The following is a 144,179-nucleotide window of genomic DNA, read 5'->3' as shown; positions in this document are numbered from 1 at the left end:
CACAGCGGCCCCTCTGTCTAGGCTTCTACTCACCTCTTCATAAAAACAAATCAGGTTGGTTTGACAACTTCTGTCCTTAGTAAAACCGTGCTGGCTGTCACTTATAATAATATTTTTGTCACATAATCCTGTATATAGTCCCTCAATAGCCCCTCAAACATTTTGCCCACGATGGATGTTAAGCTTACAGGTCTATAATTACCCGGTGAAGACCTAGAGCCCTTTTTGAAAATAGGCACCACATTTGCCCTGCGCCAGTCCCTTGGCACTATACCAGTCACTAGAGAATCTCTGAATATTATGAAGAGGGGGACAGAAATAACTGTACTGGAGTCTTTTATTTAACTTAGCTTGGACCATATCTACATTCAGCCAATTCAGTATATTAATTGATGTATTAACAGCACTGGCTCTTTCTTCTGTTATATAAACACAGCTAAAGAACCCATTTAGTAGTTCTTCCTTGTCTTGATCCCCTGTGACCAACTCCCCATTATCACTATTTAGGGGTCCTACATGTTCAGACCTTGACTTTTTTGCATTTATATACTTGAAGAATTTTTGGGGATTTGTTTTGCTATCCTTGGCCACCTGTCTTTCATTTTGTATTTTTGGTGATTTTATTACTTTTTTACAGATTTTATTAAGCTCTTTATAATTTACACACGCTAGAGCTGTACCCTCAGATTTGTATTTTTCAAATGCCCTTTTTTTTGTAATATATTGGCCTTTTACCCATTGACAGCTCTATAACTGGTTAAGTGTATCTGTTCATGACACGACTGCCAGACAGAAACAGAGGCTTAGGCAGATGACGCCACACTTGGCGGATGATATCAGGCGTGGCAGATGACACCAGACGTGGTGTAAGACATGCCTTTAAAGCCCTGTAAGGCCAGGTGCGAGCCCGCGCGCGCACTCTATGGGACACAGCAGAGCGGAGAAAAAGTGAGTGCTGGCGTCTCCTAGGAAGGAGATACCGGCCAGCACTCACAAGTCCATGGCTGTGGCCATCGAGGCGTAAGTCGGAATGACGGTCCGCGGCCGTGGACGTTACAGTTTCCCCCCTTTTACGCCCCTTCTTCTTGGGAGCAGAGCGAGAAAGGAATTTCTTAATGAGGGTAGGGGCAATGAGGTTCTCTTCTGGCTCCCAGGACCTCTCCTCTGGACCAAACCCCTTCCAAGCCACCAAATAAAAAGTCCTTCCTCCTACTTTCTTGAAGTCCAGGATCTCCTTAACCTCGAACACATTGGAAGAACTGCTGGGAGCAACTGCAGGGCTAGGAGTTTTAGTGTAGCGGTTTAGGACCACAGGCTTCAGGAGGGACACATGAAAGTAGTTCGGGATCTTGAGGGTAGGAGGCAGCCAAAGCTTATACAGGGTTAATTTGTTGCAGGATCTCAAAATATCTGAGGAACCTGGGAGCAAATTTGTACGAAGGCACCTTCACACGCATATTCCTTGGGGACAGCCAGGCTTTGGTACCTGGAAGATACTGCGGCGGCTCTCTTCTCCTAGTATCCGCTTTTTCCTTCATGCGATAGACTGCCAGCAGAATAGAGGACCGGGTTTGCTGCCAGATGTGAAGAAAGTCCCCAAATGCAGAGTCAGCTGCAGGTACCTGGGATGTAGCCGAAACAGGAAGAGGGATTCAGGGATGTTGGCCATAGACCGTGAAGAACGGTGTGGAAGCCGTGGACTTACTTGTGTGGTTGTTGTATGAGAACTTGGCCCATGGAAGAAGCTGCACCCAGTTATCAGGCTGCATGGAGATGAAGTGGCGAAGATAATTCTCCATGATTTGGTTAATTCTCTCGACTTGGCCATTGGACTGGGGATGGTAGGCTAAGGAAAAGTCCAATTTCAGATCTAGGAGTTTACAGAGGGCTCTCCATAATTTTGAGGTGAACTGAACCCCCCGATCAGACATGATATGAACGGGCAAGCCATGCAAACAGAAGATGTGCTGGATGAAGAGATTAGCCAGTCGAGGAGCAGAAGGTGGGCCGGTCAGCAAAATAAAATGTGCCATCTTCGAGAACCAATCCACCACCATCCAGATCGTATTGCATCCTGCTGCCAGGGAGTGTTGGGCACAGGCAGAGGTTGGAGCAGACCGGCAGGCTTGGAGTGAGCAACTTTGTCTCTTCCGGCACTGTGTGTGCTTCCAACAAAGTCCACAATATGTTTGGGCAGTGTGGGCCACCATAAATTACGAGCAACCAGATCTCGAGTCTTACGAACACCCACGTGCCCAGCCAGTTTGGAGCTGTGTTCCCAGCAAAGGATTCTGTTTTTGTCTGCTAACCGCACAAAAGTCCTCCCCAGAGGGATGTCTCTAACTTGCAGGGGATTAGCAGAAATAATGCAGGACGGGTCTATGATATGGGACTCCACAGTGTCTTCTGTTTAAAACGACCTGGACAGGGCATCGGCCCTCACATTTTTGTCAGCGGGATGGTAGTGGAGCACAAATTGGAACCGGGTGAAGAACAGCGACCACCTTGCTTGACGGGGGTTCAGCCGCTGAGCCGACTGAAGATAGGTGAGGTTTTTGTGGTCAGTGTATATCAGGATGGGGTGCGTTGCACTCTTTAGTAGATGTCTTCACTCCTCCAGAGCCAATTTGATGGCCAGTAACTCCCGATCCCCAATAGAGTAATTGCGCTATGCGGGAGAAAAAAGTCTAGAGTAATAGCCACATACTACTGCCTTTCCTTTGAAACTTCTTTGGAACAGAAGTGCACCTGCACCAACAGAGGAAGTGTCCACCTCCAACAAGAACTGTCGAGACATGTCAGGATCAGGGAGGATTGAGGCTGAGTGAAGGCACTCTTGAGGCTATTAAACGCAGATTCTGCCTCCAGAGTCCACACCTTGGCATTCATACCTTTCTTGGTAAGGCTAGAGATGGGAGCCATCAGGGAATAGACTTTTGGGATAAACTGCCAGTAGAAGTTGGCGAATCCCGCTGTATGGACCGCAGACCCTGAGGACTTGGCCATTCCAGGACAGACTTTACTTTCTCAGGATACATCTTGAGGCCTTGATCTGAGATGATGTAGCCCAGGAAGGGCAGAGATTTTTTTTTTTAAATTCACTTCTACAGCTTGGCATACAGACGATTCTCCCTTAATCGCAGCAGAACTTGACGGACATGCCTGAGATGAGTCGTCAGATCTGGGAAGAAGATCAAAATATCATTGAGATACACCACAACACAGACATAGAGGAGATCTCTGAAGATATCATTGACGAATTCCTGGAAGACCGCGGGAGCGTTACAGAGACCGAAGGGCATCACCAGGTATTCGTAGTGCTCATCTCGAGTGTTGAATGGCGTCTTCCACTCGTCACCTTGACGGATTCGGATCAAATTGTAAGCCCCACACAAGTCTAGTTTAGAGAAATTCCTGGCTCCTTGTATACGATCAAATAGTTTGCAAATTAGTGGCAACGGGTATTTCTTCTTAACCGTGATCTGGTTGAGACCATGGTAGTCAAAGCAAAGTCGAAGAGATCTGTCTATTTTTTTTAACGAAGAAGAATCCGGCCTCGGCCAAGGAGGAGGATTTTCGTATGAAACCCTTCTCCAGACTCTTCTTGATATAGGCCGATATGGACTGAGTCTCTGGCAAGGAGAGAGGATATAACCGTCCCCGGGGAGGAGAAGCATTTAGAACCAGTTCAATCGGACAGTCGTAAGACTGGTGTGGGGGAAGCCTCCTTCTTGCTCAAGACGTCCGCAAACTGAGAAAAATGAGGAGGTAATTCTGCTAATGACTGAGACAGAGGAGGCGGGACAGGATGGATCTGTAACAGCGGTAGAGACATTTGGAGCCCCATTGGAGAGCTTCTCTGGAATTCCAGTCCAGGACTGGGGCATATAACTGGAGCCAAGGCAGACCCAGTAGAACAGGATTGACGTCTTTAGGCAAAACAAGAAATGTAATCAGTTCAGTATGATGGGGTTCCAACTTGGAGCTTCAGCGGCTTAGTCTCAGACACGATTGGATCGGGCAGAGGAAGTCCATTCACTGAGGCAACAGCCAAAGACGTCTCCAGAGGAACTGTGGGCAACTGGAGATGATTCACTAGGTCTTGTTGGATGAAGTTTGCCGCGGGCCCTGAGTCCACATAGGCAGAGACCCGGTGCGTCTTCTTGCCGGACACTATGTTCACGGGAATAGACAGTTTATAAGAGAATTTTTTATTTAGCGCCGTTCCGCCTAGGGTTGTCTCCAATCCTAAGCACTGGAGTTTTTTGGCTTCTGGGGAGACAAACGCACAACATGGCCTCCGGGGCCGCAATGCAGACAAAGTTCTGAAGCCCGTCTGCGTTGTCTCTGATGGGCCGACAATTTGAGCCAGTCCACCTGCATGGGCTCCTCTGCTGGAACAACTGGTGAGGGCAACAGGGATTGCTGGAAAGTAGGAGCCAGTCTAGGGAATCTTCTCTCCCGACGAACCTCTTGGGCTCGCTCCTGGATCCTCATGTCATGCCGGGTGGCTAGAAGAATAAGTCCATCCAGGGTAGGTGGCAGATTGCAAGCGGCAAGCTCGTCTTTAATTTCAGAAGACAGTTCCTGCCAGAAGGCAGTCGCTAAGGCCTCGTTGTTCCAGGTCAAATCTGCCACCAGGGTGCGGAACTGTCTCGAATGTCTGCCTGCATGACATGTGACGTCGTCATGGTCTTGGGTTGACCAGCGGGGTCCATGTCCTGAGCGTACTGTCGCGATCCGTGGGTATGTGGACCCACTAGGCCGCACCGCCGTAGCGGAGTAACAGCTGGCCAAACAACAGTCCTAGTACAAAAGTACCTTTGATAGTCCAGACAGTAGCAGAGGCTTAGGCACTTGAACTTGAAGGCAGATGACACCACACGTGGTGGATGATCTCAGGCGTGGCAGGTGTAACAGATGGCACAACACGACAACACTCTAAGGCAAGGAACAAATACAGCACGGGATACAGGTAACAGGGCACGGGAATAGGATAACACTAAGGGACCATTTGCTAAGACTAACATGGGTATAAACAACAATGCTCAGGCAAAGACTGAAAGGACAGAGCCCTTTTTATAGTCCAGGGTGATTATGGGCTAATTCTTAATGTTTTACATGCGCGTTAGCCCTTTAAGGCCAGGTGCGAGCGCACCCTACGGGACACAGCAGAGTGGAGCGGAAGTGAGTGCTGGCGTCTACTAGGAAGGAGATGCCAGCCAGCACTCACAAGTTCATGGCCACGGCCATCAAGGGGTAAGTCGGAACGACGGTCCGCGGCCGTGGATGTTACAATAACGAAATGATTAACATAAGCATATGTACAATGGTATACATAGGCGAGAGGGGCGCCCTCATTGTGTTAGTTCATGCTGCCAAGGGATGATCAACTGCAGCGGATATTTATCTGTCTGTCAGTCTGTCTATCTATCTATTCTGAACTGCACACAAGTATATATACCCAACATAGGTGCAGGGCCCGCAGCTCGGACTTGCATCTATAGGATATTTATGGCATATCCTTTGGTTCTTGGAACACTCCTCCATGCAGAGGGTTGTCACTTGTGGACTGAGCCTACAAGCCACTCCACAGGTTTTTAATTGGATTCATATCTGAAGACTCAGATGCCAAAACAAAACTTTGATTTTGTGTTCCTGCAACCATTTCTATGTGGATTTGATGTGTGTGTTGGGGTCATTTTGTTGCTAAAAGATCCACTCATGCCCAAGCTCCAGGCAGATTTTTGGCTAAAATTTCCTGGTATTTAATGGGCTTCTTTGTGCAATTTATATTTAAAAGGGCCACCACCGTATGTTACAATGGGTATCAGGTTATTTTCTTTGCCTGCAGTCCCTTTTTTTCAAAATGTGATGATCATGTGCAAGACCAAACAGTACGATTTTTATCTCATCTGATCACATCACACGATTCTGTAATGTATATTAGAAAGTTGCTTAATTTTTTAGAGGCAAGAGCAGTTACAAAGAGCGTCTCTGGAGGACTTGTTCTGCCCAGCATTACACAGACAGCTGATTGATTTGAATGGGCACTATGTGATACTTAATTTCACCAGTGGTGGCACTACAGGAAAATGAAACACTTACCACAGACTACAGCTGATCGCTGGGGAATCTCAGCAGGCGGGCACTGCGTGATTGTCTTATTGTCAGGGGACCCTGCTAAATAGTGCAACGTGTTATTAAAGGTAATGTATCATCAGAAAATTACCTATTGTTTAAATTAGGTTTTTATGTTACATATATATATTTTTCATTTTCCATGCCACTATATTAAAATCATTCCTGAAATATTGCAGTGTACCCACTTGCTACCGAGCTCCATAATACGCTGACACGTCTTCCTCTGTAGATATAATTTCTCAGCCGTGAATTACAATGAAAGGTAACACGTCTATTATACAGCTGGAGGCAGATAACACAGAATCCACCATTGATCATACGTGATGGACACAGCTCCCCTCCTCCCCCTCCCTGCACAAGGACATCTGCAAATTTTACAGAGCATGCCTAGAAAACTCTCCCATAGAAGTCAATAGATTGCTTTCTGACTGAGGTTTCTTATGTGCTGCTGTAAAAAAATAATTATAGGTGATTTCCTACAAGTTACTTTATTTCATTAGTAGAATAGGGTATGAAGAAAAATGGAGATAGGCGAACCAGCGCTACTGACATCAGAGAACGATCCAAGTGTGATTTTCAAAGAAGATTTATTAAGGCTACACGTCTCAATGCTTAGCCAGCATCTTCATCAGGCCTTGAGTTATACAAAGAACATTCACAACAATTATAGTGATAGCGAGACAATTACAAAAAGAACCGCCAAAAACTAATTAATGACATCATGTGTGGTCAGAGTTTAGGATTGACAGACACAAAAGGAGGCCAATCAGACAGTGCTGATCAACCTCAATTTCATTGATGCACAACCCCATCAGGTGTATACTGTAATACTTACGTAGTGGTGTACAGGCACAATAGAAAGTCTATGAGCCCGTACACCAATTGCTTGACTTTTCTAGAAACACGAACAGAAACGAAGCGGCTCAGTGCTCCCCCGATCGCTTCTGCCGCTTCGTTTTAACGATCGGTGGGGGGTCTTAGTGATCAGACCCCACCGATCTAAACTTCTAACATGTCACTATGATATTCGAGAAGTGTATTGAAAGTTTAGTTACCCTTTAACCCCTTCCCGCAATTTCACGTACAGTTACGTGGAATTGCGGGAAAACACCAGCTCCCATCACCAGCGACATCACCGCCGGGTGACAGCTGTATGTTACAGATGGCACCCTGAGGTATCGGGCAGGACCGGAGCTAGCCTCCGATCCGACCGATTAACCCCTCACATGCTGCGTTCAATAGAGATCGCAGCATGTGAGGAGTTTATAGCCACCGGCACCCCAGTAACGTGATCGCTGGGTTGCCGGTGGCTGCAAAGGCGATCGGAGGCCTAATACTTACCTCCCGGTCTGCCAGTAATGGAAGCCTCCTATGCCGCGTCGTTGGCAGGGCCCAGGAGGCTTCCGATATCATCGGCAAGATGGCGCCGGCTCAGCTTCCGGCTCAGAAGCTGAGCCGGCGTCATCAGCAGTGGGTGTCCGCTGTATGTTACAGCGGACATCCCACTGTAAAGGCAGGAACTGGAGCCAGCTCCGATTCCTGCCATTAACCCCTTCAGTGCAGCGATTCAATGCAATCGCTGCATCAAAGTGGTTTGTATGAAATCGGCAGCCTGCCATGCGATGGCAAGGCTGGCGACTGCTACCATGGCAACAGGAGGCCTAACAATGGCTTCATATCTGCCATTACGGAAGCCGATTAGGCCCCGTCCGGAGGCGGAGTCTGATCGGCTTGCTGTCAGTGAACAACTGACAGTTCTAATACATTGCACTACATAGGTAGTGCAATGTATTAGAACATCAAACAAACTGTTGGAGCTTCAAGTCCTCTAGTGGGACTAAAGAATAGTGTAAAAAAATAAAAGTTGCAAAAAATACAATAAAAGTTTCAAGTAATAAAATAAAACACAAAATCGCCCTTTTTCACTTATAAGTCATTTATTATTGAAAAAAAAATAATAAAGCCATACATATTTGGTATCGCTGCGACCGTAACGACCTGAACTATAAAAATATTATGTTATTTATTCCGCAGTGAACGCCGTAAAAAAAAACTAAAAAATACTGCCATAATTGCTATTTTTTAGTCACTTTGTCTTCCAAAAATTGAAATAAAAAGTGATCAAAAAGTCGCATGTACCCAAAAATTGAACCTATAAAAACTATAACTCGTCTCGCTAAAAACAAGCCCTCATACAGCTCCGTCGACGAAAAAATTAAAACCGTTATGGCGCTCACAACTTGGCGACAGAAAAAATCCATTCTCTTTACAAAAGTTGTTTTATTGTGCAAAAAGTTGTAAAACATAAGAAAGTCCTATAAATTAGGTATCACCGGAATCGTACTGTCCCGCAGAATAAAGGTAACATGTAATTTATAACGCGTCGTGAACGCTGTATAAAAATAACTAAAAACATATGCCAGAATTGCTGTTTTTTGGTCACCTTGCCTCCCAAAAAAAGGATAACAAGTGATCAAAAAGTCGTATGTACCCCAAAATGGTACCAATAAAAACTACAGCTCGTCCCGCAAAAAAAAAAATAGCCTTCATACCACTACGTCTATGAAAAAATAAAATTAGTTAAGGCTCCAATAAGTCAGGAAAGAAAAAATATGCAGTTGTGCCGACCCGAGGGGAACATTTCTTCTGGTTCAAGAGGCGATTTATCAAGACCCTAAAATTAGGGAACCAGGAAGGGGAGGGCCAAAACATATCTGCTGGAAGCGAGGGTGCCCGTATTATACCAGGACAACACTTCCCAGCAAAATTCCTCAAACTGCAAAGATGCAGAGTGTGGACCAAAAGGGGGATAAGTAAGGACCATTTATTAGTGAGACACCGGCCTGTGCAGAAAGGATTGTGTCACAGCGTAACAAATATCTATGGATTATTTTATTGGTTTTTTTACCCCATTATTATACCACATGACTATGCCCCTTATATACTCCGCCCGGCTTACATGTACCCCCACATTATAAAACGGAAACACCAGTAAGACTCCAAACAAAACTACTACCAAGCAAAATCCCCGCTCCAAAAGCCAAATGGCGCTACCTCCCTTCTGAACCCTACAGTGTGCCCAAACAGCAGTTTACTTCCACATAAATGGCATCGCCATACCCGGGAGAACCCTTTTAACAATTTTTGGGGTGTGTGTCTCGAGTGGCATAAGCTGGGCACTACATATTTCCCACTAAAATGGCATATCTAGATAAAAATTTTAATTTTTACTTTGCACCTTCCCCAGCTCAATCATTCATGGAAAAGACCTGTGGGGTGAAATATCTATGGAAAAAATCCCATTTTCACTTTGCAACATCAAGTGCACACCAATTTCTGCCAATCACATGTGGGGTTAATATGCTCACTACATCCCTATGTGAATACCTTGAGGGGTGTAGTTTCCAAAATGGGGTCAGTTCTGGGGGGGATCCACTGTTTTGGGCCCACAGGGACTTTGCAAATGCAACATAGCGCCCAGAAACCAATCCAGCAAAATCTGTACTCCAAAAGCCAAATGGCGCTCCTTCCCTTCTGAGCCCTACTCTGTGCCCAAACAGCAGTTTATGACCAGATATGTGGTATTGCCGTACACAGGAGAAGTTGCTTTACAAGTGTTGGGGTACTTTTTTTCATTTATTTGTTGAGAAAATGAAAAATGTTCAGCTAAAACTACGTCTTATTGAAGAAAAAGGATTTTTTTTATTTTCACTGCCCAATTCTAATAAAATCTATGAAACACCTGTGGGGTCAAAATGCTTACTACACCCCTAGATGAATTCCTCAAGGGGTGTAGTTTCGTGAATCGAGTCACTTTTGGGGAGTTTCCACTGTACTGGTACCTTAGGAGCTTTTCAAAAGTGACATGGTGTCAAGAAAAAATCTGTGCTCCAAAAGCCAAATGGCGCTCCTTCTCTTCTGACCCTTGCCGTGTGCCCAAACAGCAGTTTATGACCACAAATGGGGTATTGCCATACTCCAGAGAAGTTGCTTTACAAATGTTGGGGTTCTTTTATTCCTTTATTTGTTGAGAAAATGAAAAATTTTGAGCTAAAAAGCTACATCTTATTGGAAAAAAAGTTTTTTTTCTTATCTTCACTGCCCAATTCTAATAAAATCTATGAAACCCCTGTGTGGTTCAAAATGCTCACTACACCCCTAGATGGATTCTTCAAGGGGTGTCGTTTCCTAAATTGAGTCACTTTTTTGGTGTTTTCACTGTTTTGGTCCCTTAGGGGCTTTGCAAATGCGACATGGCCTCCGCAAACCATTCCTGCTAAATTTGAGCTCCAAAAGCCAAATGGCGCTCTTTCCCTTCTAAGCCCTGCCGTGTGTCCAAACAGCCGTTTATGACTACATGTGGGGTATTGTTTTACTCGGGAGAAATTGCTTTACAAATGTAGTGGTGCATTTTCTCCTTTTAGTCCATGTGAAAATTAGAAAAAATTAGCTAAACCTACATTTTCTTTGAAAGAATGTAGATTTTCATTTTAACGGCCTACTTCCAATAATTTCTGCAAAAAACCTGTGGTGTCAAAATGCTCACTATACCCCTAGATAATTTCCTCAAGGGGTATAGTTTCCAAAATGGGGTCACTTTTGGGGGATTTCCACTGTTTTGGCACCGCAAGTAGCTTTCAAACCTGACATGGTGCCTAAAATATTTTCTAATAAAAAGGAGGCCCCAAAATCCTCTAGGTGCTCCTTTGCTTCTGAGGCCGGTGCTCCAGTCCATTATCACACTAGGGCCACATGTGGGGTATTTCTAAAAACTGCAGAATCTGGGCAATAGATATTGAGTTGCGTTTCTCTGGTAAAACTTTCTGTGTTGCAAAAAAAAAATAGATGAAAAATGAATTTCTGCAAAAAAAAAAAGAAATTTGAAAATTTCACATCTACTTTGCCTTAATTCCTGTGAAACATCTAAAGGGTTAAGAAACTTTCTAAATGCTGTTTTGAATACTTTGAGGGGTAAAGTTTTTTAAATGACTTATCGAGGGTTTCTAATAGATAAGGCCCTAAAATCCGCTTCACAACTGAACTGGTCCCTGTAAAAATAGCCTTTTGAAATTTTCTTGAAAATGTGAGAAATTGCTGCTAAAGTTCTAAATAAAAGGATGTTCAAAAAACAATGCCAATCTAAAGTAGACATATGGGTTATGTTAATTAGTAACAATTTTGTGTGGTATTACTATCTGTCTTCCAAGCAGATACATATAAATTTAGAAAAATGCTAATTTTTGCAATTTTTTGATAAATTTTGGTGTTTTTCACAATTAAATACTGAATGTCTCGAGCAAATTTTGTAGGTACCATAAAGTCCAATGTGTCACGAGAAAACAATCTCAGAATCGCTTGGATAGGTAAAAGCATTCCGAAGTTATTACCACATAAATTGAAACATGTCAGATTTGAAAAAATTGGCTGCGTCCTGAAGGCCAAAACAGGCTGTGTCCTGAAGGGGTTAAAGAAAATACTAATTGTTAAAAAAAAAAAAAATGTTTTGTGTCACCGTATTCTGAGACCCACATCTATGTATTTGTCTGTCGATTGGACTGTGTGAGGATTTGTTTTTTGCAAGATGAGCTGCAGTTTTTATTGGTACCATTTTGGGGTAGATATGACTGTTTAAATAGTTTTTATTCCACTACTTGAGGGAGGCAAGGTGAGTAAAACGTAGCAATTCTGGCTGTTCCTGTTATGGCAATCACCGTGCGGGTTAAATAATGTAATATTGTAACGCCTCATGCACACGGCCGAGTGTGCCGTCCGAGTCCCGTCAGTGATCCGAGGAAAGATAGGGCATGTTCTATCTTTCCTCGGATCGGAGACTCGGACCATTTTTCACGGACCCGATTCACCCTCTAAAGTGAAGGGGTCCGTGAAGACTATCGGGTGCCGCTCGGATGCCGTCAAAAACGGCCCAAGTGGCAAAACGGTCACGTGCATGAGGCATTAGAGTTCCAAATTTTATAAAATGCAGAGATACCAATTATGGTTATTTATTTTATTTTTTTACATTACTTATGGGGAAAATGGAAAAATACCTTTTTTTTCAACTTTTTAAATTTTTTGTATGTAATAAAAATAAACCTTTAACAGATTTTTTTATTTTTTATTAATCCCTCTAGAGGACTTGATCAAATGATATATTGTGTTTTTTACCAACACCTATTAACGCTTGCTTTAGCAGGACTTTAATAGGAGCACATAGACGGCAGACCTGGGGGTCTTCAGACACCCAGACTGCCAAGACAACTATCGGCACTCCGTAATCGTGTAGCAGTGGGCTGAAATGGACTGTCAGAGGTAGCCACCCCCTATTTCTAATGGCTTAGATGCCCTGGTCCAGAGGCGTAGCTAGGTTCTCCTGTACCCAGGGCAAAGATTCAGATTGGCATCCCCCCCCCCCCAACTTCTTTCCCGACATCTCCTTCCCCCTCGACATTTTTGGTTTCTCTACCAATCAATGAGGTGTAATTTTTTTCACCATTTCTTTTATTTAACTCGAGCATAAAACCATATCCACATTTTACAAGCAATATAGTTCAATAAGGTAGTTTAACATAACAATAAATTAAAAGAAAATGAATTAAAGCGGTCACACACAGCCCCCTTGTACACCGTGTTCCAAATTATTATGCACATTGGATTTAAGTGCCATAAACATTTAATTATTAGTTTTTCAATTAAACTCATGGATGGTATTGTGTCTTAGGCTGGGTTCACACGACCTATTTTCAGACGTAAACGAGGCGTATTATGCCTCGTTTTAAGTCTGAAAATATGGCTACAATACGTTGGCAAACATCTGCCCATTCATCTGAATGGGTTTGCCGACGTACTGTGCCGACAACCTGTCATTTACGCGTTGTCGTTTGACAGCTGTCAAACGACGACGCGTAAAAATACAGCCTCGTCAAAAGAAGTGCAGGACGCTTCTTTCAGACGTAATTTGAGCGTACTTCATTGAACTCAATGAAGCACAGCTCAAAATTTACGGCTGTCAGAGAAGCCTCGCAAAATGCGAGGAGGAGGAATTACGGCTGAAACGAGGCAGCTGTTTTCTCCTGAAAACAGTCTGTCATTTCAGCCGTAAAAGCCTCTCATCGTGTGCACGTACCCTTAGGGCTCTTTGGATCATTGTAATCAATCTCAGACACCTGTGATAATTAGTTTGCCAGGTGTGCCCATTCAAAGGAAAACTACTTAAGAAGGACGTTCCACATTATTAAGCAGGCCACAGGTTTCAAGCAATATGGGAAAGAAAAAGGATCTCTCTGCTGCCGAAAAGCGTGAAATAGTGCAATACCTTGGACAAAGTATGAAAACATTGGATATTTCAAGAAAACTTAAGCGTGATCATCGTGCTGTGAAAAGATTTGTGGCTGATTCAGAGCACAGACGGGTTCGTTCAGATAAAGGCATAATGAGGAAGGTTTCTGCCAGACAAATTAATAGGATTAGGAGAGCAGCTGCTAAAATGCCATTGCAAAGCAGCAAACAGGTATTTGAAGCCGCTGGTGCCTCTGGAGTCCCGCGAACCTCAAGGTGTAGGATCCTCCAGAGGTTGGCAAGTGTGCATAAAGCTATTATTCGGCCACCCCTAAACAATGCTCACAAGCAGAAACATACACAAAAAAAAAAAAAAAAAAACCAGCTCAAATAGCATGTGTGGGGCTGGATGCTTAAGGTGTAGCATACTACCCTAATAAGAGAGAGGGCAACTCCCGTATATAATGATATACACTAGAGACAAAAAGGAGCATACTAGCCAGTATTAAAAGAAAATAGTTTTATTAAACATATAGAAACATGTATGAAAGATAAAAAGGTACAGAGCTGGACTTGAAGACTCTGAATAGTTACACTAAAACACAACTAGCAGGAATATCTCTATATAGCAGAATGAAGGGCAGTGTACAGTACATAGACTAAAGTGAGTGGACCAATATAATCATGACGCAAGTCATATACAACAACACTGTAAGACAATAGTGTCATGGGTAGATTTATACAAATACAGTACCATAAACAACAGGTGATGTATGACCTACAGTCATGCAAAGGTCTAGAAGGAGTTACAGACCATCAGTCATATAAGATGAAAGGAGATTCACAGACTGCAGCCTAAGTAAGCCGAACGTCCACCCACTGATATAACAACTTACCCATACTGAACGATAAATGCAGAGAGTCGAGCTAGTGTGAGTAGAAAAACCCCAACGCGCGTTTCGCGATGTGCTTCCTCAAGGGGTGTGAAGTGTCTAAAGAGATGAGGAGTATAAGTAGCGCAAGCCCCAGGTGAATCGAGTAAAACTCAGTCCAAGAAGATTCCGGCGCACGTCATCTGCCGAGACCGGAAGTGAGGCATGCCCCACTTCCAGCCCCCAGCGCTCGAGCGCACACCAGAGATCCCCGACGCGTACAGGGATCCCAGGCATGCGCAGTGCGCTGTGGGGGGCAAGGAAGAGGGCCGGCCACAAAACAGCGTCGCGCAGAGGACGCGCGCACCTGATTGGACGGTGAGCACGGGAGGAGAAGAAAGATATATATTAATGTCCTACTGCCTATAGTGAGCTATGTCAGAATCTCCTTAGTATAAACCGAAAATATAATAAGTTAAAGGAGAAAAGACAAATGTCCAATAAGCAGTATTACAAGTACAGTGTCAGAAACTCAATGAAAATAGACCGATATATTAGGAGAAAAAAGATATATATTAATGTCCTACTGCCTATAGTGGACTGTGTCAAAATCTCTTTAGTATAAACCGAAAATACAATAAGTTTAAAGGAGAAAAGACAAATATCTATTAAGCAGTATTACAAATACAGTGTCAAAAACTCAATGAAAAGAGACATATATATTAGCGTCAGACCCAAAAATAAAAGTAAAAATATAAAGGTGAAAGTGAGTTTATAAGACCCGCACATATGGAAAATATGAGGGGAAGTAATAATGTAGCCATAAACAGTGATTAAGATGAGAAAAATAATAAATAAAAAATAAAAAAAATAAAAAAAAATAAAAAAAAAATAAAAAAAAATAAAAATAAAAAAATAAAAAATAATAATAATAAAAAATAAAAAATAAATAATGAAAGTGAATTACATACACCATAAGGTGACATAACAGACACATAGAATCAATACTGGATAACATAAATTTACAAGTGTAGGATAAATAACAAAAAATCAGAAACAATATATATGTCAAATTGCAAATAACATGCACTGTATAAACAAAAGTGGTATTTAGATAGTAGACATATAGTTGAGGGAGATGTTATATCCTCCATAAAGGATAGGGCTACGAATAGCCATGGAATCTTCTCCCTCCGTTTTCCGAATGCATACAGATCGGGAAGGACGAGTTCTCATCACAGGGAGCTGTCAAAACTATGGGATAGCAAGTACCTATATGATTAAGAAAAAGCAGACACACACAATTAAAATCCTAATTAAAAACCAGTGGAAATACGGGATTCTAAAGAAAAGAGGTGAAATTGAGTTGTTCGTTAAGACCAACAGGAGTCATGGATCCCAATTTTACAATCCACATACACTCCTTTTGGGCTAGAACCTTCCTCAGATTGCCCCCTCTGATGCCACAATGTACATGTTCAATGCCACGAATCATCAAAGAGACAGGATTGCAATTGTGAAATTGTTTAAAGTGTCTAGGCAGCGTTTTCAGCTGTCCAAGATCACTTATTGTTTTCGCACCAGAGATGTCACGAACGTGTTCCCTTGTGCGAATCCTCAGCTGCCTAGAAGTCAGGCCAACGTAGATCTTGGGGCATGCACATAGTGCATAATACACTACATAAGTGGAGCTACAGGAGATGTATTCCCTGATTTTAAAAGTTCTTAATCCATCAGCTGTTGAAAAGTCTTTGGCTCTACTAATGTTAGGGCACGCCATGCATCCACCACATGGATAACATCCAATAGTGGGTTCCCGTGGGCCAAAGGGGTTGGTATGTTTAGGTATGTAATGACTCCTGGTAAGAAGATCCTTAAGGTTTTTGCTCCTTTTGGCCGTCATCGTGGGTTTTAGGGGAAGACATTTAGCGAGGCACGGTTCTGATCTCAAAATAGACCAGTGATGTTCAAGGATTGATCTTATTTTGTCCCATTGACTATTATAAGTAGTAATGAAACGTACACTATTGTCTACTGGTCGATATGTTTTAGTTCTTAAAAGGTCACATCGCGGTGTTCTCCTAGCCCTGCTGTACCCCGATTTAATGAGGCGTCTACTGTACCCTCTATCAGCGAATCTAGATTTTAATTCGTCAGATTGGCGCTCAAAGAGTCTATCTGTGGAGCAGATCCGCTTCATCCTGAGAAACTGCCCAACCGGGATGGCTTTAACTGTTGGACGAGTATGAAAAGATGATGCATGCAGGAGAGAGTTGACTGATGTGGATTTACGGTAAACATCCGTTTGGAGGAATCCATCACAGTCAGCAAAAATCTGAACATCCAAAAAGTCGATTTGTTGTTTATGAGCTTTATATGTCAATTTGATGTTATACGGGTTCAGATTAAGCTGCTGCATAAACCCAGTCAATTCACTCTCCGACCCTTGCCAGATGAACAATACATCATCAATGTATCGTAACCAACACTGCACATGTTCGGCGGCCTGGGCGCCACCCCCAAGAAAAACCTGCCTCTCCCAAAGACCGAGAAACAGGTTTGCATAGGATGGCGCGCAGGCCGCGCCCATGGCAGTGCCGGTAGTCTGCAGATAATAGTGATCCTTGAAAACAAAAAAATTATGGGTCAAAATGTATTGCAACAATTCTAAAATAAGATCACACATTTCTACATCCCGGTTGCTAGTCCCCAGGAAGAAGCGGACCGCCTCCATCCCATCACAGTGCCGTATACAGGTATAGAGGGACTCAACGTCTGCCGTGACTAAAAGCATATCCGGTTCAATTTGGATACCATCTAATCTCCCCAGGACTTCCGTCGTGTCTCTAACGTATGAGGGCAAGTCAATGACTAGTGGCTTAAGATAGAAGTCAATGAATTTGCAGATGGGGTCACAAAGGCCTCCCATACCCGACACGATCGGGCGTCCTGGGGGATCCACAAGATCCTTGTGTACTTTGGGTAACAAATAGAGCGTTGGTATCTTGGGATCATCTGTTAAGAGTCCCTCATAGATTTTTTTAGGAATAAGTCCCTTGTCCAACGCTCTATCAAGAATCTTGACCAAATCCGATGAAAAGGAGGATACGGGGCTATGTGTTAATTTAACATATGTGTTCCTATCACGCAATTGTTTAAAGGCCTCCCTTTCATATTTGGCCACTGGCCAGACCACGATGTTCCCCCCTTTGTCTGCTGGTTTAATGACAACATCGCTCAACAGTTGTAATTCACTCAATGCTTTCCTTTGGCGAGAGGTAAGGTTATCACCCTCCCTACGGGTAGATAGAAGTTTGAATTCATCCATCACCAATTTGGTGAAAATCTCAACTTGGGGACACAGAGACAAAGGGGGGAACCTCGCGGATCTAGGGATGATAGACGTGGGAAAAGGACCTGTTACCTCGGTAGTCTGTTCACGTAAGAGCTCCTCAAGAGCCTGTAGGGCCTCTCTCTCCATTTCGGAAGAAGCAACAAAATTGTCACCACTCCTACTGTGAAGTTTTTTCAAAATCAATTTACGGGAAAATAAGTGAAGATCCTTCAACGCTGTAAAAAAATTGAAATGATTAGTGGGTGAAAAAGTCAACCCTTTACTGAGGACTTCACATTGGGCATCAGAGAGGGCATGTGAGGATAGGTTTATTACCTCTAATTTGTTGGTTGGATTCCTGTCCTGTTGATAGTTGCGTGTGTTCTTATGCTTGGCATTTCTATCATACTGCCGCCTTAGACCAAAGGATCCCTGATTAGTCCCAGTGATGATATTGGTGTTAGGGTCCCTCGCTTTATTACACTCATCACCTGACATTCGGGATGAGACTGATGATGATCTTGAGTGGGAAAGTGATCTGGATCTGGATCGACCCTGTCTCATGCGCCACTTATATACTTTATTTGAAAGATAATCTTGGGAATCACGTTGGAATTTCCCAGATTTGATGGCACAAATATCCTTTTCCCACTTTAGATAGTCTTTGTCTAAATCATCTTGGATCTTAACAATAATCTCGCTAGGGAAATCCCTTTTAAGGGTACTCTGTAACTCCTCTATCTCCTTCTCTAGGTCGACTAATGTGTTAGAGTTCGACTGGACCAAAAGGTCCATAAAACCCATGGAGCAAGTATCAGCCAATTTTTCCCATTTTAGTTTAAATTCATCATTTTCTGTTTCAAATGAGGGAAACACTTGAACCCTTAGTCCCCTAGGTATCATACCACGGGAGATATACTTGGTAAGGAAGGCCTTATTCCACCAGATTTTAGTTCTTTTACTTAAAAGGAGCTTCAATTTGTTGCTGAGCTCTCTACTATCCCTATCACCACTGGTTGAAACTAAAACAGGGTCCTCATTGAATATCTTGTCCAGTTTTTTGTTATTTATCCTACACTTGTAAATTTATGTTATCCAGTATTGATTCTATGTGTCTGTTATGTCACCTTATGGTGTATGTAATTCACTTTCATTATTTATTTTTTATTTTTTATTATTATTATTTTTTATTTTTTTATTTTTATTTTTTTTATTTTTTTATTTTTTTTTTTTTTATTTATTATTTTTCTCATCTTAATCACTGTTTATGGCTACATTATTACTTCCCCTCATATTTTCCATATGTGCGGGTCTTATAAACTCACTTTCACCTTTATATTTTTACTTTTATTTTTGGGTCTGACGCTAATATATATGTCTCTTTTCATTGAGTTTTTGACACTGTATTTGTAATACTGCTTAATAGATATTTGTCTTTTCTCCTTTAAACTTATTGTATTTTCGGTTTATACTAAAGAGATTTTGACACAGTCCACTATAGGCAGTAGGACATTAATATATATCTTTTTTCTCCTAATATATCGGTCTATTTTCATTGAGTTTCTGACACTGTACTTGTAATACTGCTTATTGGACATTTGTCTTTTCTCCTTTAACTTATTATATTTTCGGTTTATACTAAGGAGATTCTGACATAGCTCACTATAGGCAGTAGGACATTAATATATATCTTTCTTCTCCTCCCGTGCTCACCGTCCAATCAGGTGCGCGCGTCCTCTGCGCGACGCTGTTTTGTGGCCGGCCCTCTTCCTTGCCCCCCACAGCGCACTGCGCATGCCTGGGATCCCTGTACGCGTCGGGGATCTCTGGTGTGCGCTCGAGCGCTGGGGGCTGGAAGTGGGGCATGCCTCACTTCCGGTCTCGGCAGATGACGTGCGCCGGAATCTTCTTGGACTGAGTTTTACTCGATTCACCTGGGGCTTGCGCTACTTATACTCCTCATCTCTTTAGACACTTCACACCCCTTGAGGAAGCACATCGCGAAACGCGCGTTGGGGTTTTTCTACTCACACTAGCTCGACTCTCTGCATTTATCGTTCAGTATGGGTAAGTTGTTATATCAGTGGGTGGACGTTCGGCTTACTTAGGCTGCAGTCTGTGAATCTCCTTTCATCTTATATGACTGATGGTCTGTAACTCCTTCTAGACCTTTGCATGACTGTAGGTCATACATCACCTGTTGTTTATGGTACTGTATTTGTATAAATCTACCCATGACACTATTGTCTTACAGTGTTGTTGTATATGACTTGCGTCATGATTATATTGGTCCACTCACTTTAGTCTATGTACTGTACACTGCCCTTCATTCTGCTATATAGAGATATTCCTGCTAGTTGTGTTTTAGTGTAACTATTCAGAGTCTTCAAGTCCAGCTCTGTACCTTTTTATCTTTCATACATGTTTCTATATGTTTAATAAAACTATTTTCTTTTAATACTGGCTAGTATGCTCCTTTTTGTCTCTAGTGTATATCAAGCAGAAACAGTTGCAGTGGGCTCAGAAATACATGAAGACTAATTTTCAAACCGTGTTGTTTACTGATGAGTGCCATACAACCCTGGATGATCCAGATGGATGGAGTAGTGGATGGTTGGTGAATGGCCACCATGTCCCAACAAGGCTGCGACGTCAGCAAGGAGGTGGCGGAGTCATGTTTTGGGCTGGAATCATGGGGAGAGAACTGGTAGGCCCCTTTAGGGTCCCTGACGGTGTGAAAATGACCTCTGCAAAGTACGTAGAGTTTATGACTGACCACTTTCTTCCGTGGTACAAAAAGAAGAACCGTGCCTTCCGTAGCAAAATTATCTTCATGCATGACAATGCAGCATCTCATGCTGCAAAGAATACCTCTGTGTCATTGGCTGCTATGGGCATAAAAGGAGAGAAACTCATGGTGTGGCCCACATGTTTCTCTGACCTCAACCCTATTGAGAACTTTTGGAGCATCCTCAAGCAAAATATCTATGATAGTGGAAGGCAGTTCACATCAAAACAGAAGCTCTGGGTGGCTATTCTGACATCCTGCAAAGATATTCAAGCAGAAACTGTCCAAATACTCACAAATTCAATGGATGCAAGAATTGTGAAGGTGATATCAAAGAAGGGGTCCTATGGTAACATGTAACTTGACCTGCTAAGTTTTTTTTTATTGAAAGAGCTTTTTATTTCTGTAAATATGACCTCCTGATGCTGCAAATTCAACAAATTACCATTTTAGTTCTCTTTACAACCTTTAAAATGTTTTGACCTCTGTTGTGCATAATAATTTGAAACAGTGCATTTTGAGTTTTTTACTTCTAAAAAAAAAACCTGTTATCATTAGGAGATTTGTTCAATAAAATTCGCATTATACTCCAACGGTTGATGGCTTGAAGATTATACTGACTGTCATTTGCATCGACTATTTAGGAAAATCAGCGAAAAATAACATTTGCATAATAATTTGGAACGCGGTGTAGATAGCGCCACACACAGCCCCCTTGTAGATAGTGCCACACCCCCTTGTAGATAGCGCCACACACAGCCCCCTTTTAGATAGCGCCACACACAGCCCCTGTAGATAGCGCCACACACAGCCCCCCCTTGTAGATAGTACCACACACAGCCCCTCTCTTGTAGTTAATGGCACACATCCCCCTGTTGTAGACAGCGCCACACAGCCCCCCTTGTAGATATTGCGCACAGCCCTCCCTTGTACTTAGTACCATGCCCCCTTTGTACTTAGTGCCACACCCTCATTGTACATAGTGCCACACTGCCCCCCTTGTACTTAGTGCCACACTGCCCCTTGTACCTAGTGCCACACTGCCCCCTCCCCCTTTTACCTAGTGCCACGCAACCCCCTCCCCCTTGTACTTAGTGCCACACTGGGGGTATGTGCCGGCCCGGGAGTGGACCTGTCCAGTCACCTGACCTGAGTCACCTGATCTCTACGAGGTCAGCTGACTGGACTGGTTGACTCCGGGCTGGCAATGACCCCAGTCAAAACGCTGCCGCATGATCTCCTGGCTCCCCCTAACACTGATCGCTGTGGCAGCCGTCCAGCACACAGGGCGCCTGTCAATAGCGATTAGCTGTTTTGATACGGCTGCTCTGTGGCACCCCTCCTTTCCCTACATCATAGTTGCGCCTGGAACACATGCCCCGCCTACCCCCCGAGCTATGCCCCTGCCCTGGTCAATAGCCAGCTGTTGAATAGCCGGTATAGGGGTTATGTCTGTTCCTGGCTGTTGCAGTGAGGTGTCGGCTGTAACATGCAGCCCGTGAGTCCGCTCCATATCTTCCATTCACGGCTAGGATGTAACTGTATGTAAAATGTCGGGAAAGGCATAATATTCAGTAAACATGTGAAGGCTGTTTTTAATATCTGACTTCTATGCTGGGCGTGTGGCTTATAAAAATTTATCTGTTTTGGGGGCGTTCATGGGTAGGGTGGGGGTGGGTCTTAATATGTCCCACAATTTGGGGTTCAAGTGTTTAGGGAGAAAGCAAAGTGTGTTTTATTCTACAACTCCAGCTTTTTTTCCGCAGCATGAAGGGATTGAATAACGACACAGCCGCGATCAGATCAGAATATCACGTAAAGCACAGTGCAATGACATGTATATATGCATTATTTAGTCACACTAAGTGCTCTCCTCAGGATGTTTATAGTCTTCACATTCCTTGTCTACTATTTTAAAAACTAGATCTAATGGCAAATTCCAAATACATACTGATCCAATATCAAAATACAGCTATAAATATTCACAAATCTGCATGAAAACCATTAGGCCGGGTTCACACTGAGTTTTTTGCAGGAGGAAAATCTGCCTCAAAATTCCGTTTGGAATTGAGCGCCGCGGGCATAAAACGCCGCTAAATACGCTTTCTCAGCCTCCCATTGATGTCAATGGGAGGTCGGAGGCGTAAACGCCCAAAGATAGGACATGTCCCTTCTTTTTCTCACGAGCCGGTTTTTCCGCTCGCAGGAGAAAAACTCCTCCGTCTCCCATTGAAATCAATGGGAGGCATTTTCGGCCGTTTTTTGGTGTGTTTTCCGACGCGGTCTCCGCGTCCAAAAACTCTGTGTGAATTTGCCCTTAAAAGCTCAGATTCAAGTTACTTCTAAATTGTATTTAATGCAACAGAATTGCTTAAATTTATGTTTTGAGCATGAGTTAAGAATCTATCCATCCATCCATCTATCTATCCATCCATCCATCCATTTTTCTCTCTCTCTCTCTCTCTCTCTCTCTCTCTCTCTATCTCTCTTAGGCAACACTCCGCAGAAAGGCTTGACAAAAGGCTTCAGTGGACTGAGCTGAAATGTTGCACTTATTTCTGCCGAGTGCTGCCTAATTTTTGCCTTATCTTTTCTTTACCCCCAGAGATTGGTGACATACACAGTGGTTTCTTTTGTTTCTGACTACAGTACACTCGTCATGATTGGCAGGCAGTAGCCGTATTGTGACAAGTATAGTCGTCATGCTGATCTTATAGGCATTTCTACTGTACCCGTGCTATCAGGAGTGGGGCAATAGCTGTAACATAGCCACAGCCCCGCTCTAACGGTTAAGAAACCGCTTAACCGTTTAACCCTTTATATGCCGCGATTAATGCTGATTGCGGCATATAAAAAGGGAGAGACTAAGGGGGACCCCTGTCATAGTCACAGAGAATTCCTGTGATTCGATCTAGTCCCGTACCTTGTACGGGCAGAAAGCCCAGGGTCCATTGAAGGACCCCAGGGCTGTCTGACCATATTCCCTGTTAGTAATTTATCGTTAAAAATATCTAAGTAAAAAATCCCCTTAAAGGCTATGTAAACCTTTGAGCATTTTTTTTTTATAAAACATATTAGAAGATTTAAAACAAGTTTTTAATTGTTTTTATAATATATATGTATTACTTTTTGAGATACAGCTTCTATGTATCCAGGATACATAGAAGCTGTATCTTGTGCTCAAATCTAAATCCGTCAAGTCAGCGGGACTGATGGCTTTAGTGACAGCAGTTCCAGCGTGTCTCTGATACGCAGGATCCACTTGTTATCGATCAGATCTAAGTCATGAGCTTAGTTATGATTGATAACAGCTGGATCCTGCATGTCTCATTGTCACCAAAGCCGTTAGTCTCACTGACCTGACGGATTTGAGCCAAAAAGATACAGCTTCTATGTATCCAGGATACATAGAAGCTGTATCTTAAAAAGTAAAAAAAAATAAAATAATAGAAACCAATCAAAATGTTGTTTTAAATCCTATAATATGTTGTTTTATTGAAAAAAATATATGCTCAAAGGTTTACATAGCCTTTAAGATAATAAAAAAATTGTATTAAAAAAAACTCACTAAAACAAAAAACTTTAATAAATATAAATCCCAAGGCATAAAATAATATAAACATATTTGGTATCTTCACAACCATAACAACATGTACAATAAATTTATAACATAATTTATAATCGGCGGTGTATGGTGTAAAAAACGAAAAAGGGGCAAAATAAAAAAATTGTTCTTGTCCTCAAAGACAAAATTGTCCGGGTCCTCAAGGGTTTAAAGCAACTGTCCATTCATGAGTTTAAAACTGATATGTAAGTCAGTACCTGTAGCTGCTCGTTACCTGCAATTTATTGTCCTCAGTGCTCACTGTTCTTTTTAGCTCATCTCCATTAAGACAGAGCTGTAACCTGTGACTACATCTCAGCTACAGTGCCTACAGGGAGTCTGAGGTAGTCTGAAATTCACATCCTGTCTCATCATTGGTTCAGGCTGCTGCTCTCTCCCTCCCCACTGATGCTCTACCTCTTCAGATTGGCTGCTGCATATAAACACAAGCCCATCACAAGCTCAGCAGGAAGTCAGTACAGCGGGAAGGGATTTATATTACAACAAGGACAGAATAATTATCAAGTACCGACTACCAAACCAGTAATGAGAAAAAGAAGAACATCAAGTAATTGCAACACAAGTAGTCAGGCATATGAGACTTAGTAAGGGGGGAGTCTGGCGTTTTTTGGTGTATGTAGAATTGATGTAACCAGTCAGCACAGTTATAATATTGGAATAGTCATACATTTCATTCTTCAGCATATAAAATAATAGTTTTAATGCACAATGCGCAAAATAATTTCCTGTTGATGAAAGATATAATAAATCCATGCGGTAATAGCCAAGTCAGAGGAAGTAAATAGGTAATAGACTCTATAATAAGGGAGCAGACCAGGCTGGCAAAACAAATTAGAAAAATTCATTAAGAGATGCAAATAATGGATCCGGCAGGATGAGACTCTGCAGTGCTTTTATTTGCCGATTAGCTTCATGATAGAGCAATGTTCACACCATCCTAAGGACTTGTGCTGTTCTCTGCATATATATACTACAACTTTATATAGGTTATTATAGATAATCATTCAAAGAGTTTTATTCTCTAAGTAATAAAAGTCATTCAATTAGAGATCTGCTTATGAGGGAGAAAACAAACCGGAGGCCGGGCTTAGCTTTGATATAAGCAATAAATGGACGATATACTACTCCAAGAGAAAATAATAGATGAATATGAATACGCCATAAAGCTCTTTATGTTCCTAGGATATGACCAGATTTAAAAAGGGTTGTCCGAGAGCATAGGAAAGTAAAGTAGCTACAGGAAATGTTATAAAATACCAAACCAAACTCATTACTCACCTGTTAAATCCCCCACAGCTCCAGCGCTTATTGCTCGGTGGTCCCCACCTGTCTTCGTTTACTTTTCATTCAGTGATGACATGCCGTACATTCATGTGATCGCTTCCGCCAATCACTGGCTTCATGTACGGCATGTGTCCGTTGAGGCCAGTAATTGGCTACGGCGGTCATGTGACCAGCACAACATTGAACAAAGAAAAGTAAAAAGTAAAAAGTGAAGGAAGCCATTGGCGCATCGGTGCTGGATGTAATGGGTGAGCAATGTTTGGTTTGTTATTTTATAAAATTTACTACTATTTGCTACCTTCTTTTCTTATATTCTTAGACATATTTGCCAGTAGATGTCTCAGTTTTCTTGGTTATTGTGATGGATTGGCTACTTACCCGGTCGCCAATGGCAATGCCTCTCTCTGTCCCCCAATGCTGTGATACTGGCCCTGCTGCTGTTCCTGGCTGCATCTCGGTCATTGCAGGGAAGCGCGTGCTCTGTGCCCACCCTCTTAAAGGGAAGGTGTCATGATTTTTTTTATTATTATTATATTGCTTTTAATATAATGTAAACAAAAATTTTATTCATTTGTGTTGTCACTTTCCACTTTTTAATGTATTCAAACTTTTACTTCTCTACGGGTGCTGCCATTTTTTTTTCATCTCTGTATGTGTCGATTAACGACACATACAGAGAGGGAATACGGCAGCTACAGGGCATAGGGCACAATGAACGGATTCCGTCCATTGCTTCTGCCATCTGGCTCTGTACTGGGCAGACGCAGGTCAGAGTCACACAGCAGAGAAGCCGGTTTGTAGGGAGATAGCAGGCGCCATTATGAAGACCAGCTGCCCTGCAGGTAAGGTGTGTGTCTCTGTCTGTCCCTCTCACAGATCCCCGCTCTCATGACCCCCGACAGGCCGCCCATGCATTGCATTGCAGACTACAAGCTGACATAAACGGCCCTTGTATTCTGCTGACGATACCTGCAGTGCAGCCGTGGAGTCTGTCATCCCTGCCGGTTTATTATCAGTGCAGCTCCTGCTGATAACATATCATGCTTGTTCTGATCTTCTAAGGGCCGTTTCTTCTTTGTGTTCCTTGTAAAATCCCTGCCAGTGTCTGTATGCAGCAGATGTAGTAAAGCTGAGTGTGTGTGTGTCTGTGTAGTAATGCTGAGAGTGTGTATGTAGGAGTGCTGACTATGTATGTTTCAGTGCTGACTGTGTGTCAGATGTAGTAGGGCCGAGTGTGTGTGTCTGTGTAGTAACACTGAGTGTGTGTATGTACAGTGCTGACTGTGTGTCAGATGTAGTAGAGCCGAGTGTGTGTGTGTGTGTGTGTGTGTGTGTGTGTGTGTGTGTGTGTGTGTGTGTGTGTGTGTGTGTGTGTGTGTGTGTGTGTGTCTGTGTAGTAGAGCTGAGTGTGTGTCTGTGTAGTTCACTTCACTTTCATCATTCTAAGGGTATGTTCACATGCAGTGTTTTTCAGCCGTTTTTCGGGCCGTAAATGTTCTGAAAAATTGGAAGCAGAACGCCTACAAACATCTGCCCATTGGTTTCAATGGGAAATACGGCGTTCTGTTCTGACGGGGCGTTTTTTACGCGGCTCCTTTCCAAAAACGGCACGTAAAAAGACGCTCGCCAAAAAGAAGTGCATATCACTTCTTGGGACGCTTTTGGAGCCGTTTTTCATTGACTCTATAGAAAAACAGCTACAAAGACGGCCGTAAAAAACGACACCAAAAATGCGAGTTTGATTAAAAAATTGCTGAAAATCAGGAGCTGTTTTCCCTTTGTTTAGTAAGCGTGTGAACAGAGCCATAGCCTTTTGGTGTGTCCTATAGCTTCTGCCAGCTGCAGAATCACACCCAAAATGGCAGCCGGACACTGCTTAGCAATTTGAAGACACCTTTTCCTGGCTCGTAGGAGGGCGGGTGAGATTCCCTCCCACATTTACGGCAGCTGTGAGTCAGGTTGCTTTGCCTTATTCACCTTGCTGTAATTCTGGGAAGTGCTCCCTCTGGTGGCCAACATAGGAAAACATGTCAAATTATTATTAAATTTTTAATACTTTCCACCATGTGGAAGAAAAAAAAAATACAGCAAAAAACGTAAAAATATAATAGAAATAAGTAACTTACTTAAAAAAAAAAAAAGGTTTAATTCGCGACACATTCACTTTCAAGAGGCTCTGTCACCAGATTTTCAAACCCCTATCTCGTATTGCAGCAGATCGGCGCTGCAATGTAGATTACAGTAACTTTTTTTTTTTTTTAAAAAACGAGCATTTTTGGTTAAGTTATGAGCATTTTTATATTTATGCAAATGAGCCTTTAAGTACAACTGGGCGTGTTTAAAGTTAAGTCCAAGTGGGCGTGTATTGTGTGTGTACATCTGGGCGTTTTTACTTGTTTTACTAGCTGGGCATTGTGAATAGAAGTGTATGATGCTGACGAATCAGCATCATCCACTTCTCTTCGTTAACACCCAGCTTCTGGCAGTGCACAGACACACAGCATGTTCTCGAGAGATCACGCTGTGACGTCACTTCCTGCACCAGGTCCTGCATCGTGTCGGATGAGCGAGGACACATCGGCATCAGGCGACAGTGGCTATATCGACTTACCTGCAAACGCCGATGCTGCTGCAGAATCAACTGTAGCCTCTGTCGCCTGGTGCCGATGTGTCCTCGCTCGTCCGACACGATGCAGGACCTGGGGCAGGAAGTGACATCACAGCGTGATCTCTCGAGAACACGCTGTGTGTCTGTGCACTGCCAGAAGCTGGGTGTTAACGAAGAGAAGTGGATGATGCTGATTCATCAGCATCATACACTTCTATTCACAACGCCCAGCTAGTAAAACAAGTAAAAACGCCCAGATGTTACACACACAATACACACCCACTTGGACATAACTTTAAACACGCCCAGTTGTACTTAAGAAAGGCTCATTTGCATAAATATTAAAATGCTCATAACTTGGCCAAAAATGCTTGTTTTTGAAAAAAAACAAAAACGTTACTGTAGTCTACATTGCAGCGCCGATCTGCTGCAATACGAGATAGGGGTTTGAATATCTGGTGACAGAGCCTCTTTAAGCCTCTGGTCTGGAGTTTGAATTAATTTAAGGGCCTGGTCTGGGGTCTGAAATAACAGAGAGGATAGGGGGTCTAAATTAATTTGGGGATTCGGTCCCTAAATTTATTTATGGGTTTGGTGCCTGGAATTATTTATTGGTCTGGTCTTGGTTTCTAATTTTCTATTGCTATAAAGGGTAGGGGGTAGGCTATATAAGCGAGGGGCCAAATATATTTGGACACAATACTCTTTAATTATCAGGAAAAGTCATCATAGTGGCCTTGGCCGGGGGAAGACACAAAGGAAACTTAACGACTCCAATCACCTGTGAGTCAATGTATTTAATTGTTGTTTTTCCTGCCCGTCTGATTAGTGCTGTGTTCACTTGTATAGTCTGCAATGAGATTATACTCTGCAGACCACCCATGTAGAACTGGTATTTGACTACTATTTGGTCACTGTATATCAGTCTTATTGCTTATATTGGTCTTTAGATAGTGGTGACATACACTAATCTAAGGCTAAAACAGCCCTAACTGTGTGATCATGTGTTTGTGTTCCATATTAATTTGGCTTACATATTTAATAGAGAAGTGATGAGTGTGACCGAATAAAGCAAAAAACAACATGCCACACTTTTTCCAGCCACTTCCTAGATTTCAATCCTGAATCTTCCTCAGATTGGGTTTTATGACTTTCAGCAACATTTCCCTATACCTATCTAATAATCAAGAATGTGTGATACACCAGAAAGTTTCTGGTTAAAGACCGTTTATTATGGTAATGTGTTACTTATATAATAACATGCTATGTTTAGTTTTTATTGAAATAGCATGACAACAACATTTTCCCCATAAAGTTGGCTTACATGTATGTATATTCTGAATCATGTAAGGTGTAACTAGGGGCAACATGGCACTGTATTTTAGCCAAGCCACAGGCAGCGACATCTGTCATTCTTTTTGAGCTTATTTTACCAAGACTCGAGGTCTGGGTTGGCACTGTAAATCAGACAAACCACAAGCTGCAACATTTGTCATTCTTTGTGAGGTTATTTCACAAAAAATCCAGGTCTGGGTTGGCATTTTGACTCAGCCGAGCCACAAGCAGCGACATTTCTAATTTTTTGTATGCTTATTTCATTAAGACTCCAGGTCTGGGTTGGTACTGTGATTCACCCGAGCCACAGGCTGCAACATTTGTCATTCTTTGTGCGGTTATTTCACCAAGACTCCAGGTCTGTGTTGGTACTGCTACTCAGCCAAGCCACAGGCAGCAACATTTCTCATTCTTCATTAAGACTCAAGGACTGGGTTGTCAGTGTGAGTCTGACGAGCACACAGACAATGATATTTGTCATTCTTTGTAAGGTTATTTAACAAAGACACAGGTTTAAACATTTGTCCTTTTTGTGAGGTGATTTCGGAAAGACTCCATGTCTGGATTGGCACTGTGACTCAGCCGAGCCATCGGCAGCGTAATTTTTCTTTCTTTGTGAGGTTATTTGACAAAAGCACTAGGGATTTGGATTTATAGTCCAAAGATTAGTCCAGGTTGGCACTGTGACTCAGCCAAACCACTGGTACAGAATTTTATTTTATGTAGACCTAGGTTTACTGGTATTTTTTTCTCATAAAAAGACTTATACAATTTCCTTGGTATGCTTTTATGAGGTCATGACAACTTTGTAATTATGACTAACAATACCAACTATTGGTGCTGTCATATGTATACATGTGGACTTCATGCTGTGTGGTGCGCTTGATTCTGCATGTAGAAAATCCATTTTGTGGTTGTTTGGAAACATTATAGTTATGTCTTGAGCAAAGCAGAGCCCTGCTGCTCATTATGGTAAAAGTCTGAAGAGCTTCAAAATATTGATGCTTTTTTTCAGCACATATCTGTCAATGTGGAGATTAAGGCCAGGGTCTTTTGATTTCTAGAACCAGTGCAGTCATGAACAATCCAAGATGACATCTTCTGATCTTGAGGAATGGTAAAATATAACAAAATGTCCAAGGCTTCATCCTGTTGTTGAGATAAACAAAATGATAAGCTTGATGAGGTAGGAATGCATTATTAAATTGTTCAAATTTTATACTGTTCTCCTATACAGTACCCACCAAAAGTTCCGGACACCTTTATAACTTTTGAACGGCTCGAGGTAGATGGTTGAAATTTGGTGAGATTTAAAGGGGTCATAAAATCTACCAATTAACGCCAAAAAAAACACCCCCTTGGGGGGGCGGTGGGGTTGGCGGGGGGCAGCAAAATTTTAAATGGCACGGGGGGGGGGTCGACTGGGGGCTCATTTGAAAGCTCTTTTCAATACAAAAACAATGCCACAATCAATTTTTTTCGGAGATATTTAACGTTAAAGTTATCATCTTCATTAGCATTACCCAAAATGTACCACGCGGAGGTCACACGGTCGGATTTACATCTCATCGGGTGCTAGATTAATGTGAGTCCCCTTGCCTCATGTGTGTGTGTGTGTGTGTGTGTGTGTGTGTGTGTGTGTGCGCGTGCGTGGGCGCGTGCATGTGTGTACACAGCCCGAGATAAGGACCCCGGGGTTCGTCATTCCCCCAGTATTTAACGACTCCACACCCTCTCTGCGCTGTGTGTGTGTGTGTGTGTGTGTGTGTGTGTGTGTGTGTGTGTGTGTATTAAATCAAATGTTCAAACTGATGTCCTTCAACAACTTGACAGTGTCCTAAGCGAACGTAAAATGTGTCGATAACGTTATTTATAACATCCGGTGTGATTGAATTCGAAATGTTCACTATTCTTTCCCGCAGCTCGTCTACGTTTGCGATCCTAGTCTCATAGATTTTACTTTTTAAAAACCCCCAGTAAAAAAAGTCTAATGGGGTCAGATCTGGTGATCTCAGTGGCCATTCTATCGGGCCAATCCATTGATCAGGAAAATTATCGTTCAGAAGATTTCGAGCTCGCAGAGAAAAATGAGCCGGAGCTCCATCCTGCTGATACCAAACATTGCGAAAAAAGCTTCTCCAGCAATAATTTTAACAGCCATTATCACTTGGTTTCTTAGCAAATTGCAGTAATTTTCTGCATTTATGTTTCCTTCAATGAAAAACGGTCCTACAATATGATTGAGCAATATTCCGGCCCAAACATTAACCTTCTGAGGATACTGGGTATGACTGTCTCTCATCCAATGTGGATTTTCGTCTGCCCAATACCTCATGTTCTGTCGATTTACAGAACCGTTTAGTTCAGACGTAGCTTCATCCGAAAAACAGGCCAATTGAAAATCTGATGATTATCATCAAATCGTGTCATCATTGTATCGCAAAATTCCACTCTTCTGTCATAATCATCTTCGGATAGCTCCTGAACTAGACGTATTTTATAAGGATGATAATAATGCCTCTTCAAAATTCGATTGATGTGGCGCTGATATCATTTTGTTGTGCTCCACTCGAGACAGATGTATGAGAATTATCATGTACTTTGAGCAGAACATCTAAAGCTTTTTCATCATTACTAGTATGTTTGGGTCTTCCGAATCTTGTGTGTCTTTAATTGAACCGGTTATTTCGAAACGTTGAACAGTTCTTCTAACAGTTGACATTGAAATTGGATCACGGATAGGATAAGTGGCATTAAATAAAGCCGCTACTTCTCGATAGGTTCTTATTTTTTCTTCGCCATACCCTCTCATCATCAATAAAGTGATCCTTTCCGTCTCAGTCAAATGCATTTTGTGATATGACAATAGAAATGTACAAAAATGAAAATTACTCTCAGAATTAGCACTCTCTGAAATTCACGAGCGACTACCGAAATGTGTACACATGAAATCATGTTATAATCAAAGACAAGTTCCGTTTTGTATCGCCGAGGACGATTGTAATAATACGTAATTTGCAATCAACCTTGATGTCACATTCCCAAGCTCACACACACCCGCACAAATGCGCCCACACACATTTAGGATTTTACTTGCGCAGTACATTTTGGGTAATGCTAACACCGGCGGTAGCCGATAATGAAGATGATAACTTTAAAGTTAAATATCTCAGCGAAAAAAATTGATTGCGCCATTGTTTTTGTAATAAAAAGAGCTTTCAAATGAGCCCCCAGTCGACCCCCCGTGCCATTTAAGATTTTTTTGGTCCTAAATATTTTCAATTAAAACTAATTGGAAATATGTTTTATTTAGTAAAATACATACATTGCAATAATAAAAAGGCCTGTAGCTACATCGACTTACCTGCAAACGCTGATGCTGCTGCAGAATCAAATGTAGCCTCTGGTGCCGATGTGTCCTCGCTGGTCCGACACGATGCAGGACCTGGGTGGGGCAGGAAGTGAGTGACGTCACAGCGTGATCTCTCGAGAACACGCTGTGTGTCTGCACTGCCAGAAGCTGGGCGTTGTGTAGAGAAGTGGATGATACTTCTATACACAACGCCCAGCTAGTAAAAGAAGTAAAAACGCCCCGATGTAACGAACACAATACACGCCCATTTGTACTTTTACTTTAAACACGCCCAGTTGTACTTTAGAAAGCCTAATTTACATAAATATAAAAATGGTCATAACTTGGCCAAAAATGCTCGTTTTAAAAAAACAAACGTTACTCTTATCTCCATTGCAGCGCCGATCTGCTGCAATAGGAGATAGGGGTTGCAAAATCTGGTGACAGAGCCTCTTTAAAGCACGTTGACTTGGGAGCTGCACATATTTTCAGCTCTAACTTCAGCCCATGTGGATGAGGAGAGGGGGGACGGAGGGGGATGTAATGCAGTGTGCAGGGAGAGCTAGCAGGTAGCCCCCATCTCCTTCCATGTATGTCTGTAGATTGTACATGTTATCACTCCATTATCAATAACAAAGCATACTTGCTCTCTGATTGTCACATATGGGAGGGTCTCTCTTTCCAGAAAAGGGGTGAAAAGCCCTATTCTGGAAGCTGGCAGCATGGGCAAAAACATGGTAGATGAATTCCGGTGTGGCTAACTGTGAAGTAATTCACCTAGTTTGCAGTAATAGCTTTAAAATATATATATTAACTGGAGTAAAACTGGGGATGACCGAACAAGTGAAGGATCTGGTTATTGTGGTTACAAGTAAGCTAAGCAGCAGTACTTAATGTCAAGCAGCAGCTGCAAAAGGAAATACTATTTTAGGATTTTTAAAAAGAGAGATAAAAACATGTGATTCAAATGTAATATTACCTCTCTATAAATCCCTTGTAAGGCCACATCTTAATTATGGGATTCAGTTTTGGGCTCCACATTGTAAAAAATATATAAGATAGATGAAGAGGGTTCAAAAGCGGGCAACTAGATTATTAAATACAATGGAAGGTCTCTCTTACAATGACAGTCTAGAAAAATTGTGCTTGTTGAGCTTGGAAAAAAGACGCCTTTGAGGTGATCTTATTTACATGTATAAGTATATGTGTGGTCAATACAAAGAACTGGCACATGATTTATTCTTTCCGAAGACTTTACAAAGGACCAGGAGACATTTATTGTGTGTGAAAGAAAAGAGTTTCAGACTTAAATACAGGAAAGTGACCTACCCCAAGAGCAGATATAATGTCTACATTTAAAAAAAGAGCTAGATACTTAATTAATGACAAATGGCATTAAGTGTTATTAGTAATCTAGAAAAGAATGTCGTGTAATTTATCGAGAAAGGTTGAACTTGATGGACATGTCTCTATTTTCAACCTATCTAACTACGTAAGATGTAGCTCATCTAATCACTCCTCTGTGCCCAATTAGGCCATTTATTGACTCCATGAAGTGGACGTTTAACAGTGTCTGGATCTGAGCGTCAGAAAAGTCGCACTAAGCACTCACACCACACGCACACTTAAACATAAATTTTAAACAATTTTGAAAACTCAAACATTAAAGTCTAAACAATTCACACTGTTCCTATCCTGTCAGTACCCAATCTTTAGCGTATAATTGACTGACCACTTCTCTAGCAATACCCGTTACACACTATAGTCATAGCGATAACAATTTCTGTCAGTCAAAAAAAAACATTTTCACCCACTGAAGGTTGCCATAAAGGATCATTTTCAACTAGCTCTACTAAATAGCCAGTATCAACACAACAGATTAGGTTTAGGGATTTGCGATTATTGATTAAAGTTAGGCTGTGTTCACACTTTGCGATTAATTTGTGGTTTTATGCTGAAATTATTGCAGAATCATGGCACAATGATATTTTTAAATCTGCAAAAAACACACTTTGACCTACACAGTCGTATCACGTTATTATGACCACCTACTACTTTCGACGTCGGCAGCGTGTAGCCCAAGAAGGAAGTGATGTGTCATGGGCTGGCTTGGTGGGTATATAAGGTGTGTGATAGGCTGTCTGAACACATATAACTCGTTGTTGCCATGGGTAAAAGGGGCGAATTATCAGAGTTGCAAAAAGGGATGATTATTGGCTTTCGGGCCAAGGGTGGCAAAATTTCTCAAACAGCGCAGTTTATGAACTGTTCACGTGCTGCTGTGGTGAAAGTGTATCGTGAGTGGACAAATGGCACTATTGGGAATAACCGATGTGGAAACTGAGGACCAGCACGTGTCATTGATGTGAGAGGTGAACGTTGGCTACGAAGGTGTGCGGGCCGAACAACATGCTACATTGGAGCAGCTCACTGTGAAAATCAACCAGGTTGCTACTGGACGTGTGTCTAAAACAGTTCAGCGAACCGTATTGTGTATGCGGCTCCAAAGCAGAAGGATGGTCACTGATCCTATGCTAAAAAAGGTGCATCTAAAAAAAGGCTTCAATTTGCATGGCAGTATCGGACTTGGACCACTGATGATTGGCAAAGGGTTGCCTTACCCGATGAGTCACGTTTTTCTGCTTCATCGAACGGATGGACGTTGGTGTGTCAGGCGAGAAACATCAGAGAACAAACACCCTGCAATCATTGCTGGAAGAACACAAGCTGGTGGCGGCAGTGTTACAGTCTGGGGAATTTTTTCATGGCATTCTCTGGGCCCACTCATCCATTGTAGCGCCAGCGGGTCTCACTCACCCCAGTGTTCACCAGCCTTGCTGTCCTCTGCGCCAGCGCCTCTCTGCTCCGGGCAGGGCTGGCCTTAGGTTGGGTAGCGCCCTCTGCGGGACTCTCTATTGCCGCCCCCTACACAAACCAAAAATCAAACACATGTATAGACACGCACATACTGGAACATATATACTGTACATACATAAAGACAGATATTTAGACATACAGGCAAAAATACATACACACATTCTGGAATATATATATATATATATATATATATATATATATATATATATATATATATATATATATATACACACAGCTAAATATATAGACATACAAACACATATACACACACACACACACACACACACACATACGCAGATAAATACACAGACAGGAACTTATACAAATACATAAAAGGCACATATATACAAGCACCAAGACACATTCACAAACAGACCCATATATACCCAGTATAGATAATGTAGCCTACCTTGCTACTGTCCGAGCTGCCACAGGTACCCTATACGAACTATAGACTTTGACCAGCGGCGGTATAACCCAGTGGGTCCACGAACCCAACGTGACAATCACTGTGTCTACTAAATGACCCAAAGATACAGCACTAGCAGCCAGGGGCGTCACTAAGGTCTTAAAACGTCAGGGGCAATAGGTGCGTGTATGTACTACTCCTCAATGAATTAGAATATTATCAAAAAGTTCATTTATTTCAGTAATTCAATTCAAAATGTGAAACTCATATTACATAAATTCATTACACACAGAGTGATCTATATCTTGCATTTTTTTATTTTAATGTTGAATAGACATGTTTTTACTAGATATGGAGGTTTTATTGAATGCATCTGAGTCTGGAGTGGGGTCTATCACTTGGTCTGATCATGCTACTGTCCATCTGACCTTGTTGGATGGATATAGCTTGGCACCTAGGCCGCCGTGGAAATTGAATACACACCTTATGAAATCCCCTCATACGAGGTCTATTAGTTCGGCTCTTGAAGATTTTTTTAGTATAAATTCTCCCACGTCCTCATCTCCAGAGTTATTATTGTGTACTCAAAGTTTATTTGAGAGGACTATTTATTCAACTTGCAGCTAGAGCCAAAAGAGAAAGAAATAAAGAAATTTACTCTCTTCTTTCGGAGATCCTCTTAAATGAATCCCAGATGAAATTTACCCCAACAGATAGCCTTAGAGACAAGCACAAAACTTTAAGAGACTTAGATCTCTAAACCTTATAAATTATGAAAAGACTCTAAAACGTCCTAAATGGAACTTTTATGCTCAAAGAGGTAGACCCAGCAAAATACTAGCGAAAAAAGTTAAACAACAAATAGCCAAATCTAAGATCCCTTTTTTGAAATCCCCAGATGGTAGATCTATTTAAGACTTGCGGAAGATTGCTGATTTTTTTGCGGACTATTATAGTAAGCTTTATAATTTAAACACGGGCCATCTTTACCTTTTATTTCCAAAACAGCGGCTAATGAATTCTTATCCAGCCTCAATTTGCCAAAATTATCTGACACTCAACTTCTTACTCTCAATAAACCCTTCATAGACCTAGAAATTAAAAAAATTACTTCATAGTTTGAAGCAGCATAAATCTCCGGGACCTGATGGTCTATCTAATGAATATTATACGGTATTTGGAGAGGTTATTCTCTCATATATGATAACTACCTTTAACCCCTTCGGCAACAGTGTGCACCGGGAACCGGGAGGCCAGCTGTCCCTGACAGCTGACACTCCACTGTATGCCGATCAGCGGCTTATTTCCGCTGATTTCGGCAATTAACCCCTTAATTGCGGTGATCGATTGCAATCACCGCATTCAGGGGTTTCTAGCACATCGGCAGACCTCACAATGAAATCGTTAGGTTTATAGATGGCTAGCATAGCGATCGGAGGCCAAGTAAAGTGTCTGCCATGTACAGAAGCCTATCAAGACCAGCCTCCTGATAGACTTCTTGTCAGAGTGACAGGACGTCACTGCCATTCGCGATGCACACTGTCGATGACAGTGTCGGTGACAGTGTGCATCGGGAGCCGGGAGGTCAGCTGTCTCTGACACTCCACTGTTGCCGATCAGCGGCTCATTGCCGCTGATTTTGGCAATTAACCCGTTACATGCGGAGCTCGATTGCAATCTCCGCATGTAGGGAGTTTGTAGCACATCAGCAGCCCCCATGCAATTATGGGGGCTGCTGATGCTTGTGATGGCACCCGGGAGCCAGACAATGGCCTCCGCGTCTGCCATGTACGGAAGCCTATGAGGACCAGCCTCTGGTTGGTCCTCATAGACCAAGGTTGGGTTCACACGACCTATTTCCAGACGTAAACGAGGCGTATTATGCCTCGTTTTACGTCTGAAAATAAGGCTACAATACGTCGGCAAACATCTGCCCACGTACTGTGCCGACGACCTGTAATTTACGCGTCGTCGTTTGACAGCTGTCAAACGACGACGCGTAAAAATACAGCCTCGTCAAAAGAAGTGCAGGACACTTCTTTCAGACGTAGTTTGAGCCGTTCTTCATTGAACGCAATGAACCACAGCTCTAAATTTATGGCTGTCAGAGAAGCCTCGCAAAATGCGAGGAGGAGCATTTACGTCTGAAACGAGGCAGCTGTTTTCTCCTGAAAACGGTCTGTCTTTTCAGACGTAAAAGCCTGCTACCGTGTGCACATACCCTCACTGTCAGAGTGACTGTGACGTCACATTGACAGTTGGAATACGTTACACTACATAGGTAGTGTAATGTATTCTAGCAGCGATCAGAGCTGCAGGTAAAAAAAGAAAGTGTAAAAAGTAAAGAAAAATGTAAAAAAAAGTTAACAAAAATATTTTACAAAAGTGTAAAAATAAAATATTTTTTTTCCTATAATAAGTCTCTTATTATAGGGGAAAAAATTAAACCGTTAAAAAACAGTACACATATTTGGTATCAACGCGTTCGTAATGACCCAATCTATAAAACTATAATGTAATTTTTACCGCGCGGTGAACGACGCAAAAAAAACAAACTAAAAACCATGCTAGAATCACTATTTTTTGGTCACCACCCCTCCCAAAATATAGAATAAAAAGTGATCAAAAAGTCGCATGTACCTGAAAAATAGTACCCATAAAAACTACAACCCGTCCCGCAAAAAAACAAGCTCTTACACCGCTTTTTTGACTGAAAAATAAAAAAGTTACGGCTCTCAGAATATGGTGACACAGAAAATAAATTATTTTATAATGAAGGGATGTTATTGTGCAAACGCTGCAAAACATAAAAAAAACTATATACATATGGTATCGGCGTAATCGTACCGACCCGCAGAATAAAGTAAAATTGTCATTTATAGCGCATTATGAACGCCGTAAGAAATAAAGAATTTAAAACGCCCAAATCACTGTTTTTGGTCACCAAAGATCTAAATAAAATGTAATAAAAACTGATCAAAAAGTTGCATGTACTAAAAAATGGTACCAATAAAAACTACAGCTCGTCCTGCCAAAAACAAGCCCTCACACCGCTCAATTAATGGAAAAATAAAAAAAAGTTATGCCGTTTGGAAGGCGGGGAGTGAAAAACTAAAATGGAAAAGCAAAAAAGGATCAGTCCTGCAAAGGTTAATTAATTTCTAATAAATCTGCAAATTTAGGGCGACTTGTTCTCCTTTATCACTTGTGAAAATGAAAAAAATCAACATTTTAGTGGGCAAAAATGTTTATATTCATTTTCACGGCCTAATTGTACTAAATTTTGCAAAAAACCTGTGTGGTATAAATGCTTACTATACCCCTAGAAAAATTCCTTGAGGGGTGTAGTTTCCCAAATGGGGTCACTTTTGGGGTGTTTCCACTGTTTTGTTCCCTCCAGGGCGTTGCAATCGCGACATGTCACTAAAAACCAATCCAGCAACATCTGCGCTCCAAAATCCAAATGGCGCTCCCTCCCTTCTGAGCGCTGCCGTGGGTCCAAACAGCAGTTTATTACCACACATGGGGTATTTCCGTATTCGGGAGAAGAAGCTTTACAAATGTTGGGGTGCATTTTCTTCTTTATTCCTTGTAAATATTACAAATTTCAGTTTTTTCAGAAAAAAAGTAGATGTTCATTTTCACAGACTAACTCCAATAAATATAGCAAAATACCTGTGGGGTCAAAGTGCTAACTATAGCCCTAGATAAATTCCTTGAGTGGTCTAGTTTCCAAAATGGGGTCACTTTTGGGGAGTTTCCACTGTTTTGGCACCACAAGACCTCTTCAAACCTGACATGATGCCTAAAATATAATCTAAAAATAAGCAGGCCCCAAAATCCACTAGGTGCTCCTTTGCTTCTGAGGCCGGTGTTTCGGTCCATTAGGGCACTAGGACCACATGTGGGATATTCCTAAAAACTGCAGAATCTGGGCAATAAATATTGAGTTGTATTTCTCTGCTAAATCCTTCTGTGTTACACAATTTTTTCTATTACAAATGAATTTCGCCAAAAAAAGAGAAATTTGTAAATTTCCCCTCTACTTTGCTTTATTTCCTGTGAAACGCTTAAAGGGTTAAGAAACTTTCTGAATGCAGTTTTGAATACTTTGAGGGGTGCAGTTTTTAAAATGGGGTGATATATTGGGGGATTCTAATATATAAGGCCCTCAAAACCACTTCAGAACTAAACTGGTCCCTGTAAAAATAGCCCTTCAAATTTTTCTTGAAAATGTGAGAAATTGCTGCTAAAGTTCTAAGCCTTGTAACGTCCTAGAAAAATAAAAGGATGTTCAAAAAATGATGCAAATATAAAGTAGACATATGGAAAATGGTAACTAGTGACTATTTTGTATGGTATTACTATCTGTTCTACAAGCAGATACATTTAAATTTAGAAAAATGCACATTTTTGCACATTTTCTCTACATTTTGGTGTTTTTCACGAATAAATATTGAATTTATCGACCAAATTTTTCCACTATCATAAAGTACAATATGTCACGAGAAAACAATCTCAGAATCGCTTAGATAGGTAAAAGCATTCCAGACTTATTACCACATAAAGTGACACGTCAGATTTGAAAAAATCGGCTGTGCCACAAGGCCAAAACAGGCTGCGTCCTAAAGGGGTTAATGCAATAGTTTCTAAGGCAACACCTCCTGCTGAAATGCTTAAAGCGGTTATTGTTACTCTTCCCAAACCGGGTAAATCGCCTGATTCTCCTGAAAATTTCCGCCCAATTTCTCTGCTGAACAGCGATATTAAGATATTCTCTAAATTATTAGCTAACAGGATAAATGATTGCTTGCCATCTTTGATTTCTTTAGATTGGGTTGGTTTTGTAAAGGGACACAGGCTAGAGATGGGAGTAGACGAATGTTAGACTTGATACAAGTGGTGTATGACTCCATGGAACCCACGGTGGTGCTTTCTTTAGATGCTGAAAAAGCATTTGAAACTTGAATTTTTTAGACGCGGTTCTTGACAAATTTGGGTTTCATTCTTTCATAAAACAAGCAATTCTTTCCCTTTATTCTAGTCCCTCAGTGATAGTGTTAGCTTCGGGCTTTCTTTCCAAATCGTTTTCAATTAGCAATGGCACTCGGCTGGGTGTCCACTTTCGCCTTTAATTTTTGATCTATGTATGGAACCTTTAGCGGATTTGATCCGCGCTTCCCAAAATATTTCAGGGATTATTATAAGTGATAAAGAACATAAAATAGGATTGTATGCGGATGATTTGGTTCTCATCTGCACTTCTCCCTTTTCCTCTTTAACAGAGATTGCCAAAGTCATTGCGGAATATTCTAAAGTATCCTATTATAAATTAAATATCGCTAAGTCTCTACTAATGCCTAGTCATGTCCTGTTTATTCTAAAATCACTTCTTTCTAGTTTTAATTTTACTTGGGCAGATAAAGGTCTTCCATATCTGGGTATTACATTGACAACTCATCCATCTCAAACACCACCTTACATTATTCAGATCTTCCGGTGTCACTGAAACAAGAATGTGGTCGACTAGAATCCTTTCAATTGTCCTGGATAGCCAGAATAAATTTGGTTAAGATGTTACTTTTATCAAAGTTTCTCTACCTATGTAGGACTATTCCGTACCTTATTCCATCTTCTTTATTGTCACAAATCCAATCTCTATTTCTTAGATTTATATGGAACAAGAGAGCGAGAGTATCTAAACACCTTTTATTTCGTAGACTTAAAAAGGGAGGCCTGGGGGTCCCGAATTTAGCAGCTTACAATATAGCGGCGATCATGGATCAAATGCATTCGAGTTGGTCCTCTACGGGATCGACTTTATGGGCACAAATAGAGGATGATATAGTTCCTGGATTTCTGTTGAGACATTTTCTTGCAGCGGAGTATCTTGGTGCGAAACTACCAGTTATGCCTCTGCGGTCGATGTCTGATTCCATGAAGGTTTGGAAATTATATGTTTAAAGTATAATTGGATCCACATTTCTCGGAATCTTATTCCGATACAAGTCATAGGAATTCTTATTCCCCATATTTCAATAATACCTTTGCTTGACGCAGGTATTAAAATTATTTCTGATTTTTATGTAAACTACACATTTCAGTCCTTTGCAAATCTCACACATTTATTTGGTATTTCGAACAAGCTATTCTTACAATTTCTTCAGGTGAGGCATCTACTGCAGAAGATACATTTTCCAGCAGCTCCAGGTTTACCACTTTTCATAAATTTATGTGTAATTGGCAGGGTCATAGAAAAGGCCTAGCCTGTAGTTATGATTTGGTACTTGATGTAGATATGAGAGGAAGAGCAAAATATATGGAAAGGTGGGAGGGAGAGATGGGAGTATCCTATTCAGAGGAGCAGTGGCTACTGGCCTTCGAAATACTCTAAGGTCTCATGCACACGAACGTATTTTTTTCCTTCCGTAAATACTGGCGTAAATACGGGTCCTTGGTCACATGTATTCGACCCGTATTCCACCCGTATTTACGGGCACGTTTTTGCTGCAAAATTGCACTGCACTAATCGGCAGCCCCTTCTCTTGATCAGTGCAGGATAAAGAGAAGGGGCAGCCCTTTCCGCAGTAAAAGAAATTCATACTTACCCGGCCGTTGTCTTGGTGACGCGTCCCTCTTTCGACATCCAGCCCGATCTCCCTGGATGACGCGGAAGTTCATGTGGCCGCTGCAGCCTGTGATTGGCTGCAGTGGTCACATGGGCTGAAACGTAATCCCAGGAGGCCAGACTGGAGGAAGAAGCAGGAAGTTCTGGGCAAGTATGAACGTCTTTTTTTTTTTTTTTACACGTTGATCTATATTGTGATCGGTAGCACTGTCCAGGGTGCTGAAAGAGTTACTGCCGATCGTTTAACTCTTTCAGCACCCTGGACACTGACTATCCCCTGACGTCGCCTAGCAAAGCTCCTGTAATCACACACGTAGTCACCCGTAATTACGGGAGCCCCGTAGACTTCTATGGGCCTGCCCGTGCCGTAATTACAGCCTAAAATAGGACATGTTCTATATTTTTTAACGGCCCGGGCACCTTCCCGTAAGCATACGGGGAGGTACCCGTGGCCAATAGAAGTCTATGGGCCCGTAATGACAGGCTGTAATTAATAATTTAAAATAATTTTATTGTGCAAAAAGTTGTAAAAACCTAAAAATTATAACGCATAAGGAACGCTGTATAACAAAAAAATTAAAAACGATGCCAGAATTGCAGTTTTTTGGTCACCTGGCCTCCCAAAAAAATAGGATAAAAAGTGATCAAAAAGTCGCATGTACCCCAGAATTATACCAATAAAAACTACAGCCCTCATACCACTACGGCTATGAAAAAATAAAATAAGTTAAGGCTCCAAAATGTCAGGAAATAAAAAATACGCAGTTGTTCAGGCCCGAGGGGAATATTTCTTGTGTTTCAAGAGGCGATTTATCAAGGCCCTAAAATTAGGGAACCAGGAAGGGGAGGGCCTAAACATATCTGCTAGTAGCGAGGGTGACAACACTTTCCCAGCAAAATTCGCCAAACAGCAAAGTGTGGACCAAAAGGGAGATAAGTGGCCTGTGCAGAAAGGATTGCTTCACAGTGTAAGGCCAGATTCACACGAGCGTGTGCGTTTTGCGTACGCAAAAGGCACTTAACAGCTCCGTGTGTCAGCCCCGTATGATGCGCGGCCTGCGTGATTTTCGCGCAGCCGCCATCATTATGACACTCCATTTGGATGTTTGTAAACAGAAAAGCACATGGTGCTTTTCTGTTTACATTCATAGTTTTACTGCTGTTGCAAGAATCACGCGGGTCCCACTGAAGTGCTTCCGTGTGGTGCGCGTGATTTTCACGAACCCATTGACTTCAATGGGTGTGTGATGCGAGAAATACGCACAAAGAACGGACATGTCGTGAGTTTTACGCAGCGGACTCACGCTGCACAAAAATCACTGAGTCTGCACTGCCCCATAGACTAATATAGGTCTGCGCGAGGCGCGTGAAAATCATGTGCGTTGCACGGACGTATATCACGTTCGTCTGAATAAGCCCTAACACACATCTATGGATTATGTTATTGCTTTTTTACCCCATTATTATACCACCTGACTATGCCCCTGATATACTCTGCCCAGCTTACATATGCCCCCACATTATAAACTGAAACACCAGCAATACTCAAACAAAACTACTACCAAGCAAAATCCGCGCTCCAAAAGCCAATCCCTCCCCTTTGAACCCTACAGCGTGCCCAAACAGCAGTTTACTTCCACATATATGGCATCGCCATACCTGGAAGAACCCTTTTAGCAATTTTTGGGATGTGTGTCTCCAGTGGCACAAGCTGGGCACAACATATTTGCCACTGAATTGGCATATCTAGGTAAAAATTTACATATTTGCTTTGAACCATCCGCAGCGCATTCATTTATGGAAAAGACCTGTGGGTGAAAATGCTCACTACACCCCTTAATAAATGCCTTGAGGGGTGAAGTTTCCAAAATGGGGCCACTTCTTAGGGCCACATGTAGGGTGTTTCTAAAACCAGGAAAAACAGCATAATAATTAGAGAGTTGTCTTGTTATGGTGGAACAAGTTGGGCACCACATATTGGCATATCTATGGAAAAAATCCCATTTCAGTCTGCAACATCGAGTGCACACTAATTTCTGCAAAACACCTGTGGGGTTAACATGCTCACTACACCTCACTATACCATGAGGGGTGTAGTTTCCAAAATGTGGTCACTTCTAGGGGGTTTCCACGGTTTTGGTCCCACAGGCGCCCAGAAACCAATCCAGAAAAATCCACACTACAAAATCCAAATGCCGTTCCTTCCCTTCTGAGCCCTACTGTGTGCCCAAACTGCAGTTTATGACCACAAATGGGGTATTGCCATACTCTGGAGAAATTGCTTTACAAATGTTGTAGTTCTTTTTTTTCTTTATTTGTTGAGAAAATGAAAAATTTTGAACTTAAGCTACGTCTTAGGGTATGTTCACACGCAGAGTCAAAAACGTCTCAAAATACGGAGCTGTTTTCAAGGGAAAACAGCCCCTGATTTTCAGACATTTTTTGAGCAACTCGCTTTTTTACAGCCGTTTTTGGAGCTGTTTTCAATAGAGTCTATGAGAAAACGGCTCCAAAAACGTCCCAAGAAGAGTCCTGCACTTCTTTTGACGAGCCGTCATTTTACGCGCCGTATTTTGACAGCGACGCGTAAAATGACAGCTCGCCTGCACAGATCGTAAGACCCATTGCAAGCAATGGGCAGAAGTTTGCCGATGTATTGGAGCAGTCTTTTCAGGCGTAATTCGAGGCGTAAAACACCTCCATTACGACTGAAAAGAGGTTGTGTGCACATACCCTAATTGAAGAAAAGGGATTGTTTTTATTTTCACTGCCCAATTCAAATAAATTCTATGAAACACATGTGGGGTCAAAATGCTCACTACACCACTAGATGAATTCCTCAAGGGGCGTAGTTTCCTAAATGAAGTCACTTTTTGGGCGTTTTCATTGTTTTGGTCCCTCAGGGGCTTTGCAAATGCGACATGGCTTCTGCAAACCATTCCTGCTACATTTGAGCACCAAAAGCCAAATAGCGCTCTTTCCCTTTTAAGTCCTGCTGTGTGTCCAAACATCCGTGTATGACCACATATGGGATACTGTTTTACTCGGGAGAAATTGCTTTACAAATGTTGCGGTGCTTTTTCCCCTTTAGTCCTTGTGGAAATGAAAAAAAAAAAATAGCTAAACCTACATTTTCTCTGAAAAAAATTTCGATTTTAATTTTCATGGCTTAATTCCAATCATTTCTGCAATAAACCTGTGGGCGTCAAAATGCTCATTATACCCCTAGATAATTTCCTTGAGTTGTGTAGTTTCCCAAAAGGGGTCACTTTTGGGGGATTTCCACTGTTTTGGCACCTCAAGAGCCCTTCAAACCTGACATGGTGCCTAAAATATATTCTAATATGCCAAAATTTTCTAATATGCCAAAATCCTCTAGGTGCTCCATTTCTTCTGAGGCCGGTGCTTCAGTCCATAAGCACACTAGGGCCACATGTGGGATATTTCCTAAAACAGCAGAACCTGGGCAATAAATATTGAGTTGCATTTCTCTGGTAAAACTTTGTGTGTTACTGTCTCCAGATATTGTCTCATATCTCACTAATTTATTTAACAAGATTTATCTTGACGGTCTCACGCTTGACACATTTACGGATGCCAGAACTATATTACTCCCTAAGCAAAATAAGGACCCAACTTTGCCTCAATCATATAGACCAGGGGTCTCAAGCACGCGGCCCGCGGGCCGCATGCGGCCCCTGGGGCTGTCATCTGCGGCCGAGACTCTGGAATTCCCTGACATCGCTGTCCACATATGAACAGCGATGTCTGGGGCTTCCCCAGAGCCGGAGTCCCGAGCAGAGCGCTGGTGTCAGCTCTGCTCCGGGACTCTGTGGAATTCCCTGACATCGCTGTCCACATATGAACAGCGATGTCTGGGGCTTTCCCAGAGCCGGCGTCCCGGGCAGAGCGCTACTACAGGCTCTGCTCCGGGACTCTGTGGAATTCCCTGACATCGCTGTCCACATATGAACAGCGATGTCTGGGGCTTTCCCAGAGCCGGAGTCCCGGGCAGAGCGCTAGTACAGGCTCTGCTCCGGGACTCTGTGGAATTCCCTGACATCGCTGCCCATATATGGACAGTGTGTCAGGGTCTTGCCCAGAGCGGAGCAGAGCGCTGGTGTCGGCTCTGCTTCTGGACTCTGTGGAATTCCCTGACATCGCTGTCCACATATGAACAGCGATGTCTGGGGCTTCCCCAGAGCCGGAGTCCCGAGCAGGGCGCTGGTATCGGCTCTGCTCCGGGACTCTGTGGAATTCCCTGACATCGCTGCCCATATATGGACAGTGTGTCAGGGTCTTGCCCAAAGTGGAGCAGAGCGCTGATGTCGGCTCTGCTCCTGGACTCTGGAATTCCCTGACATCGCTGTCCATATATGGACAGTGTGTCAAGGTCTTGCCCAGAGCGGAGCAGAGCGCTGGTGTCGGCTCTGATCCTGGACTCTGTGGAATTCCCTGACATCGCTGTCCACATATGAACAGCGATGTCTGGGGCTTCCCCGGAGTCCCGAGCAGAGCGCTGGTGTCGGCTCTGCTCCGGGACTCTGTGGAATTCCCTGACATCGCTGCCCATACATCGACAATGATGTCAGGGGCTTCCCCAGAGCAGGAGTCCCAGTGATGTCAGGAGCACAGCTGGAGTCCCAGGAAGAGCCTACTAGCGCTCTGCCTGGGACTCCAGCTCTGGGCAAGCCCCTGACATCACTGGGGCAGCCTCTACAAAGGGCACTGGGGCAGCCTCTACAGAGGGCACTGGGGCAGCCTCTACAGAGGCCACTTTGGCAGCCTCTACAGAGGGCACTGGGGCAGCCTCTACAGAGGGCACTGGGGCAGCCTCTACAGAGGGCACTGGGGCAGCCTCTACAGAGGGCACTGGGGCAGCCTCTACAGAGGGCACTGGGGCAGCCTCTACAGAGGGCACTGGGGCAGCCTCTACAGAGGGCACTTTGGCAGCCTCTACAGAGGGCACTTTGGCAGCCTCTACAGAGGGCACTTTGGCAGCCTCTACAGAGGGCACTGTGGCAGCCTCTACAGAGGGCACTGGGGCAGCCTCTACAGAGGGCACTGGGGCAGCCTCTACAGAGGGCACTGGGGCAGCCTCTACAGAGGGCACTGGGGCAGCCTCTACAGAGGGCACTTTGGCAGCCTCTACAGAGGGCACTTTGGCAGCCTCTACAGAGGGCACTTTGGCAGCCTCTACAGAGGGCACTGTGGCAGCCTCTACAGAGGGCACTGTGGCAGCCTCTACAGAGGGCACTGTGGCAGCCTCTACAGAGGGCACTGTGGCAGCCTCTACAGAGGGCACTCTGGCGTTATCTACAAGTGGGTGTGACAGTATCTGAAGAGGACACTGGCATTATCTAGGGGTGTGTTGCATTATCTACAGAGGGCACTGTGGCCTTATCTACAGAGGGCACTGTGGCCTTATCTACAGAGGGCACTGTGGCCTTATCTACAGAGGGCACTGTGGCCTTATCTAGGCGTGTGTTGCATTATCCACAGAGGGCACTGCGGCAGCATCCACAGAGGGCACTGCGGCACTATCTAAAAAGGGGCTGCCCAATCTTGACATGTGTGCTAACTGAGCCGCCGGACTGCATTTAGCGACACTTAAACTGGAAAGCTGGATAGTTGAAATAAGCACGTGGAGAAATATCTCAAATTTTAAACCTAGCGCTATTATTATAGTAATGTAGTATTATAGTAATATAGTGTTATAGTAGTTCAAATAACTAATTGATTAACAATAATTTTGTATTGTATCAAATTTGAAAGTAATGCGGCCCGTCAACTGCCCATTTTTTCTATATGCGGCCCACTTACCCGGCCGAGTTTGACCCATATCACTGCTTAACAAGGACTACAAGTTATTGCCCAAAATATTGGCGACTAGAATACAGACTTTCCTCCCTATTGTGGCACACCCTCTACAGATGGGCTTTGTTATGGGCAGATACACATCCAGAAGTATTCGGGCTGTGATTGCAGCAACGGTGGTTGCAAAGGAGGATGGCCATCCCCCAACTATGCTGCTGAGTTTGGACACGGAAAAAGCGTTCGATAAAGTCTCCTGGTCTTTTTTGGAGGAAACGCTAAATAGACGGAATTTTGGCAGCGCGTTTTTGGGGTATCTGCACTCGCTGCAATCGCAGGCCGGTACACAGATATTTATTAATGGTCATCTTTCTCACACGCTGGATATATTTAGAGGTACGAAGCAGGGTTGCCCTCTTTCGCCCATTTTATTTAACTTGTCATTAGATCCCTTGCCTTATCACATATCGTCTTCATCCTTATTTAGAGGTATACCGATCGGGAACAGTGAGCTAAGGGTATGTGCACACGATAACTGCATTTACGTCTGAAATTACGGAGCTGTTTTCATGAGAAACCAGCTCCGTAATTTTAGACGTAATTGCATGTACTGGCGTTTTGCGAGGCGTCTTTTACGGACGTAATTTGGAGCTGTTCTTCATTGGATTCAATGAAAAACGGCTCCAATTACGTCCCAAGAAGCGTCCTGCACTTCTTTGACGAGGCTGTAATTTTACGCGCCGTCTTTTGACAGCGAAGTGTAAAATTACAGGTCGTCGGCACAGTACATTGGCAAACCCATTGAAATCAATGGGCAGATGTTTGCCGACGTATTGGAGCCGTGTTTTCAGGCGTAATTCGAGGCGTAAAACACCTCGTGTACGCCTGAAAATAGGTCGTGTGTACCCAGCCTAAATGTTGCAGCATATGCTGATGATCTCCTACTGGTGATTGAGAATCCTAAAACCAGATTGTCTCAGATACTGGCGGAACTTCAGACAATTGGTAAACTCTCGGGCTATACTCTAAATGTGGATAAGAGTGAGGCTTTAATATTGAAAGGTCCAGCTATACCCTTATGGACATCAGGGTTCCCCCTGAAATGGTGTGTAACAGTGGTTAAATACTTGGGAGTGCAGATTACGAGGCAACCAGAAAACGTATATAAACACAATGTTAGATTCCAACTGAATCAGTGTAGGTAGTGTACGTTTAAATTGTTAAATATGAAGTCCTGCCTAAATAAACGTTTAAAAATATTTTATTGGTATAATACTAAAAGATAGGGCACTGATGCCAAAAAATCTGAGTATAGACGTTGGCAAAACAGATCAAACATTATCCCTGATAAAGTGTCTAAGATTAAAAAAGTAACGTTTGGTAGACCTTTACATCAATACAATACTAGACAGGTGTAGTGATTCACACTACTAGTCCATTTGCCATAGCGATACATAATCACCAAGCCTCATTGAGATGTCCTATATGCACTGATCACAAACGTGCACCACTTTAGACATTCACAGAGGACCCTAGCAATTATAAAAATGGTCTGTAAACCACAAATAAGCAAACGTCCCAACGCGTTTCTGCACCCCTGTAAATACAGGGGAGCGTCCACAGGGGTTTTAAATTGCTTGCGTTATTTAACAACTGCCGATCGGCACATATTATGCTGTTTATTTTGTATTCTCCGGCGTGCACTCAGACACTGATAACTGGTCTGATAACACAATGTCACAGCGTATATTTCTAAATTAGAACAAACCGTAAAACTTTGGAAACATTTTTCTCTTTCTTTCATGGGGCGGGCTAATATCCTGAAAATGGCAGAATTTCCAAAACTCTTATATACTTTCCAGTCATTATCTTTGTACCTCAGACCGAAAGATGAAAAATATATTAACCCCTTAACGACCGCCCACCGTCTTTTGACGTTAGGCGGTGCAGGTACTCAGTCTACAGCGACGCCTTTTGGCGTCGCTGTAGTAGAGGGGGTTTAACGGCACCCTGGTGAAATCTGCACTAAAAACCGGATGTAAGTAACAGGTCCGGTTCTTAGTGCAGCCATCAGGACCTGCCGATTTCGTCGTAACAGCATGTGACCGCTGTGACAGCCAATCACAGCGGTCACATGCTGTTACTGCGTACAGAGCCGCTGGGAGTGTCTAAATGACAGCTCCTGCTCTAAGAACGAGCTGTTGCTAGCAGCTCTGTTCTTAGAGCAGTGATCAGGAGCCAATAGTATTGGTTCCTGATCTTTTGTGATCACTATGAGATCCAATCATAGTGATCACTACTGTAAAATAAAAGTAAAAACATGTATCTGTTTCTCCTCACTGTTCTAGCTGTGGAGAGAAACAGATACAAGTGTGTCAGTGTCCCCACACAAAATCACTTGTTCCTCACACACAGTTTATAAAAAAACAACACATTTTTTTCAGTATTTTATAGTATATAGTATATACATATATATATAAATAGAAATATAAATATATTTACTGTATATACTAAGAATCGTACTATAAATTACTTTCTTTTTAGGGTACGCTTTTAGACGGCGTGTACGCTGTTAGGCCTCATGCAGGCCGCCCGCAAATCGCGGGACATGCACATGGCCGCCACCATTGTTTTCAATGAGCCCGGACCGCAGAACAGGGCCGTAATAAGACATGCCCGTTCTTTCTGCGGTCCGAGCTCCCGGGCCGTGCAAGGACCGCAAAAACTACGGTCGTGTGCATGGCCCCATAGAAAAGAATGGGGCCGCAATTCTCCCGTGGATTTTCGGGGGAATTGCGGCCGCAAAAACACGTTCGTGTGCATGGGGCCTTAGACGGCGTAGAGTGATGTTCTGGGCTTGGGTTTACGGTTTGTGTTAGGCGTAGGGTTTAGGTTTGAAAAAAAAAAAAAACTTAAAAAAAAAAAATACAAAAAAATAAAATAAAAAAAAGTTTCATTCTTTTAGTGTTCTTAGTTGATAAAAAAAAAATTGAAACCGCTAGTTACATTTATTATTTGCGGTTTAGACTGTATTATCATTATGGCTGCCAGAAGATACAGCGTTGAGGAAGCCTATCAGATGCTATGCTCAGATACGGATTCTGCATCTGAAGTTGAGCTTTTAGGGTATGTGCACACGTAGTGACCAAAAACGTCTGAAAATACGGAGCTGTTTTCAAGGGAAAACAGACCCTGATTTTCTGACGTTTTTTGAGCAACTCACGGTTTTCGCTGCGTTTTTTACGTCCGTTTTTGGAGCTGTTTTCATTGGAGTCTATGAGAAAACGGCTCCAAAAACGTCCAAAGAAGTGTCCTGCACTTCTTCTGACGAGGCTGTATTTTTACACGTCGTCGTTTGACAGCTGTCAAACGACGACGCGTAAATGACAGGTTGTCTGCACAGTACGTCGGCAAACCCATTCAAATGAATGGGCAGATGTTTGCCGACGTATTGTAGCCCTATTTTCAGACGTAAAACGAGGCATAATACGCCTCGTTTACGTCTGAAAATAGGTCGTGTGAACCTAGCATTACTTGAAAGCGATAGCGAAAGTGTCGCTTCAAGGGATTCTATAAATATGAGACCCAGCACCAGTGATATGGGAGACGGTGCAGTTGCCACAACGTCCGTTCAAAGTGCAGCCCCTGAAATTGCACAACCCCACCAAACCGATTTAGTGTGGGAACCCACTAGTTTATTTTCTCCCACCATAAAATGACTTTATTGCTACTCCTGGCATAAGTCTCAATGTCAGTAATTTTTCACCACTAAATTATTTTAATATTTTTATTACGGACCAAGTTTTGGAACATTTTGTGCAGGAAACAAATTTGTATGCCAGGCAGTACATTGCCAATAAGCCTTCGTCACCTAATGCCAGGTTGTGGAATCCCACAGATTTCAAAGGGCGTCTCTCATTCCGTCAATTCATACCCTCAAAAAGTGCAAAATACGGGGTAAAGATCTACAAGTTATGTGAAAGCACTACTGGCTACACATGTGCATTTAAGATCTACGAGGGTAAAGACAGTGAATTTAATCCACCAGGGTGCCCTCCAAATATTGGTACCACTGGTAAGATTGTGTGGGATTTAATTGTACCTTTCCTACACAAGGGGTATCATGTATACACGGACAGTTTTTATACCAGTGTGCCATTGTTTAGCGCCCTTCATTGTGCTAACACCGGAGCCTGTGGCACAATACGCAGGAATCGCAAAGGTTTCCCACGTCAACTTGTGGATAAAAAACTACGAAAGGGGGAGTCATGCACTTTTCAAATTGAGAAGATGCTGGCTTTAAAATTTCGTGACCGCAAGGACGTCTATATGATCAGCACTGTCCATTCAAGTGCAACAGCAACTATTAGAGAACGTGGGGCCTCTGCAGATAGACAAAAGCCTGTGTGTGTCATTGGCTATAACAAATTCAGGTTGCGATGCAGAACGCATTTGTCCTGTACAAAAAATCAGCGGGCAGGGCGACATTCTTTGAATTTCAGGAGAAAGTGATTGAAGATCTCCTATTTCAATCTGCAGACCAGAGAGTAGTCCATGAGTCAGAGGATGTACACCGACTTGTTGAAAAACATTTTTTACACCCCATCCCTTCAACATCTAACCAAAAATACCCCAAAAAGCGGTGTCGGGTCTGCAGCAAACGAGGACAGCGAAGTGAGTCACGATATTATTGTTCCGCTTGTCCTTCCAACCCTGGTCTATGCATAAGTCCCTGTTTTGTCCTTATCAATACACTATGGGCTTTATTACAGTTTTGTTCGGGTTTTTGGTGGACCTCTTACACCCGACAATACTTCTAGAAATAGCGACATTAATTTGGGGAGTAGTGGTCCTTTACTGTATCTATACATACGGTGTGGGACACTGCCCCTTTATATATTCTACAGGTGATTGGTTGTTTTGTGCACATGGCGGTTCCTACCTTGCCGGGCAGGGGCTTGTTATGGTGTACCGCGTCACTTGGCACATTCGTCCCTTATATAGGGATTGATGGAGCTAAAGAGACGTTGTATGACCAGTCACTTTGAATAATAAAGTCATTACAGCCCTACAAATTTTCTTTCATCCTGTGAACATGCTCTAGTTTTCCACATAGCTGGATACATTCTTCCTCCTTTTTTTTGGATATATTGCCTTTTTCCGCCAACAGTTTAATACATTTTCCCACTCTAACTTACTATATATCAGAGGGGGTTGATATACATAATGTCTATGGGCTGACATGATTTCAGGACAGCTGGTTTCTTAGCACGACATAGTCATAGGGTGTAGAAACTGTTAGGGACATCTATTTCTCAATCTAGAAAAGTAGAATCCTCCCATTTTCAAAGCAAAATATGTGTCCTGAAAGCCTCCGGGTGCTCCCTTCCTTTTGGGTCCTGCCGTGTGTCCAGGAAACACATTAGGGCCACAATGGGGATATTTTTGAACACAGGAGAAACAGGGTGATACATTTTCTGGTGCATTTCCTTATTCTCATGTCCTCTGTACAAGAAATCTGACCTTAAAGGAACAGTGTCACGACCAACTTTTTTTTTAATATGTTATGTGTTTTAGTGTGATAGATCAATAAATTTTATTAATGTATGTTGCTGTGTTGTACTTTTTACGTTTTTAATTGATTTACTTCTCTATGGGGGCTGCCATTTTTGTTTCCATTACTGTGTGTGTCGATTAACGACACACACAGACATGGAATACGGCAGCCACAGTCCCATAGGGACTGCGAACGGCTCCCGTCCCATTGACTGCCGTGTACGGCGTCTGTGTGGGAACTGCGCATGCGCCGCTCCCACACAGTCCTATTCGAAATTGGCGCCGTCCGGCGCCATTTTCCTGTGGACCGGAAGTCGCGGCCGGACAGTAATATTACTACTTCCGGTCGCGGCTTCCGGACTTGTGCACATGGAACAGCGGCAGCAAAGGGAGCGGACGGGCCGGAGGGAGCCGCGGCGGCAGGAGCAGGTAAGAGATTTCAATGTATGTTAGTGTTTGTGTGTGTTTACTACTGTATGTAAACCTACTACACTGTGGGTTACCTCAAAAAATGGCGACACACAGTGTAGGAGGTTAAACCTTTCAAACCCCTCGTTTATCCCGGCACTAGCCAGGATAAAGGAGGGGGGGATGCTGAGAGCTCACTAGAGCGAGAGCTTTTAACCCAATGTTGCAATGCTGCAATTTTGGGAACTAGCTCCATCTAGTGACCAAAAATGGGTAGTATTATAAATTAGAAAAAATTAGAAAAAATTTATAATATTTCCTGACTCGCGAAAAAAATAAAAAAAATTTGAACAATGTTTAATCACCCACACACTAAATGTTTAAATGTAAAAAAAAAAACATGTTTTTCGGGCAACAACATGCCTTTAAAATGACACATTTGTGAAAAAAAGTGAAATAAAATTTTCTTTCCACCTGCTTTGCATTAATTCCTGCGAAAACTGTGGGGTCAAAATACTTAGTAAAAATACTTAGTACACACCTAGATGAATACCTTTAAGCGGTCTAGTTTTCAAAATGGGGTCATTTATGGGGAGATTCTATCTTTTTGGCAGCTCAGTGCCTCTATAAATGTGTAATGGGACCTGAAACATTTTCAAGCAAAATGTGTGTCCTGAAAGTCTTCGGGTGCTACCTCCCTTTCGGGCCCTGCCGTATGTCCAGGCAACACATTAGGGTCACAATGGGGGCATTTTTGAAAACAGGAGAAACAGGGTGATAGATTTTGGGGGGTGTTTCTTCATTCTCATGGTCGCTTTACAAAGAAATCGGTCTTCAAATTGATACTTTTATATAAAAAGTGTTTTGGTTTTTTTATTTCACCTGCTATGCATTAAATTTAGCAAAAAACTGTGGGGTCAAAATACTCACTACACCCCTAGATAAATACCTTAAGGTGTCTAGTTTTCTAAATGGGGTCGTTTATGGGGAGTTTCTATCGTTCTGGCAGTTCAAAACCTCTCCAAATGTACAGTGGGGCCTAAAACATTTTCAAGCAAAAATGAGACCTGAATGCCTCCGGTTGCGCCCTTCCTTTCGGGCCCTGCCGTGTGTCCAGGCAACGCATTAGGGTCACAATGTGGGCATTTTTGAAAACAGGAGAAACAGGGTGATAGATTTTGGGGTGCATTTCTTCATTCTCATGGTCGCTTTACAAAGAAATCGGTCTTCAAAGTGATACTTTTATGAAAAAAGTGAAATTATATTTGGTTTTACGCCTGCATTGCATGAATTCTTACAAAAAAACTGTGGGGTCAAAATACTTACAACACCCCTTAATAAATACCTTAAGGGGTGTAGTTTTCAAAATGGTGTCACTTGTGGGGGTTTCCACCATTCTGACACCTATGAGCCTCTGAAAACCTGGCTTGGTGCAGGAAAACAAAATGTACTTCAAAATTTATAAAATCATTACTAAACTTGTAAGTCTTCTAAATTGCTCAAAAAAAATTTTTATTTTTCAAAAGTGCTGCCAAAATAGAGTAAAGCGATGGAAATATATATTTAATAAAAAAAATTGTACAGTATGTATGTACATATGTGACATATTGCAGTTAAAAATAGGGAAAAATGATAATTTTTACAAAATTTCTTCAATTTTTCTATTTTTTCATTCATTTCCACGAATCGTATCAGTCTACTTTTACCACTAAAATAAAGTACAACATGTGACGAAAAAACAATGTCAGAATTACTTGGATATTCAAAACTTTCGCAGAGTTATTCTCTGATAAAGTCAGACATACCAGATTTAACAAATCTGGCTTGGTCATTAAGGTCTTTTCAGGCCCGGTCATTAAGGGGTTAATCAATTATATCGGGGTTTCATTTGGGCGGGAGGGAGACAGAGAATTCAGTTTCATGTCCTAAAACAACAGAAGTTTAATGGGAGTATAAATTTTCCTAATGTTCGGGCATATAATTTGGTTTCACTTGCCAGGGTGTTATCTGAATGGGCACGAAAGGCAACATATTACACCACACCACATCTGGACCAAGCGTTCATCCCGCACATTTCACTTATGAACTTCTTGCATCTGCCTTATGAGCAAATACCCCAGGGGGCCAAAACTAACCCAATTTTAATTGCTATATGGAAAACTTGGCATAAAGTGCGTATGATATTACACCTTTACCCACAGTTCTCGCCGTCCCTTACTCTGGTGAAAAACCCGAAATTCTAGGGGGTCAACTCCCACCACACATTTGTCACTTGGCAGAGGGGGGGGATAACCGCAATATCTGACTTGTTGCATCCCACACAACATACATTGCTGTCACTCTCTGAGCTACAAAGCAGATTCTCAAATGTGTCCCTTCCTTTTTTTAACTACTTGCAGGCACAGAGTTATGCAAACTTGGTAGTGGGTAGACCATACTCTTTTCAAAGAATAATACTTAATCCTGTGTCTAGGTCTGCTATCCAACTCATATAGACTGCTTCACACACCCATAGATTATCCTACAACACAGCTGGGGCTGGCAAAATGGATGGTGGATGACTCTTCCTTAACGCCCTCGGTACTTCTGCGAGCTACTATCGATGCTTATAAATTTCTACCTTCAGCAAGATATATGGCGATGTGTCTGAAAGTCATCCATAGAGCGTATTTGACACCACAGAGGGGACACAGAATGGGGGTATACACATCCTCTGAATGTTTTAAATGTGGTCAACCGGAGGCTAATCTATATCACTGCATGTGGATGTGTCCACTGATTCAGAGATTTTGGGATTGAGTAAAAAAATTTGCATCGGATCACACACTACCGTTCAAAAGTTTGCGGTCACCCAGACAATTTTGTGTTTTCCATGAAAACTCACACTTATATTTATCAAATGAGTTGCAAAATGACTAGAAAATATAGTCAAGACATTGACAAGGTTAGAAATAATGATTTTTATTTGAAATAATAATTTTCTCCTTCAAACTTTTCTTTCGTCAAAGAATGCTCCATTTGCAGCAATTACAGCATTGCAGACCTTTGGCATTCTAGTTGTTAATTTGCTGAGGTAATCGGGAGAAATTTCACCCCATGCTTCCAGAAGGCCCTCCGACAAGTTGGATTGGCTTGATGGGCACTTCATGCGTACCATACGGTCAAGATGCTCCCACAACAGCTCTATGGGGTTGAGATCTGGTGACTGTGCTGGCCACTCCATTACAGATAGAATACCAGCTGCCTGCTTCTTCCCTCAATAGTTCTTGCATAATTTGGAGGTGTGCTTTGGGTCATTGTCCTGTTGTAGGATGAAATTGGCTCCAATCAAGCGCCGTCCACAGGGTATGGCATGGCGTTGCAAAATGGAGTGATAGCCTTCCTTATTCAAAATCCCTTTTACCTTGTACAAATCTCCCACTTTACCAGCACCAAAGCAACCCCAGACCATCACATTACCTCCACCATGCTTGTCAGATGGCGTCAGGCACTCTTCCAGCATCTTTTCAGTTGTTCCGCATCTCACAAATGTCCTTCTGTGTGATACAAACACCTTAAACTTCGATTCGTCTGTCCATAACACATTTTTCCAATCTTCCTCTGTCCAATGTCTGTGTGCTTTTGCCCATATTAATCTTTTCCTTTTATTAGCCAGTCTCAGATATGGCGTTTTTTTTTCCACTCTGCCCTGAAGGCCAGCATCCAGGAGTCGCCTCTTCACTGTAGACGTTGACACTCGCGTTTTGCGGGTACTATTTAATGAAGCTGCCAGTTGAGGACCTGTGAGGCGTCTATTTCTCAAACTAGAGATTCTAATGTACTTGTCTTGTTGCTCAGTTGTGCAGCGGGGCCTCCCACTTCTTTCTACTCTGGTTAGAGCCTGTGTGTGCTGTCCTCTGAAGGGAGTAGTACACACCGTTGTAGGAAATCTTCAGTTTCTTGGCAATTTCTCGCATGGAATAGCCTTCATTTCTAAGAACAGGAATAGACTGTCGAGTTTCACATGAAAGCTCTCTTTTTCTAACCATTTTGAGAGTTTAATCGAACCCACAAATGTAATGCTCCAGATTCTCAACTAGCTCAAAGGAAGGTCAGTTTTATAGCTCCTCTAAACAGCAAAACTGTTTACAGCGGTGCTAACATAATTGCACAAGGGTTTTCAAGTGTTTTCTAATCATCCATTAGCCTTCTAACACAGTTAGCAAACACAATGTACCATTAGAACACTGGAGTGATAGTTGCTGGAAATGGGCCTCTATACACCTATGTAGATATTGCATTAAAAAACAGACGTTTGCAGCTAGAATAGTCATTTAGCACATTAACAATGTATAGAGTGTATTTCTGATAAATGTAATGTTATCTTCATTGAAAAAAAACTGTGCTTTTCTTGCAAAAATAAGGAAATTTCTAAGTGACCCTAAACTTTTGAACAGTAGTGTATGTCGGGACCTTTCCTTTGCACCGCCGCATGGGCACTCTTGGGATATACTGAGCTGGATCCACAAGAACACACTAGACAGGAGATTTGAATATTAGGGTATGTGCACACGGTAGCAGGCTTTTACGGCTGAAATGACAGACTGTTTTCAGGAGAAAACAGCTGCCTCGTTTCAGCCGTAAAAGCTCCTCCTCGTATTATGCGAGACGTCTGTGACGCTCGTAAATCTTGAGCTGCTCTTCATTGAGTTCAATGAAGAACGGCTCAAATTACGTTGCAAAGAAGTGCCCTGCACTTCTTTGCCGAGGCAGTCAATTTACGCGTCGACGTTTGACAGCTGTCAAACGACGACACGTAAATGACATGTTAGTCTGCACAGTACGTCGGCAAACCCATTCAAATGAATGGGCAGATGTTTGCCGACGTATTGTAGCCCTATTTTCAGAGGTAAAGCGAGGCATAATACGCCTCGTTTACGTCTGAAAATAGGTTGTGTGAACCCAGCCTTACACATGATAGCTGCAGTGAATAGGAAGGCAATACTGCAGGTGTGGAATCATTCACAGGCACCGACTTTGCGCATCTTTTTGGATAAGTTGTCATTTGTGATGAAAATGGACTGGGTAGAAGCATCACATCACAAAGAAAAAAAAGGTACAACATTTTTTTCAGATATGGGGGGATACATCACGCTATTACCGCAGCATATTAAAGATAAGATACGCACATTTCACTCAACAACATGGTACCAGAAAGAAAATACTGATAGGGGAAGCTCCATTGTGATGCCCTGAGCGGGACACCGGAGGTCTGGGGGTCTAACATGGAACAGACTGAGAGGAATTGTGGGGCAGGGGGAAGAGATATAATTTTTGGAGGAAGAGACAGCGGGTCTATATGTGTTGAATATGTTAACAGCTTGCCACTTCAGCGTATTTCCCGTGCTCTGAGATCTGATGTAACTTGCTGTGGTTGAATTGCGGGGATATGACAGGGGGGGGGGTGGGGGGGTGTTGGGTGTGAGTGGCAGCCATGCGGGGAGATCGTTGTGATGGGATCCACAAATTTGAGCTGATGACCTATAATCAGTGAATACATGGACTACAGAGAGTTGAGTTTGACAGGTCTGAAGCCCAGATAACTATTTGGTAGTAAGAGCCTCGGAGTCGGGGACAAAATGTAGGGACGCATGGCTGGCACTCCACTAGACTGTACTATGACATGTATATTATTGAAAACTGGAGTGGATGCTGTATTGTTATTGAAAAAAAAAACTGTGTGTTACAAAAATTTTTTTATTAAATGCTTTAATTCCTGTGAAACGTCTAAAGGTTTAAGAAACTTTCTAATGCTGTTTTGAATACTTTGAGGGGTGAAGTTTTTAAAATGGGGTGACTTATTGGGGGTTTCTGATATATAAGGCCCTTAAAGCCACTTCACAACTGAACTGGCCCCCGTAAAAATAGTCTTGAAATTTTCTTGAAAATGTGAGAAATTGCTGCTAAAGTTGTAAGCCTTGTAACATCCGCGAAAAATAAAAGGATGTTCAAAAAACGATGCCAATCTAAAGTAGACATATGAGGGATGTTAATTAGCAACAATATTGTGTGGTATAACTGCCTGTTTTACATGCAGATACATTAAAATTTATAAAAATGCTAATTTTTTCAATTTTTCCCTAGATTTGTGTTTTTCACAATTAAATACTGAATGTAGAGCAAATTTTGGCAGTAACATAAAGTCCAATGTGTCACGAGAAAACAATCTCAGAATCGCTTCGATAGGTAAAAGCATTCTGAAGTTATTACAACAAAGTGAAACATGTCAGATTTGAAAAATGAGACTGTCAGGGAGGTTAAAAGTGGCCAAAGAGGGAAGGGGTTAAACTGTCACCATGTTAAGTGACACGGTGACAGCGTCCTGATTGCAACTGTCAGAGACAGCTGCCGAGCACGAATAATGGCACAGGATCAATCAGAATGGTCCCGTGACGGCAAGCTCTGTGATTGGCCGGCCAGTCAGTACTGACTGGCTAATCACAGGGCAGGAGGCTTGTTTTGCCGGTATCTTAGACTCTGACAAGGTCATTTCTATCAGAGAGCTTGTCAGAGACGGTTGCCTGTGTGAAGAAAGTGAAGAGTCATTAAAAAAAAACAGCGATCTGACCCTTTTCTGCCCACTTGCCCACTGGTCATCAAATATATAAGTTCAGTCACCCAGAGTGCCCTTCTGCCATGCTGTGATCTGTGCCCAGTGATCATCTGTCGCAGTACCTAGTCGCCATCACCCCGCTGTGCCCCTGGATTGCCCACTGCCCTAGTTCCCTGTTAGGTAGCAATGCCATGTCTCATTTCATTTTTTCCCTCGTAGGTAGGGTACCCTTACTCATCCAATACAGCAGGGTCGCTGGTCGCCGGTCTGTTGTCGTTGGTCTGTTGTCGTTGCTCAGTTGGGAGTAGTGGTGTTTATTTTTTGTTTAAAAAAAAGTTTTAAAAAAAAGTAAACATTTTTTACATTATTTTAAAAAAAACCTATACGTTTTTAGTTAGTAGTTGCAATTTGGGTGCAGCATTTAGTATAGTATTCTAAAATCCCCCAATATGGCCAAAAGAGTCTTCACAGCGAGGAAGCATATCAAATTATGTGCTCCGATACGGACAGAGTGAGTGAAGGTGAAGCACAGTTTATGCTGTCATCTTCGTCCGCATCAATTGACTCAGAGTCTGCAGGAACTGAAGGTCATGCTCTGCCTGAGCTGACATGGGTAGCTGCAGACAATTATACCCCCCCAGGTGCCTGAATTTACAGCCCCCTCAGGCATTCAAGTTGATACTACAGGGTTCAGCCCCATAGATTATTTTAAACTCTTCTTTTCTGACACCCTTTTAAATTTAATGTTCCAGCAGACCAACATGTATGCAGGTCAGTTCATATCCCAGAACGCCGACTCATTTTATGTGAGAGGCCAAATTTGGACCCCCACAAACGCAGTGGAATTAGGGAAGTTTTGGGGCCTATTTTTACGTTTTGGTCTCATCAAAAAGCCAAGTAATAGAGACTATTGGTCCCCTGATATTTTATATAATACCCCTCTGTACTACACAATTACGAGCAGGACACAATTGTAAGCTATCCTGAAGTTTCTGCACTACAATGACAACAGTCAAATTTTGATGGGCTCTATAAAATTAGACAATTAATTGGCCACTACTCCCAAAGTTTTTCCCAAGTTTATACCCCCCAGCAAAACATTGAATTAGATGAATCATTAGTAATCTTCAAGGGTAGACTGCATTTCAGGCAGTATCTACCCAATAAAAAAGCCTGGTACGGCATTAAAATGTACAAATTATGTTAAAGTGCCACCGGTTACACCTACTCTTTTAGAGTTTATGAGGGGAAAGACTCCCATATAGATCCCCAGAATGCCCCCCTTCCTAAGGATTAGTGGAAATATTGTATGGGATCTCGTTCATTCTTTGCTTGGCAAAGATATCATCTATATCTGGACAACTTTACAATGGTGTCCCATTGCTAAAAGTTCTCTCGTCCAGATCCACCTTGATGTGTGGAACATTCCACAAAAATCAGAAGGGCCTCCCCAAAACTTTGCTGGGTCAGACACCAAAATTAGGAGAGAGCAGAGTCTGCAGCGACGATCTGCTGCACCTGAAATATAAGGATAAAAGAGGCATCCTTATACTGACCAGCATTCATGACAGCAGCTGCAGCCTTTGTCCTGTACACGGATCCACCACCCAAGACCCCAAACCATTCTGCGTACAGGAGTACAACAATTATATGGTTGGTGTTGACCTGTTTATCCAGGTTATAAAACCATACAGCGCCATGCGCAAGACAAAGGTGTGGTATAAAATGCTGTCAATCTTACACAGAATGCTTTATACAACGCCTTTGTTCTCTGCAGATATGCAGGCAGTGGAGATACTTTCCTTCAATTTCAGGAAAAGTAATCAAGGCCCTGATATTTGCTGACCAGGAAGGGGAGGGCAGTTCATCTTGTCCTTCCGTCAGAAGGATAATTCCCGGCCAGCATTTTCTGACAGAAATCCCCCCTACTCCTAGCGTCGTACATAACTATGATACTAGGAGCCCGGCTCCCTGCACTGTATTCGGTCCAGGAAATACTGCCGACTTACGGTCCGTATATCACGGACCGAATGTGTGGTATAACTATCTGTCTTAGGGTATGTTCACACGACAGCGTCCGTAATGGCTGAAATTACGGGGGTGTTTCCGCCTGAAAACATCCCCGTAATTTCAGGCGTAACGGCATGTGCAGGCGCTTGAACGCCGCGTCCATTACGGACGTAATTGGCGCTGCTATTCATTGGAGTCAATGAATAACGGCTCCAATTACGGCCAAAGAAGTGACAGGTCACTTCTTTGACACGGGCGTCTATTTACGCGCCGTCATTTGACAGCGGCGCGTAAATACACGCCTCGTGTGAACAGACAAACGTCTGCCCATTGCTTTCAATGGGCAGATGTTTGTCAACGCTATTGAGGCGCTATTTTCGGACGTAATTCGGGGCAAAAACGCCCGAATTACGTCCGTAATTAGTGTGTGTGCACATACCCTTACAAACAGATACATTTTGCAAACTTTCTCAACATTTTGGTGTTTTCCAGAAATAAATATTGAATTTATCGACCAAATTTTTTTCACTAACATAAAGTACAATATGTCACGACAAAACAATCTCAGAATCGCTTGTATAGGTAAAAGCATTCCAAAGTTATTACCAGATAAAGTGACGCATGTCAGATTTGTAACAAATGACAGAGCCTCATTTTTAAAAAGTGACTGTGGCGGGAAGGGGTTAAACTACAAATGTCAGACATTATATAATATTTATAGTATACTTATACAGAAAAGTGAAATTTATGCTGCAGATTTCACATTTTCAAATGAAATCAATCTAAGTAGCGGAGTCTACTGATCAATAATGGCACAATAACAACACTTTTAACCCCTTCCCGACATATATACGGTGGAGATCAGGTGGGGGAGTATGGAGCAGGCTCACACGGGCTGAGCCCACTCCATTGAGCGAGCATGTTATCTGTATGTAACAGCCGACACTTCAGTGTAATGAGTGGAATTCCATTTCAGCGGGATCGCTCATTTAATGAAAGCCTCGGTCAAAAGCGACAGCGGCATCTAAGTCTTTAGAAACAGGGGGGCAGCCCCCTGTGACGTTACATCGGCCCCCCACCACGCGATTGTGGGGTGCTGATGGCAGCCTGGGGGCCTCTGGCAGGGTTTCATAGGAGACTGTCAGTATAGCGATATACTGCAATACATTTGTATTGCAGTATATCACGCAAGCGATTCAACAATCAAGTCGCTTAGGGGGACTAATAAAAGAAGTGAACGTTTTTTTAATACGTAACAAGTAAACAAGTAAAAAAAAACCTTTTTCCATTTTCCCCCCAAGCACAATGTAAAATAAACATAACTGGTATCGCCGTGTCCGTAAAAGTTAAAACTATTACGATATATCATTATTTAACCCACACGGTGAACGCAATAATAATTAAAAAAAAAAGACGCCAGAATCACTGTTTTTTGGTCACTTTATCTCCCACAAAAAAAAAAAAAAAATATAATAAAAAGTGATCAAAAAGTCTCATGTACCCCAAATGGTACCAATAGATACTAGAGCTCATCCCACAAAAAAATAAGCCCTCATAACACTCAATGGACGGCAAAAAGAAGAAATGGTTTTCAGAATATGGTGACAAAGCAAATTAGATTTTTAACATTCACTTTTTTCCTTGTAATAGTAAAACATAAAAAAATATATATATATAAATTTGGTATCGCCATAATCGTATTGACCTGCAATGGAGAAAATGCTTTTTTTTTCCATTCCACCCCACAAATTATTTTTTTACAGCACATTATATATCACAATAAATGGTGCCGTAAAGATCTACAACTTGTCCCACAAAAAAACAAGCCCTCATACGGCTATGTCGACGACGGAAAAATAAAAAAAGTTATGGCTTTCGGAAGGGGAGGGAAGAACAAAAGTAAAGATCCGAAAAATGGCTGTGGTGGGAAGGGGTTAAACTACACAGACATTATACATATGTAATATTTATTATATAATTATACATGAAAAATTAAAATGACGCTGCAGATTTTACATTCTCTCCTAGGAGCCCATACATTCTAGTCGCTTCTGTCCTGAACCGGGCTACTGTAGGAACCCATACATTCAAGGCACAAACCTTATTACACACAAAAGAAAACAAAGCATGTCGGGATTTGTAGTTCCTTACTAACCAGTACGGGACATGAGCAAGAAATCCCTCTCCTCCTTTGCTGACGTTTTCCCGCGATATTTGGAGTTTGCCGGTATCTGCTAAAGAGTTATATTACAGATGAGCGCTCAGCTCTAGAGTACCAGCTGAATGGAATGAGCTAACCAATTATACGGGTGCTTGAAGGGGACGCGCGTTAATTGAAGTGAAGGTTCCATTGGTTGCCAAGGCAGCTCGTTCCGTTGAACAGGGCCGTTAAGCCAATAAGAAGTTAGCATTCCCACCAGTCCTGACCAATTAGAAGACGTGGAGCAATATTTAAAATTCCTTCAGCGCTGTGGGAAGCAGTAGCCGCAGTGTCTTGTGGAAGAGGAGAGCGGAAGCAGCTGCAGTTTTATTGATTTTATCTTTAGCGGTCCTGCATCGACATGGCGACCCGCCGCGCTGCTGTAAGTAATGCTTGTGGTCCAATGTCGGCATTTATCGCTCTATCACGGTCTTTTACCCCCCCCCTCACAAATGGTAACGCTATCCACGGTGGCTTGCGAGTTGTTGTGCGGTATTTTTACACTTCCTGCTGGCGTTGTGTAAGCCTGGGCCTTCGTACAGTGGTCGGTTAGGAAAGACCCTTTAGGAAGTGCCTGCATCCAATAATTCCCGGCCAGCCGTCCACATGGTGTCTGCAGTAATGGACTCCGTTGAATAGCCGTTTCCTCACTGCTCCTTCCTAGTCTGCAACCTTCATCTGAGGTGACCTCCCACTATCGTAAATATGGAGCCCCATAAACCGAATATTAGATTGGACAAGTGTAAGTTATTTGGGCAGAAAATGGCTTCTTTTCCCTCACTCCGAGCTGGGTGGGTTCCTGGAACCAAGGGGCAAGTGCCTAGAAGCTGCCTGCTGTGGTTTCTAACGTGTAAAGTTTGTCCATCCTTGATCTCCATATTATGTTTGATAAACTGTAATCTGACGGTATCTAGAATCTGGCATAATGTGTGGCGCTTATTCTGAATGATTGAGGCATGGTCCAGACCTGTTATCTCACAAGCTTCCCTGAGGGTGAATAAAAGCTGTGCGCCCCATGTGAATGGAGCAATAATGTGCATGCATGGCCACTGCTCCGTTGTCTAGAAGACTGACAGCTGGGTTATAAATGTTCATGGGAAAAGCCCCTGTTTTGTAGTTTATGGGAAATACTAATGTATTGCAGTATATCGTGATTCTGACAGGCACCTATTAAGCCCTGCCGGAGGCGAGGCTTTATAGGTGTACAAAGATGGCGGACCTGGGGGTGTTCATTAAGCCCCCAGGCAACCATCGCGCACCCCCCCCCCTTCTTCCTGACTATTTAAATGTTGCGGCCGGTATTGACCTCAGCATTCAACGAGTTCAACTAGCGGGATCGCGCTCAAGCTGTTACTCTGAAGTAGGGATGTCGCGATACCAGAATTTGGACTTTGATACCGATACTTCGCTTAGTATTGCGATTTCGATACTTTGCCAACAGTATTAAAAAAAAAAAAAATTCTTCCGTTTTCTGATGTGAGGCACGACATGTGATGAATTTTGAATGTGCCTCACATTAATAGTAATTAATCCAATGTTTCTCAGTCATAATGGGTTAATGTGCAATGTACATGATGGGGTTAATTACTATTAATGTGAGGAACATGGAGGTTAAATTCATCGCACCTCGTGCCTCACATTAATAAGTGAATGAAAGCAGTGTTTCATTTTTTATTTTTTTTACAGCGTACACATTGTAAATGATGCAAAAAAATTGTTGTGCGCGCCATTACTGAATGTGTGAATATTTTATGTATTGAGACTTATTTTAATGTTTGTTGTAAAAAAGGTGAATGTGTTTTTTTTTTTTTGTTTTTTTGTTTTAAATTTAACAATACTTTGTTTTTACTTAATTTTTAAACTTTAATGTACTGACATATATCAGATATGTGCCAGTACATTAGCCTGTGGACAGATAGCACACAGGCAGTTGTTAGGACCTATCTAAGTATGCCCTATCAACAAGAAATATGGTAAGACAGCCCTGGGTTCCGTCAATAGACCCTGGGCTGTCTGCCCATATATGGTATGGCCCTCGATCGCGTCACAGGAATTACCTGTGACACGATCCAGGGGCATCCCCCCCCCCCCCCCCCCCCTTCTCATTTTCTCCTGAATGCTGCAGTCAGCTGTGATCGCAGCATTCAGGGGAATAACGGCCGAGATGAGAGGTTTCTCTGATCTCCGCCGTTATAGAGCGGGGCTGCGGCTGTGTAATACAACCATTGCCCCGCTCCTGACAGGAAGTGCGTGCGCGGTCATCATGAGGAGGTGCGGCCGGCGCTGCACTAATGAGCGGCGGCTCAGGCACTGGAGACAGAACATGGGGGTGTTTTGTAGAGCGCCCGCCATGTTCTGTCTTCAGTGCCGCCGCTCATTAGTGCAGCGCCAGCCGCATCGCATCATCCTGACCCCGCGCACTTATCATGACTCGGGAGCAGGGCTGTGGCTGAATTACACAGCCGCAGCCGCGCTCCCATACATTCATGTATTGCTATACTGAGCTGTGCAGCTCAGTATCGATATACAGGAAATAGCGGTATCGAACCGTTTAGGGATGCACAGTATCGATGCACCGTGCATCCCTACTCTGAAGTGTCGGCTGTAACATACAGCCGGCATCGTATGGAGTGAGCTCACTGCGTGAGCCCGCTCCATACTTCCCCCTACCTGACTTTGGCGTATGGATACGTCAAATGTCGGGAAGGGGTTAAAGCCCATTCACGCTAATGTGAATCTCGTCCGTGTGCTGTGTGTGAATATCACGCACAGCACGCAGACCCATTGATTTCAATGGGGCTGTTCACATGTGTGGGAGTTTTCACGCAGCGAGAGTCCTATGTTGATGCGCTTTCATGTGCCCATTGAAGGCAATTGGTGTGTGAAACTGCACACAGATGCACATCCGTGTGCTGTGCGTGATTTGCGTATCAATTCCATTGTGGCCTCAAGCACACTTCCATCACTGTTCGGATCTGTGTCCGTTTTGGTTTCCGTGTACTCAGTGTCCGTTCCGTTTTAAACGGACGTTGTGCTTCTGTTTCGCTTCCGTTAAGAAAATGGAAGTTATTAAACTTTATTTCAACTTGGCACATGTGCCAATCTGAACTTTGGCACGCCCTGCCATTGCTAGGGCAACGGATCAGTCAAAGCTGGACAGCACATGGAAGCCACCTGGGTGCCTCTTATCTGTGTAGCTCACCACCCCATGGTTTTGATTGCGTATGGTTTTTAGGTGTTGATGGCCAAGTGACTTCTGTTTCTTAACCACTTCCTAAGTAGAGGCTTTAACCCCCCCCCCCCCCCCCCATCCTGAACAGGCACTTTATTTTTTTATTTATTCTTTTTTTAAACGTCCCAACTTGTAAGCTAATTCTATTACTTTTCCAACCGACATGTACTTAGTCATGGTTTTTTTTCAGTACACATTGGGCTTCCATATTGTGTAAAGAAGCAACACTACTCTTAAAATTGTATTTATTTTTTAAATAGAAATTAACTTTAGGTGAAGTCTTTGGACATCTGGTGCATGCCACAGGGTAAACATGCCAAAATACGCACTTGGCAACTTCTGCTGACTTCAACGATACCAAATATGAGCGCATTTCTTACACCCAGAGCCAAGAGGGAAAGTGTTGTGATCATTGTGACAGATGTGCTAATGATCACATGCCAAGGGACTATGCTGATTTGTATCTGGGTAGAGCTCTGATGTCAGCTGTCTAGAAACAGCTTTGTCACAGAGCTAAATGCCACTATGGAGCAGCAAACATTGTTTGGCTTCTTTCACGTCTGACGTTCCGTCGGAGCTTCCTGTCAGAACGGAACCCTGACTGAAAACCATACATTTCCATTTGCATCACAATTGATTTCAATGGTGACTAATCCGGTGCAAATGGTTTCCATTTGTCTCAGTTGTGCAAGGATTCAGTCAAAACGACGATGGTTCCGTTCTGACAGTCTTGTCGTCCACCCCTCCATTCTTGGCGCTCCCGCACTGCCTGTAAAGGTAGTTGATGACGCTCCGTGTCTTCAATCAGCCAGCACTTCCGGCTGAACAGAGGCGCGGCGAATCAACTAACTTTACAGGCAGTGCGGGACCTGCAGGAGTAGGGGTGGACCATGAGACAGGAGGGAGCGTGTACTATGATGACGTTCTGTCTTTGCTCAGCCTGCACTTCCGGCTGAGCAGAGGCACGGCGTGTCATCAACTGTTTACAGTGGTGGAACCAGAGGAGTTGGAGCTCTAAAGAGCTCATGAATCATCTGCCTGGCCCTCTGCATTTAAATGTAGTTGATGACGTGCCTTTCTTCAGCCGGAAATTCTGACTGAGCAGGCACTAACGTCACAGGAAGCACAATTTACCCTGGGTGCGGTCACGTGACCGCAAATCAGAACCAAGTAATGAAGTCTGAGGTAAATAGACATTATATTAGAAAGTTACTTATGTCCAATTAAGTTAAAATATAAGTACCATTTATTTTCTAAATGTCCAGGCGGTGCACAATTAGTCTATTTGTCATCTGCAAGTGAGGAATAAAATGTAATTATCTATCTTGTTTATCATATGTACATGGGCTGTTAGGTACTAAATCTATGCATTGGTATGTGCAGATGGTTAAGATGTGCTGTTACTATAAGAATACCTGTACCTAAGGCCCCATGCACACGAACGTAAAAACGCCCATAATTACGGCCCCATAGACTTCTATTGGTCACAGGTACCTCCCCGTATGCTTACGTGAAGGTGCCCGGGCCGTTGAAAAATATAGAACATGTCCTATTTTAGGCCCATAGAAGTCTATGGGGCTCCCGTAATTACGGGTGACTACGCGTGTGTGTGCACCTGTAATTACGGGAGCGTTGCTAGGCGACGTCAGTGGATAGTCACTGTCCAGGGTGCTGAAAGAGTTAAATGATCGGCAGTAACTCTTTCAGCACCCTGGACAGTAACTTCCGATCACAATATAAATCAACCTGTAAAAAAAGACGTTCATACTTACCCAGAACTCCCTGCTTCCTCCTGTCTGGCCTTCTGGGATGTTTCAGCCCATGTGACCGCTGCAGCCAATCACAGGCTGCAGCGGTTACATGGACTGCCGCATCATCCAGGGAGGTCGGACTGGATGTCAAGAGAGGGACGCGTCACCAAGACAACGGCCGGGTAAGTATGAATTTCTTACTCTTACTGCGGAAAGGGCTGTCCCTTCTCTCTCAGTGCAGGATAAAGAGAAGGGCTGCCGATAAGTGCAGTGCAATTTTGCAGCGTCAACGTGCCTGTAAATACAGGTGGAATACTCGTGACAGCGGACCCATATTTACGGGCACTGGTCTGTAAATACTGGTGCAATACGGGTCAAATACATCTGACCAAGGACCCATATTTACAGACAGTAAAAAATACGTTCGTGTGCATGAGGCCTTACTAGACCTAGAGTGGATGACATTTGAATAAATCTCCTCCACGCACTGCATAAAAAAATCCACTAAAGTACAGAAATGTCTGCTGTGGATCTTTAATCTGCATCATTTCAACTTTTCTTGTGAAAATGCTGTGGATTTTCTACACCGTTTCTGATTGGACAGTGTCACAGCCATAGTAACACACCCCCTTGCCATTACACGCCCCATTGACATTTCAGGGGGTTATTTAGAGATCGGGTGCCAAATATAACAGCACCGATATCTAAATAATGGAGGCTAGAATTTTTTTTTAAAGTGCCCCAGGGTTTGTGCATCCCTGCCCATTACATGCTGCACATGTATGGGGAGGTGAGGTTCTCTTTAATGTATACTTACGGGAAGGTGTCTGGGCTGTAGAAGGCATCTGTAAATATTCTTGGATTTTATGGGTTGTGCCCCATAATTTATAATTGGAACGTGGCCTGCAAATGACTGTCTGTGGCCAGCCGTGCCTGTAATCACCGACCATGATTATGGCTGTGTGCAGGGGGCCTAAGTATTCCATCTCACCCCAGTGCTAGTTCTGCTTCTACACTGCTCATTACTGCTGTGTAATCTCCATACTGTGCTACAAAGACCGCTTTCTCTGTATGGGAGACATCATAGCAGCTAGTCTCCTCCCCCTCGGTTCTCTAGTTGTCCCTGAGCTCTGCTTCAGAGGAAAAATGTCATCTAATGGCTAGAAGTTGTGTTCCTCAAACGCACTACAATTTATTCTGAAGTGACCTGAGATGGCATGTACGCTTTAATGATGTAGCATCGCAATAACCTCTTCATATGCCCTCTTGGATACGCATGCGTCTCACAGCAGTAATGCTTTAACTGTATACGTAACTGCACTATTTTTCCTTTTTTTAATGTATGCAGAATAATATTGCACTGAAATCTAGAATCTATACTACAATGCCTGTACTAATATTTTCAGATTCCCCATGAAGCTGACAATGCTCTCGCAGGAGTGATCAGAACTAAAGCTCAGATGAATGTTAGGAGAGCTGCTCTGGGAGAAATTGGAAATAAGGTGACAGTGCGTGGAAAGCAGCCTGCAGTAAAGGTATGTATTGTGCAGCTTTACTTGCAGTTATTCCCATCTTGGGCACTTATAAAATGTGACCTGAAAGGGTGGTGAGACTGGTCTGGTGAACCTCTTTCTGGAGGTAGGTGTTTCCCAGTGAAGGGACCCACATCTTGGACATTTTAGGGTAAGCTCACTTGTAGTGTAAATACTGCAGGTTTTCCACAACCTATCTAGTTGCAGAAAATCTGTGGCATAATACAGTAGCAGCGTGGATGAGATTTGAACAAATTGTGGCAGATAAAAAAAAACAACTTATACTTACCCTGTATTCTGTGCTTCTTTGTCTATGCTGACCTATTGGGATGACATTTCATCCTGTGTGACCACTGTATCACATCATGGGCTGCAGCAGTCACATGGGATGAAACAGCATCCCAGGAGGCTAAGACTGTAGGATGTCAAAGGGACGCATCACCATGTAAGTATGGACTTTATTTTTTGAAGTTTTCCACAGTGGAAATTCCATCCAAAACTTCACCAGGATTTCTTGCGGCTTTTCAGCCAGAATGCCCTGCAGTGTTCAGGGTGGATACACTGGACTCATACGCAGTGTCCGCCACCTTTAGACAGCTCATTCATTGCAGTTTAGATATTAAACCGTTTTCTTCAACATAAAATGGTAGATACGAAGTGGTTTCACCACTTTTTTTTTTTTTTATTTATTTTTTTCTCCCTCCCTTGGCAGCACTTGAATGCAGTAGTGAAGCCCAACAAAGTTGCAAATGTCAGCATGAAACCAAAGGCTGTGACAGTGATTGAAGCTCCAGCAAAAGTAAGTTTCCAATCATGGTAGGCAAAGTCCTTAACTCAATGTGGTTTTGCTTCTTTCCTTCTAGGCTAATTACAGCACAAAGCAGATCATAATGTGTAAAGCTATACGACATAATTCACACACAGCTTTCTTGTTGCTGTCCATCCTTGTGGTCTACTTACTCTGCTTTTGCAGTTTGTCAGGAGAATTTCCCATAGTCTGCTTCTGTATATGCATACAGTGGCATCTGTCGCCCATAGCTTCCCATTTTAAAAAAACAACAAAAAATGAAATATACCATGTAGTGTTTTTTTTGTAGGGACTGTATGAAATGGCACAGCACACTTCTATTCCATACAGTTGAGAAGGTGTTCCAGCCTGACACAGGCAAATTATGGCGTTTGGAACATAGTATACATCAAATGTATCCACAAGCAGTTTTCCTTTGAATATGCCAAGTGCACTGCAGAGTGTGAATCCAGCTTTAGCAGTAGAATACCACAGCGGGCAAATACTACATCATAGGTTGCCAATTTCACACATACTGTTAGTGATATGGCATTATGAGCTACTTGTGGAGGCCCAAACTTGGTCCTCAATGTTTACCAATAGCGCTTTTTTTTTTTTTTTTTTTTTTTTTTTTATACACTCCAATAGAGAATCACAGCATGTCTGTATGGTTGATTAGAGCTACTCTCCCACCAGGTTCCCATGCTACAGAATTCATGCGTGGAAAATCCACAGCATTTACAGTAGAACCAGCAACACCAGACTGGTGGGGTGGGTGCACGCCTCCGGGGTCACAGTTCCATGGCCATACAACATGCTTGAGGAAGGCTTGCACTGAGCTGAAATATTTCATGTGGAATAAAGCAGATTATTTTTTTTTCCACTGAATTGGGGGTCTACCTCACTTTCTACTTTCATCTACAGTAGCAGAAAAGTGGATGAGATTTAGAAAATCTCATGCCCACACTGCTTAAATGCAGTGTAAACGTTATATTGACATGCAGTATTTAATCCTACAGCATGTCCATTTATGCAGTTGTGGGTTTTCCCCATTGCATTCAATGGGATGCAAATCCTGCAACAGAAAGCAGTGTTGCAACGTATTTGCAGCTATTACGCTGCAAAGATCGCCACTATGGAAAACCAAACAAAAAATTATACTTGCCCAGAATGCCCTCCCTGCTGTCAAGCCTCCTCAGATGACTTTTCAGACATTGTGACTGCTGCAGCATCACATGGCCTGCAACATCATAGTAGCCCAGACTACGCACAGAAGAACGAGGGGGTAAGCATGAGCGGCTTTCTTCCACGGGATAATCTGTCTAAAAAAAACCAAAAAAACACCAATGTCGTGACTTTTTTCATATGGAATGTTCTGCGGGTTCCAGGTCTGACACCACTTTTATTTTTTTAACGCAGTGTATCTAACCCGTGGGAACCTGGTCTACAAGTTTGGTAGTTTCTAACGCTTTGATTTTATTTTTTTTCCCCCTTTAAGGACCCCTCTACAGTTCCTATGGATGTCTCAATGAAGGAGGAAGAGGAATTATGTCAAGCCTTCTCTGATGCTCTTAACAACGTAATAGATATTGATGCTGAAGATGGTGGAAACCCACAGCTGTGTAGCGAATATGTAACGGATATCTACAACTATCTGAAACAGCTGGAGGTATGTGTTAGCGGTCACTTGACCCCTTTAAGTTGTTTGTTGCTTAAGTTCTTATACAATTTTCCAGTATACTTTGTATTAACTTGTAATTACACAAAACATTTCTACATTTTCAAGATCTGTTCAGTAGGAACCTACATTGTCTACTTCCAGCAGAGAAATGGGTGCATGACTTGTTCGTGTCCCTCACAACCATGGACCATTTTATCCACGAAGTAAACCATGAATGTTCCTGAATAACAAGCAGAGACCCTGAACTGAGAAATTAATACAAAAAAATATAAAGTTGTAGAACTTTTAATTATACAAGTAACTTAATATTGTGAAACTGGACAATCTCCAAGTCACACGTTTGGCAAGCCTACACATCCATCAGGACCTTGTGCTATAGATGGAAACTAATTTTAGTAAAAAAATAAATCTTCCACATGGTGGTGGTAAGCCCCCTGAAAATTTGCACATACCTCCTAGGAACCCAATAGCCTCTTTTGGACTCCACATCTATCTAAAAAGGGACATCCTATCCCTGTTACCAACTAATTGGTTTTACACAATGTTCTGTCTTCCTGTATCTAGCTCCGGCAGCCAATAAGATCAAGATACTTGGAAGGAAAGGAGATAAATGAACGCATGAGGGCTATCTTGGTTGACTGGCTAGTACAGGTTCATTCCAGGTTCCAACTGCTTCAGGAAACTCTGTACATGGGCATTGCTGTCATGGATCGGTTTCTTCAGGTAATTTTTTTTTTTTTTTGTGTATGTGTGTATGTATGTGTGTAATGTATATATATGTATGTGTTTTTGTTTTTTTAATCCACTTTACTAATCGATCCCTATGCATAGGTTCATCCTATGTCTCGTGGAAAACTTCAGTTGGTTGGTGTAACCGCACTTCTTCTTGCTTCCAAATATGAAGAAATGTACACACCGGAGGTGTCAGACTTTGTTTACATCACAGACAATGCTTACACTGCATATCAGATTAGAGAAATGGAAGTCTTGATTCTGCGTCAGCTGAACTTTGAATTGGGACGACCACTACCCCTCCACTTTCTAAGACGTGCATCAAAGTCCTGCAGTGTAAGTTTTCAGGGCTCTAATTGTATGGAATGGTGGGTAACTTGGCATTAAAAAAATTTCAGGTGAAGTTCCCCTGTATTCCCTTTATTCAGAAGGGTTTTTATTTCTTGTAATGCTGTAATGAGTTATATCTGACAACTAATCTAAAACTATTTTATATTTTTTTTGACTCTTGGAAATGTGATAGGGGTTCTGTTGCCAAAAATCTCCTTTTCTAATGGTTTTTACAGGCTGATGCAGAACAGCACACACTTGCAAAGTATTTGATGGAACTTACCCTTATTGACTATGATATGGTCCACTTCAGACCTTCTGAAATAGCATCAGCTGCACTTTGTCTGGCACAGAAGGTTCTTGGTCAGGGAAGCTGGGTAAGTTACAGATAGATTTAAGCTGCTTATTGGGTACAGTGCAAACTTCTAATCTGCAGACTAAAGCCACTGCATAGTGAACAAGTCGCTGACATGTGGTTCTGTCAAACTTCTCCAGGGAGCTACACAGCATTACTACACTGGATACGCTGAGGAAGACTTGTCTTATATCATGAAGCACATGGCTAAAAACGTTACCAAAGTCCACAAGAACCTGACAAAGCATGTGGTAGGTTTATAGTGGTCTTGTAAGTTAGATATCTGCTGGATAAAATCAGTTCCTTTAAAGGAACAGTGTCACCACCCAAAAAATCATGTCAGTTTAATGTTTGTTTTATTAAAAGTTTTTATTTATTTGTGTTACTTTTTTCTATTTTTTTCACTTTCTTCCCTATGGGGGCTGCCATTTTTTTTTTCTATTTCTGTGTGTCGATTAACGACACATACAGACATGGAATACGGCAGCCACAGTCCCATAGGGACTGCGAACGGGGCCCGTCCCATCCACTTCTGTGTACGCTGTCTGTGTGGGAACTGCGCATGCGCTGCTCCCAAACAGTCCAATTTGAAATGCGCGCCGTCCGGCGCCATTTTCCTTTGGACCGGAAGTCGCGGCCGGACAGTAAGATTACTACTTCCGGTCACGGCTTCCGGACTTGTGCACTTGGACCAGCTGCAGCAGACGGAGCGGACGGGCCGGAGGGAGCCGCAGCGGCAGGAGCAGGTAAGAGATTTCTATGTATGTTTGTGTGTGTTTACTACTGTATGTAAACCTTCTACACTGTGTTAGCTCAAAAAATGGCGACACACAGTGTAGGAGGTTAGACCGTTCAATCCCCTCGTTTTATCCCAACACTAGCCAGGATAAAGGAGGGGGGGGGATTCTCAGAGCTCACTAAAGCGAGTGCTTTTTTTCCCAATTTTGCAGCAAAAAGCAATGTGGTGTCTTTACCACATGCAATGCTGCAATTTTGGGAATAGCTCCATCTAGTGACCAGCAATGGGAAATATTATAAATTAGAATCTAATTTTATAATATTTCCTGACTCGTGAAAAAAATGTGAACAATGTTCAATCACCTACACACTAAATGTTTAATTAAAAAAAAAAAAAAACATGTTTTGCTGGCAACACATTCCCTTTAAATGTGTATCTGTCTTCAGGCTGTGAGAAACAAGTATGCCAGCAGCAAGCTAATGAAGATCAGCACCATTCCTCAACTGATGTCTCCAGTTATTTTGGACCTGGCTGCAGGTCTTCCTAGTTAAACTGACCTGGACTACCACAGTTTTGCACTTTTAGAACACTGCCATTTCAGGCGTTAATGCTGCTGATTCTGTAAATATACTGTTTTATGACTTTTTATGTTCTGTGATCTTTAAGGAACTGCTGTGACATCTATATTAAATAAAACTCAGTTTTTTTTAAGAAATTTTATCTTGCCTTTTTATCTACAAGCATTTAGCACAGATCTATTCTAGTACTGTATATTTTTACATGTTAAAGAACCTGCGTTTTCAACTTTTAATGTACTCATCACACCTGAATATCTGCTATTAAAGCGGTTCAGTTAAACATATTTTTTTTTTATTTGTAGAGCATTAAATCTGTTTTCTAACTTGAATGTAACACACTATTCACATTTCTTAACGGTGCAGTAGCCCCCCCCCCCCCCCCCCGTCTCCACAGTAGTGGTGTAGCCCAGCCCACAGACTAGTCCTGTGTAATGCATCCACAGGCTGACCATGTGTCAGTCATGTGAACTCCTCTTCTCCCCCCCCCCCCCCATGTTTTTAAACTGGGTTAAATGGCATGTGGTAGGACAACATGACACATCCATGGGCTAAGTTTGGTATTGCAGTTCAGCCCCATTCAACCTGTGGAAAGAGGTTTAGTTATTCTGGAAAATCCCTTCAACCTTTTCATGCTCTTACAGGATATGGCTGGGATGCAAAGGGGTTGACTGTTAGAAGCTATAAGTGGTCTGCAATTCACTACTCATCTAGAACGTCTGTTGCTACACTGAGCCCACAGCAACTCTGTTGTAGACTACCATGGGCTCAAATTCTGATGAGGAATCCGTTTTTTAGACTAACATCAATCTACTCCCTGGAGTTAGCTTGAATCATACATTGAGTCATTAGGGGGCGATGTATTTTAAAACTGGTGCAAATTGAAAAGTGGAGTACTTACCCATAGCATCCTATCAGATTCCACATAAAGAGGCACTAGGAGAGAGGTTCTGCAAGGACAAGAAATCTGCAAGTGTAAGGGCTTGTCCACACTTAATGGGATTGCCGCAGGATTTATGCTGTGGAAACCTCTTTTTAATATATTCAAGGGACACAGAATGGCGTTTATTTTTGGGCATATTTATTATGGGACCGCAGTTTGGCAATACTTGTTCAGGGGCACATACAGGTCGATTGGTGCAGGATGTGTTTAACCCCTTAACGACATCTAACGTATGGGGCAGTCGTTAAGGACTTAACGCAACACAACGTATGGGTACAGTGTGGCTTGCGAGCCCGCACAAATGCCAGCCGGTGTATATTACAGCTGACACCCTGCTGCAGGACCAGAGCTAGTCACCTATCCGGCCGATTAACTCAGACGCAGTGCTCAAAAGCGAGCACTGCATCTAGGGTGTTTCCTAGCAGATCAGAAACCTGAAATGCAAATCGTGGGGTTCTGATGGCTGTTCTGGCAGACTGGAGGCCTAACATTGGCCTCCAAATACAGAAGCCTGCTTGTCCCACCCAGAGGCAGGGCCTAAAAGGCTTCCAGTTGCTAAATAAAGATGGCTCAGAAGCTGAGCCTGCAACATCAGCCGCCGCTGTCAGCTGTATGTTACAGCAGGGAACAGCGCTAGCTCTGATCCCTGACATAACACCTTAGATGTTGTGATCAGTCGATCGCAGCATCTTAGTAGTTTGTAGTGATGGGCATCGACAAGATGTTATCTGCACAATGCTGATCGTTGATATGGCAATTGGAGGCCTAATTGCTTCCTGGTCTGCCACGTATGATAACCTATTAGGACTCGCCCACATGGGACCGAATAGGCTTGCTGTCAGTGAATGACAGCTCTAATGTATTGCACTACATGGGTAGTGCAATGCATTAGAGTAAAGATCAGTGGTGCAGGACCTCGTACCCTAGGGGGATGAAGAAAAAAACAAAAGTTGCATAAGTGTAAAAATAAAAGTTTCAAGTTTAATAGCTGCCTTTTCCCTATAAGCCTTTTATTATAGGAAAAAAACACGTTCAAGGTACACATATTTGGTATTGCTGTGTCTAACGGCCAACTAGAAAACTAATGTTTTCCCCACACGGTGAACACTGCAAAAAAGAGGTAAAAAAGCATGCCAGAATTTTTTTTATTAACCACCCCTCCCCAAACCTGGTATAAAATGTGATCAAAAAGTCGCATGTACCAATAAACTACAACTAGTCCCGTAGAAAACAAGCCCTCCCACAGCTTTTTTGATTGAAAAATAAAGTTATGGCTCTAAGAATATGGCCACACAAATAAATAAAATGTGATTTTATTGCATAAACGATGCAAAAGGTAAAAAAACAAACCTATACGTTTGGTATCGCCGTAATCTCATCGACCCACAGAATAAAGAAATTGTCATTTGTAGCCCAGGGTGAACGCTGTTAAAAAAAAACAAAAAACAAATACAAAACACCAGAATTGCTGGTTTTTGGTCACCTTGCTTACCAAAAAATCGAATAAAACCTGATCAAACAATCAAATGTACCCCAAAATGGCAGCAATGAAAGCTACAAATTGTCCTGCAACAAATAAGCCCTCACACAGCTCCGGTGGGGAGAAAAATAAAGTTCTGGCTCTCAGAATATGGCGATGCAAAATGTGCAGTGTTCCAAAAGCGGATAAGATTGGGTGCCATTAATCAGTGTGACACCCGCCACACATCTGCAGATTGTTTACCGCATTATACCCTGATGTTCTCCGCACAGATTACGTATGCCCCCACATTACAAAATGAAATATCAGCAATACCCCAAACAGAGTAACTGCCAAACACTGCACACCAATCGCTAAATGGTGCTCCCTCTCATGAACCCTAGTGTGCCCAAACAGCAGTTTACATCCAAATATATAGCATCGCCATACCCAGGAGAACCCGCTTAAAATTTTGAGATTGTCTGCAGTGGCACAACATATTGTGCGCTAAAATGGCATATCAGAGGAAAATTGCAATTTTCACTTTGCACCATCCGCTGTGCATTAATTTTTCATGAAGAAAAACCTGTGGGGTCAAAATTCTCTATACCCCTTAAAATTTCTTAAGGGTTGTAGTTTCCAAAATAGGGGTCACTACTTGGGTTTGTTTTACTATTTGACCTCAGAGCCCTGCAATTGTGTGAAAATCACTGAAATAGACCTCAAATGTGCATGGTGCTCTTGATTTCTGAGCCCTGTCATATGTCCAGATAAATGCCTTGAGGGGTGTAGTTTCTAAAATGGGGTCACTTCTTGGGGGCTACCACTGGACTTTGGTGCCTTTTTTAGGGTTTTGCAAATGTAACATGGCGCCCAAAAAGCAAGCAAAATCCATGCCAAATAGCGCTCCTGCCTTTCTGACCTGTCGTTTGTCCAAACAGCCGTTTATGACCCCTTATGGGGTATTGCTGTAATCATGGGAGAAATTGCTTTTCAAATATTGGAGTGCTTTATCTCCTTTCTTGTAAAAATTGTAAATTTCCACGTTTTATCAGAAGAAAAGTAATTTAATTTCACAGCATAATTCCACTAAATTCAGCAAAAAAACTGTGGGGTCAAAATGCTCACTATACCCCTCGCTAAATTCCTTCAGGGGTGTAGTTTCCCAAATATGGTCACTTGAGTGGTTTCCACTGTTTTGTCCCATCAAGGCCTTTGTAAATGTGACATGGCACCTGACAACCATTCCAGCTAAATTTGAGCTCAAAGCCAAATGGTGCTCCTCTTCTGAGCGCCTACCGTGGGTCCAAACCGCAGTTTATTACCACATATGGGATATTTGTTTACTCAGGATAAACTGACCTACAACCGGTGTGGTGCTTTTTCTGCTTTAGTTCTCGAGGAAATTATTATTTTTTTTTAGCTAAACCTACCTTTTCGATTTTCACAGCCTAATTCTAATAACTTCTGCAAGAAACCTGTGGGGTCAAAATACTCACTATACCCCTAGATAATATCCTTGAGGGGTGTAGCTTCCTAAATGGGGTCACTTTTGGGGGTTTCTACTGTTTTGGCACCACAAGACCTCTTCAAACCTGCCATGGTGTCTAAAATATATTCTAATAAAAATGAGGCTCCTTTGCTTCGGAGGCATATGTTTGTCCATTACCACTCTATGGCCACATGTGAGATATTTCTAAACTGCAGAACCTGGGCAATAAATATTGAGTAACGGTTCTCTGGTAAAACCTTCTGTGTTACAGAAAATAATGGCTAAAAACTGATTCTCTGCAAAAAAAAATGAAATTTGTACATTTCACCTCCACTTTGCTGTAATTCCTGTGAAGCACCTAAAGGGTTAAACTTTCTAAAAGCTGTTTTTAATACTTTGAGGGGTTAGGTTTTTAAAATGGGGTGATTTATGAGGTTTCTAATAAGGCCCTCAAAGTCACTTTAGGACTGAACTTGTCCCTAAAAAAATAGCCTTTTGAAATTTTCTTGAAATTGTGAGGAATTGCTGCTAAAGTTCTAAGCCTTGTAACGTCCTTGAAAAAAAAGTGTTCAAAAAACGACGCCAACATAGGCATAAGGGGGATGTTAATTAGCAACAATGTGAGTGACGTCACCTCGGCACCCTGTACAGATTTGCTAAAGGGGAGTGATCTTTTACACAATACCTCATATTGAGTGGTGACTACAGCACATCATACCCAATACCGATCTGGAACCATCTGCACAGAAAAACTCAGTCTGGGTTACTGTCAAAATCTGGGTTACTCTCATATACATTTTTGTAGACCTCCCAGAACCTAGTTCAAAACAAAATGGTATCTGATCAAAACTGTACCTGATCAGTCTCATCACTACTCCCTCCTTTTTTGGACTCTTGAAATAATGTAGCAGGGTTCAAAATTACATATCAACATATTAAGGTTGGAAACTCTATCTGGGGGCACTAGTTTGACCCCCTGTAATACACAATAGCCTGGAACAAAAATGTCTTTCTCCTGACTAAACTACATATTTTTTAAATAACTTGCAACCATTTACTTTTAAAACATCATACATTTTCATTAATCGAGTAACTTACTTTAAAAAAAAAAAAAAAAAATGTTTAATTTGTGACACATTCCCTTTAGGGTATGTTCACACGGCCTATTTACGGACGTAATTTGGGCGTTTTTGCCCCGAATTACATCTGAAAATAGCGCCTCAATAGCGCTGACAAACATCTGCCCATTGAAAGCAATGGGCAGACGTTTGTCTGTTCACACGAGGCGTATATTTACGCACCGCTGTCAAATGACGGCGCGTAAATAGACGCCCGCGTCAAAGAAGTGACCTGTCACTTCTTTGGCCGTAATTGGAGCCGTTATTCCTCGAGGCTAATTACGGCCTGCACATGCCGGTACGGCTGAAATTACAGGGATGTTTTCAGGCTGAAACATCCCTGTAATTTCAGCCGTTACGGACGCCCTCGTGTGAACATACCCTTAAGTTTACCTCCCTCATATATTTCCCCCAAGGACTGTATTCCATGTTGTCCCCAGAGCTGGAAATGGAAATCCGATAGGACTTCCTTTAAATGGTTCATTTGAATAGCTTTCAATTCTATCTTAGGGCATACTTATTCCACATTTTAAAGCAATCTTAGTTGATTCTAAACCGGTCTCAATCTATTTCGTTTTATCCAACCAGTACTTTAATAGCATTTCTTTAAGTAAGATTTTTTTTTTTTTTTTTTTTTTTTAAGCTGCATCCATTCAATCTGAACCCACGGTTCATCAGTATATTCAAGCCAGTAATATTTTAGAGGCTCCAGTAATGCTGCTATTTGATAAGCCCCTATATATGGTACCCCCATACCTCCTCTATTCATATGACTAAACATAATGTGATTCAAAATTCTTGCCTGTTTATATCCCCAGATAAAGGACTTGCGAGTTTAATTCTGCAGTTAAAGATTTAGGAAAGAACAGCGGAATACATCTAAATGCATATAGTATTAGGGGTAATATATTAATCTTAATTATAATAATTCTTACTATTCATGAGACTATATTATATTTAATTCCTCTGAAATCTTATTTTTTAACTTGGTTATGTTATATATTATAGTAGCTTTGAATGAATATGAAATCGAAATTCCCAAGTAAATTAATCTCTTATCTGACCATGTATATTTATTTTTCAAAGAGATCGTAAGGTCACCTGGGCAATTTATTCCCAAAACTTGGCATTTGTTCTCATTTAATTTATAGTAGGAAACCTGGGAAGATGTCTATAGCTTCCTTTAGTGCTCTAAAAGAGCCTTCAATGTCTGAACAAGTTACAATAATGTCATCAGCATGGAGTCCTACTTTAAACTCTGACGTTCCACTGTTAATTCCATGGATCTCCACATTTTGTCTTATTATTTGAACAAGAGGCTCAAGTATGAGATTGAAAATCACGGGGGAAAGGGGGCATCCCTATCTGGTTCCGTTCGTAATCAAATTCTTTTGATGTAAATCCTGAATTAGATACTATTACATTGGGTTGAGTATAAAGAGACAATACTGCCCTTAGAAAAAAAGACACTAAAATCATATTTTCTCAGTGTTGCTTGAAGAAATCCTTGGTGCACTCTATCAAAAGCTTTTTCAGCATCTAAAGAGATGAGTGCACTGGGGGTTCACAAGCAGCTAGCAACCTCTATCAAATCATCCTCCTGGTTGCATCACGCGTTGGTCTATTCGGCATAAAGTCAACTTGATCGCTCGCTATTCGAGTATGTATTATTCACCGAAGTCTCTCAGCCATAATTGATGCAAATATCTTTATCTCCATTCAGAAGAGATATTGGTTTGTAGCTTCCTGGCAATATAAGATCTTTTAAAAAAAAAAATATTTATTTTATTTATTTTAATCGTTTAATTATTACAACTGACCGTAACAATTGAAATCAAACAAACCCACAAAAAAAATATATAAATAAAACAAAAAAGAAAATAATTTTAAAGGGAAAAAGAAAAATAAATAAAAACCAAAAACACCCCTTCTGATATTATTAGCCCTACCAGCTCTGTTAGGGGATTCTCAAGAGGCTACGATAATCGTCCAATTTCTGAAATTCTATCCAGGGATTCCATGTTCTGTGAAATCTGTCATATGCATCGTTCGAACAAGAGATTAAGTTCACCATTTGCATAATATCATTAACTTTGGAAACCCATAGGCAGAGCGAAGGAGCTTTTGTTTTATTCCACATTAATATATTCTCGCAGCCATAATTAAGAAACATAACAATGATCGCTTGAGAGAAATAAGGGGTCTCACCATGACAGAGGAGGAACAATGCGGGGTTCAAAGATAATGACCAAAAAATATGAAGGAGTGTACCAATTTCGCCTTTGCATCGCCAACATTTTGGGTCCGCAGATGGGGAAAACGTTTTTAAACGTGACGGGACTCTATACCATCTGGAGAGTAGTTTATAACTAGCTTCCTAGAAGTGAGAGCTAACAGAAGATTTTGACTTTGACACATAAAACCTCTGTCTCTGATCGGCAGTAAAAGAAAATTTTAAGGTCTATGTCCCATTGAAGCATGAAAGGTGGAGGTAGTAGTTGTTCTGGAGGAGGCCATAAGTCAGACAGTGAGTGCCTAATCAGACCCGATCCTAGACACAATGTCTCAAATGGAGTTTTGTTGTGTGTACGATTCTGGTGGAGGGAGAGATGTTAAAAAGTGTCTCAATTGTATAGATCTCCAGGGCCCCAGACGATTAGGACCCAGCAGGATCAGCAGAGCATGTGGAGTTAGCCAGTGATTATCTTTTTGTAAATCACTGACTAAATTTGCCAGAGGAGACCCAGTTACGAAAGATCAGGGCATCTATTCCCTGAGGGAAACGAGGGTTACTCAAAATAGGATATTGTGCAGAGTTACATGGTAAGAAAAAATTTGGTACTATTAAATTTTAACAACATTGCAGTGTCGAGCCTATAGTAGGATGGAGCCGTAGGTGAAGTAAATATGAAGGCTCCAGCCACAGACATGCTGCCAAAGAAATACAGGAAAATCATTGTTCAACATGGACCCAAGGTTTAAGGGATCCATGTAGGCACCAATCGATAACTAGTGTCAGATGTGTTGCCAGATAATAGGTTTTGATATCCGGCAAAGCAAGGCCCCCACACTTTTTAGGTCGACAGAGAAATGTCCGTTTAATTCTTACGGTCTTCCCATTCCATATAAATGTTATTTGGATGGAATCAGTTTCTTTAAAAAAAGAAGGGATTCTAATTTTCAATGCTTGAATAAGATATGAAATACGGGGTACTAAATTCATTTTGAATATAGTACAACGACCTAGCCAGCTGAAGTTCCCCTTGGTCCATTTCGTACAGTCTTCACGTATAGTGCGTAGAAGGGGGGGGGAGAGTTAGACTGATATAAATTGGATGGGTTAGGAGTAATATTAACTCCCAAGTATTTCAACGACATATCGCTCCAACGAAACTCAAAAAATTGTTTGAGAGATTGCATCAAGTCCGATGTTAAAGTAATATTCATCGCCACTGATTTAGCAAAGTTGATTTTAAAATTAGAAACCTCTGAATATAATTTAAATTAATTTGTTAAATTTGATGAAGAGGCAGCTGGTTTAGTAATAAAAAACAATAGATCATCTGCGTAAGCAGCTATTTTATATTCTAAGCCTTGAAGCAAGATACCAGAAATCAATGGATGGGCTCTCAATTTTCGAAGGAATGGTTCCTAAAGTAAGGATAAAAATAAGAGGAGATAATGGACATCCCTGTCGTGTACCGTTGAAGATTTTAAATTCTTTTGATAGTAAGCCGTTTACTTGAACCCTTGCCGAAGGGGCTGAATATAGAGCCATAATCCGAGCAATCATATTAGTCCCTAATTCGACTTTACGCAGTCTCCTCCATAAAGATCCAATTTACTTGGTCAAAAGTGTAGCGTCCATGGCCGCGGGCCGCCGAGTTCACTCACCTCCCGACGCCCGCTGCCATGGATCTGTGAGCGCTGGTCCCCATCTCCTCCCTAGGAGAAAACTGCGCTCACTTCCGGTCCGCTGTGTCTCCGTTTTACATTGTGTACAGTCAACATCCTAGAGTCCCTCTTCCTGTGTAGACTACATCTCAGGTACCGGCTGTGTACTCTGCATTTGGCGACTTTCTGCAAATCTGGCAGCAGACCCGGTCCTTTATTTTGCTGGCAGTCGATCGCATGAAGCGAAAAGCGGATACAAAGAGAAGAGAGCCGCCTCCGTATCTTCCGGGTATCAAAGTCTGGCTGTCCTCTCGGAACATTCGTTTGAAGGTGCCTTCATACAAGTTTGCTCCCAAGTTCCTTTGTCCTTTTGAAATTCTGCAACAGATAAACTCTGTCTCCTATAAGCTGCGGCTGCCTCCTACCCTCAGAATCCCAAACTCTTTTCATGTGTCCCTCCTGAAACCTGTGGTCCTGAACCACTACCGCAAGACTTCTAGTTCCACAGTTGCTCCCAGCGGTTCTTCTGATGTGTTCGAGGTGAGGGAGATTCTGGACTGCAAAAGGGTAGGAGGAAGGACTTTCTATTTGGTGGACTGGAGAGGGTTTGGTCCTGAAAAGAAGTCCCGGGAGCCGGAGGAGAACCTCAGTGCTCCTGCTCTCATTAAGAAATTCCTCTCTCGCTCTGGCCCCAAGAAGAGGGGGCGTAAGAGGGGGGATACTGTAGCGTCCATGGCCGTGGGCCGTCAGGTTCACTCACCTCCCGATGCCCGCAGCCATTGTTCTGTGAGCACTGTTCCCCATCTCCTTCCTAGGAGATGCCAGCGCTCACTTCCGGTCCGCTGTGTCCCGTAGTGTACTCTTAAAGGGCCAGGGTGCGCACATGAAAATCATCATTATCAACCCACATGATTTCCTGGTCTATAAGAAGTCCCCAGCCCTTCTGATCCTTGCCTGAGCGTTGTTAGTATATCCCAAGTTTGTCTTGCAAATGGTCCCTTAGTGTTTCCCGTTCCAGTTGTTACCCGTGCCCTGTTACCTGTTCCTGTATCCCGTGATGTGTCCTTGTTCCTGTGCCTACTAGTGTTGGAGTTGTGTCCTACTGCACCTGCTGTCGTTTGCCACGTCCAGTGTCTTCTGCCACGTCCAGTGTCTTCTGCCACGTCCAGTGTCTTCTGCCACGTCCAGTGTCTTCTGCCACGTCTTGTACTGCCCGCCACGTCTGGCGCAACCTGTTGCACCAACCTCCATTTGTGCTGAAGCCACAGCCACTGTCTGGACTAGTTCAGGTACCCGAGTGTTACGAACTGCTGTAGACTTTCGTATAGGCTGAGACCTGGTCAACTGCCTCTCCGCTATGGCGGAGCGGCCTAGTGGGTCTACATACCCTGTGACCATGACAAAAAGCCTTCTCTGTGTCCGTGGAAAGTAACATCATTGGTTTGTTCTCACATCTAGCCTTATATATAAGGTTTATAGTTTTTATAGTATTGTCTCTAGCTTCCCTCCCTGTCATAAAACCTGCCTGATCTGGGTGAATAATCGGGTCCATCAAAGGTAGTAATCTGGCTGCAAGAATTTTTGCAAAGATTTTAATATCCAGATTAAGCAACGAAATTGGTCTATAATTGGAGCATTTTAGAGGGTCTTTGCCGGGTTTTGGGATCACAACTATACTAGCCCTCAATGAGTCCCTTAATGAGGGATTAGAAGGAGAAAAGGCGTTGAGGACCCGTAGGAAGTATGGGTCAACAACATCCTGGAATGCCTTATAATATTCCAGGGAAAATCCATCTGGGCCTGAAGCTTTCCCAGATGGAGAGTTCTTAATAGCATCTTTCATTTCCTTTTCTGTAATTGGAGCTTCCAGGGACTCTAAGTCAGAGTCAGCTAAAGTTGGAAAGTCATAGCTTGCAATATATTCTTTGACACGGTCTCTAAAGTCTGGCTGGGATACGTGAAAATTATTATTATCTATCGAATATAGAGAAGCATAGTAATCTCGAAAGACAGCCACTATATCACTTGGGAGATGAACCTGAGAAGATGCGTTAAAGTTCACAGCAGGCACATAGGTAGAAACCTGTTTTAATCTTAGAGACCTGGCCAAAGCTTTACTGCATTTATTACCAAATTCATAGAAATTGCGCCTGCATCTAGTTAGGGTGGCTTTTGCTTTATCATTTAAGAGGGAGTGTAACTCTTCTCGTTTTTGCAGGAGATTAATTTGTATATCCTGATCAAGAGAAGATTTATGATGTTTTTCCAAGTCTTGAATTTGAGAAAGTAAAATAGTGATCGCTTCAGTGCGTTCACATTTGGTTCTAAAGCCTTGCTGGATTGGAACTCCATGGATGACACATTTTTGCACCTCCCATTGGGTACAGGGGTCAATATCGTCTGTGTTATGTGAGGAGAAGTACTCCACAACAGCTTTTTTAACTAACCTATAGATCCCTTGGTCCTTCAACAAGGAGGCATTCAATTTCCATTGCCACTGTGAAGAATAGGATGTATAAGGAAAAATTTCACCATAAGAGCATGATCCGAGAAAACAATTGACATTATTGATGAGGAGCGTAATGAGTGAAGCGAATGTTGTTTTATAAAGAAATAACCTAATCTAGAGTACATATCATGTACCGCAGAATAAAAAGAAGAAACTAGGAAAAAATGCTCCTTGTCACTGTTGTCTCAGTCCCAAGAGAGAGAGGTTTTGGATCGCCGATGACACAGCTCCATCGCTTGACGGCATGCTGAAGAAGTGAACCAATCACACCAGAGCGCCCGTTGCAAGAAGCATTTTTTCCTAGTTTCTTCATTCTATACGACCACGAGAAAGAAGCTCCAGCATTGGAGACATCAATCGTGGGTCTGCTCCAGAGGCTAGCACAGTGTGAACGAGGCCAAAGGTGAAATCACCTGACGAGCAGCAAAGTTAAGTTGTGCTGATCATCTTGCACAACTTGATCAGGTGAGTCCTTCCACATTCACATTTTGTATAATAATCCAACCTGCCCATACGATATCACCTTAGAGGAGCGTCGTCTCTCTCTTTTTGTTTTTTATCAAGCAGAATAAAAAGAGTAATCTCGTCCTGAAGGATATAAACAGCGCCAAGTATCTACCAGGCGGTGTTCACATAGAATAAGTTGCAGATACCGAAGCTTAGGGTGAGAAATATTGGAGGAGCCTGTTGTGTCTAGAAGTGGGTCCAAGGCAACATTAAAATCTCCTCCCAAAATCCAAGTCCCCTCGCCAAACACCTTCTAAATAGCTAGCTAAGGCAGAGCCTTGACCTGAGTTGGGTAAGTAAAGAGAGGCAAATATAAACACCTGAGACATTATGCGACCTTTGACCAAAAGCATTCTACCTGCATTGTCGGTGTGGGACTCCATAAATTCCCATGGAACAGAGCGAGAAAACAGTATGTATGCTCGTACCATTTGAGTGTGGGTCAGAAGTAAAACTGTGATATGCTGTAGGGAACCCTATATTAGGGAGCTTAAATGGTTTGTATGAGCAAAGGTGAGTCTCCTGTAAGAACGCGACATGCAGATAATGGCGCTTTAGGAGCCGCATCAGAATGGAGTGTTTTTCTGGACTATGAAGTCCCTTAATGTTTAGTGAGCCCACCACTAAGTCTGTTTCAGGGGGGGGGGGGAGACATGTTGGTGAGATAAAAGTAGAAGAAAAGAGACAGGAGAAAAGAGAGGAAAGAAGAAAAAAAAAAAGAAAAGAAAGAAAAAGGAAACGAAGAATCACAAAGGCGTAGATCTCGGGTAACTTTCTCAAGAATACCAACTCTAGAAAGAAAAAATAAAGAGAGTCGGGTAAAAATAGCACATCAAAAATAAAAAAGGGGTAAAAAGGGGCTCAATAAAAAGAGAGAAAGAGAAGCAAGAGCGGATACTAACGGCCTCCAGGCGTCCCAGGCTGATACAATGACAAATATATTTATTCATGAACTCACAGATATAACATGGGGATAGAAGAATGTCCTTTATTTTCCACTCTCAAAATAACAACCGTATAGTATAGAAAGCCAGCCCAGTCTATTCAATTTCTTTTGGTGAAGTAATTGCTGTGACCACAGTTGTAGGATCCCAAGATAGAATATCAGACACTGGGTGCCGTTTTCTCCTGCGTCGGCGTTGTGAAAAAAATGGTACACTCGTATTAGTCAGCCAATTCAGGACATATACTGGGGACACTGCTAAAAAGTCAAATAAATCCGCGAGATCCTCATACTGATAGAGGTAGAATGTTGAGTTGTTTTTTTTTAACAATTAGGTGAAAAGGGTGACCCCACCAGTATGTACCCCCTGAGTCACATATTTTGGCCAGTACAGGTTGAAGCATACGTCTCATTTGAAGAGTACGTGCTGAAATATCAGGAAAAATCTTTACCATAGAACCATCTAAATGTATTAGGCCATAATTCCAGGCCTTTCTGATGATCAATTCTTTATCCGTAAAATAGTGCAAATAGCAGATAATATCTCGGGGGGTATCTTGGTCCGAAGGAATAGCTCTAGATATACGATTAATTCTATCTATCATGAATGTAGTGTCAGGCGGTCTTTGAGCTATAATGTTGAAGATAGTAGTGACCCTCCGTAGGAGATCTTGTAAGCCCTTTCAGGCATATATTATACCTGCAGTCTCGATTCTCTTGGTTGTCCAGTTGGAGAGACAGGTTTTGGAATTGTTGGCGAGAGGTGGACACTTTATTTTCCAGAGCCATTACCCGTTTATCTAATGTAGAAAGATCACTTTCAACTTTAGTGGTTCTGTTGGCTATTTGGTCTACTTCCACCTTAATTCCAGATATTGCCTCCAGTTGAGATTGTTAGAGCTGTGTAACGGCCGAGACTAAATCACTTTTAGAAGGAAGAACCTGTAAGTGATTGCAACTCCATATGAATATTCAATTGAGCCGGTGTTGTTATTGGTTGATTAGTTGCAACTGCCTGAGGTCTCGTGGGCACTCATTATAGATAAGTCTCGTGATTCTCGTAGGTCTCGTGAATCTTGTGATATGAGAGGTATATTTTCTGGTGCAAGAGATAGAGCCTTGGGGGCTAGGACCGTAGATAATGCTTTTTCCATTCCAGAGAAAACAGTAGTAGCAGTGGCGTAGCTATAGGAGTCGCAGTTGCGCCCCTAAGCCTGGGGGGCCCCCGTTGCCAACTGGCGCTAACTGTAGAATAGATTTTTTAAACTTTTACTTGCGGTGACGCCGCCACTAGGCAGGGCCCTCACGTGATGTCGCGATCACATGTTACACTCCGTGTACTATGTGACATCACGTGAGGGGCGTTCCAGGCATTCAGGAAGAGAACGCTGCGTGGTGCGGACGGAGGAAGAGAGCCTGGATGCACTGGAAGTTGGAGCCGATCATCCGACTCCTCAGAAAACAACAAGACTTGGTGAAGGGGCCCGTAGTGTAATGTAATGTGATGTGTAGTGTAGTGTAATGTAATTTAATGTATTGTATCGTGCTGTCTGTTTGCGGTGGAGAGAGGACAGCACAATACAATATATTACAAACTGTGAGTCGCGACTCCCTGGGTATGGGAGGGGGGCTGTCTGTTATGGGGGAGCATTATACAGGGGGCTGTCTTCTATGGTGGTGCATTATACTGTGGGGGCAGCTATGGAGGTGCATTATACTGTGGGGGTGCATTATACAGGTGGGCTGTCTGCTATGGGGGAGCATTATACATGTGGGGCTGTCTGCTATGGGGGTGCATTATACTGTGGGAGGAGCTATGGAGGTGAATTATACTGTGGGGGGAGCAATATACAGGGGGGCTGTCTGCTATGGGAGTGCATTATACTGTGGGGGCAGCTATGGGGGAGCATTATACTGTGTGGGGGCAGCTATGGCTGGCATTATACTGTGCAGAGGCAGCTATTTTTCATGCTTAAAGGTCTGCCACAGTGTGTCCTCCCAGTACCCGGGCCTCTACATTTTTATCTTCAGATTTTTTTATTTTTCAATAAAAAAATATATTATTTACTACTATAATAATAATAATCTTTATTTATATAGCGCCAACATATTACGCAGCACTTTACAATTTAGAGGAAACATGAAACAAACAATATCAGACATTACATAGTGACAAAGTTCATTTACAATTCAAACCTGAGGAGTGAGGACCCTGCTCGCAAGAGCTTACAATCTATGAGAAAAATAAGGGAGACACAAAGTGTAACAGTGTTCGTTCTGTACAATGGTCCAGCCATCTTTTATACACATGGGGTGGTACACATAAAGCGGCATGAGCCGGTCACCAGCCAGTATCCGTGTATGACGGACATGAAGAAAAGGAGTGTGAGGGAATCTTATTCTGATGACTAATCTAAAAGGAGGGCCATGGAAAGGAGTCAGATTAGGGAATGTTATAGGCCTGTTTAAATAGATGTGTTTTCAGGGCACGTTTAAAACTGTGGATATTGGGAATTAATCTGATTGTCTGGGGTAGCGCATTCCAGAGGACGGGTGCAGCACGAGAAATATCTTGGAGACGGGAGTGGGAGGTTTGGATTATGGAGGATTTTAATCTAAGGTTGTTAGCAGAACGTAGAGCCCGAGTAGGGTGGAAGACAGAGATGAGGGAGGAGATGTAAGGAGGTGCAGCACTGTGGAGAGATTTGCGGGTGAGAGTAATAAGTTTGAATTTTATTCGGAAGGGGATGGGCAACCAGTGCAGTGACTGGCACAGATTAGAGGCGTTGGTGTAGCGGTTGGTCATAAATATGAGCCTAGCTGCTGCATTGAGGATAGATTGGAGAGGGGAGAGTTTTGTGAGGGGGAAGACCGACTAGTAATAAGTTACAGTAGTCAAGACGAGAGTGAATCAGAGCAACAATGAGAGTTTTGGCTGTATCCTCAGTAAGAAAAGGGCGGATTCTGGAGATGTTTTTGAGGTGAAAATGACAGGAGCGTGAAAGTGATTGAATGTGAGGAGTAAGGGTATGTTCACACGTAGTCAACAAAAACGTCTGAAAATCCAGAGCTGTTTTCAAGGGAAAACAGACCCTGCTTTTCAGACGTTTTTTTACCAACTCGCATTTTTCGCGGCGTTTTTCACGCCGTTTTCGCGGCGTTTTTTACGTCCGTTTTTGGAGCTGTTTTCATTGGAGTCTATGAGAAAACAGCTCCAAAAACGTCCAAAGAAGTGTCCTGCACTTCTTTTGACGAGGCTGTATTTTTACGCGTCGTCGTTTGACAGCTGTCAAACGACGACGCGTAAATAACAGGTTGTCTGCACAGTACGTCGGCAAACCCATTCAAATGAATGGGCAGATGTTTGCCGACGTATTGGAGCCGTATTTTCAGACGTAAAACAAGGCATAATACGCCTCGTATACGTCTGAAATTTGGCCGTGTGAACATACCCTAAAGGAAAGATCTGAGTCAAAAATAACCCCGAGACAGCGGGCATGCTGCATAGGAGTTATGATAGTGCCACACACAGAGAAGGAGACATCAGGTTTACGGAGGTTAGTAGATGGTGGGAACACAAGGAGCTCAGTTTTAGAAAGATTCAATTTCAGATAGAGAGAGGACATGATGTTAGAGACAGCGGACAGACAATCACTGGTGTTCTGTATTAGAGTGGGGGTGATGTCACGGGACGGGGCATATAATTGGGTGTCATCAGCGTAGAGATATGCAAAAAAATGGGAAGTGCCCAGGTGTGTTTAAATAATGATAGCCACTCCCACTAACCTTGAGGGGAGTGGTGTGTTGGGCATGGAAGTAAATGTGTAGTAATAATAAATAATAAAGTACTGTGTATAGTGCACATGTGAGGTATAGGGGACATGACTAAGTGTAGTGTGTAGAGATCAGGGCTGTGAGTGAAACAAAAACGTGAGTGTAGTGTGTAAACATGGAGGCATAGTGTTTGGATAGTGAGGCACAGCATATATCGCCGAATAGCAGCCTATTTATAACGCCCATATTGTAAGAGAGCGGGCTGCCCTGCATGCAGTGCCAAACATCCGCACACCAGGCTATCCCAGCATCATAAGACCTGGGCGCGTCCTGAAAAAAAGTATATACAATGTAAGTAACCATGAGAAAACATGGGGTATTAGTTGTTGTTTTGGCCAAAAAAACGCAAGCTCGCAATCCACGTCACGGATCCCCACACTTGCGAGTCCCTACCTGGAACTTTTCGTTCCAAAATCTAAGATATGCAAAAAAATGGGACATAGAATATAATTAAAACCACAGAAAAAGGCCATACTCACAGATTAGGTGGTGGGTAAAATACCCGTTCCAAACAGGACGCAACCAGGTCAGAGAATGCTGTTGATGGGAAGTGCCCAGGTGTGTTTAAATAATGATAGCCACTCCCACTAACCTTGAGGGGAGTGGTGTGTTGGGCATGGAAGTAAATGTGTAGTAATAATAAATAATAAAGTACTGTGTATAGTGCACATGTGAGGTATAGGGGACATGACTAAGTGTAGTGTGTAGAGATCAGGGCTGTGAGTGAAACAAAAACGTGAGTGTAGTGTGTAAACATGGAGGCATAGTGTTTGGATAGTGAGGCACAGCATATATCGCCGAATAGCAGCCTATTTATAACGCCCATATTGTAAGAGAGCGGGCTGCCCTGCATGCAGTGCCAAACATCCGCACACCAGGCTATCCCAGCATCATAAGACCTGGGCGCGTCCTGAAAAAAAGTATATACAATGTAAGTAACCATGAGAAAACATGGGGTATTAGTTGTTGTTTTGGCCAAAAAAACGCAAGCTCGCAATCCACGTCACGGATCCCCACACTTGCGAGTCCCTACCTGGAACTTTTCGTTCCAAAATCTAAGATATGCAAAAAAATGGGACATAGAATATAATTAAAACCACAGAAAAAGGCCATACTCACAGATTAGGTGGTGGGTAAAATACCCGTTCCAAACAGGACGCAACCAGGTCAGAGAATGCTGTTGATGGGAAGTGCCCAGGTGTGTTTAAATAATGATAGCCACTCCCACTAACCTTGAGGGGAGTGGTGTGTTGGGCATGGAAGTAAATGTGTAGTAATAATAAATAATAAAGTACTGTGTATAGTGCACATGTGAGGTATAGGGGACATGACTAAGTGTAGTGTGTAGAGATCAGGGCTGTGAGTGAAACAAAAACGTGAGTGTAGTGTGTAAACATGGAGGCATAGTGTTTGGATAGTGAGGCACAGCATATATCGCCGAATAGCAGCCTATTTATAACGCCCATATTGTAAGAGAGCGGGCTGCCCTGCATGCAGTGCCAAACATCCGCACACCAGGCTATCCCAGCATCATAAGACCTGGGCGCGTCCTGAAAAAAAGTATATACAATGTAAGTAACCATGAGAAAACATGGGGTATTAGTTGTTGTTTTGGCCAAAAAAACGCAAGCTCGTTTTGGAACGGGTATTTTACCCACCACCTAATCTGTGAGTATGGCCTTTTTCTGTGGTTTTAATTATATTCTATGTCCCATTTTTTTGCATATCTTAGATTTTGGAACGAAAAGTTCCAGGTAGGGACTCGCAAGTGTGGGGATCCGTGACGTGGATTGCGAGCTTGCGTTTTTTGGCCAAAACAACAACTAATACCCCATGTTTTCTCATGGTTACTTACATTGTATATACTTTTTTTCAGGACGCGCCCAGGTCTTATGATGCTGGGATAGCCTGGTGTGCGGATGTTTGGCACTGCATGCAGGGCAGCCCGCTCTCTTACAATATGGGCGTTATAAATAGGCTGCTATTCGGCGATATATGCTGTGCCTCACTATCCAAACACTATGCCTCCATGTTTACACACTACACTCACGTTTTTGTTTCACTCACAGCCCTGATCTCTACACACTACACTTAGTCATGTCCCCTATACCTCACATGTGCACTATACACAGTACTTTATTATTTATTATTACTACACATTTACTTCCATGCCCAACACACCACTCCCCTCAAGGTTAGTGGGAGTGGCTATCATTATTTAAACACACCTGGGCACTTCCCATCAACAGCATTCTCTGACCTGGTTGCGTCCTGTTTGGAACGGGTATTTTACCCACCACCTAATCTGTGAGTATGGCCTTTTTCTATCAGCGTAGAGATGGTACTGGAAGCCAAATCTGCCGATGGTTTGTCCAATAGGGGCTGTGTAGAGAGAAAAGAGGAGCGGACCTAGGACTGATCCCTGAGGAACCCCGATAGCAAGGGGAAGAGGAGAAGAAGTGGAACCGGCAAATGACACACTGAATGAGTGGTCCGAGAAATAGGAGGAAAACCAAGAGGGAGCCTCGTCCTTGATGCCAATAGAGTGGAGCATGTTAAGTAGGAGTTTGTGGTCTACAGTGTCAAAGGCTGCAGAGAGATCCAGAAGAATCAGGAGAGAGGATTTACCCTCCTATTTAGCCGCCAAGAGATCATTTGAGACTTTAGTAATGGCAGTTTCTGTGAAGTGTAGAGTGCGGAAACCAGATTGTAAGGGGTCAAGAATGGAGTTGGCAGAGAGATAGCGGATAAGGCGAGAGTAGACCAAGCGTTCCAGGAGTTTGGAGATGAAGGGCAGATTAGAGACTGGTCGGTAGTTAGCAGCGCTGGATGGGTCAAGAGTTGGTTTTTTCAGTAATGGGTTTATAATGGTATGTTTAAAAGAGGAGGGAAAGATACCAGAGGAAAGAGAGAGGTTAAATATTTTAGTCAGGTGACTAGTGACAGCTGGGGAGAGGGACTGGAGGAGGTGTGAGGGCATAGGGTCACTAGGGCAGGTAGTAGGACGAGAAGAAGAGAGGAGCCTAGTTCCCCTACCTTTTCCTTATACTAACTTTAATCCACTTGCTTTGCTGCTACGTAAGCGTATAAGACCGTTCAATAAATACAATTGTATAGTAAATAAAGGGTCATATTTATGACTAACAATAATCACACTTACATATCAAATACACCAAACACAGAACACAGTAACCGTCTACCGTATAGTATCAGTATACCCCAATACATATAATAAGTTAATATATACTGAGTATACTCCCACTATACGTAGTACAGTATAAACACGGTAACACAGTCCTACGTTATACCACCACCCACTTACCTAAACATAGATATGAATACGGTTACAATGCAATACAATACACATTCACATTCTCACTATTTCTGTCCATCTCCCACCTAGCAATAACTATCCCTGTAAACTAAGGGTTAATCAGGTAGCAAGGACAGCATGGGTTAACTTAGGAACTCAGGAGGAAAAAGGGTTAACAAGGGGAATGGGTTGCTGTATACCAGGGGATATGCAAGTAACTCAGGGACAGCAAGTTACTGAAGGTGTTACTCAGGGCTGCAAGGGTTACTTAGGGATTACTCAGGGCTGCAAGGGTTACTTAGGGGTTACTCAGGGATGCAAGGGTTACTTAGGGAACTCAGGGCTGCAAGGGTTACTTAGGGAACTCAGGGTTACAAGGGTTAACAGGGTATGGGAATGTGCAGCTGAGGAGCAGGGGAGAAAGGGTTACTCAGGGAACTGTAGGTACTAGCTCGTTGTATAGGGGGGGAAGATACTTAGCGCTCATTGTCCAGGGGCGTTGGTGGGGAGGAGGACGTCGGTGAAGCGGTGAGCCAGAGAAGAGGAGACCACGAGGGGAGAGGAGATCAGGAGGGGAGATGTCCGTTGGTGGAGCCAGGGAGCAGAAGAAAGAGGCTGTGTGTGGGACCGTTGACCCTCTTATACCTTGTCCGTTCACATCTGTGTGACATCATAAGGTCATGCACGTGCAAGTGTGGGGGAGGCCATGTGCTCATTACTTGGCAAAGGGTGGGGGAGGGCAGGCAGTATGACCTTCCTGCTTCCTGGATTTGTTCACTGCTTATGGCTTCCACCCTCCCAGGATGTCTCATTTCCTGGTGAGGGGGAAAAGGGCAGCTTGTGTGAATGCATTGGATGTGTCTAATGTCTCCTCCCCCATCCCCCAGAGGGCAGAGATACACACCTAACTAATATCGGACATAGAAAACACTTCCCTTTACAGGGGGCAACATTGGACCCCATGGCCGTTCCTTGTCTCTGTAAATAGAATGTATCTTGGAAAATATTTTTTTTTCTTTTAGGACCAACTTGAGTAAATCCATATAGAAATTGATCAGTATCTCTTGGTAACCTGAGTTAATTAACAAAGTGTGAACTGCATTAAGGCCTTTCTGATGTTCGATCGACGTGTATAAGCTATTAACGTCCCACGTAACTAACAGTGAGGTAGGATTAGTTTGTTTGAGATCATGGATTAATGTCAAAAATTCATTTTCAGTACTTTTTCCAACAGGATGGAAAGAGGAGATAATAGAGATTCTGTAGATGCCACAATGGGTCTACCCAGGGGTTTGTGAAGACACTTATGGATTTTGGGCAACGTATAAAAAATTAGAGTTATGGGTTTAGATTTTGTAAGAAAATCAACTGTTTTTTGGTCGATCACCTGTAACTGTAAATAATGCATTTATTATTGTTTGTATTTTAGATGTTACTATCTTAGAGGGATCGCAATGTAATTTCTCGTAGATTGTGTTATTTTTTTAATTGTGAATTGATTTCAAGCACATAGATACTCTTTTCTAGCCATGATTACCACTGCACCCCCCTTATCAGCGGGTTTGATGATTAGGTCCCTATCCTGTATGAGTGATGACAAAACCTTCTGGTCAATATTTGAAAAATTGCTAACTGATCGTAAGTAACCCCTATCCACATCCTTTCTCAATCTATCCACATCCTGTTGTACTAGAGCAATAAATGTCTCTAAGGACCACCCTTAGGTGTTATAAAATTAATTGTTCTTATTTCTTAACCCCAGAGATTCTAAATTTATCACTGTTGACACATGCTTTATAGCCACTGTGTCAGCCTTTTCTGAAAAGTATACTTTCAAACGAAGTTTCCTATAAAATTTGTGTAAATTCATATCTAAACGAAATGTATAGAATTTATAAGTCGGACAATAAGACAAACCTTTCTGCAGTAAATTCAACTGGGCTGGTCCCAGATTTTTAGAAGATATGTTGACCACCAGTAGTAAGTCTGTACCTGAGTCCGTACAGTCATGTGAGGTCGGCTGATAACTACGGCACTGTCCCCCTCTTCGTATCTTCTTCTTTGGAAAGGGCGTCTTTGTCCACCTAAAAAAGGAGGTATATACCTCCTGCGGTCACTGTCTGAACTTGATGGGTTGGAATCCGGGGCTGCAAAACGGCCCCAATAAAAACCGTGCTGAGGAAAATAATCTTGCCATCTGTACACACGTTTATACTGGTAGTCCTCTGCGTCTCGTAGAAACTTGATTCTATTTTTCTTTTTTGATTCCTTACAGTGATTACTCAGATTGGTCTGTACCTTCTCCTTTAAGGTTGACAGTTCTGCTGCAGGTAACGTGGAAGCCAATTGAACCTCAATCGATGAGACTTTCTCTTTAGAAGTGATTATATTTTTCTGTAAATAATCTACTGTTAGAGTCATTAGATCAAATGAAAATTTTTTTTAGTATCTGTTCAAAAATGGCACAATAATCTATTTATCTTTGAAAATTGTGGGGCGAATAGCCACCCGGAGCCCTCTGGGGATGCGTTGTACCCGCAGGTATTCTGCCAGAGTGGCACAATGTAGCTCTAAATTCCATATGTGTTTTTGATTTTCTTTCGAAATCTCATATCTTATATTCATTTGGTGGTACTTGTAAAAATTCACTGGATAGATGTACTTGTGCGATAATTTGTGCAGATTCACTTGGATCATAAGAAAACACTTTGCTAGACATGTTAGTCTGGTGTTCGCTAGACATGTTAGTCTGGTGCACATGCAAAAGACGTCATTATTATCGAAGAAACCACGGCACTCAGTATAGAAGGGTGCTCAGGTAGGGTTCAACTCCGTAGTATTTTGGAAGAAAACCTGGCACTCCAAAAATTCTCATATGTTATAGATATTGCAAATCATATCTTATTGTACATAGGAAACGAATATGAGCAACATTCATGAATCAGGGATATGAATGAGCAGCTCATTTCCTTGCTAGCGGCGGATGTCGCAGCACAGCATAGCTCCTGTTCCTACTAAACGCAATCCGGTAAGGTGACTCATTATACCTATGTTTATTTCTAGGTTTATTTCTTTTTCGTCAAAAATAAGGACGGATCTCTTCGACCCTGCATCGACTACCGGGGTCTCAACCAGATCACGGTCAAAAATAGATATCCATTGACACTGACTTCAGAACTTTTTGACCGCATAAGAGGAGCCAAGATTTTTTCTGAGCTAGACCTGCGTGGGGCTTACAGCCTAATCGGAATTCGCCGGGGTGATGAATTGAAGACTGCATTTAACATCCGAGATGGGCACTATAAATACCTGGAGATGCCCTTCGGCCTGTGTAACGCTCCAGTGGTTTTCCAAGACATTAATGACATCTTCCGTGACCTCCTCCATGTCTGTGTTGTGGTCTATCTTGATGAAATCTTGATTTTTTTTCTCCAGATCCGATGACTCATCAGAGACATGTCCATCAAGTTTTGCTGCGATTAAGGGAGAATCGCCTGTACGCCAAGCTGGAGAAGTGTGTGTTTGATAGAAATGCTTTACCCTTCCTGGACTACATCATCTCAGATCAAGGCCTCAAGATGTATCCTGAGAAGGTAAAGACCCTCCTGGAATGGCCACGTCCTCAAGGCTGAAGGTCCATACAGCGTTTCCTGGAATTCGCCAATTTCTACCGACAGTTTATACCAAATTTCTCACTGACATCTACCATCTCCACCCTCACCAAGAAGGGCATGAACGCCAATGCGTGGACTCCAGAGGCGGAATCCGCATTTAATAGCCTGAAGACTGCCTTCACGTCAGCCTCTGCCCTCCATCATCCTGATGTATCTCTACAGTTTTCGTGGAGGTGGCCGCCTCCTCTGTTGGTGCTGGTGCACTCCTCCAGAGAGGTCGCAAGGGCAAGGCAGTGGTACGTGGCTATTACTCTAAACTCTTCTCTTCCGCAGAACGCATCTACTCGATTGGGGATCTTGAGTTACTGGCCATCAAATTGGCCCTGGGGGAGTGGAGACATCTACTAGAGGGCGCATGTCATCCCATCCCGATATTCACTGACCACAAGAACCTCCCCTATCTCCAGATGGCCCAACGACTGAACCCCCGTCAGGCCAGGTGGTCGCTGTTCTTCGCCCGGTTCCAGTTTGAGCTCCACTACCTCTCGGCCAACAAGAATGTGAGGGCCGATGCCTTGTCCAGGTCGTTCAAGACAGAGGACACTAAGGAGTCTCCACAATATATTATTGATCCATCCTGCATTATCTCTGTCAATCCTTTGCAAGTAAGAGACATCCGTCTGGGAAGGACTTTTGTGCGTCTGGCAGACAGAGCGAGAATCGTCCGCTGGGGACACAGCTCCAGACTGGCAGGTCAAGCGGGTGCCCGTAAGACCCGAGACCTGATTGCCCATCATTTCTGGTGGCCCACACTGCCCAAAGACATCATGGACTTTGTTTCGTCCTGCACGGTCTGCACGGCTAACAAGGTTGCCCACTCCAAACCTGCTGCCTGTGGCCAATGCTCCCTGGCAGCATATAGCAATGGACTTTGTCTCGGACCTGCCTGTTACGTGGCTACTAGCAGGACACTGAATACATGTTACATGGCTAGTAGCAGGAGACTGAATACATGTTCCATGGCTACTAGCTGGGGACTGAATACATGTTCCATGGCTACTAGCTGGAGACTAATACTCTTCCAATATGGTTGCCTACTCCAAGCCTGCTGGCCTGGTCTAACCTCTGCCTGTACACAATGCCCCTTGGCAGCACATTGCGATGAACTTTGTCACAGACCTTCCCCCCTCAGCAGGATGCAATACTGTCTGGGTAGTGGTGGACCGATTCATGAAGATGGTTCATTTTGTTCCGCTGACCGGTCTACCTTCTGCTTCTCGTCTGGCCGACCTCTTTATCCAACACATCTTCCGCCTGCATGGCTTACCTCTGCATATTGTGTCAGGTCAGGGGGGTTCAGTTCACCTCAAAATTTTGGAGAGCCATCTGCAAGGTCCTTGATGTAAAGTTGGATTTTTTTCCTCAGTCTACCATCCCCAGTCCAATGGCCAAGTCGAGAGGATCAACCAAATCATGGAGAACTATTTACGACACTTCATCTCCAGGCAGCATGATGACTGGGAGCAGCTTCTTCCTTGGGCCGAGTTCTCCTATAACAACCACACAAGTGAGTCCACTGCTTCTGCACCATTCTTTATTGTCTACAGCCAACATCCACAAATTCCTCTCCCTGTGTCCGCTACGTCCCAGGTGCCTGCAGCTGACTCGGCATTCAGGGATTTCTTACAGATCTGGCAGCAAACCCGATCCTCTATTCGGCTGGTGGTCGACCGCATGAAGCGAAAGGCAGACAGAAGAAGAAGAGAGCCTCCCCAGTTCTTCCGGGTACCAAGGTCTGGCCATCCTCAAGGAATATCCAGCTGAGGGTGCCATTGTGCAAATTCGCTCCCAGGTTCCTTGGACCCTCTGAGATCCTCCAGCAGATCAACCCGGACTTTTATAAGCTTCGGCTCCCCACTACCCTCAGAATCCCCAACTCCTTTCATGTGTCTCTTCTGTAGCCTGTGGTCCCGAACCAATATTCTAAGACTCTTAGCTCTGCAGTTGCCCCCAGCGGTTCTGCCGATGTATTCGAGGTCAAGGAGATCTTGGACTTCAAGAGGATAAGAGGAAAAGCCTTTTACCTGGTGGATTGGAAGGGGTTTGGTCCAGAAGAGAGGTCCTGGGAGCCAGAGGGGAACGCCAAGACTCCTTCCTTCATTAAGAGTTCCTCTCTCGTTCTGGCCCCAAGAAGAGGGTGCATAATAGGGGGGATACTGTAACGTTCGTGGTCGCAGACCGCAGACTCCTATCATCCTGCAGACGTCTTCCTCCCCAGAGATGCCAGCACATGCGGTCGTCCTGTCCTGCATTGACCACTAGGGTGCGTGCTCGAGCTCTTTCCCGGCTTTTATGAGGCAGAGCATACACAAGTTTTAGAGTGACTGATTGCTCCCATGATCAACCTGGACTATAAGAAGGGTCCTGCCCCTCCCTACATTCCCATAGCGTTGTTTGTGTTACCTATGTTAGTCTTTGCAAATGGTCCTTTAGTTTCTTCCACTTCCCAGTGTTCCCATACCTGCTATCTGTATCCTGTATCCCGTGTTACCTTGTTTCTGTGCCTTAAAGAGTTGGAGTCGTGTTGTACCACCGATCTGTCTGCTGTGTTACACCACGCCTGGTGTCTGCTGCCAAGGTCCCATCTGAGCCTAGTCATCGGTACTGTCTGAACCACCACAGGTACCCTTGCTTGAACTATAGACTTTACTCGGTACTCTATCTGGCCCAGTGGGTCCACATACCCAAAGATCATGACACTGGGAATAACACCTCAGCAGTGATACAGGCTGATTGCCTCCATTCCACGCCGCATTGATGCAGTAATTCATGCAAAAGGCGCCCGACCAAGTATTGAGTGCATATACTGCACATACTTTTCAGTAGGCCAACATTTCGGTCTTAAAAATTATTTTTTAAATTGGGCTTATATAATATTCTAATTTTCTGAGACACTAAATTTTCATTAACTGTAGGACTGTTAACTATAATCATCAACGGGGGCGTGGTCTCGGCATGTGAGGAAGAAGGACGCATTCTTGGGAGCTCCCGCCGACCATGACTTTAACCGTGCTATTTACTGTACCAGCGACTTGCAAAAACCCCGCTATTTCGCGGCATGCCCCGAGGGAAGACCCTTAAGACCCCGGATAAGGCTACTTCAGCATCTTCACTGTCCCGCTTTTTACGACCACGCGTCTCACAGAGACAGGAGGAATCCAACATGGCGACCACTGCTCACAGCGCGACTCCTCAACGGCCGGCAGCGATATCACCACCTCGACCCAGCGCTCTTTCAGGTGCGTCTACTCCATTTAAACCTCCAGTGACTACTCCAGCTATCAGTCAGGGCTCAGAGGGATCACCTGATGAGGCTCCCTGGTCTCCTGGCCCTGTCTCCCCGCTTATGACTGAGACTCCCCTGACTAGATTAGACCTGTCTGAGGCCCTTAAACATCTTCCATCCCAGAGCTTCTTTGACAGTATGTTAGATAGGATGGAAAAAATGCTGCGTACGTGCTTGGAAGAGGTGAATCGTACTGTGGAACAAATGTGCTCTCATGTCTCAGCCATAGAACAGCAGACATCTTCTCATGGCGACAGACTAGACAGGTTGGAGAACCAACTGCGCTCTCAACAGTCCTTATTACAGTCAATGACTCTTGACCAATATGCTGTTATGTGCAATATAATAAAGTTTATTTTTTATTGTCATGGTACGTAATTTGTGCTATGTGTCGCTTATTTTCTGGATATACTAGCTGTCTTCACAGTCTTCTATAGGTATTGAGTTTTATCAAGGTTTGTTGGCTGGGATATATTGGTTACAGATAGGATGTCTCTAGGCTACGGTCAGTTATCCATAATGCTCTTAATGTGTAGGGGAGCTTAAGGGACTTGTTGGAGAGGGGTTAAGGGCTTAACCCTCTCATGGATGATGTTTCGGTTGTTCGCAGTCATTAACGGGATTTTCTGGGGTTTTTGGACCTGCCCTTGCGGGCGATACGATTCTTGTTGGGGGGATGGCCTCGTGTCCCTACCAGTCGACTCTCATGGATTATTTGGGGGTCGGCAGGTGACAGACATGAGGTCATTATTTGAAGATTGATTGCCTCCAAGGGGGGTTCATTGTATTGGATAAATTATGCCTTTGTAAATATAAGATTTTGTACTGGTCTCACATACCAGATTTAGCTAGTTGACTATAGGTAGACTCCTTGGACGGGTGCGATCTGTCGCTGGTAGTATTTTCAACAAATTACACGGGAGGTGGACTCCACTTCCTTGGATGCCTTACTAACTCTCCCCCTTAGGTATACCCGCCGGAGTGTCTCGCTGGTTGAGTCTCTTCGGGTTCCTTTGGCCTTCCTTAGTGTATTTTCTAACCCTCTTTATTCACTTGACTGTCTTCAGTTTTCTCCTTTTTCTTTTCGTTTCTTTCCCTCTCCTCTCTGCTTCTTCCCTCGCATTGCTCAATGACCATGTGCATGGATGTGAAACCTCTCTCCTATAATGTCAGGGGCTTGAGAACGCCTGAGAAGCGCTCCATGATTCTTGCTGAGCTGTGGAGACTTGGAACCCAGGAGGCGTTCCTCCAGGAGACGCACTTAAGGAAAGATAAGATACCCAAACTCTCCAATAGACGCTTTCCATATTGCTATCATGGTTGCTCAGAGGACTCTAGATCTAGGGGTGTGAATATTCTCATTGCACAAAATGTACCGTGGTCCTTCATTGATTCTTGAGCTGATCCCCAAGGTAGATTTCGGTTTGTCAAGGGCACCCTATTTTCGCAGGTAGTCACACTGGCTAATCTATAATTACCAAACACGGGGCAGTCAGTTGCTATTGCTGACTATCTGGAACAACTCCAGTCTTTTGGTGAGGGCCTTACTGTAGTCGGGGGAGATTTTAATGTGGTAATGGAGCCTCATCTAGATGTTTCAAGGGGAGCTTCTCACCTTCCTTATTCTCAACTCCGTTCCATTAAAAAAACTATTCATGATCACCAACTAGTAGATGTGTGGAGGACTCTGTGCCCGGGAAATCGCGACTATTCTTATTACTCAGCTACTCATGATATGTTCTCCAGAATAGATTACTTTTTTTATCAGCCACTTTCACCTTGATAGAGTAATGAGGGCGGACATTCATACGTCCCCTCTATCGGATCATTCGCCCATTTCGCTCTCTCTCTCTTTCGCTCCGCCTTCACAGACACAAGGCCGTTGGAAACTTAATGAGTTTTTACTTCATCATCCTGAGGCTCAGTCTGAAATTCGACGAGAATTGGAACTTTATTTTTCTACCAATGCCGGCTCAGTGTCGAACCCGTTCACTCTATGGGAGGCTCATAAATGCTATATAAGAGGCTTTTTAATCAAATGGGGTGCGCGGCTCAGGAGAGAGAGAGAGAGTGGCGAAGACGAGCGACCTGTTGACTAGGATTAGCGAAGTAGAGATCAAACATAAACAATGTCAGACACAGGAAACTAGGGGCGTCTTAATGTCCCTTCGGGAGGAACTTAGATCACTTTATGTAGTTAAGGATAAAGCCACATTGGTTAAATGCCGTAGAATATTTTATGAGTGTGGAAATAAACCGGGGAAAATTCTGGCAAATACCTTGAGAACCCAGAGAGCTTCAACGTATGTTCCCCATATCACTTCTAATGCGGAGGTGAAGGTTACTTCCCCGAGGGATATTGCCCGTTCTTTTCGGGAGTTTTATTCTTCTCTCTACCAATTAGAACCGCATTCCCCACCCACTCAGGTAGCTATACAGGAATATATATCCTCTTCGGGTTTCCCTCAGCTGTCCGTTGAAGATTGCTCCACATTAGATCATCCAATAACTCTTGAAGAGCTTTCGAGGGCGATGCGGGACACAAAAACGGGAAAGGCTCCGGGTCCTGACGGGTTGACGGTTGGCTATTAGAAAATGTTCATGCATCAGCTGGCGGATAGGTTTCTGGGGGCTCTTAATGCGATATCATCAGGCAGCCCAATCCCTTCAGACTCATTGAATGCTACCATAATGGTTATTCCAAAAGATGGCAAGGATCCCTCCTCCTGTGCTAGTTATAGACCGATATCTCTGCTTAACGTAGATTTAAAATTATTCTCTAAGATATTGGCAAATCGGCTAGCACCATTGATGACCACTGTGATTCACAGAGATCAAACAGGCTTCATTCCCTCTAGGGAAGCGAGAGATAACACGACTAAGGCTCTCAATCTTGTCCATTGGGCCAACACACAGAAATCTCCTGCCGTCATCTTATCAACAGATGCGGAAAAGGCCTTTGATCGGGTCGGGTGGCCATTTTTATTTGGAACTCTGGAACATCTGGGTTTGGGGCCTAACATGCGAACCTGGGTCGGTGCTCTTTACTCCTCGCCTTCGGCTTCTGTGAGGGTGAATGGTACTTACTCTTCCTCCTTCCTGATTCATAATGGCACAAGACAGGGCTGCCCATTGTCGCCCCTGCTTTTTGCTCTGGCTCTAGAACCTTTTTTGTGTAAGATCAGAGGCAACGTTAATGTGAGTGGCTTAAATTTGAAAGGTAAAGTTTTTAAAGTGGCGGCATACGCAGACTATCTATTATTTTTTGTGACCTCTCCCCATATTTCTATGCCCAACCTTATGAAGGAATTTCCGGGAATATGGCTCTTTGTCCAATTTGAAAATTAACTTTCAGAAGTCGGAGGCGATGACGTTAAATGTTCCGCATGATCTAGTGAATTCCCTATGTGCTAGTTTTCCCTTTAGATGGACACGGGATCCGATCAAATACCTGGGCATCCAATTGCCGACCTGTATAGAACGGACATTTCAACTCCACTTTCTACCTCTACTACAAACACTGAGGAGTGATTTGGCTCGATAGATGAAGGGGACCTTTTCGTGGTTTGGACGAGTGGGTATCATTAAGATGAATTTTCTACCCCGATTCTTATACCCGATGCAGGCACTGCCAATTAAAATACCCTCTTCCTTTTTTAAAACTGTATATCAATACCTTACTTCCTTTGTGTGGGCCAATAAACATCCGAGACTCCAGAAGAGAATTCTGATTCTTGCTAAGTGTCATGGGGGGATTGGGCTGCCTGATGTGGAGCAATCACGCCAGTCATCTGGCTAGGTTAGTGGATTGGTGTCGTCATGAATCTTTCAAAGACTGGATAGCTGTGGAACAGGGGTTTACAGATCTCCCATTGAAATGTCTACCTTGGATAACTACGGTTCATTGGAGGTCACTGAGTGACCACCCTACCATATACCCAACATTACAGGTGTTTAGAACTATGCAGAGGCGTGAGGGGATTTCATCAATACCTTCACCTGTCACACCGGTCTTCGGTACACTGGAGTTAAGGCTGGGATTGACAGATCAGACATTTAGGATTTGGTTGCAACAGGGACAGTTTAGAGTTAGTCACTTTTATAGGGATAACACTTGGCTGAGTAAGGGGGAGCTTTCCTAGCCTGAGGGTTTACCTGCAGCCTCCCGGTGGCAGACTTTACAGCTGACTCATTACTTATCTCATCTGCCTGCACCTGCTACCTATGACCGTACGCTAACCCCTTTTGAAATGTTGTGCTCTCAACAGGGGCATGTGAAACGAGCATTGTCCAATATTTATGGCTTACTACTTGCTCCCGCGGAGGATTTCACTCCACCATATGTTGCAAAATGGGAAAGAGATCTCCAGATTACACTAACACGAGAGCAGAAAGAGAAGGTCATGCTCCTTTCACATAAAGCATCTATCAGTAATGCTTATCAGGAAACAAATGATAAAATACTATCCCGTTGGTACAGAGTCCCGCATGTGCTACATAAAATGTTCCCTGATGCTTCTCCTCTTTGTTGGAGATGCGGCAGGGAAGAGGGAACACTTCTACATATATTTTGGAGCTGTGAGAGCCTTCGTCCCTTTTGGTTAGGGGTTCAAGATATCATATTTGAGATCACTGGATTCACGCTGGGAAAGGATCCGGCGTGGATCCTGCTACATCACCATAACATTTCTATAGTGACATATAGGAAATCGTTGTTAAGACATCTGTTGAATGCAGCCAAGGCCTGTATTCCGGTGGGTTGACGGTCCTCGGAGCCTCCATCGATTAGACAATGGCTTGCTCAATTTCAGAAAACCTGGTTTTACTTGTTCGCCTTTTGCAGATCGGACAGATATCAGGGGGCTCTGGGTGAGTTGACTGGAGATGGCACTGGGAGTGATTAGGCTCCTTGGCTTTGATGTGTTGCGGGGGGGGGGGGGGAGAGAGATGGGAGAGATGTCTCCCCTCCTCCCTCTTAATTCTTTCTATTCTCCCTTTTTTCCTTCTCATCTTATTCTTTCTTCATCTTGTTCTCTTATTTTCTAGGCCGATCGTCTACTTACGATGGGTGGGGATGTGGGTCTGGGAACTGCCTGCTGTGGGTTACGGGTTTATATGCATATTTCTCCATACTAATAGTTGGTATGTGTACGGGTTATTTCGCTGTGATAGCATTACTTGCATACCTTCTCACCATTGTTGAATTAATTGCTGAGGTGCTATGTTATGGATGGAATATTTTGTACCCATGTCACCCCTTTTTTCTTTTGTATCCTTACTTTCTTTGTTGAAAATAAAAATTTGAAATACAAAAAAACAAAAAAAAAACTATAATCATCAACATTAAAAGAAAAAAATACTGGAAATAGATCACTCTGTGTTTAATGAATCTATATAATATATGAGTTTCACCTTTTGAATTGAATTCCTGAAATAATTTACTTTTTAATGATATTCTAATTCATTGAGAAGGACTAGTATTATATATATATATATATATATATATATATATATATATATATATATACACACATACATATATACATACATATATACATATATATATATATATATATATATATATATATACACACATATATATATACATACAGTCCAAATATAGATGAACACAGCACTCCAACATACCCATATATCAGGCCATGTGCTCATCACCATGGGATGAATCAATTCCCCAACTTGAAATACAGAGCAACCATAGAACGCAGTAACGCAACCAGGACTTCAGAGTAGATGAAACAGGGTGGATTTATCAACCTCAAGTGAGCGACGTTTCGGTTCAACAGAGAACCTTTCTCAAGCTATCACATACTACACACAGTGTCAAGTATAAATAAGTAGTACATACAGTAATTCACATAAAGCCCATTAGATGTACAGTTTCCATTAAATACATTTAAAAAACATGATACACAGCTTATATCAAAAGCTTGTTTTAAAGTGCAGACATTTCTTTATAAAACCATATAAAAGAATAAATTGTGCAATAAAAATAAAGTATATAAACATGAACAGTGATTATATTAGCAAATAAGCTGATTTGGAGAGATGCAGAGGCCAATTAAGTATTTGTACATATGCAGAACTTACAGTTAGTAGTATACCATCGGTGTCAGACCTAACCAGCATGTAGCGTTCGCGCGCATCTACTGCGCATGCTCGAAGATGGCGCCCAAACAGGATGTTCAGTCCAGTGGAACGCCAAGAGCAAGAGAATCACTACGGCGCATGCGCAAAGACGGAGCTTGCGTTCCAATCCTTCTGCGCATGCGTCAATAGCGGCGATGGTGTAAATATAGAAATATACGTAATAGGACAAAGGGGATTTTTGAAAGTAGAGCACGTCTGCAAGTTTGGACTCATGTATAGTTCACTGTCCAAATGGATGCACCAAACAAACATGAGTCCAAAGAAAAAAAAGCAGAACACCAGCAATAGCACAACCCCAACTAAAGAACTGGCATATATCAGACAGAATATATCCCAATAAATTGTCGATGTGACTGTAGTCACCATTCAAACATATTGAGCTCCCATACTTAACAGTGATAGTATCATCCCAAACAGGGATATCCAACATACCTGAACCCAAACATATCAAGGGAAAGACGCATACTCCAAAAATATTCAGCATGCGTATTTTTAAAAAGAGAAAGGGAGCTAACTTTATTTATATGGAACATAGTTCAAACATAGGGGTTACTATACTGTATAAATCACTACCACTTTATAATCCAAAATGTAGAGACATAAAAAAAACACTGCATCGCTGTATTCTAAAGAAAATAATTTTTGGAGATGCCGATGTATATTTTTCTATTCGGGACTTTACGATCCCAAAGAATAGGCCTCTGCTACTTTCCAATAGCCCGCATATTGCTTCACATAGAGCTATGTGTCTAAAAAGTGAAAAAAAAAGACAAAAAAGGATTAATATACAGTATTTATAAGCACAAACACAGTAGAATCAGATAAAAATATATATAAAAAGAGAAAGTCCAAGTTAGACTCCAAATTATATATATATATATATATATATATATATATATATATAAAAGGCACAAACTATAAGTTCGAGAACGCCCACCAATAACCCTCAGGTATAAGGGTAAGCTACCCCCCACTGTTCTAGATATGTGGGCCACAAGGGTACTCAATATTCAACCCCTTGGGAGACATGGTTTCTAACCTATATATCCACTCCAACTCCTTTCTTTTAAGGGCCAAACCTCTGTCACTACCACGTCTCAATTGGGGTACTGAATCAATGATTACAAATTTTAATTGTGACACACCGTGTTTTTTTTCACAAAAGTGTCTTGACACTGGTAAATCCTGTCTCTTTGTGTTAATGTTGGATTTATGATTTCTCATCCTGAGACATACTTCTGTTGTGGTCTCACCCACGTAGTGAAGACCACAGGCACAGCTCAACAAATAGATAACAAATGATGACTGACATGTAAAGAAACCCTTAATATTCATTATTTTCCCGGTTTGCGGATGACTAAAGGAGCTATCCTTAATCATATTGTTACAGATGTTACATCCCATTTTATTGTAGGATTCAAACCATTTAAAAATGTTACAAAGTCCTTCAATTGGCTTATTGAGCCGGTCCAGATGAGGAAGACATGGTCTGGGTATTGCCACCACCGCAGCACTTGGCTGAAGTGGTGGGACACATAGACGAGGTCCTCCTCAATCCGCCGCATGAAAATATTTGCATAGGTGGGGGTCATATTCGACCCCATTGCTGTCCCAAATAGAATCTATCCCCCACCAAGAAATAGTTCTTCATAAGGATGAATTCCAAGAGTGATCTGATGAATCCAATCTTTTCATCAGAAAAGCCTGACTTTTCTAAATAGAAAAGTGAGGCATCAATGCCCTCCTGGTGATCAATTGAAGTATAGAGACTTCCCACATCAAGGGTAACCAGGACCGACCGGTCAGGGATCATAAGATCTTGGATCCTGACCAGGAAATCCGAGGTGTCCCTGATGTGGGAGTCTGCACCAATGGCAAACTGCCTTAAGTTTTTGTCTACAAAACATAGCTGCAGGAACAAACAAAGGATCACTCCCTGACACAATAGGACGTCCAGGGGGCCTAATGGGATCCTTATGAATTTTTGGCAGGAGATAAAGTACAGGGGTAACAGGAAATTTAACCTGTAAAAATTCACATAAATTGCTATCAATGGTTTTTCTCTTAAATGCATTGGTAATAAGGGTGTCCAGCTCACAGAGATATGTGAACTTAGGATCCCCTGGTAGCAATGTGTAAACATTGGCATCATTGAGCGGACTTTGAATTTCTTGTAGATAGAGGGAGGTGTCCATAACAACTATGGCTCCTCCCTTATCCGCTGGTTTAATTGTCAGATCACTATTATCCATCAATTCTTTAAGTGCCAAATTTTCAGCACGAGTCAAATTCCTATGAATATACTGTCTACTTTGCATCTTTTTCAACAAATCTATCTGATTTTTGACAAATGAAATATAGGTTTCAACAGCATGTTTAGTATGGGGGGGGCTGAAATCTGCTCTTGTTACATAGCCCATAGTCACTAAGGTGAAACATCTCATTAGTTGAACTAGCGGGTGTATTATTTACATATTTAGGTTGCTCTGAAAAATATGCCTTAAGTCTAAGGGTATGTTCACACGCAGTGCTTTCAGACGTATTTCGGGGCGTTTACGCCTCGAAAAACGCGTAAAAAACCGGAAGCTGAACGCCTACAATATCTGCCCATAGAAATCAATGGGAAAAACAGCATTTAGTTCATATGGGGTGACTTTTTACGCCTCTGTGTAAAAAAAATAGAGCGTAAAAAGACGCTCCGTAAAAAGAAGTAGCATGTCACTTCTTGAGGCTGGGTTCACACGACCTATTTTCAGACGTAAACGAGGCGTATTATGCCTCGTTTTACGTCTGAAAATAGGGCTACAATACGTCGGCAAACATCTGCCCATTCATTTGAATGGGTTTGCCGACGTACTGTGCAGACAACCTGTCATTTACGCGTCGTCGTTTGACAGCTGTCAAACGACGACGCGTAAATATACAGCCTCGTCAAAAGAAGTGCAGGACACTTCTTTGGACGTTTTTGGAGCCGTTTTCTCATAGACTCCAATGAAAACAGCTCCAAAAACGGCCGTAAAAAACGCCGCGAAAACGGCGCGAAAAACGCGAGTTGCTCAAAAAATGTCTGAAAATCAGGGGCTGTTTTCCCTTGAAAACAGCTCTGTATTTTCAGACGTTTTTGGTCACTACGTGTGCACATACCCTGAGGCGTTTTTTGGAGCTGATTTTCCATTGAACACTATGAAAAACGCCTTAAAAAAACGCCTGAAAAGAAGCTCTAAATTTCATTTTCAGCTTCAAAAACACCTGAAAATCAGAGGCTGTTTTCCCTGAAATCAGCTCCGTACTTTCAGACGTTTTTTGTTAAGCATGTGAACATACCCTTAATGACCGAAAAAAAACATTCTAGATCAATCAACAGGATTAATAGGACAAAATGAAAGGCCACGGTTAAGCAATTTTACCTGTGGGTCAGTTAACTCATATGATTAAATATTCACCACTAGGTCTGAAGATTTCTCTTCCTGGTCGGATATTGTCGGGTCCCACGTGCTGGAATCATCCTGCCTCTGGTTTTGTTGTGGTTCATCCTTCCTCCTGTGTTTCCTACCGCCCCTGCGGCATCGCTTTCTCCCAACGTAGGGGTGTCCATATTGCCTCCTAAAAAAGGTATAGTATAGCGTATTGGTCATCAGAGAGTTCTGAGTCTGTGATATATGGCTCAGCTCCCTTATGTCGTCTTCTCTGTCATCTTTCATTCCCCCTGGGACCCCTTGGGTCAGAGTCTTCCCCAGGGGCGTAGCTAGAGGCTCAAGGGCCCCGATACAAAAATTCTTACTGGCCCCCCCCCCCCCCCCCCCGCAAACTTCTCATGGCCGACGGTCCGCTTTCAGCTGCATCGCTGGGTTTCCTAAGTGACCCAACAATGCAGCACAAGCAGCTGGGGCGTCACTAAGGCTGGGTTCACACACACTATTTACGGATGTAATTCTGGCGTTTTAGCATTGAATTACGTCCGAAAATGCAGATCAAAAGCGTCGGCAAACATCTGCTCATTCATTTGAATGGGTCTTACGATGTACTGCGCCGACGTTCATTTTTTTTTACGCGCCGCTGTCAAAAGGCGGCGCGTAAAAAAGACGCCCGCGTCAAAGAAGTGCCTGTCACTTCTTCAGATGTAAATGGAGCCGTTTTCCATGGACTCCATGGAAAACCAGCTTGAATTACTTCCGTAATGGACGCAGCAAAAGACGCCTGCACATGCCATTACGGCTGAAATTACAGTGCTGTTTTCTCCTGAAAACAGCACCGTAATTTCAGCCGTAACAGATGTTGCCGTGTGAACATACCCTCAGGGCTTAAAATGTCCGGGAAATAGCCCCAATACATGTGTCCGCCCAAAAAATAATGTGTGTATATGAGACAGCATAGCATATCTATAGCACTACGCCCCTATAAACTATGGATAGGATTAGATACAGTGGCTGAGCAGACCGTATCACACATGATAGGATTAGATACAGTGGCTGAGCAGACAGTATCACACATGATAGGATAAGATACAGCGTCTCAGAAGGCAGTATCACACATGATAGGATTAGATAGTGGCTCAGCAGACAGTACCACACATGATAGGATTAGATACAGTGGCTCAGCAGACAGTACCACACGTGATAGGATTAGATACAGTGGCTCAACAGACAGTATCACACATGATAGGATTAGATACAGTGGCTCAGCAGACAGTATCACAAATGATCGGATTAGATATAGGGCCAAGCAGACAGTATCACACAAGATACGATTAGATACAGGGCCCAGCAGACAGTAGCACACATGATTGGATTAGATACAGGGCCCAGCTCGCTGACATTGCGGCTCCAGCGCTGGACCCAGGATAGGTAAGAATAATAATATTGCTTCTTTATGTGTTACTGATTATTTTTGTGTGTTTGTGCTTTTTTTACAGGTTCGGTTGTTGGACTTCGTATTCGAGGACTTCAATGACGGCGTTTTTTTTATTCTCAATAAAATGGTTAATGAGGGTTGTGTTTTTTTATTTCAATAAAATATTTTTTCTATGTGCTTGTATCTTTTTAAACTTTATTATCACCGCCTTAGTAATGGCCGCTGGCTGATTGACAACCTCCATTACTAAGGCGGGGCTTAATGTTAGCAGGTGCAGAGGCTAACACGAACCCCCATTATTAGCCCGGTACCCACCGCCACCAGGAGTCCTGGGAAGAGCCGTGTACGAACCAGTACCCGACCATCTGTAGTGACGGGCAGGCACCGGGGTGGCCGCAGGCTGGTAGTATTAGGCTGGGTAAGGCCAAAAACAGTGGCCCTTCCCACCCTTGTAATGCTGCCTGCTGCTGCTGTGTTGTATCTGGCTGGTTATGAAAATTGGGGGGGGACCCCACATCGTTCTTTCCAATTAGTTATTATTCTTTTATTTTTTTTTAAATGACGTTGGGTCCCCCCCATTTTTCATAACCAGCCAGATACAATAAAGCAGCAGCAGCCTAGCATCACCAGGGTGGGAAGGGCCACTATTTTTGACCTTTCCCCTCCTGATAATACCAGCCTGCGACCACCCCAGTGGCCGACCATCACTACAGATGGTCAAGTACTGGATCGTACCCGGCTCTTCCCAGCACCCCTGGTGGCGGTGGGTACTGGGGTAATAATGGGGGTTAGTGTTGGCCTCTGCATCGGCTAACACTAAGCCCCGCCTTAGCAATGGATGCTGTCAATCAGCCGGCGGCCATTACTAAGGCGGTAGTAATATAGTTTAAAAAAAAACACAAAGACATAGAATTTTTTTTATTGAAATAAAAAAAAAAAACACACAACCCTCATTAACCATTTTATTAATAAAAAAAAAGGCTGTCATCGAAGTAGTCCTGGAATCCGCCGTAGTCCAACGACCGAACCTGTAAGAAAACACACAAAAAATGATTACGAGTTCTGATGACGAGTTCTATCGTCTAGATGCTGTGCGCGGCGCATAGCGCTGTGACATCATGCGCTGCGCACAGCGCTTGACGTCAGGACCTCCGCTGCGATCCGGAACCAGGAAGGTAAGTAAAGTATGTTACTATAGTAACAGGGGCCCGCGTAACTTTTTATTGATGTGGTGCGGGGGGCCGTGGGCCCCCCTGGCTTCGGGGCCCGGTCGCAATTGCGACCGCTGCGACCCCTATAGCTACGCCAGTGGTCTTCCCCCTGCCAACAGTAGATTTTCCCTGTGGCATAGTCATCCATGTCTCGCTGCCATTTTTGGCGCTTTGTTTTTTCAATGTCATCCCGGAATTTCTTTAATTTTTGTAATTCTTGTGTGGACACCATCTCTGTTAGCTGAGCATCCCTTTCACTCAGGTGTATTTTCAACAGGTCAATCTCTATTTTGCAGAAATTCAATGTTCAACAGCAGAAGATCCTGGGAGTATTTGTTAGAGATAGCTTCAAATCTCTCCTTAAATGCCGTATTTTCAGGGAAGAGATTGGGTCTCAGGTGTGAACGCATGCCACGTGGAATACGAAGGCCTCTGTAGTATTCTCTAAGCGTTGATAAATGTAGTTCCAGAGAAATCAATCTTTTGGAGTCTGCCTCCCATTTTCTCCTCACATTCCCAACAGTGGGTACACTTAGAAAGGTAACATCTCCAGATAATCCCTGAAGGATACGATCAGCGTCCTCTGTGGCATAGGTATCAACTTGGTGTAATCACACCTAAATCCACATCATGTTGCTCTCTGCCTTATTTTGCATAACTGAAAAATGAAAGATGTGTCTTTGCTCAAGTTTGCCATATGCCATACAGTACTGGAGAACGCCGCACAGTACCAAAGGTGTGTCTTTGGTCAAGATTGCCATATACCGTACAGTACTGGAGAATGCCGCCTAGTACGAAAGGTGTGTCTTTGGTCAAGATTTCCATATGCAGTACAGTACTGGAAAATGCCGCACAGTACCAAAGGTGTGTCTTTGGTCACGTTTGCCATATGACGCACAGTACCAAAGGGGTGCCGCACAGTACTGGAGAATGTCTCAGTGCCTGTGGTGTCTCTAGCAGGTATGTTATATGCAAATAATTACCAGTTTGGCACAGTGCTACAGAATGGCACAAAGTACTATAGAATGGCGCACAGTACTAGAGGATTTTTCTGGTCAGGTATGTTATATGATGCACAGTACTATATAATGGCGCACAGTACTATACAATGGTGCACAGTACTAGAAGTTTCTCTGGTCAGGTATGTGAAATGATGCACAGTATAATAGAATAGCGCACAGTACTATACAATGGCGCACAGTACTAGAGATTTCTCCAGTCAGGTATGTTATATGATGCACAGTACTATAGAATAGCGCACAATACTAGAGGATTTCTCTGGTCAGGTATGTTATATGACGCATAGTATTATAGAATAGCGCACAGTACTGGTCAGGTATGTTATATGACACATAGTATTATAGAATAGTGCACAGTACTGGTCAGGTATGTTATATGCTGCACTGTACTATAGAATGATGCACAGTACTAGAGGCAGGGGTGTAACTAGGAAAGACTGGGGCCCATAGCAAACTTTTGACTGGGGCCCCCCCTCCCCTGGGTATCACACAACCCCCCCCTTGTAGATAGTGCCTCCCTATAGATTCCGCCATACAGCGCACCCTATGGATAACATCATACAGCCCCCCTGTAGATAACATCATACAGCCCTCCCCCTGTAGATAACGCCATACAGCCCTCCCCCTGTAGATAACGGCATACAGTCCGCCAATGTAGATAACGCCATACAGCCCTCCCCCTATAGATAACGCCATACAGCCCTCCCCCTGTAGATAACGCCATACAGCCCTCCCCCTGTAGATAACGCCATACAGCCCTCCCCCTGTAGATAACGCCATACAGCCCTCCCCCTGTAGATAACGCCATACAGCCCTCCCCCTGTAGATAACGCCATACAGCCCTCCCCTGTAGATAACGCCATACAGCCCTCCCCCTGTAGATAACGCCATACAGCCTTCCCCTGTAGATAACGCCGAAAAGCCATCCCCCTGTAGATAATGCCATACAGCCCTCCCCTGTAGATAACGGCATACAGCCCCCTTTAGATAACGCCATACAGCCCTCCCCTTTAGATAACGCCATACAGTCCTCCCCTGTAGATAATGCCATACAGCCCTCCCTCTGTAGATAACGCCATACAGCCCTAAACCCCCCCCCCCCCCTGTAGGTAACGCCATGCAGCCCCCAACCCCCCCCCCCCCCCCAAGAAAAAACGGCCTATAGTTTTTCCTACAAAAGACATGCATCCACTATCCACAGGATAGGGGATACATATGTGTGATCGCTGGCAGCGATAAGGAGACAGAGGGACCGAAAGTCCCCCAATGTTCTCCATGACAAACTTCGGACTTCCGGGGTCTGCGCAGTTCAATAAAAATGAAAGGAGCGCTGGTCACGCATGCGCACAAGCGCGACCGGTGCGCAATTCATTTCTATGGAGCTGCCGACAGACTCCGGAAGTCCGAGGTCTGTCATGGAGAACTTCAAGGGACTTTCGGTCCCCTGTTCTCCTTATCGCTGGTCGTCCCAGCGATCCCACATGTATCACCCATCCTGTGGATAGGGGATGCATGTCTTTTGCAGGAACAACCCCTTCAGTGGCGTCACGCTGTAGCAGCCGCTACAGCGGTAGTTACGCCACTGACTAGAGGTTTCTCTGGTCAGGTATATAAGTTATTGCACAATAATGTTATATTTACTTAGTACCAGAAGCAGGTGTCTCTTTTGCCACTGGGCTTCTATGGTTAAATTTATTTTTTGTCTCCAATTACTAGGAAACTGTACAACCTATTTCTAGAGAGGATTCCTGGGTTACTTTTCTCTCAAAGGAGTAATAAGAAGAACCACAAGTCCAAGCACAGTTATGCATCAGTGGTATTTAGCCTCTGCTGATTATTTACCTGAGGAAACCTGTGATCTGTTCATGTCTCAACTGGAGACCTCTTCTCAAAGGAGGAGTAAGAAGAACCACAAGTCCAAGCACAGTTATGCATCAGTGGTTTTCAGCCTCTGCTGATTATTTGCCCGAGGAATCCTGTGATCTGTGCATGTCTCAGTTTGAAGCCTCCTCTCAAAGAAGTCATAAGAAGAACCAGAAGTCCAAGCACAGTATGGATGGAGGTATGCAATGTTATTAAAGCCCGAGCCCTGCCTCAGATTTATTTGGGGATGAAGGGTCCAATGCCTCCTCCGTAAAACCTGCGATACGGGGGTTCTCATTTAGCCTCATTTAGCCAGGCTGGGCAAGATGGAGCCTCTCAATTATCCTCCCGGCAGATACAGGCTGACACTGGGGCGTATTCTGGTGACAAAGTTCTTATTGCACGCTTTTCACAACTCCTACAGCAAGAACTTGAAAAAATGTGTGTGAAGATCACATCTGAACTTAACCCCTTCCTGCTCCTGGACGTACTATTAGGTCATGGTAACTTCGCGCTCCATGACCTAATAGTATGTCACGGGAGTAACGGTCTTTTTGGCCGTCTTCCCGACACATGCAGTAGCTGTGACAGCTGCTGTCTCTTATAGCAGTTGCCGCAGTTCCTATCACGGGGACAGATCGCTGTGTCCCCGCTGACTAACCCCTTAAAAGCCGCGTTCAATAGCGAGCGCGGCTTTTTAGGGGTTAAACCACCATCGACAGCCCGCTACATGATAGTGTGCAGCGATGGTTGCTATGGCAACCGGACGCCTAATAATGGCGTCTGGTTATGCCATCTACGAAAGCCTAGTGGGTCCTGACAAAGTCAGGACCCACTATGCTTGCTGTCAGTGAGTAGCTGATGAGCTCTAATACACTGCACTACGCATGTAGTGCAGTGTGTTAGAATTGTGATCAGGGCCTCCTGCCCTTAAGTCCCCTAGTGGGACAAAGTAATAAAGTTAAAAAAAAGTTTAAAAAAGTTGTGTAAAAATAAGAAAATAAAAGTTTTAAAAGTAATAAAAGTAAAAATTCCCCTTTTTCCCTTATCAGTCCTTTATTGTTAATAAAAATAAACCATACATAATTGGTATCGCCGCGTCCATAATGGCCTGAACTACAAAATTATTTTGTTATTTATCCCGCGCGGTGAACGCCATAAAAGAAAATAACAGTAAACCATACCAGAATCACAATTGTTTGGTCACTTCACCTCCCAAAAAATTTAATAAAAAGAGATCAAAAAGTCGCATATACGCAAAAAAAAAAAAAAAGTCCTTGCACGGTTTTCTTTACGGAAAAATAAAAAAGTTATGGCTCTTAGAATAAGGCAACACAAAAAGAAAATGATTTTTTACAAAACTTATTTTATTGTGCAAACGCCATAAGACATAAAAAAAACCTATAAACATCTGGTATCGCCGTAATTGTATCGCCCCGCAGAATAAAGTGAATGACATTTATAGCGCATGGTGAACGCTGTCAAAAAAATGGAATAAAAAAACAATAGTAGAATTGCTGTTTTTTAGCCACCACGCCACTTAAAAATAGAATAAAAATTGATCAAAAAGTCGCATGCACCCCATGAAAACTAAAATCAATTCCTCAAGGTGTCTAGTTTCCAAAATAGGGTCACTTTTGGGAGGTTTCTACTGTTTTGGCACCACAAGACCTCTTCAAACCAGACATGGTGCCTAATAAAAAGGAGACCTCAACAACCATACATAAATGAGGGGTGTAGTTTCCAAAATGGGGTCACTTTTGGGGGATTCCTACTGTTTTGGCACCTCTTCAAACCTGGCATGCTGCCTAAAATATATTCTAATAAAAAAAGAGGCCCCAAACTGCAGTAGGTGCTCCATTGCTTCTGAAGGCCTGTGTTTTAGTCCATGAGTACACTAGAGCCACATGTGGGACATTTCTAAAAACTGCAGAATCTGGATAATACATATATAGGAGTGTCTCTCTGGTAAAACCTTTTGTGTTACAGAAAAAAAATGAAATAAAATTGAAATTCAGCAAGGAAAATTAAATTTGCAAATTTCACCTCCACTTTGCTTTAATTCTTGTGCAATGCCTCAAGGGTTAAAAAAAACTTTCTAAATACTGTTCTGAATACTTTGAGGGGTCTAGTTTTTAAAATGGGGTGTTTTATGGGGGTTTCTAATACATAGGCCATTCAAAGCCACTTCAGAACTGAACAGGTACCTTTAAAAAAAGGCTTTTGAAATTTCCTTAAAAATATGAGAAATTGCTGTTTATGTTCTAAGCCTTGTAACGTCCAAGAAAAATAAGACTGTTCAAAAAACGATGCCAATCTAAAGTAGACATATGGGAATTGTGAACTAGTAACTATTTTGGGTGGTATAACCGTCTGTTTTAAAAGCAGATGCATTTAAATTATGAAAAATTCTATTTTTCACCAATAAACACTGAATATATCGGCCAAATTTTACCACGAACATGAAGCCCAATGTGTCACGAGAAAACAATCTCAGACTCGCTTGGATAGGTTTAAGCATTCCGACGTTATTACCACATAAAGTGAAATATGTCAGATTTGAAAAATGGGCTCTGAGCCTTAAAGGGAATGTGTTGCCAGAAAAACATGTTTTTTTTTTAAAATTTAAACATTTAGTGTGTGGGTGATTAAACATTGTTCAAATTTTTTTTTTTTTTTTGGCACGAGCCAGGAAATATTATAAATTATTTCTAATTTATAATACTACCCATTTTTGGCCACTAGATGGGGCTGTTCCCAATTTGCAGCATTGCAACATTGGGTTAAAAGCCCTCGCTCTAGTGAGCTCTCAGCATCCACCCCTCCTTTATCCTGGCTAGTGCCGGGATAAACGAGGGGTTTGAAAGGTTTAACCTCCTACACTGTGTGTCGCCATTTTTTGAGGTAACCCACAGTGTAGTAGGTTTACATACAGTAGTAAACACACACAAACACTAACATACATTGAAATCTCTTACCTGCTCCTGCCGCCGCGGCTCCCTCCGGCCCGTCCGCTCCGTTTGCTGCCGCTGTTCCATGTGCACAAGTCCGGAAGCCGCGACCGGAAGTAGTAATATTACTGTCTGGCCGCGACTTCCGGTCCACAGGAAAATGGCGCCGGACGGCGCCAATTTCGAATAGGACTGTGTGGGAGCGGCGCATGCGCAGTTCCCACACAGACGCCGTACACGGCAGTCAATGGGACGGGAGCCGTTCGCAGTCCCTATGGGACTGTGGCTGCCGTATTCCATGTCTGTGTGTGTCGTTAATCGACACACACAGAAATGGAACAAAAAATGGCAGCCCCCATAGGGAAGAAAAAGTGTAAAAATAAGAAACAGTAAAACACAAACACACAAATGAATATAAACGTTTTTATTACAGCACTAACATCTTTAACATATAAAAAAATTATTTGCGATGACACTGTTCCTTTAAGGCCAAAACAAGGCTGCGTCTTTAAGGGGTTAAAGCCGATTTTCATACTTTGGGGGTCTAGAATGAAAGCAATGGAGGCTAAAATGTGATAATCCGGTGACGACTGTTAACCAAAACTCTGATTGTATTGACGACCTATACCAGCAGCTTGAGGATGCCCAATCTAAGCTGGAAGATATGGAAAATAGATCCAGGCGGGAAAATTTCCGTATCAGAGGTTTGTCAGAAAATGTCCTGGACTTATAAACTGCGGAAAGAGAAGCAAAAGGCACGGCGCCACATGGTGCAGGTCAATACGATAACGGGAGAGCTATAACCCTGATCAGTTATGCTCACCTGGTGAATATGTGATATAGGCAGAAAGTAATCAAACCACTTCGTGCTGCTGCCAGGATCCAAAGCCGGAAAACCAGACCGGTTACCGCTAGTAATGCATGTGGGCAAAAGAAGACAAAAGGGAGGATCCTATAGGGCGCTGCTGCGTGGTTGTTGGGAAGGTATTCACGGATAATGGAAGCGAAGGTGTATAAATAGAAATTTATTACGTCATACAGGCTACGCGTTTCGACACTGTACCAGCGTCTTCCTCAGGCCATAAAATATATGCATACACAGAGGTCTATTTATATGCTGAAAGGGGTCGGACAAACAGGAAGGGAATAAAGGTCATGCAGGTGAAAGGTCAAAGGTGAAAATGACGTCATCGGTAGTACAGGTATCGGGGGATTGAAAGAAAGTTATTTAGCAAAAAAATAATAATAATGACTAACTTAACCTAAGAGAAATAAGATTGAGATGGTATAAATGTTAGTACCCTGAATAATTTCAGAAAAAATGACATTCATAATTTTTGGCATACATGTAACTACGATTGCAATTAATTACAGTCCATATAAAGCATCTTAAAAAAACCATTTAAAAAGTTATTTGAAAATTCATTAAAACAAATTCATTTATAGGTACATTTAGAGATATATAACTCATGGGAATAAGAAATGATCATGATCAATAGAAACTGTATAGTTGAACGCATAAAATGACATAAATAAATACATAAAGAGATTTGTCGGATATTTAATATAATGAATGATTAATGAACAGAAAAATAAGCAGAAAAATAAACAGAAAAATAAACTGTCGGGCATGGATTTACTTAGTTAGTGTATTGGTAGGAATAATATGAAAATCCTTTTTTGTATATATATATATATATATGGAAAATGAAATTGTTCAAACACAAAGGACAGGTGAACGTGCACGCAAAGTGTGACTGACAGTCAAAAGTCCCCAGTGTGCGTCTTCATAACTGATACAGCAATACGGGGTGAATGTGCAGGCATTCACCAATACTTAAAAGGACGGGTTATCCCATAAAAATATAAATATAAGAATTAAAAGTGTTAAAACGCGGTATAAAGGAAATTTCCCAGTTTCTATTTAGTAAATTGTCTGGATAACATAGAATATATCTATGTTAACAGGGTCGGAAAACAGCGCTATTAGTTCGGTTCACATTTCTACTATTAGCGGTAATGTTGGCAGTGGTACTTGGCTGTCATAAATAACAGACGAATAGGAATATTCGTAAAGAAAAATTATATATGTAAGGATGGAGTTAAAATAATTGCATCTCCGGCCATCCTGTATTTAGACAGTACTTTTGGGCGTCTCTGTTATCCAGAAGGCCACCAGTGAGATGGGATCCCGATAATATATTAAAAGATTGTAAATATTGTTATTCTCCGATGTGTAAAATATTTAGGTAAATAGTCTCCTGGGAAAATTGAAGAGACCTAAGGACGAAACTAATAAAAAACATACATGCATACATACACATATGTCTGTACATAAACGTGGATATACATACACGAAATCATAAAAAATTGAAGTAACGGCCTTATATATATTTATTTTGGTATGAAATATCGATAGTAGTCATCTAGAGAAAAAAAATCTAAAAGTTGTTTATGAGCAAAAATTTGTGATACATATAACAGCTCTTATTTTTAGAGCAGATTTCTGCGTATTGGGGTATTAATCCAAAGAGGATTCCGAAATGTAATTTAGACCTTGAGGATTCAGTGTCTGTAATTTGAAGATCCAATAATTCTCTCTTTGTTTTAATCTATGGAACCTATTGGGGACATCAGTTGGAATATGTTCGATAGGAATAATGTTTAATGTTTCAAAACGTCCATTATGAAAAGAGGTGCAATGTCGGGAAAGGCTGTGTTTGAGAAAACCTGTGTTAATGTTAGACCTATTCTTATTCATTCTCGTACGTAAGCATTGAGTTGTTCTGCCCACATATTGTAGATGGCATGGGCATTCTATTAAGTATACTACATACGAACTACCGCAGTTAAGAAACGATTTGATTTTAAAGATCTCTTTCGTGACTGTAGAAATGTAAGTATTTTGTCTGTGGGAAATGGTATTGCAACACAGACATCGCGGGTGGCCACATTTAAAGGAACCAAAAAGAGTAGGGAGCATTTTGGGGATTGATGATTTGGATTTTCGCACTCTACTTGGCGCAAACGATTCAAAGAAAAAAACTTTCCCATTAATTTGATCAAAGGAGCTCGGTCTAAAGCCGCTAAGATGTCTCAAGAACTATGTATTAATCACACCTACAAGAAAACGGAGTTGCCCTATAAAAATACTAATTTTATTACGACTTTTAATAAAGATAATAGAGTTATCAGAACGATTTTATTAAAACACTGGAATATTTTAAAAAACGACCCTCACCTAGTTAATGACCTATCGGATATACCAAGGATTACATTCAGACGAGCACAAACATTGAAAAACCTCCTTGCGCCAAGTAGAGTGCGAAAATCCAAATCATCAATCCCCAAAATGCTCCCTACTCTTTTTGGTTCCTTTAAATGTGGCCACCCGCGATGTCTGTGTTGCAATACCATTTCCCACAGACAAAATACTTACATTTCTACAGTCACGAAAGAGATCTTTAAAATCAAATCGTTTCTTAACTGCGGTAGTTCGTATGTAGTATACTTAATAGAATGCCCATGCCATCTACAATATGTGGGTAGAACAACTCAATGCTTACGTACGAGAATGAATAAGCATAGGTCTAACATTAACACAGGTTTTCTCAAACACAGCCTTTCCCGACATTGCACCTCTTTTCATAATGGACGTTTTGAAACATTAAACATTATTCCTATCGAGCATATTCCAACTGATGTCCCCAATAGGTTCCATAGATTAAAACAAAGAGAGAATTATTGGATCTTCAAATTACAGACACTGAATCCTCAAGGTCTAAATGACATTTCGGAATCCTCTTTGGATTAATACCCCAATACGCAGAAATCTGCTCTAAAAATAAGAGCTGTTATATGTATCACAAATTTTTGCTCATAAACAACTTTTAGATTTTTTTCTCTAGATGACTACTATCGGTATTTCATACCAAAATAAATATATATAAGGCCGTTACTTCAATTTTGTATGATTTCGTGTATGTATATCCACGTTTATGTACAGACATATGTGTATGTATGCATGTATGTTTTTTATTAGTTTCGTCCTTAGGTCTCTTCAATTTTCCCAGGAGACTATTTACCTAAATATTTTACACATCGGAGAATAACAATATTTACAATCTTTTAATATATTATCGGGATCCCATCTCACTGGTGGCCTTCTGGATAACAGAGACGCCCAAAAGTACTGTCTAAATACAGGATGGCCGGAGATACAATTATTTTAACTCCATCCTTACATATATAATTTTTCTTTACGAATATTCCTATTCGTCTGTTATTTATGACAGCCAAGTACCACTGCCAACATTACCGCTAATAGTAGAAATGTGAACCGAACGAATAGCGCTGTTTTCCGACCCTGTTAACATAGATATATTCTATGTTATCCAGACAATTTACTAAATAGAAACTGGGAAATTTCCTTTATACCGCGTTTTAACACTTTTAATTCTTATATTTATATTTTTATGGGATAACCCGTCCTTTTAAGTATTGGTGAATGCCTGCACATTCACCCCGTATTGCTGTATCAGTTATGAAGACGCACACTGGGGACTTTTGACTGTCAGTCACACTTTGCGTGCACGTTCACCTGTCCTTTGTGTTTGAACAATTTCATTTTCCATATATATATATATATATATATACAAAAAATGATTTTCATATTATTCCTACCAATACACTAACTAAGTAAATCCATGCCCGACAGTTTATTTTTCTGTTTATTTTTCTGCTTATTTTTCTGTTCATTAATCATTCATTATATTAAATATCCGACAAATCTCTTTATGTATTTATTTATGTCATTTTATGCGTTCAACTATACAGTTTCTATTGATCATGATCATTTCTTATTCCCATGAGTTATATATCTCTAAATGTACCTATAAATGAATTTGTTTTAATGAATTTTCAAATAACTTTTTAAATGTTTTTTTTAAGATGCTTTATATGGACTGTAATTAATTGCAATCGTAGTTACATGTATGCCAAAAATTATGAATGTCATTTTTTCTGAAATTATTCAGGGTACTAACATTTATACCATCTCAATCTTATTTCTCTTAGGTTAAATTAGTCATTATTATTATTTTTTTGCTAAATAACTTTCTTTCAATCCCCCGATACCTGTACTACCGATGACGTCATTTTCACCTTTGACCTTTCACCTGCATGACCTTTATTCCCTTCCTGTTTGTCCGACCCCTTTCAGCATATAAATAGACCTCTGTGTATGCATATATTTTATGGCCTGAGGAAGACGCTGGTACAGTGTCGAAACGCGTAGCCTGTATGACTTAATAAATTTCTATTTATACACCTTCGCTTCCATTATCCGTGAATACCTTCCCAACAACCACGCAGCAGCGCCCTATAGGATCCTCCCTTTTGTCTTCTTTTGCCCACATGCATTATAAACTGCGGCACATGATCTTTTTAAACAGCTCCTTCCTGATTTACCTGACCGCTATTTTGATGTTGACAGAGTGCATAGGGTGCTTACTGCTTCCTGCACAGATGGTTTGCCCAGAGATGTGTTGGTGAAGCCTCATTATTACTCTGTGAAGGAAAAGGTCATGAAATCCTCCAGATCCGCAGAACAGCTGTGATTGCGTAGCTGCTACATCGAGATCTTCGCTGATTTGGCTCCTCGCACGATCCAGAAGCGTCGTTCCTTAAAACCTCTCCTCCAAATCCTGATTCGCCAGGAGATTAAATACAGATGGGCCTTCCCCTTTTGTCTCACATTTTTGTATCACAATCGGCCATGCAGTTTTGCTTCTATCCAAGAAGCCATTATGGAACGTGTGTTTTTTCTTTCAAAAGATGGTATGACTCCGCTGAGGAAATCACCACTGCCTGCGTCTTCCTCTTCTACAGCATGTATTCAAACACTCTGGAGCTCCAGATCTTTGTCACGGCCTTCGACTTCTGCTACCTGATCTTATAAATCCTTGATGTCACCATGATATGCCTCTCATAGGATCCTGTGATTGGTACTTTCTTCATGTAACGGTTCCCTTTGCTGCTTACTGTTGACGTTTAATTTTACATTGCAAAAGTCTTTAATACTGAAATTTTTTCTGATGTTTTTCAGCTAGCTATGGATCGAGTTATCGTGAGCTGGCCCTCCCGCTGGGAGATGGAATGCCCTCCTTGGGATCTTGATACACCCCTGATATTGTATTGTTCTTTGGGTGGTGCTCCCTCAACATCCCCCATGGCCCTGTTTGGGCGATGCTTTACATTGTACTCTTTAAACTGCAATAATTTATGTTTATTGTCTTTTCTTTTATACTTTTGATGGTCGAGTATCTTAGGTATTTTGCTTTCTGTGAACATTTTGGTTATGGCTGACCTTCCGTCCTCCTTTAACATTGTTACTCACAATGTCCAGGGCCTCCACTCGCAGACTTAAACGGCGGCAAGTCTTCCAGACATATAAATCCTTGATTTCTGATGTTGTGTTTCTATAAGAATTCCACTTCTCCACTAGCTCTTGTCCTAAATTTATGCATAATCATTATCCTTTGTATTACTTAGCAGTGGCTGTGGAAAGAAGGGGGGAGTGGGCATCTATTTCAAAAGAAACCCTACCTTCGTACATCAAACCAAGGTGGCAGACCCGGAGAGCAGGTATTTGCTTGTAACTGGTAACAGGACACTCAGGTCACATTTATTTCTTATTATGCACGAAACGAGGGACAAATAAGCTTTTTCACTACAATGTTCAGACATTTACTTCCCCATTTTCTTGGTAAAGTGTTTTTAGGCGGAGATGCTAATGCAGGATTGGATCATCTCCTTGACAAAACGAACGCAGGTCCCTCCTCCCTTCGCACCCCCCCCCCCAACAAGGTTTGAAATTAGCCAAACTTTTTCACTCCCATGATTTTGTTGATGCCTGGAGATCTGTCAATCTCTCCACCAGGGATTTCACCTTTTATTCACATGCCCATTCATCTTACTCTCGCATACACCATCAGTTCCTTCCATTTGCGCTCTTAAATAGTCTATTACGGGCCAAAATACACCCCATTTCGTGGTCTGATCATGACATGGTGCTATTTCCACTGGATTGCTTCTGGCTTAAACCTTGGTCTAGCTCATGGCGTTTAACAGAGTCCCTTCTGACGAATCTCCAATTATTTAACCCCTTAACGCACCAGGACGCACCGGTACGTCCTGCATTGAAGTGCTTTAAGGCACAGGGACGTACCGGTGCGTCCTGGCTAAAAACTGTCACCCTGTCAAAGGACAAGGTGACAGAACTGTGCCGTCAACTGTTTATGACAGTTGACCGGCACAGTAAGACGACAGGTCTCCTGCAGGCGATCGCTGTGATTGGTCAGTCAAAGCAGACTGACCAATCACAGCTCCATGATGTGGTGTATGTGATGGCGCTGGCTCAGCTTGAGCCAGCGCTATCACCGCCGGTAATCAGATGTCCGGCACCCCTCTGCAACGGCCAGGACCGGAGCTAGGCTCCGATCCGGCCGACTAACTCCTTCGATGCATCGATCAACGCGATCGATGCATCGAAGTGTCTTGTAGCCTGTCGGCAACCACGATGGTTGCCACGGGCGCGGGTGTCAGCTGTTTGTCACAGCTGACATCGTGCTCAAACGGCCAGGACCGGAGCTAGGCTCCGATCCGGCCGATTAACCCCTTAGATGCAGCTATCGCTGCATCTAAGTGATTAGATCGCACGCTATGGTTGCTAATGACAACCATCGGCACCCGCGGGTGTTCCGATGGTTGCTATGGCAACCTTAGCCTAACAATCGCTTCCTAGTACGGAAGCCTATTAGGCCCCGCCGGGAGTCGAAGCCTAATAGGCTTGCTGTGTGTGAATAGCTGACAGCTCTAATACACTGCACTATGTAGGTAGTGCAGTGTATTAGAATAGCGATCAGGGCTTCATGCCTTCAAGTTCCCTAGTGGGGCACAAAAAAAAGGTAAAACAAGTTAATAAAAATGTTGTAAAAAAGTTAAAAAAAATGTTTCATGAAAAAAATAAGTTTAAGAAAACACTATAACAGCCTTTTTTCCTATAATAAGTCTTTTATTATAGGAAAAACAAAAAAACATTAAAAAAAAGTACACATATGTGGTATCCCCGCGTCCGTAACGACCCAAACTATAAAAATATCATGCTATTTTACCCGTACGGTGAACACCGTAAAATTTAATAAAAAACTATTCCAGAATCGCTGTTTGTTAGTCACTACCCCTCACAAAACAAAATAAAAAAAGGGATCTAAAAGTTGCATGTACCCCAAAATTATACCATTAAAAACTGCAGCCCGTCCCGCAAAAAACAAGCCCTCCTGCAGCTTTTTTGACGGAAAAATAAAAAAGTTATGGCTCTCAGAATATGGTGACACATAAATTGGAAACAAAAGTGATTTTATCGTGCAGACGCTGCAAAGCATAAGAGAAACTATATACATCTGGTATCGCCGTAATCGTACCGACCGACAGAATAAAGTAAAATTGTCATTCATAGCGCTTGGCGAACGCCGTAAATTTTTTTTTATAAAAAAACATCAGAATTGCAGGTTTTTGGTCACCTTGCTTGCCAAAAAAAATGAAATACAAAGTGGTCAAAAAAAAAAAATCGCATGTACCCCAAAATGGTACTAATGAAATCTACAGATTATCCCGCAACAAATAAGCCCTCACCCAGCTCCCGTGGAGAAAAAAAAAAGTTCTGGCTCTCAGAATATGGTGATGCAAAATGTGCAGAGTGTTCCAAAAGCGGATAAGATCTGGCGCCATTTATCAGTGCGACACCGGCCACATATCTATGAATTATTATTTATTTACCCCATTATTATACCCTCTTATTATGCCCCTGATGTACTCCGCACAGCTTACATATGCCACCACATAATAAACTGAAATACCAGCAAAACCCCCCAAAAACTACCACTAAGCAAACTCTGCGCTCCAAAAGCCAAATGGCGCTCCCTCCCTTCTGAGCCCTGCAGCGTGCCCAACAGGCAGTTTATGTCCACATATATGGCATCGCCATACCCGGGAGAACCCGCTTAACAGTTTGAGGTATTTGTCTTCAGTGGCATGAACTGGGAACAAAATATTGTGCACTAAAATGGCATATACCTGTGGAAATTTGCAATTTTCACTTTGCACCATCCACAGCGTATTCATTTATCATAGAAAAAAAAAACCTGTGTGGTCAAAATGCTCACTACACCCGTTAATAAAATGCCTTCAGGGGTGCAGTTTCCAAAATGGGGGTCACTACTTGGGGGTTTGTTTTACTATTTGACCCAAGAGCCTTGCCATTGTGGGCTAATGCTGCGAAAATCACCAAAATAGGTCTCACATGCGCCTTTCACTCCTAAGCCCTATCATATGTCCAGGCAAATGATAAATGCCTTGAGGGGTGTAGTTTACAAAATGGGGTCACTTCTGAGTGTTTTACACTCTACTCTGGTACCTAAGGGAGCTCTGTAAATGCGACATGTCGCCCGTACACCAGTCCAGCAAAATCTGTGCTCTAAAAGCCACATGGCACTCCTTCCATTTTGAGCTCTGCCATGTGCTCAAACAGCAGTTTAGGGCCACACATTGGGTATTGCCGTACTCGGGAGAAATTGGGTAACAAATTATGTGTTGTTTTTTCTCCTATTACCCCTTGTGGAAAAAAAATTGGGTGCAAAACTACATATTTTTGGGGAAAAAAAAAAATTTCTCATTTGCATACTACCTCATTCTAATACAATCTATGAAACACATGTGGGATCAAAATGCTCAGTACACCCCTAGATGATTACCCTGAGGGGTATAGTTTCCTAAATGGAGTCACTTCCCAGGGATTTCTAATGTACGGGGGTACCTCAGGGGCTCTGAAAATGCGACATGGCGCCCAAAAAACAATCAACCAAAATCTACATGCCAAGTAGCACTCCTGCCATTCTGAGCCCTGTGGTGTATCCAAGCAGCAGTTTATGACCACATGTGGGGTATTACCGTACTCGGGAGAAATTGGTTTACAATTGTTGGGTCACTTTTTCTCCTTTATTCCTTGTGAAAATGAAAAAAAAATCAACATTTTAGTGGAAAGAATGTAGATTTTCATTTTCACTGCATAATTCCAATAATTCAGCAAAAGAACTGTGGGGTCAAAATGCTCACTATACCGCTAGATAAATTCAACGAGGAGTATAGTTTCCCAAATGGGGTCACTTTTGCCGCGTTTGCATTATTTTGGCCCCTCAGTGGCTTTGCAAATGTGACATGGGGCCGCAAACCATTCCAGCAAAACTTGAGCTCCAAAAGTCAAATGGCGCTCTGTCCTTTATAACTTCCGCCATGTGTCCAAACAGCAGTTTATTACCACATATGGGGTATTGCTGTGCTCAGAAGACTTTGCTTTACAAATATTGGGGTGTTTTTTCTCCTTTAACTATTGTAAAAATGAAAAAATCTGAGCTAAAACTACATTTTATTAGAAAAAAATTTAGATTTTCAATTTCACGGCATAATTCCCATAAATTCAGCAAAAACTGTGTAGGGTCAAAATGCTAACTATACCCCTAGAAAAATTCCTTGAGGGGTGTAGTTTCCAAAATGGTGTCACTTTTGGGGAGTTTCCACGGTTATGGTCCCTCCAGGGCTTTGCAAACACGACATGGCACCAAAAACCATTCCAGCAAAATCTGCGCTCCAAAATCCAAATGGCCCTCGTTCCCTTCTGAGCTCTGCCGTGGGTCCAAACGGCAGTTTATTACCACATATGGGGTATTGCCGTAATCGGGAGAAATTGCTTTACAAATGTTGGTGCTTTTTCTTCTTTATTCCTTGTAAAAACGAAAACATTGTATGTTTTTTCAGAAAAAAAAAGTAGATTTTAATTTTCACAGACCAGTTCCAATAAATTTAACAAAAAACCTGTGGGCTAAAAATGCTCACTATACCTCTTGGAAAATTCCTTGAGGGTGTAGTTTCCAAAACGGGGTCACTTTTCAGGGGTTTCCACGGTTTTGGCACCTCAAGACCTCTTCAAACCTGACATGGTGCATAAAATATATTCTAATAAAATAGAGGCACCAAAAATCACTTGGTGCTCCTTTGCTTCGGAGGCCTGTGTTTCAGTCCATTACCGCACTAGGGCCACATGTGGGATATTTCTAAAAACTGCATAATCTGGGCAAGAAGTATTGATTTGCGTTTCTCTCGTAAAACCTTCTGTGGTACAGAAAAAATGTATTACAAATGAATTTCATTAAAAAAAATTGACATTTGTAAATTTCACCTCTACTTTGCTTTATTTCCTGTGAAATGCCTAAAGGGTTAAAATACTTTCTGAATGCTATTTTGAATACTTTGAGGTGTGCAGTTTTTAAAATGGGGTGATTTATGGGGACTTTCTAATATATAAGGCCCTCAAAGCCACTTCAGAACTGAACTGGTCCCTGAAAAAATAGCCTTTTGAAATTTTCTTAAAAATGCGAGAAATTCTAGCTAAAGTTCTAAGCCTTGTAACGTCCTAGAAAAATAAAAGGACGTACAAAAAACTATGCAAAACATAAAGTAGACATATAGGAAATGTTAACTAGTAACTATTTTGTGTGGTATTAGTATCTGTTTTACAAGCAGATACATTACAATTTAGAAAAATGCAGATTTTTGCAAATTTTCTCTAAATTTTGGTGTTTTTTACAAATAAATATTGAATTTAACGACAACATTTTTTCAGTATCAAAGTACAACATGTCATGAGAAAACAATCTCAGAATCGCTTGGATAGGCAAAAGCATTCTGGAGTTATTACCACATAAAGTAACACGTCAGATTTGCAAAAATCGGCTGTGTCCACAAGGCCAAAACAGGCTTAGACACTAAGGGGTTAAAGAACTTGGAAATAGTGTTCAAACTTGATGATGCCTGTAAAGAACTTAACTTGTGTCTTACGACTATCGCAGAGCTTCACATTCGTTGGACACAATATAATTTTTTGGCCCAAATTGACAAACCCGGCACCCTTTTAGCTAGGAAACTTACTCAGTTGTCCCGTAACTTTATGGTCCCTAAATTACGATTAGCGAACGTCAGTTACACAACAACCCTAAAGAGGTTATCAACAGTTTCTTTGCATTTTACTCCTCCCTGTATAAATCTCCTCCCCAATTAGATAAAGTTAAAGCTGAGGCATTATTTCAGGATATGTCCTTGTCTGTATTCAAGGACCCTCTCAGGGATACTATGGAGGCCCCTATATCGATTCAGGAAGTTTTGGCTGATAAATCTCCAGGAACAGAGGAGTTCTCTAATCTTTACTATAAAACATTTGTAGATGTTTTGGCCCCTCACTTGTTCACCCTTTTTAATGATTTGAGGGATGGGGGCTCTCCTGCACCTGAATCCCTCAAGGCATACATTTTGGTGATCCCCAAACCAGGTAAAGACCCCTCTTGCTGTCAAAATTATCAGCAAATATAATTGATTAATGTTGACATGAAAATACTCACTAAAATTTTGGCCACGCGACTTAGGGCATGACCACACATGGCGGAATTCCTCCGCAACTGTCCGCATCAATGCCGCACCTAATCCGGGTTGCGGATTACGGCTGCGGATCTGCACAAAATGTGCAGAAAATTGATGCGGACTAGCTGCTGCGGACTGCGGGAAAAGTGCTTCCCTTCTCCCTATCAGTGCAGGATAGAGAGAAGGGACAGCACTTTCCCTAGTGAAAGTAAAAGAAATTCATACTTACCGCCCGTTGTCTTTATGACGCGTCCCTCCTTCGGCATCCAGCCCGACCTCCTTGGATGACGCGCCAGTCCATGTGACCGCTGCAGCCTGTGCTTGGCCTGTGATTGGCTGCAGCCGTCACTTACACTGAAACGTCATCCTGGGAGGCCGGACTGGAGACAGAAACAGGGAGTTCTCGGTAAGTACGAACTTCATTTTTTTTTACAGATACATGTATATTGGGATCGGTAGTCACTGTCCCGGGTGCAGAAACAGTTACTGCCGATCGCTTAACTCTTTCAGCACCCTGGACAGTGACTATTTACTGACGTCTCCTAGCAACGCTCCCGTCATTACGGGAGCCCCATTGACTTCCTCAGTCTGGCTGTAGACCTAGAAATACATAGGTCCAGCCAGAATGAAGAAATGTCAAGTAAAAAAAGCAAGACGCATCCGCAGCACACATGACATGTGCATGACAGCTGCGGACATCATTGCGGAACTTTGAATCTCCATTGAAGTCAATGGAGAAATTCCGCCATGAGTCCGCCACTGCTCCGCAACAGACAGAGCATGCTGCGGACACCAAATTCCGCTCCGCAGCCTATGCTCCGCAGCGGAATTGTACGCATCGTGTAAACGAACACTGCTAAATTAAAGTGAAAGTCAATGTAGAAACGGCTCCGCTGCGGATTAACGCTGCGGAGTGTCCGCAGCGGAATTTAAGTGCAATTCCGCCATGTGTGAACCCGCCCTTAATGCCTTTCTAGAACAATATATTCACCCTGATCAGGTAGGCTTCATACCGTAGACAAGTGGCTGACCAGACTAGGAGGATCATTGATCTTATCTCCCTTGTTCGTTCCGATTGGGATGGATCGCAGAGGTCGGGAGCATTTTGCCTGTCGCTAGACCTGCATAAGGCTTTTGGTTCCCTGACCTGGGACTACTTATTCTTTGTATTAAGGAGATGGAGGTTTGGTGATAAATGTATTACTCTTTTGAGAAGCCTATACTCGGCTCCATCTGCCCAGGTAATGATCAAGGTTTTTTTTCTCAGATCGTATACCCATAGCCCGGAGAACGAGACAGGGGTGCCCTCTCTCCCTTATTCTTTTTGTTTTGGTGATCGAGCCCCTGGCCCACCTGATCAGGTTGAATAAGGACATTAAGGGAATTGAGGCTATGGGTCAGACACATAAATGTGCGCTATATGTGGACAATATCTTATTGGTATTGTCATCCCCCTGACGTCCCTCTCGAATCTTTATCACGTTCTAGACCAATTTTCCCACATCTCAACTTTCAATCATGACAAGTCTGAGGTTTTCAACATCAGTGTTCCACATTCCATGGCTAAACTTATACACCAGAACTTTGAGTGGAGATGGAGGGAAGACAAAATCTCCTGAGAGTTCATCTCACTCCTGTTCCGCCCTTTTTCGCACAAACTTCCTCCCTCTCAAACAAAAATTAAAAACAGAACTATTGCATTGGGATTCTATGCCTCTTTCCTGGTTTGGTAGAATAGCAGCTGTTAAGATGACGGTTCTCCCCAGAATCTTATATTTTTTCCACACTACCAATAGATGTCCCTGCCCCCTTTTTAAAAGTCCTCCAAAGGCTTATATTGTCCTTAGTTTGGGGTCCTAAACGTTGTAGAGTACTCTATATGCTCCTAAAGCCTCTGGGGATTTGGGGTTACCAAACCTCACTAAATATTATTATGCTGCTCGTCTGACACCCTTAGTCTCACACTATAGTAGCAGTAATCAAACACGTTGGATTTCTATTGAACAGGCAGCTACCCCTGATGTTACTATAGACCAGTTTTTATGGTTGAAGCCCAAACACAGACCCACCTGTATTGTGTCCACTCCTCATCTTCCTTGGTGCTGTGGGATAGGCTGGGTCACAGGTTTTGGCTCTGTTCTATACACATGCCTGCAGCTAGATTGTTTGCTAACCCTATTTTTACTCCTGGAATGCAACCGTCAGCGTTTCAATGCTGGCTGGACAAGGGTTTGTATAGAATTGGACACTTTTATGATAGACTAGGCGTAAAACCCTGTCATTTTTTATTAGTCTATCCACCACATGCCGGACTCTGATGATAGCAAAAAATCCCAGATTCACCGTTTTATGTCCTCAATTAGACCTGCTTCAGTTCTGCAAAGTACATCTATATTCGAACATTTATGCTTGAATAATTCTAATGGTCATCACCTCTGGTCTCATTTACTCATATTTAGTTTCTCCGTTGGACAAACTATCATATATGTATATGTGGGAGAAGGACTTACACACATCCTTTACTGTAAGGGAATGGCAGGATATGGCAGAACGTACTGCAAAAGTTTCTATTAACGTACTTTTACGATGGTACTTCGTTCCCTCTAGACTGGCCAAGATGTTTCCCTTCTTCCTCATCTTTGTGCTTCAGACACTGTGGATGTGTGGGAGATCCCTTACATATATGGTGGGGTTGCCCAAAGGTATGCTGATTTTGGCAGAGAATCTTTAAAAACGCTATATTCCATAACTCAGATTAATTTGACTCTGTCCCAGTCACAGGTATTACTTAAACATGCTCTGTCACCAGTTTATGCCCCATCTCCTACCTAATCTGGTAGGCACTGTCATGTAGATAAAAACCGCTGTTATTAAAGATGCTCTGTCACACACATTATAAAAGTGCCCTATCTTGTACATAATGTGATCGGCACTGTTATGTAGGTAACAGCAGTAGTTTTTATGTAGAAAAACTATACATTTTCACCAAGTTATGACCTATTTTAGCTTTATGCTAATGACTTTCTTAACACTCAACTAGGTGTTTTTTTACTTTTGACCAAGTGGGCGTTGGGAAGAGAAGTGTATGACGCTGACCAATCCGTGACCAATCAGCGTCATACACTTCTCTCCATTCATTTACTCTGCACATCATGATCTAGCAAGATTACTATGTGCAGTCACATACTCACACATTAACGTTACTGAATTGTCTTGACAGTAAATAGACATCGCTTCCAGCCAGGACGCGATGTCTATTCACAATCCTGACACTTCGGTAACGTTAATGTATGATTATGTGACTGCACATCATGATCTAGCAAGATCACTATGTGCAGAGTAAATGAATGGAGAGAATTGTATGATGCCGATTGGTCAGCGCCATACACTTCGCTCCACAATGCCCACTTGGTCAAAAGTAAAAAACGCCCAGTTGGGCATTAAGAAAGTCATTAGCATAAAGCCAAAATAGGTCATAACTTGGTGAAAATAGAACGTTTTTCTAAATAAAAAGCACTGTTGTCGCCTACATTATAGCGCCAATCACATTATGTAGGAGATAGGGCACTTATAATGTGGTGACAGAGCCTCTTTAATGACCAACTGGGCGTTTTTTTACTTTTTACCAAGTGGGTGTTGTAAAGAGAAATGTATGATGCTTCCCAATCAGCGTCACACTTCTCTTCATTTATGCCCAGTTTGTTTCACTGCACAGCGTGATCTCGTGAGATCACGCTGCGACGGGTCTTCCTGCCACAGGTCCTTCACCGGAGTGATGGAAGAGTCAACAGACATCGCCTCCAGCTGGGCCAGGACGTTTATCCGAATCTGCAGCGGCTATATATATATATATCCAAAATCCAGCAGCATGTGGGTGCAAGCCCTGGGGTACCAACTAACGTCCCGTACATATAGAAACAAAAATAATTTTATATATGTATATATATTTTTAATTTTTTTTTCATGCTCGGACTCCCACCAATCAAGACTTCTGACATGTCACTATGACATGTCAAGTTCATTGAACGTTTAGTTACCCTCTAAGAGTCTACTCTATGGGCTGAAGAATTTAGGGGTCTGGTCTGGGGTCAGATTTTATTTGCTATAGAGGCTGGCGATGGCTGAAGAAACGAGGGGCCAATCATGTCTCGGTAGCAACCCCTGCAGCCATCAGAAGTCATCATTGCCATCTCTGCCAGAAGAAGAAAAGGAAAGAGAACTTCTACAATTAGAATTGGAGCCGTTTTTCAATGGAGTCAATGAAAAACGGGTCCAAAAATGGCCCAAGAAGTGACATGCACTCCTTTTTCGCGGGCGTCTTCTTAAGCACCGTATTTTGACAGCAACGCGTAAAATTACACCTCGTGGGAAAAGAACACCGTAAAACCCATTGCAAGCAATGGGCAGATGTTTGTAGGTGTATTAGGGCCGTTTTTTCAGGCGTAATTCGAGGCGTAAAATGCCCGAATTACGTCTGAAAACACTGCGTGTGAACATACCCATCTCCAGAATCCGCTCTTTTCTTACGGAGGAAACTGCCAAAACTCTCATTGTTGCTCTGATTCACTCTCGTCTTGACTACTGTAACTCATTACTAGTCGGTCTTCCCCTCACTAAACTCTCCCCTCTCCAATCTATCCTCAATGCAGCAGCCAGGCTCATCTTTATGACCAACCGCTACACCAACACCTCTAATCTGTGCCAGTCACTGCACTGGTTGCCCATCCCCTTCCGAATAAAATTCAAACTTATTACTCTCACCCACAAAGCTCTCCACAGTGCTGCACCTCCTTACATCTCCTCCCTCATCTCTGTCTACCACCCTACTCGGGCTCTACGTTCTGCCAACGACCTTAGATTAAAATCCTCCATAATCCGAACCTCCCACTACCGTCTCCAGGATTTCTCTCGTGCTGCACCCGTCCTCTGGAATGTGCTACCCCAGACAATCAGATTAATTCCCAATATCCACAGTTTTAAACGTGCCCTGAAAACACATCTATTTAGACAGGCCTATAACATTCCCTAATCTGACTCCTTTTCATGGCCCTCCATTTAGATTAGTCATCAGAATAAGATTCCCTCACACTCCTTCTCTTCATGTCCGTCATACACGGATACTGGCTGGTGACCGGCTCATGCAGCTTTAGGTTACCACCGCATGTGTATAAAAATGGCCGGACCATTGTACAGAACAAACACTATTACACTTTGTGTCTCCCTTATGTCCTCATAGATTGCAAGCTCTTGCGAGCAGGGTCCTCACTCCCCAGGTTTGAATTGTAAATGAACTTTGTCACTATGTAATGTCTGATATTGTTTTCATGTTCCCTCTAAATTGTAAAGTGCTGCGTAATATGTTGGCGCTATATAAATAAAGATTATTATTATTATTATTACCCTTAGAGAAGACGTCTCCTCTATGAATCCAGTCTGTTATAGTAAATTCTTGTATTTCCCATGAGATCACTTTTTTGGATATTTAAAGAAGTGGTGAAAAGTGTGACCAAATAAAGGGAACATTTTTGCAACGCGCACCTGCTTCCTGCCAGGTCTTTTTTTTTTATGCATGGCTTGGCTTTCGTTTAGAGATATTACGGGGGTGGGGGGCAATATTGTATGTGGGCTGGTGGGGTTTGTGTGCCAGGGCTGCTTTTAGTTTGTCTGGCCCCGCATAAGAGACTGTATTATGACTCCGCAAAACCTCCTAGTTGTATGGAGCCCTAATACAGAGGCCATACAAATGGTATGGGCCCTTACTCTACCTCTGTATGGAAAAAAATTGTTCCTCCTTAACAACATTGCTTCTAGGGGAGAAGAGCTCAGTACATACACAGTCAGAAGGAGCATAGTACAGCAGCACACGGAGATTGGACTGCTTCGTGGACACGCATCTGCTGTGTGCCTGGGGCCCAAGTCTGTTTATTAAGGTGATCATACCATTAGCAGAATGTCTGGAAAGTTCTCTTACCAAACTATTCTCCACAGATTTTTTAATTATTTCCTATTTACTCATTGCAGTTTTTTCCCAGGTTATTGCAACATTTTTAGAGCAATTTTTTTGTGGAAGAAAGCGAGGATGATGCCTTCATATTTGGTGAATATAAGTTAGCTCGTATCCAGGGTGGCAGAGACAGGTTATCTGGTATGAGGGAATGGGGGTGAGAATATGTGAAATAAGGTCCAATGACGTTGATGGAGAAACATATGCTAAATCAGGAAGCGAAGACTAATGACTTCACAGCACTGGTGCCCCCATTGTAGATATTTCTTCTTTTAAAACCATTAACCTGAACCAGGATTAGCCTATGGATAATTTGATGAAGTTCTACTTATAACTGTGTATGTATTTATGGGATTAACTTTAGCTGCAGATTTGGAGATTTCTGATTTACACAGTATCTTGCTAGTGCGGTCAGAAGAGGTCTGTGACTACAGCTTATTCATCATTCTCCTCATGCTTTTCAACATGTTCAATCCAACTTTTATTAATGGTTGGTCATTATTGGTCATCAGTATTATATGAGGGCATGTTCTACATATGTATCAGTAATACTCTGGCAGATCAAGAAAAAAGTGAAGTTGTAACAACAAAGATAAAAAGACACAATTGGAAGTAATACTACTATTTGTAAAAGTCTGGCAAACACCAATACGGGTAAAAACAAAATTAAATTTATTAAATAGCCTATTATATGATACAGAAATAAAATCTGCTTTGATTGGGCTGGTTGCTGTTAATCGGTATTCAGGAAATTTGAGCTAGCTATGGAATTTCCATCGTATAAGCAATAACAAAGGCTAAAAAGCATTAAAAACAGAATTCTAAGTGCATATTTTATAAGTACCTGATATATTAGCCCTAAAATCTGCCATAAGAGTACAATAGAGTACTATGTTGTACATCCATATATGTAATAACATCAATTTTCCTTATATATATATTTACAGTATATATGATTTACTATATAAATTTACAGCGTAAAAGAATGACATGCTTCCTGTAACAGGTAACAGCATTCTATACCAAGATATTAACATGGGCCAGCCATATTTCAATATAAGACTATGCAGCATTGCAGTGAATACACATGTTCAATATGCAGCGCCTTATGGAGATATTCACTTAATAATTAGCACATACATTCTTACTGTATCTAACTTCAATTACATTATCCTCCATTGGTTATTGATGCATTAGCAGCATATGAAAGTTTCCTTCATCCAGATGCACATGAAAAGAGGAACTGTGCATATAATTCATCTTTGTATAATTTAACATCAGTAAACTAAAAAGGCACTTACTATCATACAACCTTCATTAGGTAGAAAACCCCAGCATAACATCATTCACTCTATATAACCCTCATGCCACTGGAGAGGCTTGTAACACACTGCCCAGCAATGCATAATGGGCCACCAGGCCGTGAAAAAAAAATAAAAAATCTTCCCAAATAGGATAAAGTATAATAAATATCTTCCAGTTCGGGCCTTTGGTGTCCGTATTTTGTAGCCCTCAGCTCACAGTGATACAATTTGGTTTGGGCTTCCCAGGCAATGTGCTGAAGGTGAGGTACTTTTCCCCTATTTGACAATTACTGGAAAGCGGTAAATAGAGAAGGGTTACAGTCTCGAGTCTTGTTTGTTTAGTCCATCTTAGATCTTGGTCACATAATTATTAGGAAAAAGTCCCTGTTTCCCCCGTAGTCGTCCAGTCCACCAACCTGAGTGGTCTGTAAAAAAAAATAGGAAATGTTTTCATTAGTTGATGTGAGAGCACAAGCTCAGAACTATACACGGAAGATGTCAAATCATCTAAACTATATGTGACTACGTCAGCCTTTTCCCAAGTAGTTGCAGCACTTCCTTGTGCATGCAGTAGTGCGCGTCGCAGTGATTTCATAAAGGTCCATTTTATGATTATAGATGGCATGATCGACGAGCAACTACAATCTTCGGTTATTCTAATCAGAACATTCCAGACCCAACACAAATTAAAAAACAAAATCCCTAAGGCCGGATCACACGCACAGTTTTGATGCAGTTTTTGGCTCTGTTCTTTTTTAGCCAAAGACAGAAGTGGACCCAAAAGGAAGGAAAGGTATAAAGAAAAAAGCTGATGTGTCCCTATTGTTTTCTATCCACTCCATGTTTGGTTAACAGGGCCAAAAAACTGCATCAAATCGGTGTTCGTGATCCTGGACTTATAGTTAACTAAGTGATAAGCCCAAGGCACTGTTCACATTTTTTTTGTGGTTTTTTTTGCAGGCAGAAAAAAATAAATAATTAAAATCGGCCTCAAGATTCCTTCAGAAATTGAGGCAGATTTTCACCTGCCTGCAATTTCTTGCCGCCATTAAGCACCGCAGGTGAAATAACGCTTTCATGAATTGAAATCAATGGGAGGTTAGAGGTGGAACCTCAGCAAGAAAGAGCATGCCGCTTTTTTTTTTTCACTGCGAGTGGCTGAAAGCCGCTGTGGGGAAAAAAAGCGCCTCCGCCTCCCAGTGAAATCAATGGGAGGCTGTTTCAGCTGTTTTTTTGGCGCGGTTTCCGCATCGATAAACTCTGTGTGAACTGGGCCTAACGTGGACCTGATAGTAGAATGTATGGAATGTCTTTAACACCTAACCGCACGAATCAGTAGCTATAAGTCGTCGCGGGAGGTTACTTCCCGCACGAGGATGTATAGTTATGGAGTTGCTCCCGGTGCACACTGTTGGTGATAGTGTGCGCCGGGACCTGGGAGGTCAGCTGACACTCCATTCATGCTCGCCAGTGCTCCTTTGCTGCCAATTTCGGCAATTAACTCCTTAAATGCGGCGATCGGTTGCGATCGACGCATTTTAGGGGTTTATAGCACATCGGCAGAACCCGGTCTGAAATTGCAGTTTGCCGATAGTTAGCATGCCAAACAGAGGCCAAACAATGGCCTCCGTGTCTGCCATGGACGGAAGCCTATCAGGACCAGCCGGAGGGAGGTCCTGATAGAGTGACAGGAAGTCACTGTGTCGTTCCCGATGCACACTGTCGGCGACCGTGTGCATCTGGAACCGGGAGGACAGCTGTCCCCGACTCCAGTGTTGCCAATCAGGGGCTCATCGCCACGGATTAAGGCAATTAACCCCTTAAAGGTGGCGATCGATTGCAATCGCTAGCATTTAGGGGGTTTGTAGCACATCGGTAGCCCCCATGCAATCATGGGGGTTGCCATGGCAACTGGAGGCCAGCCAACGGTCTCCGGGTCTGCAATGTATGAAAGCCTATGAGGATGAGCCCCTGGCACACTGACCATTGGAATACATTACACTACCTAAGTAGTGTAATGTATTCTAGCAGCGATCATGCTGCAGGTCAAAAAAGAAAGTGTAAAAACGTTTAAAAAAAAAAGTTAATAAAAATGTTTTAGAAAAGTGTAAAAATAAACGTTTTTTCCCCCTATAATAAGTCTTTTATTATAGGAAAAAAATGAAAATGTAAAAAAAAAAACAAAAAAAAACAACACATATTTGGTATCACCAGGCTCAAACTATAATGTTATTTTTCCCGCACGGTGAACACCGCAATAAAATTTATGAAAAACTATGCCAGCATCACTATTTTTGGGTTACCACCCCTCGCAAGATATAGAATAAAAAGTGAACAAAAAGTCACATGTAGCCCAAAATAGTACCAATAAAAACTAACACCCATCCCGCAAAAAACAAGCCCTTACACAGCTTTTTTGACTGAAAAATAAAAAAAAGTTCTGCCTCTCAAAATATGGCAACACAAAAAAAATAAATAAATAT

At 42.5% G+C, this 144,179-nt stretch overlaps 2 protein-coding genes across 4 annotated transcripts in view; one reads left to right on the top strand and one right to left on the bottom strand.

Moving 5' to 3' along the window:
- The first annotated feature begins 65,197 nt into the window (after positions 1 to 65,197).
- Positions 65,198 to 119,078, top strand: LOC142749634 (G2/mitotic-specific cyclin-B2-like). Of its 3 annotated transcripts, none has more exons than XM_075857928.1 (9): positions 65,198 to 65,493; positions 71,501 to 71,629; positions 72,339 to 72,425; positions 73,912 to 74,082; positions 74,659 to 74,817; positions 74,926 to 75,162; positions 75,393 to 75,533; positions 75,652 to 75,762; positions 118,763 to 119,078. In XM_075857928.1, exons 1-9 carry the CDS (start codon positions 65,473 to 65,475, stop codon positions 118,820 to 118,822), a joined length of 1,116 nt encoding a protein of 371 aa, XP_075714043.1. In that variant the 5' UTR covers positions 65,198 to 65,472; the 3' UTR covers positions 118,823 to 119,078. The 3 variants fall into 3 exon arrangements, with proteins under 3 accessions (XP_075714043.1, XP_075714041.1, XP_075714044.1); XM_075857926.1 differs by lacking the exon at positions 118,763 to 119,078 and adding an exon at positions 76,697 to 76,965 and having other exon boundaries at positions 65,201 to 65,493; XM_075857929.1 differs by lacking the exons at positions 65,198 to 65,493; positions 118,763 to 119,078 and adding exons at positions 65,692 to 65,853; positions 76,697 to 76,965.
- Positions 119,079 to 141,032: 21,954 nt separating this feature from the next.
- Positions 141,033 to 144,179, bottom strand: part of MYO1E (myosin IE) — a 179,560-nt gene continuing 176,413 nt past the window's right edge. The window contains exon 28 of the mRNA XM_075857925.1: positions 141,033 to 142,121. Coding sequence (XP_075714040.1) covers positions 142,045 to 142,121 — 77 coding nt within the window. The 3' untranslated portion in view covers positions 141,033 to 142,044. The remainder of the gene's footprint in view (positions 142,122 to 144,179) is intronic.

The sequence above is a fragment of the Rhinoderma darwinii genome, chromosome 3, assembly GCF_050947455.1.
Source record: "Rhinoderma darwinii isolate aRhiDar2 chromosome 3, aRhiDar2.hap1, whole genome shotgun sequence".
Lineage (NCBI taxonomy): Eukaryota > Metazoa > Chordata > Amphibia > Anura > Rhinodermatidae > Rhinoderma > Rhinoderma darwinii.
This window is presented reverse-complemented; position numbering and strand designations above follow the sequence as displayed.

Coding starts and splice junctions, on each gene's coding strand:
- LOC142749634 (XM_075857926.1), top strand. CDS start 65,473: ATGGCGACCCGCCGCGCTGCT. Junction 65,494..71,500: donor TGGCGACCCGCCGCGCTGCT/GTAAGTAATGCT, acceptor TAATATTTTCAG/ATTCCCCATGAAGCTGACAA. Junction 75,163..75,392: donor GTGCATCAAAGTCCTGCAGT/GTAAGTTTTCAG, acceptor TGGTTTTTACAG/GCTGATGCAGAACAGCACAC.